The sequence below is a fragment of the Elephantulus edwardii genome, unplaced genomic scaffold (assembly GCF_000299155.1).
Source record: "Elephantulus edwardii isolate Elephantulus edwardi_28Jun2011 unplaced genomic scaffold, EleEdw1.0 scaffold00228, whole genome shotgun sequence".
Lineage (NCBI taxonomy): Eukaryota > Metazoa > Chordata > Mammalia > Macroscelidea > Macroscelididae > Elephantulus > Elephantulus edwardii.
The window spans coordinates 2273626-2414820 of NW_006399978.1; the positions used below are offsets into that span (position 1 = coordinate 2273626).

The following is a 141195-nucleotide window of genomic DNA, read 5'->3' on the forward strand; positions in this document are numbered from 1 at the left end:
AGCCAAAGTAGTTGCTGAAATATGTTTTGTTAATGAATGCATAGTGTTGAGGATGCATGACAATCATGGAGACCCAGCCGGCACAGGAGACTGTCACAGGTCAGCACCTTTCAAGAAGGTCCCTCTTCTTGAGCTGTTCCCTGCTGACCCTGCTGTGAGCTGGTCCTTGGGCTCCCTATGAGGAACTTCCCAAAGGCACATGTTGAGGTGCTTGTGGTTGGGAAGTTGGGGCTCTCACTTGCTACAACTTCTGTGACTGTGTAGTCCCTTTCCATCAAGAGTGTCAGTTTCCGCCTTAAGAGTTGCTTTTTAATGCTAGGGCATTTCATTGAAGCTGTGAGTGAAAGGTGAGCCACCTCCCCTTCCCCATCACCACTGGCCCTCACTTAGGGCATCCTCACTATGAGGATGGCCAGCTGGTCTCTAGCCTTCATGACACCCAGCCCTAGAGGTGAGCACCTCGCCCTGCTGAGCTGTCTGATCGCCCTCACTCTACTAACCCCAGGAGCACCTGCAGAACCTCAGGTTCAGCTTGAGTTCCCATGTACAAACCACCACAGAAGTGACTGTGTGAGTGTGCATGTGCACACTCGTGCAAGTCCCTGAGTGCCTGTGTCTGAGTATGTGTGTTCGAGTGAGCATATGTGTGTGAGTGTTTGCCTACGTGTATGGATGTGTGCCATTTGTGTGAGCCCACATTTATGAGAACGTGTTTGTGTGGGGGTCCATATGAAGACTTGTGAGCACGAGTCCCTATATGTGGGCATGCATAGGTGAACATATTTATGTGCACTCCTGTGTGTGAGAGAGCACATATGAGAATGTGCATGTCTTTAACCCTGTGTGAGTGTGTGCAGAGAAAAACTTTGCTGGAAACTTCTGGGAAATAAAAGGACTTTAAATTGCAGCAACCCAAAACTCTAGAAATTCACTGTTGTCTGTCCTTGTTCCCCAGAATTTCTGGTCCATTTTTGCCACTGCCTATTTCCCCTGCTGCCCCTCCTCCATCCTCTTCTCGGTCTTCCAACCTCCTCTGGGTCTCAGTTCTGGTCCCAAGCCTTGTTCAGAGACCAGCTCAAGGTTAGCTTGGGTCCCCTTGGCTTCTATCCCGGCTCTCCTTTCTACCTCAGCCCTGTAAGATAAAAGACGTCCCACTCTTTTGGCTTGCTGTTCTTCCGAGCTGGCTTCAAGACATCGCTCCTAAGCCTTGCCTTTGGAACTAAGCCCACAGAGGATAGTTTGTCCTGACTGAGTCTAGGAGGGCTTGGGCAACCCTGGTAATCTAGGAGCCTAGGACATGGAGTTCAGCAGTTGAGGCCTACTAGGAAGGGGTTTCTGCATCTCACACCTCATCCAGTCTGTTTTCTGGGAACTGAGGCCACCCGGTACCACTGTACCTGAACCAGGAAGTCTCATTCCAGACTCAGTTATCATTAAGACAGGGGCCTAGCCTGGGGTAAAGGGGTGAGGGTAGGAAAAGGGTGTGGGTGGGTTGTATCTTGGGTGTTAATGGCTCTATTTCTTGGAGAATTGTTTCCAAAGCTTTTGCTTGAGTTGTATTGTGCTGAGAACAGCCATTAATGCTAACAGAAGTATTCACTTAAGGGTGATCTGTGTCAACCTATTTCAACTAAGCCTCTCTCGTCTGGTAGAAGCTGTGTAGTGGGTGCAGTTATTCTTCTGGCTATCTGGGAGGATGTTCTGAGCAAGATCCTTTGTCTGATGACCATTATCAGATCCTATACTGTTAGCAGATGTGCTTGGAACCCACAGGAGTCATGCTCAGATTCACTGCCACACGCATGTCTTGACCCCTATAGATTTCAAGCCCCACCCTCAGGGACTTTCATGCCCTGAAAACTGAAAAACCCTGCGAGCAGCTTCTCTATCTGCACACAACCAGCATTTGGGCTCTTGACAGATAACTATGCTTGTGGAAACCACTGGAAACTGCCAATGTTGGAATGAGGAGTCATTCTCAGAAATGGCTCAGCCCAGATCATCTCTGTTACTAAGTCTCTGTTTTGGTAACTGATGTATTCGAATGTCAACCCACGTGTTTAAGGCGCAGTCTCGATGTGTGCAGTTTCAACAATGTACCTCCCACATAGGCTTCTGGAAACTCCCTCACCCCAGGGCCTCCCTGTTTTTCCCTCAGAGCTGCTACTCTCAAATTCCAGCAAGTAGATGGAGCTCCTTTACCTCCAGGCAGCTCCTAAAGGATCCTTGGCCCGAGAGGCCTGGGGAAACTTCCAGATGCCCTGTCCAGTGCAGCAGAGACAATTGACAGGGAGCGTCAACAACCTCCTCCAACTCAGGCCGGGGAGGTTTTAGTGCACAGACTGGTTTAACCTAACACAGGGCCTGAGAGTGAAACTGGAGAGGGCTTTGGGCTGGTTATCCTTGTGGAACTAATTCCCTCATTCTCTCTCCCCAGGCCGCAGTTCTGTGCAGCACCTTTCTTCTGAGGCTCACAGGTAGACACAGAGTACTAGTGATGGCAAAGTCCAGAACCAGGGGTATGGACGTGGGGAAGTGAGGTAGATAGGGAGATTATTCCTGGGCATTTCTTTGTCTTTAAAGCAGATTAAAGGGTTCATAAAGTGCCCACTATTGAGCTTCAGAAAGGTGCTGCAGAGAGATGCAGCCTGGGGAGACTGAGGAAATCAGTTTCACAAAGACAACCAGCCCAGAACTTTCTCCAATTTCTTTCTAGTCCTGTGTGAGGCTGAGCCAGACTGTGCACTAATATCCCCCCACAGGGTGGGATGGGGGTTTGAATGGTTCTGTCAACTGTCCCTGCTGTACTGGGCAGGGCATCTGGAAGTTCCCCAGGCCTCTCAGGCCAATGGTCCTTCAAGGGCTACCTTGAGGCAAAGAAGCTACACCTACCAGCTAGAATTTGAGAGCAGTAACTCTGATGGAGTAGCCCTGGGGAGAGGGAACTTCCAGAAGCCGCTGTGTGAGGCACTCTGTTGAAACTGTGCAGACATTAGGACTGGGCCTCAAGCAGATGGATTGGTATTAGAAAGCACTGCCTTTATACACTCACCAATCTGCTTTAGGGAGCTCTTGCGGGCTAGTGGTAAGGAGCTTCACTGTCATCCCAAAGATAGGTGGTTCAAACCCACAAGCTGCTCCACGAAAACAAAAACAACCAAAAAAAAGGGCAATCTCTTCCTGCTTGATTTACTACTTCTGAAAACCTGCTAAAGAGTCCCTTACAAGTCAGTTCTGACCGGACAGTGCGTAACATGAAAACAATCTGCTTAGGAGACCTGATGGCACAGCAAGCTACCTGTTAGGCTGCTAACAAAAAGGTTGGTATTTTGAACCTATCAGCTACTGTGTAGGAAAAAGATGAAGTCTGATTTAATTAGGAATGATAGCTGGATCAACTTGACAGCTTTGAATTTGGATTTTTTTGTGAGGGAGCCATCTGCAACTGGACCTGTGAGCAGCAGCATTATAAATGGAGATTGAAGTTGTGAATGAACTCATTTGTTTGGAATCAACAATCATTGTCAGAGGAAGCAGCAGGCAAAGCAAAGCAAACATTGTCTTGGGCAATTAAGCTGCAAAAGGCCTCTTAGAGTGTTAAAAAGCAAAGAAAAGGATTTACTTTAATGATTAAGGTGCACCTTATTCAAGCTGTGGTATTTGTACATACGGAAGATGGTTAATGACAAAAAGGAAGAAGTAAGCATGACATTGGTGAAATATTAAGTGTACTATGGACTGTGAGAGAATAAACAAATTGTTAGGAAAAATACCACTAAAATGTTGCTGTCACTAGGCATCAGTACATGGTTGAGAGGAGAATTGTCTAACTACACACTCTGTTGCCTTCTCCCTAAAGCGATGAGTTGGTCAGAAGTGCAGAGTTCCGTGTGTGTGTTTAATAGATGGTTTAATCATTACAGCAATGAAGTGTGTGTGTGTGTGTGTGTAAGAGAGAGAAAGAGAAGAGGGTTTGTTGTTGTTGTTGTGTGTGTGTGTGCGCGCGCGCGTGTGGTGTAAAAGCCCTGTATGCCTGGCACAGGGATCAATGCCATACCACTTAAGGGATAGCCAGGTGAGGAACATTTAAAATGAGCACATACAAAATATATCCAACTCCAGGACACACGATACTGATGTCCAGGACTGCAGGTGAGAGGGCCGCCACTGGGGCTAGGCGTCAGAGCATCCTAGCGTTGAGCCTAGGTTACAGTGGGGCAGGAAGACCAGAACCAGGCCGTGACATCACCCAACGCACTGCCCAGGTTGGTGGACTGAAGGTGCTGAAGATGGAGTGATTTAAGTGTAGGTCTGCAAGCGACCAAGGCGATCTAGCTCCAGGCCACGAGGCGGCCGCGTGCTGTACCTCCCCAGGGCGGGCACTTGGGGACCCCGGAAAGGGTGTGACCTCACATGCAGCGGCTTCTACACCTCTTGCACGTTGATCACACACAGTGTGTGCTTGTAGCGGGCAGTGAAGCAAGTTCAGGACGCATGTTCACGGGTTGGGGACACTGAAGGTATGCGCATCTCCAAGACCCTATGGTACCCACGCCTTCCTTAACCCTCCGTAACGCAGGTAGGACAGTCCCGGTCCCCGCCTGGCAGCGCATGCGCCCGCCGCCGTACAGCATTGTGGGCCCTGTAGTCTTGGCTGGCGCGTGTTGTCAGTGATTCAGAGCCAGGAGGGTGGCCTCCGAGCGCGGGCCACGGTGCCCAGGTACTTGATCATTCGGGGCACCGCGGGCGCGCATGGAGAGGAGACGCGGACGGACAGCAGCAGAGTTGCGGGGAGGGAGTGCAGGTTGGTAACTACAGGGGCGCGGGGCGCCCGAGGGGCTCTGACTAGGGGTCCTGAGGTGAGTGCTGTGCACAATCTAGGACGCCCTGAGCGTGCGTTCGCTTGTACCTGGCCCGCAGCGGTGCACCTGAAGCCTTTCCCCCGCGGCACACGTAGCACTCAGCTTGGGACCCAGACCCCCGCCGTCAGCTCCGCCTTTCCTTTCACCCTCTGCGACAATCTTGTTGGCGCTTGTGGATCGCGCACGCTCAGAACCGTTGCTGTGTGGCGCCTTTCCCTTGGTACCTTCCTGTCTTGCCTTTGGGAACTGTGGGCGCCGCTACTTAACCCGTACTCCTGCGTACCCTAGGCGCGTGTTCCATACCCTGGGACAATGGAGCCAAGTTTGCACGTGTCCATGTGGTGATATTGTGATCCCGTCCCCAAGCCAGCCCACGGAAGAGGCCCTGGCAAGGGAGTTTGGCTCACCTCCAAGCTCAAGGCTGTCCCCTTGTTCTTCTCTGTCTGGGGCCTTGTAGGTGCCGAACTACTTCCCCTTGGAAACTTTCCCGGGTAATATAATCAAGCACCTGTCTGAGCAAATTGCAGAGTCGTCACCGAACCTCGACAACTTCTCTAGAACAGGGATAACCATGTTAAAGTGGTTATGAGAAATGGCCTTGCAAATTTTGGTTGTGCTGCCAACCCAAAGGCACTCGATTCGAATCCACCAGTAACTCCACTGGAGAAAGATGGGCAGCCTCCTCCCATGCCATTTATTGCTTCTGAAAACCCGCTGGAGGATCAGCTGAGAGTCCTTTCCAACTTGACAACACATAACAACAATAATTCCGGGAGAACCACTATACTGCTTAGGATACTGGTCAGAATTTACCTAGCCTGCAAATGCAGAATCAGTTTAGAAAATGTTATTTCCCAGACAGAATTGATGAAGCCTACTGGACTGCCTTGTAAAGAAATATCCAGGGATCTCTTACCCCCATCAGAAGACATCTCCACCAAGGACTCCCCCTATCCCTTTTCCCTTCTCAGAAGCATGAAAGAGTTCATCCAACTTGGATAAGTAGAACAAAGGGACCTCTAGCCCAGTGGGAAATACTTTGCAAGTCTTTTGGAAGCAGAGTAGCAGAGTGGAGGCATCCTCAACACCAGTTCACTGGACCTGGCTGCCTAGAACTCTCTAGGGGTATGGGGTAGAGTTCAATGACTGCGTAGTAGTGATCTTTTTCTGGACAAAGGTGGCCAACAGGGAACTGCTCCTTGGAGTCAAGGATTCTGGGGCTTCGTCTGACATACTTTGGACATGTTGTAAGGAGAGACAGGTCTTTGGAGAGGGACATCATGCTGGGTAGAGTGGAGGGACAGCACAGGAGGGGAAGACCCTCTATGAGGTGGATTGATTCAGTGACTGGGGTAATCGGGATGGGTTTGTCAGAGGCAATGAGATTGGCACAGGATAGAGCAGGGTTTAGGGCTGTTGTACATAGGGTCGCTATGAGTTGCAAACGACTCGACGGCACATAACAACAACAACAACATGTGATGACCAGAGGTTTAGTTTTACTTTTAGAGACATAAGAATTTGGTCTTCTGGTGTGTCTCGTAATTAGCATAACTAATGTTGTTATTTTGCCATTGTGACTCATAGCGACCCTATGTATAAGAGCCCTAAATGCTGTTCTATCCTGTGCCAGTCTCGCCGTCTCAAACACACTCATTCCCACCACTCCACACAGAATCGATCCATCTCATCGAGGGTCTTCCTCTCCTGCGCCATCCCTCCACTCTCTCAAACATGATGTCCCTCTCCAAGGACCAGTCCCTCCTTGCAACATGCCCAAAGTATGTCAGACGAAGCTTCAGAATCCTTGACTCCAAGGAGCATTCTGCCTTCACCCTCTCCAGGACAAACCTGTTTGTTCTCCTAGCACTCCATGGTATATTCAACACTCTTCTCCAGCACCACAGCTCAAAGGCATCAATTCTCTTTCTATCATCCTTATCCAAAAGTGGATGATTTTAACAAATTCATTCTCATAGTTCAGAAAGCTGGAATTCCAAAATCAGGGTTCCCACTCTATGTGAAGGTCTTCTCCATCAGCTCTTTTAACATCTGCATACCTGGAGGTCCTTGATGATATCTCTGTGGGTTCTGAGTGGAGGGACCCTAGATCCAAAAGACAAACTCCTCTTTCTGCTCTTCTTTGAATTTTCTTTTAATTTTGAGTTCTTAGTAGTAGTAGATCCCTCTGATTGCTTTTCAGGCTCTTTTGTATCTGAAAAAGATTGCCTGAAACTACAGCACTGTGCTATAGATTTAATCTTACTGCTTTAACAACATGAAAGTGGGGGTTTACAACATGTACAATAATTATGTAACTCTAAGAATCATTGCCCAGTCAAACTGAAACATGTTGAGGGTGGGTGGCGGAAGTAATCACAATTCCCTCCATAATGTGAGAGTATGGCGTAAGACTTATAAATGTAATTTTAAAAAAAAACAAAAACAACTGGCAGATGTTTTTTAAATGTAATGAACCAACAAGAGTAATTGATAATTTAATGCATAAAATGAGGGAATTGGTTTTACTTTTGTTTTTATCTTTAAACCTCCCAGCATTCCCAGCTTGTTCTTTCCTGTTCAGCAGATACCTTTCCATGTTCTGGGGGTTGAGTGGTCAAAAAGGATGGGGGGCAGAAGGGGTGGAATGGAAGATTTAAGGAGTAATGTTTGAACTCCACTCCCAGAGGTCTACCTTCATCCAACCAGGGATGATTTAAGTTGCACACAGGTGGCCTACATGTCTCATCTGATGGGGGGCCTCAGGCTTGGCTTAGCTCTGTGTCTTGGCAGCGTGAGCTCTGGTCCTCACTCAGCCCTCTGCTCTTCTTGTCCTTAGCTAAGGGGGCTGTGGATGGTGGACAGCATCCTTCTACTTGTCTCATCCTGGGGCATGATGCCCCAACTACTGCTGTGCTCTCAGAGGGCTTTGTCCCCTACAGGGATACTCAGATTCATTGCTGCTCAAGTCAGTTCTGCCTCAGAGTGACCCACCACTGGAGTTTCAAAATTGTAAATCTTAATGGGAGGAGACTACCCTTCATTCTTTCCTGGAATCACTGGTGGATTCGAACCACCCAGCTTTTGGATTAGTGCAACTCAATGATGACTAGGCCACGAGAGATCCTCTGTCAGGAAGTTTGGGACATGCTTTTAAGGTTTGCAGTGTAATAGCTGATCTCTTGTCCGTGTTTGTGATTGACTTCACTGGAGAGAGGAAAAGAGAATTAGGGTAGTGGGTTGCGTTGCTCACTTAAGTACCATATTCCTCCACCTGACTTTGGTGGATGCACTTTGGACCTCATTCCACAGCTCTAGGGGTTATAAGTAAGGGTTGTGTGTGGAGATCATAGGGGGGAGTAAGCAAAGGAGCCCTGAAGCCTCATTCTCCCTCCTGGTGTGAGTTTGTAGAATTTGGTCTTTTGTGGTATTTAAAAAAATTTTCTCATTCCTGGCCAGTATTGAAGACTTTCAGATGAAATATTGTGCTTTTGAACTACATTCCCATGTGAATTTATCCTGGGCCTTAAGACAGCCAGACTCTTCCCATGGCCCCTGGCTTGACTTTTCCCACGTAGATCGCCTGTCAGCCTTTGACTCGAGTCTCGACATTTTCCGTAGTCTGTTGTTACTGTTCTGTGGAAAGTGGTGTAACTGCATGGAAAATTCCTATTCCAGAGTGGAGATAAATCCCCATGCCCTCTAGGGGTTCTCCATTCCAGAGGCCCCCTGGTGCACCTCTAGGCTTTATCCTTAGGGCTAAGATAGGCTCTTGAAATGGCCCTGGATCTGATTAAGGACAGCGCAGGATACTTGTTAAAACATGCACAACATCAGGTGACCATGTCTGGAGCACCCTTTGTTACACAGGGCAAGGTGAGATCGCGTGAGGAGGGAGAGTGGACTCATCTCAGTGTACAAACCCGCTCGGTGTTCAGACATATCCCCTCTGATCATGTTCAAAGTAGAATCATGGGCTATCCTCTTACCTTCCCCACAGCCTAGGACAGGCCTAGACCCTAAGTCCCAGCAGCTTTCATGAAGTATGAGCACTGGATCAGAGATCTGTGGAGCCTTAGGAGTTTGTGAGGGCTTTGTGCATGTGTCTCAAGATTTAGTGCCCTAAACGTGGGGCAACAGAAGCAAGGAAGAGTCTTGTCATCACTGGAGATGAAGTCCTTAGGATAGGGGTGCTGAGAATCCTGGGTCTTGAGTGATCATGGGCAGAGGCCTGTGTGCTGAGTTCCTGATAGATGCTGAGAATGGAGGCTTAGGTCCTGAACACAGGAAGGATGTGGAGGTTGGAGGACCTGGGGTCCTGAATTGGAGCAAGCCAAATACTCTTAGCACCAGCAGTCAAAAGATGAATTGCTCAGGAACCTCTCCAGAGTGCTGAAGAACAAGGATGTTAATCTAGAGACTAAGGTGTGCCTGATCCAGGCCATGGTCTTCAAAATTACTTGCTATACACCAGAGGGCAGATGACAGAATTGATGCCATTCAGTTGTGGTGCTAGAGAAGAATATTGAACATACCATGGACTGCCAAGGGAATTAACAAGTCTGTCCTAGAGAGGGTGAGACCTAGCTGCTCTTTGGAAGCAAGGATTTTGAAACTCCATCTCACATACTTGGGTGTATAGCAAAGAGGGACCAGTCTTTGGAGAAGGATATCATGCTTTGAAGGGTTTAGGGACAGCGTAGGAGAGGAAAGCCCCAGATGACGTGGATTGACATCATAACTGGGGTAATGAGGGTAGGTGTGTCAGAGACAGTGAGATTGGCTCAGGATAGAACAGGATTCAGAGCTATTGTGCATGGGGTTTCTATGAGTCATAGTTGATTCAAGAGCACACAACAACAACACTAAGGGTAAAGAACTGGAACATCTGTTTAGGGCACAGGCTCCTGGGCTTTGTTGCTATCTTGACTGACACAATGCTTGGAATTCTTGGTGGGGCCAAGAGTGTGAGATTGCTTAGAGAGTGTGGATAGGGAACCTGCTTAGAAGTGGATGTGGAACCCAGGGAGAAGCACATTTATTTAGCCTTGCCCGGGAGTGGGAAGTTAGGAGAAATGTTGGGGCTGAAACGTGCTTTCCCAGAAGGAAAAGGATGAACACACTTAGAGGTGTGGGCCTAGGGAGACCCATGCATGGCCTGGACCCAGAGGTCCCTGCTCTGAAATAGGGCATGAAAAGAATGGTCCTTCCAGTTTTTGCTACCAACTGCGAGGAGGTTTAGGACACATGACCAAGAAAAGCAGGCAGCAGTCCCATTTGGCTGAGCAACATTTCCTGCTGTGTTCCCTCTGTAGCCTGGCTTTCTTGGGGGGTGAGGGGTGGAGTGACAGCTGGTTCTTCTGACTTCTTGTTTTTCTTCTTGCCCCTTTGATTTGGGGTGCAGGGGACCATCCTTGCATTGGTAACCTCTGGGGCTGCTGCCTTCTGACGTCTTTTCTGATATGTTCTTTACCATCTCCTCTTTGGAATTCTCACAGCCACTCCACTTGAATGTGAGCCCCACAAACATGCCCCAGAGCATGTTTAAGGGGTTCTCTATGGTTTTTCAATTTGTTCTTCCTTAGTCCCACAAACAGATATGAAGAAATGAATGCAGAAGCTGATGTTACCTTCCCACTGAGAGCCTGGTCTCCATTCCCAAATGGGGCTGAGGTACAATGTGGTCTGGCCTTCTGGAAAGTCTTTCTCTGGCACACAGGCAGACCCTGCCTGTCCCCTCACTCCTGGGCCTTGGTGGTGCCACAGTTAGGAGTGCTAGGAGTCCTTCCAGCTTTGGTGGTCATGGAGGCATAGCTGAGAGCTGGGGCAGTGCTGAGTGATGGGGATCTGGTTCAGCTCCTCCTCAAGGACGGTGCACCTCACAATTGATTCCATATTGTAGGGACTTTCTGGGCTTAGAAAAGACTTCTGTCCAAGTTGAGACCTTCTTGTACTCCTCCCAGGTGAGCCCTAACTGTCCACTGAGCTGTGCAGGGCATCCCAGCTCTTCCTATGGTCTGGTTCACGTGCCTCAGCCACGGACCTAAGTAGGGGACTCATGGGCTCTGCCAGCCCCCAGGGCTGCTGAGATATCTCAGACGGCTGCAGGGGCAGCTGGACCTTCCTGGCTTCATGCACATGGTTGGCTCATGAGCCCTGGCTGATGTGACACATCCACTAACTGCTCCTCCAGAGAAAGGGGGGTATTCTCCTTCCACGTGATTTGCAGCCTCTGAAAACCACCAGCGTGTCAGCTTTGTGTCGGTTCCAGGTTCCGACTCAAACAGCACTGAGTTGCTGACTTGATTGTACTCTGATGTAATCAGCCCAGCGGACCTTTATCCTAGTGCCTGGCTTCGGCTCACTTGGCCCAGAGACGCAGTGATAAAAATGACCCGGCACGAGGCAGGAACTTTGTGTTTGGGGAAGTAGGTGTGATGACCTGTGCCTCTTCGTACCTCGTGAGCAGGGGTGCTAATCAGGTGTCTCAGGAGTGGTCTGCGCCAAGGTAGAGGTCTCCTTGCTGGAGTAAAGTGGTTGGAGGGGCGTGGGAGAGGCTTACTGAGTTCTCACCTTGTGACCTAGGCTGACTCACGCTGCTTTCTGATCGGCACTACCTGACATCTCCCTCAAGTGCACGGGGAGTCCACCTGGGGACACCCCATGTCAGGGAATGCTGGTTGGCACCGCCCAGGCTGAGAGCAGGGTTCAGCGTTGCTTGTGGAGGAAGGCCAGCTCTAACTTCCCTGTGACATCTCCCCCCACTTTCTGTGTGGGAGCGTGCCTGCTTCTAGATGTCTGCTCTGCTCCTTGTGGGCCTGCAGCCTCCGTATGCACCCTGCTTTTTTTGACTCTTTGTCCAACCCTAAAGCCAACTTTCTCCTGTTCTTCCTGTCATCTGCTCCTATCATCAATGCCAGAAGCCCTAGGCCTGGTGATCAGAATTCAGCGCCAGGGACCTCAGATGGGCTCTAAGACTGTGGTTCTTCCTCTACCCACCCAGTGTTGACAGCTTGCGGTGTGGCCAGGTGTGTGAGGACCTGCAGTCAGAGCCGCTGCCGCTTCCCCTCCCGGACGTCTGGCCCCTCCCAGCTCCTGTCTTCCAGGTGACCACAGGTACGTCGGGTGTCAGCCACACACACATTCACCTGGGAGCTGGACTCGTTCAGCAATCACAGTGCTGCCTGAGACCCCTGGTTGGTAAAGGAAGCTGGTCTTGCCCAAAACACAAGTCCTGGGCGGCTGGGAGCATTTGAAGTGCTTGAGAGACTGCTAACTTTTGTTTAATTTCTATTTAAACCTCCTGGGTCCTTGTGCCTGGGGCTAATAATAGCCTAATGTGGGTGTGGCATGGCCTTATATTGTTTCTTGCTCCAGAGGGTGTACTCTTGATCAAGCCCCTCCCAGTGGACCCCCACTAGGCCAGGCCTGACCCCGCTCACCCGCCTCTCAGTCCTCGCTGAGTGACAAGAGGAGGCAGGAGGACTGGCGGTCAGCCTCGGGGAAGAAAGGCAGTCAGCCCCAGGCAAGGAAGGTGGTTTCCAGGCAGTTGTGTGCTCCTCTTCCAGGGTCAGTGTTCCCTTCTGTCCCCTAGCAGCAGCATGGCACCCTCCAGCTCAGTGGTGACAGCAGCAGAAAAGAAGCCACCCCTGGACCCCACTGGGGGCCGGGAGCTCAAGTCCTGGCGGGTCCTGGTGTTCTGCATCTGCTTCTACGGCTTCATGGCACAGATGCGGCCTGGGGAGAGCTTCATCACACCTTTCCTCCTGGGAGACAAAAATTTCACCAAGGAGCAGGCAAGTGGCTGGCTGAGATGAATCTCATGGAGGGCAGGGGGGAGTTGTGGTTTGAATATGGGGTTGTTTTTTCACCCCAGCATCACTGGAGCGAGTGGCTGATCTTTTTCTCTACCTTACGTGAATCTAAAGCAGTCGCAGTTGGAGAAGTCAGGTGGCGACAAGGTTATGGAGCTGGCTGGATCCTCATGCAGCCAAGCTAAGGATTCAGGGTCTACCTTGAGGGTCATTCTGAGGAAGAGAGCTAGATGTGAGAAGTGCTTCCGTGCTGTTCCCTCTGCCTCCTCACCTCGCACACCCCCCATCCTGTTCCCCAGTGCCCTCCGCATCTTTCCCCTCATTCTCCCCACTTACTCCCTTATCCACCCCCCCCACCCCCCGGCACGTGTACATCATCTCAGGCCTTAGACAGGAGGAGGCCAGGCAGGTCCTGACCCTTGGAGCCTGTCCACATTCCAGGCCCCATGTCAGGCTCCGCAGGGCTCTTGCTTCAAGCAGAGACTTAGGCAGCTGTTGGATAAGAAGATTATTGCAGGAATGTTCCTTCTACTTGGTAGTAGGACAAAGGTCCCACTGAGTCTTTTCAAGTGAGTGTGTGTGGGCCTCAAATCCCAGGGCAGGAGTCTCACCCAATAGATTGGGCTAACAACCAACTATCCAGACTACCCTTTTCAAACTTGTGTTTTTGCAGTGTTTGTCCGCAGTGGCAATCACCTTGACAACCCACCCCCGACTCCCACCCCCACCCCCGTTTCCTTGTCCTTGTCGTGTCTGAAAACATGCCCCTGCACTACCTGCCCCGAGCACTGATCCAGGGCTCCTCTGAAGCTGGGATGGGTCCAACACTCCTGCCATCTCCTTCAAGCTGCTCACTGGCCCCTGTCTCCCATATTCCTGTGCTACCCAGGCCCCTGCGCTTTCTTGGCCTGCCCCTGCTTTGCCAGGCTGGACTTGGCTGCCACCCCACTCAGGCTCTGGGGTTATTTAAATCAAACTATAGTTACCATGGAAATGGGGAATGTCCCATCAGAATGGCCCCCTGAAACGTAGAAATCCTGACGTCTGACATGTCATGCTTTTGAGGCCATCCCAGTGCGTCAGGGTACACTGGTGGTGTACTTGAGTTGTTTGATAACCCAAAGGCTGCATATCTCTGTGTATCATTCAAATCCAGAGGTTCCTTAAGAGAAAGATGGGCAGTCTCTCCTCTCTGTTTGATTCACAGCCTTGGAAACCCAATGGAGGCTTGCTATGAGTTGAAACTGTGTGGCCATGAGGGAGAGCTGGTGGCCTAGTGGTATGAAGCTATGTTGCTGTCCCAAAGGCATGCAGTTCAAATCCACCAGTTGCTCTGTGGGACGCGGATGGGAAGTCTCCCCCTTCGCAATTTACTGCCTCCAAAACCCTGTTGGAAGGCAGCTGTGGGTCGATTCTGACTCAGCACTCAGCAACAATGCCAGTGAGTTCTTAATTTAGCCATGATTTTATCCACTGAGTTCTGCTTTGAGACTCACGTTTAACCACCCCACCCCCATTCACCCTGCACCTAGAAGTACCCTGTGGAGGCCTGCAGGCTGTGCTTTTCAGGTTCTGGTCTTGGACTAGTGAGCAGTTTGATATGAGGAATGATGTGCAGCCCCTTTACCCCCTGTCAAGACCCTTACAGAACCTTTCTGCCTTCTTCCCAGCCTGGTGGGGTGCTCTCTCTGCTCAGTCCTTGGGGGTCATGTGTGTGTCTGACCGTTTGTCCCTACTCTAATTTCTCTGTTTCTGTTAAGCCCTGTTTCTGTGCATTCTCCCATCTGTTCCCATATGACCTATTGTATGATCGTCCATGTGGCTGTCCACAAGGTCTGTGCTTTGTAGCTCACAGAGGCATCATCATGACTTTACAGCCTCTTCAGGGGAGTCACTTCCAGGAGATGTCCTCCAGCACCTGCCCTGTGAGCTCATGGTGCAGCCCCAGGCCTGCCCCCCCGCCCCAGGCACCAGGAAACCATCACAGGCTTAGTGAAGGCAACTGCATGCTGTCCTCGGCCCTTAACACCTTTACTTATGGGTTTTCAGGACACCTGTGACCTGGATTGAGTCCCCTGTGCTTCCCATACCCCTCTCTTTGTTTGAACCCACCCTCTTGCCTTCCCTAATCTGCATGGCTTCCTTCTGCTCCAAGCTCTGGTATATGGCATCAGTGCCATGGCCTCGCTGTTATTCCTTCCACCCAGACCCTTTTTGCCTCGCTCCCAGCATCCACCCACCCGGCCACAGCACAGGCTCCACTCTGCCTGTTTTGTTTGTTTTTGATGTAGAATGTCTTGCTGTGCTGCCCACAAGTCTTCCAGTATCCCCGAAGGCCACCTACAGTCTCACAGGGAATCCCCTCCTTCCTGCCTGGAGCCATTTTAATGTAGATTCAGCATTTTGAGCTTTCCTTAAACCTGTTAGGAATCAGCCAGTGAGAGGGCGTATGGAAAGTGCTTGGTAAGGCTGGGCTCTGGCCAGTGAGATTTCTCAATATTCCACCTGAGGTGATGGGTGCCAGACAGATTGCACATCCTCAGCAGGTCTTCTGAGCATAAATGTCTTGGTCAGGGTCTTCACAGAGCTCCCACCTTGTCTGTCTGCCAAGTCCAGTGGGGAGTAGAGCTTGGGGCTCTTCAGAGCAGTCCCAGTGTCACTTGGGGTGAGTACAGTGCTCTGTGTCTTCCGAGATCAGGTTTTATGACATGTCTCCCCAGGTCCTTCCCCCAGGGTGTACAGCCTCTGCCCCTCCTTATTCCATCCACACTGGGAGCCAGGCCATTTGAATGAAGAAGCTTGGAATCCAGTTCACACTCTTCCAAGTATTACAGTTGTGAGGACTTAGATGGGTGATTCGATCTTATGCCGTGTGCAGTGCCACATCCCCAGCAAAACCTGGCCAGCACCCCAAGATCAAATGTCAGCATCTCTCCATCCAAATCTATAAGCAACTCTTGGTAAACACATAGATAGCACTGAAGACCTGAGTAGCAGGGACAGTGCTCTCTTGGGTCTCCTCCAGGGGTCAGAGCACTGGACTTAATGTCATGTTCAGTGTACTGCTCTTAGGCGCTCCTGTGGCTGGGCCCTCCTGTGACTGTGCTGGTGTGGAGTAGGGGTGGCAGGGGCTCTGAGAGCATCCCGCCCACCTGCTCCTGCGTGGCTGCAGTGCCAGGCTTGCGGGGTTGAGGTTGAATCAGAGTCTGCAGAGCACCCGGCTGACTGGCTGCACACCAGGGAGCTGCTGGCATTCTCAGGCCAGGCATGTGCACGCCTGCTGATGTGGATGAGGTGCGGTACCACTCTTGACTTTGCTAAGAGGCAATTCCACAGGGGAATATTATACTAAGAGAGAGATCATGAGGTCACGTAATGATGAGCCCTTATTTCTACTTTAGGGAGCTCTGAGTGGAGCTGCTCACGCAAAGGCCATGCCCTTAGGGATTTGAGTCCCATCATCTGCTCTTAGGAGAAAGTCCCCTCCTGTAAAGCTCTACAGCTTTGGAAACTCAATGGAACATCTCTATGAGTTGGAACCGACTTGATGGCAAGGGAGTTTTTTGAGAAAGTCTGTTTTAAAGCGTAGAGGAAGCAACATTCTTAATTGATGTGTGAGGTGAAACTCCAGGAGCCTTCAGACTTGGTCTGTCCACCCTTTATCATTTTAATTCTCAGCTGCAAGGGTGTGAGGAGGGCATTCAAGATACTCACAGACTCTTGGGGGTGCCATGCACTCGTATACCTCCTGCGATTGTCCCCTGTGCCCAGCTGTTTCCTGCTGAGAAGAGCTGGAAGGGGCTTCAGTGGGCAGATGCCTCCAGGCTGCTTCTTTGTAAATTAAAGTTGGTCCTCAGGGGCTGACCTAAATGCTGCCTATGTTGCCTCCCCGTGGAGATCAGAACCGCAGCTGCTGACAGCATCCTGGTAAGGTCCCCCACACTGGCACTGATGGGAGCCTTCCTGGCAGAGCAAGGCTCGCCGCCTGCCAAGAACCTTCCTCCACACCGGCTGCGTGATACTCCGCCCAGGCCTGACCCAGAATTTTATTCCCAACAAAGGGCTCAGACTGGGGTTCCCAGGGATCTTGGGGACTGGCCTTGGCTCCTGGCCTCACAGGCGCTGGTGTGTACAGGGAATACCCTAATGCGCTCTGTGTTGTTTGGTTAGCGCTAATGGGCTCACCCTTGCTTTCCGCAGGGCTGAAGATTTAAGGAGACGTGCTTGGCAGGTCAGCTACGCAATATGGGGGCTAAGCCACCCCCCGCTTAGATGTTCAAGCTGGCTGAGCTTACTGGCTCCGTCAGACAGCATGCCTTGATGCCTGCACACTCCCAGAACACGTTAAATGAGTAGGGTGATCTGAGCAGCCTCCACTGGCCGCAGGGTGGTGGGAGATGGGGGTTGGCACAGCCTCTCTCGCTTGCTGACTGCACTGCTGCTGGTCCGAAGGCTCATCGTCAGGTCTTCGGGTCCCCGTCGTAGGAGGGAGTCAAGCTGAATGCCGCAAGGTCATGGACTTACCCATTCACAGGTCACCAACGAGATCACGCCGGTGCTGTCCTACTCCTACCTGGTGGTCCTGGTGCCGGTCTTCCTGATCACTGACTACCTGCGCTACAAGCCGGTGCTGGTGCTGCAGAGCGTGAGCTACGTGTCCTTGTGGCTGCTGCTGCTCTTCGGCCACACGGTGCTGCACATGCAGTTCATGGAATTCTTCTTCAGTGTCACCATGGCCGCCCGCATTGCCTACTCTTCCTACATCTTCTCTCTCGTGCATCCTTCCCGCTACCAGCGTGTGGCTGGCTATTCAAGGGCCGCCGTGCTCTTCGGCGTCTTCACCAGCTCTGTGCTGGGCCAGACACTCGTCTCTGTGGGCCATATCTCCTTCGTCACACTTAACTACATCTCTCTGGGCTTCCTGACCTTCAGCCTGCTGCTCACCCTCTTCCTGAAGCGTCCCAAGCGCAGCCTCTTTTTTAACCGCAGTGTTCCGGTGGACCGTGCCACTGTGCCCTCTGAGCTAGACCACATGGCCCCGGGCGGCCCTGGCAAGCCGGCAGGTGGCAAAGTCAAGCTCACCCTGCTGGCAGCCTGGCAGGACTCGGTACTTGCCCGTATGCTCCGTGAGCTAGTTGCCAGCCTGCATCTGCCACAACTTCGCCTCTGGTCCCTCTGGTGGGTCTTCAACTCTGCCGGCTACTACCTGATCGTCTTCTATGTGCACATCCTGTGGAACGTGTTGGACCCTTCTGCAGTCTACAATGGCGGGGCGGATGCTGCCTCAACTCTACTGGGTACTAACACCACCCCAAGGACCTGCTGCAGCCTGTAGCTCCCACAACTCTGGAGGCCCCGTAATGTGCTATCTCCCCCAGGGGACCCTGTCTGTAATGTACTATCTTCCCCAAGTGACCCTGGGGAACCCCATAATGCACTGTCTTTCCCAGGCATCCCGAGGGACCCATAATGTGTTGTCTCCCTCCTGTGATTCTGGAGGTCCCCTAACACACTATCTCCCCTAGGTGCCATCACCTCCTTTGCTGCAGGCTTCCTGAAGATCCGCTGGGCCCTGTGGTCCAAGCTGGTCATCGCGAGTGTCACAATCACCCAGGCTGGCCTTGTCTTCCTCATGTTTAGCACCAACAACATCTGGGTCTGCTACACCACCTTTGTGCTTTTCCGTGGCGCCTACCAGTTCCTGGTGCCCATTGCCACGTGAGTCAGACGTGGGCTTGGGTGAGGCCTGTGAGCTCCGGTGTTCCTGCCCCCAGTCTGCCGTAGCCACATTAGTGCCTAGATGACCATGCCCTGCAGGTATACAGCTGGTGGGCATCCTTGTGTAGAAGGGTGGCTTCAGGAATAGGTGGGAGATGGAGGGGTGGTGCTGCCTGAGGAGCTGCACCCTGATTCTGGAGGGAAGATGTGACACCAGAAGGAAAGGGAGCCCTGCATGCCTTCAGCCAGGCACAGTGCCCACTGTCCATCACTGGCTTTGCGCCTGTGCATTTGAGCCTCCTGCCATGCCCTCTTGTCTCTTGCCATAGTTGCTTGGCATCCAGGGCTTCTCTAGTACCAGCTGGCTAGACTGCTAGGGCGTGGGTCAGGGACACCAGGGACCAGGAGTAGCGTCAGGGACATTGCCAGACTGCCTTCACACTGAGGTTGTGCTGGGATGGTGTGGAGTCCTTTCTTCCCAGCCACCCTTCCTGTTCCCAAGTCCCCCAGCCTGTGCTATGGAGTCAATCCTGCTGACTTGCTCTCAGGCCAAGGCCTGTCCTGGCTTTGCCCTGCTTCCTCATGCATGGGAACAGTGCTCACACCACAAGGGACTGCTGTCTGACCTCATCAGGGCTCCCCGATAGGTGATTGCACTTGTGCCTCACATAACTCAGGACCTGCCTGCACCCTAGTGCCCAAGGACATCTTGCATAGCCTGCTGACTGGCATACCCGTGCTCTAGGACCTTCCTAAGCTGCATGCCTGCACCCCTAGTGCCCAGGGACATCTTGCATCACCTGCTGACTGGCACATCCGTGCTCTAAGGCCTTCCTAAGTGTGTGCCTGCATGCTCCAGGACTCCTGTCCTCTTTTCTGTACCTGATGTTTTGCTTCCAGCCAGGGCACCTTGGGTACCCACACTTGCTCTGTCCATTCACCCCAAACTATTTCCATTAGGCCCTCATCCAGACTAAGAAAGGTCAGAGTGTGCGTTCACATGCTTGGCATGTGCTTTAATGTGTGCACATGCACTCAGACATGTGGCATGATGCTCTCAGGTGCACAGTGTGTATATACACCGTGTACATACAATTTAGACTCAGATGCACATGCATGTGCCCACACATGTAGCATGTGATCACAGGGACCCAGCATCCCCTACATCTCCTCCATCACCTCCATCCTCCTCAGGGATCCCTGCAATTGAAAAGATCTAGCCACCCAGTCCATCCTACTCCAAGGAAATTTGCCTTGTTGACACCCTGCCTCCCTTCCCACATTGACTGTCTGCTCCTTGGAGCACCTTCTGGACCCCACACTCATCGCAGTGGCCCTCTCTCCGTGTGTCCTCCAAGTTCATTCTTTAGCTCTATGAGTGTCTGCAGGCTCCTGACCACGCAGATCTTGCCCTTTGGTGTTGACCCCTCCACAGCCCTCAGCCCCCACCCTTCCACAGGAGGGGTCAGGCATTACTTGAGATGTCCCCTTCCCACATGGGAGTGCTGGTGTAGGCATATGACTAAGGAAGGTGTCAGAGCACAGACGGGGTTCATAGGCTGTCTGTCAGCCCAAACGTTGGTATTGCTCAGTTTTGTTCCCCTGCCAAAGACCATCTTCTAACACCCCCCCACCCTTTGGCATGTCAGTGACCTGCCCTCCGAAGCCACTCTTCCCTGGACTCACCCAGCTCAATGCCTTACCCTGCCTCCCCCTCTGCCTTGCCCCTCTTTGGCCTGTCAGTGTTCAGTCCAGCCCTCTCGCACCCGGAGATGCACTCACCATTGTTGCTGTTCACTCTCTTGGTCTATTAGAGTAAAGCTGTAAATGTTTTTGTAGTTCGAAAGGTCACAGGTGCCCATTGTAAAAGCATCTGTGATGATCCAGTAAAGCATAAAGGAGCAAACAAGAGATTGAGCTCCTGTCCAGGATCCTGATGCTGGTTCTGGAGTTTGGGAATCTGTCCCAGCATTTCAGACATCAGATTCCACATGCATCCCTGCTGTTCCCACACTTTGAGCAGTTCTTCATCAAATGCAGATGCCTTAGGTTCCTCTTGAAAATGACTGAAATGCAAGTCGATCTTGTGTCCTGTAACAGGCAGCACTGTAGAGACTATTCTCACACCTATATTTTTCATCCCATATTCTGAGAGTTACCTTCAGATGGATCCTGGGACAATGGGCAATCATTGGGCATATGCTTTTGTGAGGGGCTCTCAGAGTGCTCTGTACTCCAGGCCCCTCTCCCAGAGAAGTACAGTTTCTTCCCCACTGCAGTGGTGGGAGGCCCTTCCTACCCCCTGGTCTACTTTTAAAAAATTACTTGGAGAAAGGCTCTCTTATTTATTAGATAGTGATTTCCCTCCACCTCCCTGTTATTTGAACATACCATGGAGCACCAGGAGAACAAATAGGTCTGTTCTGGAGAGGATGAATCAAGTTTCTCCTTGGAAGCTAGGATTTTGAAGCTCCATCTCACATACTTTGGGCATGTGGCCAGGAGAGACCAGTCCTTGGAGAAGGACATCATGCTTGGAAGGGTGGAGGGACAATGAAGGAGAGGAAGACCCTGGATGAGATGGAGTAACACAATAACTTGGGCAATGGGGGTAGGTGTGTTGGCATCAGTGAGACTGTCTCAGGGCAGGGTTCAGACCTGTTGTACATAGGGTTACTGTGAGTCGCAGGCAACTCGATGGCACATAGTAACAACAACATTATTTTTCTGTGTTTTTGGTGATAAGTTAGATGCAATTTAGGTTCCCATTTAACATTCTTTTACATATTGGTCAGTGACATTGGTTAATTTTTTTACAATGTGTCAATGTCTCAGTATTTCCATTCTACTTGTTTTCTTTATCTGCCTTCTCAGCCCCCCCTCCCACCCCTTACCTTCTCATCTTTGCACTAGGCCATGTGTTGGCTGTCCGACCTGTATAGATGATTATTTGAAGGAGCACACTACTGACTGGTAATATTGTTTATTTAATAAGCCAGTTTATTACTTGGTCAAAAAGTGATCTCTGACAGTGGCTTTTCATTTACATTTGTGACTGGCCTCTTCATATCTTGTGCTTTTTTCTATGAAATAGTCTCTTTTCCTTATTTCTCTACCTGTTGGGTATGTGAGGATAGGCATTGCTGTGGGGTTGTCTGTAGCTCATGCTGAACCAGCTAAAAGCAGAACCAGGCCTTTCTTCCAATGTGCCTCTGACGAATACAAACTTCCAACTTTGTGTTAAAAGTCCAGTGCCTCTCTGCGCTGGGCAGAGACTCCATTAGAAGGAGGATGGCAAGGGAGCTCTGGTGGCCTAGTGGCAAGAAGCTGTACTGCAATCCCAGAGGTGCGTGGTTTGAATCCACCAGATGCTCTGCCAGAGAAGGAGGGGCCATCTCCTCCTGTACCAGTCAGATCTGATTTACAGTACACACACAAAATATAATAAAATAATTAAAAAAAAAAAGAATGGCAACTGCCTATCACATAGGTGACAACTGTCTCCTCATTGCTTCTTGTACCTTTCACGTGGAGTGATTGCCAGCCATGTGACATGGTGTGGTCTCTTACGACTTGTCCCCAAGTCAGAGTTAAGGGACCTTGGACAACAGTCTGCCCTAAGGTCAGCTTCATTTGTTGTTTCAGCTTGGCATTTTTCTTCTGCTCTGCTTGCCTGTGTATTCTAGTATTTCATACACTTACTGCTAATTCCTCTGAGACTCTAAAATGAAGATCTGACAGTGAAAAATTACTTGGCCTCACAGCATTCTTTTTATCGGTGTTTTTGACTGTTTAATTGAAAGTTTAGAATAATTTTGATTCGGTTACTGCCCCCAGATTGTAGGAGGAGGAGTTTTTTAGCATATCCCTGCTGTTGTTTTTTGCACGCATTTAGTGTACAAAGCTTTGGCAGCCTGGAGTGCATCCCCAGCCCCCAGGGAGAGGTGTTGAATCCTGTTGTAGTCAGCCTTGGTCAGAGTGGCAGAATTGGGGGCAAGAGAGCACCAGAGGGACCCCCGGTGCTCATTCCAGGACTGTAGAGGCTCTGGCCACCACCGCCAGAGGACACTTTCCATGTTGTAATTCTCAGAGCTCCCTGTCTTTCCTTCCTTAAATCCTGACTTCTGCCTTTTGTTCTCCATTAAGATTTCAGATTGCATCTTCTCTATCAAAAGAACTCTGCGCCTTGGTCTTTGGAATCAACACATTCCTTGCTACTGTCCTCAAGACCATTATCACCGTCATTGTGTCAGATAAACGGGGCCTGGCGCTCCAGGTCCAAAAGCAGGTAGGTTGGGCTGGGCTGGGTACATTCCTCCAGGGAGCCAGTAGGGTTCCCTGCATCTGCAGAGCCAGCCAGGTCCACAGCTCCAGTTTGGAATGAGGGTGTGCACAACTCCAGGTGGGCTTGCTGAGATTGAATTGGCGCAGAACTGATAAGTAAGTAAGTTTGAGCACATGCTGGTGGATTATATCAGAGAAAGAAAACAGCAAGAGGAGGAATGTGTTTCTTCTTTCCCTCATTGGTGAGAGAGGGATTCCTGCCCGAGGGCTATGGGGATAGCCAAACACGTGCACCTGACGCAAGACAGCGGAGAGGGGAAGCTCTATTGGTCACATTTGCTCCTAGCCCAGAGGAGAGCACTGCACCATGCAGGGCCTCACAGAGGGCTGATCTGGGGGTAAACTGAACAGACAGGGTGATGGGAGGCAGGCTTTGCATTAACAAGAGGGCAGGGTAACCTGCCCACTGGAAACTGAACTTGGAGATGATTGGATGCACGGTCTGGTCTTGCAATAAGGATGGTTTACCTTCTCCACCATGGTAGCATGAGGAGAGACACTTGCGGTTAGGTCATTTGAGGCCCATCAGATGTCGGGTCTCAGATGTTAGGACAGCCCTTAATACTGCTCCTTGATTTCAGGTTTGAATGGAAGTTGGGATGGGAAGGGATGGTGACAGTGAGCACTGCCTCTTCCTGTCCCGCACCAAGGCTGCATGTGCTGCTGCCTCTTCTTGGGCCCAGGTTTGCCCACTGAGTCTCATCTGGTCAAGTACAGACGCCACCAGCTCCTGAGAGCCTGAATTGCCCCCTGCTCATGGACAGTGGCTTGTGTGAGGAGGATGGAAGGGTCTTTTCTCAGAGACACCCCAGGAAAGCCCACTGTAGGCCTAGCCCTAGCAGGGCTGTGGCCCTCTGACTTTGACCATGTGGTTACTGAGGGCCTCTCAGAGGTCTTGCATGCCCCTTGCCTCTCTTTGTGGCAACCTTTCATGGAAGAGGAGCTCTACCACCTGGCGGGCTCTTCAAAGGGCAAGACTGACCTGTGCTCACTCCTCCCTGTGGTGCTGTGTGTGGGGACCCCTTCACAGTGGGCTTCAGGGGTCCCCTTCGGGTTTGATGGGAAGGAGGCTGTCTTCTGAGACAGCCCCTGCCCCCTTTCCATGTGGTGGTATAGCCAGGCCGCACGAGAAGGCATGAAGCAGGGACAGATTAAGACTGTGGGTCCTGGCATAGCCCTAGGCCACCTGTGAGGATTAGCATCAGGTCAAATCGAAGTGACTGGGAGAAAAAAAAACCACCTCATTTTTGCTGGCTGGCTTCATTTCCAGGTTAAAAGTAACTCAAGGAGTGAGGTGGCTTGTTCATAATTAGAAATGCTGATGGTGCCAGAAGGGAAGTAACGGCAGCGCCTCCTGCCTCACCCCTTCCCTTGTGCTGCACTGTGTGCACGTGGTGAAAGGTGTGTCGAGTGACGGGTGAGCGAGCCTGAAGAATGTGGGAGCAGGACAAGTATGTGGGGACCGTGACCTGGGGGATCTCCTGATTTGCCCTTTTATGTTTTTAAAGGAAACTTTGTTGGTGCTGTTAGTGGGTGGTGTCAAGTCTAAGAACTCTGCTGTTGTTGTTGTTATGTGCCATCGAGTCGCTTGCGACTCATTTTTCCTGTCGTTTTTTAAAAAGTGCTGTAGTTTCACATTTTATATTTAAATCTGTGATCCATTTGGAGGTTTGTGTAAGATGAGAGCCTTAGGTCAAGGTGTCCTTTTTTTGGCTATCAGATTACTATATTACCATTTGTTGAATATTGTTAAAATATTTAATATTATATGTGTTTTTTCCATTGAATTACTTTTGAACCTTTGTTTAAAGAATAAGGTAAAGATGTCTGTTCTTATCACTTTCATGGTGATTTTCCCCCCCTCTGGTCACTTTCTGAGTTTTCTAATCTGTTCAATTCATCTTTTCATCTCTTCTGCTAATAGCACATTGTATTGGTCATGTAGCCATAAGTCTTAAAATTGGGTAAACGGATTTCTCTAGCTTCTCCTATCAAAATTGTTTCAACTCTCCTAGTTCCTTTACCTTTCCTCGTAAATTTTAGAATGAGCTTTACTACCAAAACAAACAAACAAACACACAACTTATTGGGATTTTGCCAAATATCTTGTTAATCCTGTATATCAATAGTGGAAGAATAGTTGTCTTACTCTACCAAGTCCTTCAAGCCGTGAGCATGGTCTAGCTCTCCTTTTATTGAGATCTGTTTTGATCTCAGAGTTTGGTAGTTTTCAGCATACAAGCTATAGGTATTTTGTCAGACTTATACCCAAGTATTTACTTGTATCGTATTTATGTTTCTAGTGTCTGTACTTTTTGCTGCTCTAGTGACATCGTCACAGCATGTTGTGCTGCTGACCAAAAGGTTGAGCATCTTTTTGAGCATCTCTGGTGGTTTGATTCCATGGGAGCGGCTCCATGGGAGAAAAGGGGCAGTTTCCTCTCATTAAGATTTATAGCCTCGGAAACCCATTGGAAGGTTGCTATGAGTTGGAATTGACTCAATGCCAGTGAAAATGAATGTGTTCCTTGCTAGTTTGATGGTTAATATTATGTGTCAGTTTAGCTGGGCTATGGATCTTGGTGTTATATAATTACTCTATTTTGTGATCTGATGTAAGGGCAGTTCCGTTGGGGATCGGGCCTGTATCCCAATATATGTGGATGTTCTGGAAAAGCCCTCATCTTAATCTTGCATCTGACATAAGCCAACCTGAACTGCAGATTTTGGGATTTGCCAGTTCAAGCAACACTTTTGGATATATTCGAGGTTGTATGTTCGTTCTCATGGACTTGTTTTAATTTTCTTCAGCTTCCATTTGAACTTCCACAGAAATAATTAATACTCTGTTCCCTAGTCAGTCTCTGGCCTTGTTTTGGCCTTTGCTGTTGAGCTTCTCCATTGACTCTCTCCAAAGGTGAAGTCAATCTGATTCCTGTGTAGTTCATCAGGTGAAGTCCATGTGTACAGTTCTTATTTATCTTTTTAAAATATGTTATTTGTAATGAATAAATTATTGACTGTATAAAATCCTATCATTCAATCTCCAACCTCATTTCTGTCACCAAAGCCATATTTTCCAACTTCCAGCCCTTTGTTTCCAACTTTTGCGTTCCATTCACCATTGTTGTTAATGCATTCTGACTGAATGTTTGATCAATTTCAGACTGCAAAAAAAATTGGTAGAAGTCTTCAATTTTTTCATCTTTGGTTTTAGTGATTGGTGCATATATTTGGTTATATTAACAGGTCTTGGATGCAGCAAGTATCCTGTCAGTCACAGCATTGTTCTTCAAGATAGATCTTGAAATGTTCTTATGACTATGAATGTGACACCATTTTTTGCCAAAAGAATAAACAAACCTGTCTTGGAAGAAGTGCATTGAGGCTGCTCCTTAGAAGCAAGGATGGTGAAATTTTATCTCAGATACTTTGGGCATGTTGTCAGGAAGTCCAGTTTTTGAAACAGACATCATGCTGGGAAAGGTGGAGAGTCTGTGAAAGAGACAAAGACTCTCAATGAGATGAATTGACACAGTAATTTTAACTGTGATTTTAAGTGGGCTCAGGCATGTTAGAGATTGCGAATATGGTGCCGGATAGGGCAGTGTTCCCATCTGTCGTTCGCAGGGTTGCTATGAGTCATACTCGAGGGCACTAAGCACAGCTATATGAGAAGTAGCTCTGTGAACCAGCAGACTGCTATCTCCTCTGCCATTTCTATGTCCTTCAGCCCCTGCAGCCACATGAGTCAGGAGAAGCCTCCAGCTTGGCACCTGACTCACAGATTTGGGACTTGCCAGACTTCACAACTATGTGAGCCAGTTCTTTGAAATACATATATAATAAATATGTGTAGGAATCTCTCATATCAAAGTAATTAAAGCACTCACTGCTAACCAGGTGGTCACAGTTTGAACCAGTAGTCACACTAGGGGAGGAGATATGAGACAGTCTGCTTCTGTAAAAAAATCCCGACCTTGGGAATCCAGTGAGTCAGTTCTCCTATCTTTCAGGGTCTCTTTGAGTTGGCGATCAACTTGATGACAATGGGTTGTATATACTTTCATATTATGTATGAATTTTTTTTTCTTTCCCCACTGATTTTACTCCTACAGAGAACACAGTCTGAGACAGAGATTGTGCATTTCTACGTGTGGAGGCCATTCTCTTACACACACATAAACAGGGCTCTCAGGGAAGAGCTCACCCAGAGAGGACACTTGAGCCAAAGACCTGGAGGAAGTAAACTAGACAACCAAGTGCAAACAGTGATCAAGCAGTACATTTCAACTACTCCCCCCTCCGACTAGTTTATTTAAAAAATTCAAATACAAATTTGAACAATTTCAATTTCCCTTAAACCACACCCCCCCATCAAATTGTACAACCCAATGATTAATTCACTCTTCTCCCTGCACATCCACATCCCTCTGCTTCCAGCCTCTCCCACCCTCTTGGAGCCTTATACACATTCTACAATAACTGTTTTATACAATATTTATCCTTATGTGATGGAGTTTGTTCACTCAGCATAATGCTCTCCAGTCCCTCCCAAGTTAGGTAATCATTTACAAAGTTATTGCTCCTGTGTGCTGCATAGTATTCCATCATGTGAATGTACCATAATTTCTCAATCCATTAATTTGTGGTTGGAGAGTTGGGCTATTTACACAGTCTTGTAATAGTGAATAATGCTGCTATGAACATTGCTGTACAAATCTCTATTTGTGCCTCAGTTCTCATTTTCTCAGGGTATATTCCAAGTAGTGGAATAGCTGGATCATATGGAATGTCTGTGTTCAGCTTTTTGAGGAAGCGCCAAACTGCCTTCCAGAATGGTTGCACCATTTTACAATCCCACCAACAATGTATAAGTTCCTTTCTCACCACATCCTCTCCAACACCTATTACTTGCTGCTCTGTTAAACTTTATCACTCTTACTGGAGTGAGATGGTACCTCATTGTGGTTTTGATTTGCATCTCTCTTATTGCCAGCGATTTGGAGCATTTCTTCATGTGTCTGTTTGCCATTTGAATATCTTTCTCTGAAAATTCTTTCCATGTCTTTTGCCCATTTTGTAATTGGGTTATCAGTCTTTTTCTTGTGGAGGCCCAGGAGTATTCTGTGAACTTTTGTGATAAGACTCTTGTCTGAGATGGTATTACCAAATGTTTGTTCCCAGTCTGTAGGTTTTCTTTTCACCCTGTTAGAAAAAGGTTTTGATGTGCACAGAGATTTAATCTTTAGAAGGTCCCATGCATCAATTTTATCCTCTTTAGATTGTGCATTTCTGGTTGTATTTGGCAGTTTCTTTATACCTTGGACTAGCGCTTCTAAGCTTGATCCCAGTTTGCCTCTTATGAACATTATGGTCTTGGGCTTTACTCCCCAGTCTAAGCAGTACATTTTTAACATCAAACATTTAGGTTCCGTTATCAAAATTATTTTAAATGTGCTTTTTCCTGTTTAGAAATTTAAAGTCTGTAACTGAGACTAAATTCTGAAATTTGAAATGACAGCTTATTTGAGAAATTGACACATTTCTTAAAGGACAAAGCCTCAAATCTTTAGTCTTAAAAGTAAAGAATATCTTGGTGAGCTCTGGTGGCCTAGTGGCAGGAAACTGCACTGCAATCCCAGAGGTGTGTGGTTCAAATCTACTAGATGTTCTGCTGAAGAGGGAGGAACAATCGCCTCCTGTACCAGTCAGATCCAATTTGACAGTACACACATAAACTGAATGAATGAATAAATAAAAATTTTTTAAAAAAGTAAAGAATGTCTTATATTTCCTTGCCATGATTTAACATGCAACATTTAGTATGTGACAGAGCACTTTTTAGAGCCTGCTTTATCTGTGGTAAAGAAATGAATATACATCTCAGCTTTGTAGCCACTTTTATTCCCCACGTCAATCTTTTTAGCACCCAGAGAACTCTGTAAACATTTCTCCACCAGAAAGGATACTCCTGCAGTGAGGGTGTTATCACCTTCCCTCAGCAAAGGAGGTCTGACACCAATTCACCATTTTCTAAGATAGAATATAAGATTTTAGAATAAAAACAATTACACTCAAAAGTTCAAGTATTTTATGTTTTCTTGAATTTGTCCAGCTTTTCTTATTGATAGTGAAGTCCCCCCTTTCTGCACACAGACTATATTGTTCTACTTCCTAATGGACTGTATGGTTCCTGATGATAAATCTGCTGTCATTCTAATGAGGTCAGCTCTGATGTCCTGATGGTATGAAGCTGTACTACCAACCCAAAGGCGCTCAGTTTGAGTCCACCACTTGCTCCAGAGGAGAAGGATGGGGCAGTCTCTTCCCATGTGATTTACAGCCTTTGAAAACCTACTGGAGGGTTAGCTCTGGGTCACTTTAAACTTGATGGCATATAACAACATTATTTGACTGTATGGTTTCTGATGATAAGTTGGCTATTGTTTTTCCACTAAGGTATCATTTTTTCCCCCTCTGCTTTCAGTGTTTTATCTTTGTTCTTAATTTTCAGAAATTTGTATATATGCTAAATGTTGGTGTGGTTTTCTTTGGGTTTATCCTGTTTGAGAGTCTTTATTATTTCTTAAAGTGTTTTTCAGTCTCACCTTCATGTTCTTCTCTTTCTGCATCTCAAGTGACATGAATGCTATATCACTTGTTACAGTACCACATGGCTTAAATTCTGTTCATTTATATTTCCCTAGTCGATTTCTTTTTCTGTTGTTCCACGAGTAACTTATATTTTCCTATCTTCCACTCACTGTTTCCCCTCTTCCATTCATTCTGCTGTTGAGACCATTCATTGAGTTTCTTTTTTCGATTATTATTTTAATTACTTTTACATGCAGTTCCTATGCAGTTCTTCTTTATCTCTTCTCCTTCCCTGAGACTTTGTGTTTTTAATTGATTAGGAGTGTTTCTGATTGCTTGTTGACTCTCTCATTGCCATAGAGATGAACTGACCAGCTGATACTCCAGTGGGTTTCTGAAGACATAAATGGCAAGGCAGGAGATCGCACATCTTTCTTTCTTGGAGCTGCTGGAAGAGAGGCATAGCCTTTGGGTTAGCTGTGTAACTCTCTACAGGCTACATACTTTAAATTGATCCTCAGAAAATTCTCTGTCATCTTAGTGTTGACATCTATTTTCTCTTAAGTTTGTTATCTTTCTGGTTTTTGGTGCAGTCTATGATTTTCACTTGAAACACAAACATTTTGAGTATTGAACATTGAGATTTTGCAGCTTATTTAAACCCTCTGTTTTATCTGGCTTTTCCTGAGATCCCTCTAGCAGGAGAGGGGGTGGTGTCACCTCTTTTCTTTTAGTTGGAGGTGGAAGTCCATAGTTCCCACTTAGCTTCTGTTGATGCCCAAGGGAAGAGACTTTTCTTACTGCTGGACAAAAATGGGGATTCAGAGAATGGGAGTTCAGTCTGCTCTGTGGATCTTCCCTTCTCTCCTCCATACTTCCTCCCGACTGGGAGGGACAGGGGTGCCTATCGCTGCTTTCCACCTGGCCTCCACTGACTCTGTGGGTGGCGTCCTCATTACCGCTGGCCTGTGGTGAAAGTTCTGCTTCTCCATTAGACCTCCTCTAACTTCACCCCTGCAGGGAGCAGGCCAGACACCATGCTAACCCTGTGTGAGGGCAAAAGTCCAGGTTCCCCACATGGTGTCCACTGATTCTTCATGGTTCACTTCATTTCTGCCCAGCAGGGATGAAAGTCCGGGCTCCTTGCTTGGCCCTCCCTACCACCAGCAGGGGTGTGGGTACCTCGTCAGAGCTGATGAGGTTGGAAGTCCAGGTTCCACACTTGTTCTTGGGGGTGTGGGTGGTAATGCAGTTACAAGTCTTCTGTCGTGTTTGGCTGGAGTAGAGCAGTTATTGTCTGAGTTCTCTTCTTGCGCTGCCTTTTTCCGGCCCTTTGGCCACAGTGAATAGGTATTTTTTTTTTGGATCTTTTTGTTGCCAGCTTCTTCTGCTCCGTGTCTGGGTAATGAGGCAAAAAGAACACCCAGGCACTCACTAGCATGCCATTGTTGCATCCTGCGATCCCTAACCAGTATGCTGTTTTTTCTCCACCTTTCACAGTCTTATACAGAATGTCAGGAATTTTAGTTTTACTCAGAGGAAGAAATCGTTTAAAGCAGGTGGAACCTGTTTCCCAGGAAGTGAAGTCTCATAGTTTGTTTCCTGAGTTTGCTTCTGAAAACAAACTTTTCTTGAAGCTGAGGGTGGCTGCAGAGATTTTGAACAGGATTCATTCCTACTTCTGGCCCACAGAAGCCTCAGGTCCTAAATTATACCTAACCTCCAGGACCTGCTATCGTGGGACCATGTCCTATATCTCTCTGGTGTACTCAGGGACATATCCCACCCCTCGCTAAAATCCCAGTAATATGCTCCAACCTTCCCTGGTATCCTGAGGACCTATCCTTCCTGCTCCACTGGTCGCCACTGGATCAGGAGGAATACGGGCATTCTGACTCACTGGGTCTGTGTTCTTTGTATCGCTATTGCAGTTTCCCCTTTGCTCCAAGGAGGAAGTAACAAAAAAATCCAAAGTCTTTGGCTCAGCAAGTGAGCTGAGTCTTGGGTGCTTGGAGAGTAGGGCTGAGGAAGGAGTAGACCCTGGCCTCCCAATGAGGCTCTCTTCTACTAGCTCAGCATATGGGGACTTCCTGACACTTATACAGCACCTGGGTCCTCAGCGCAACCACAGGAACACCACCCGCAGAGTGCACATTTGAGGACACACAAAATTAGCAAAAGGGGCTCAGGGAGAAAGTGAAGACACTGTAAATGTGGAGGAGGAATGGGGATTCCTCTTCTGTGGGGGTTTTGGGAGAGCAGGTGTGTCGGTGTCTCAAGGCTGCACAGGCTTCTATGTCCTCATGGTGGGTGCTGTGGGACCTGTTCCCGCTGAGGAACTGAGCTGTCATATGTAGGACTGACCTTCGTGCCTGCCCTGGGCCCTCCTACCCACCTACCCTCTCTCTTGCAGTTCCACGTCTATTTTGGATACTTTCTGATGCTGTCCGTGGTCTACTTCTCGGGAGCTATGCTAACAGGCTTGCAGCACTACCGCCAGAGCCGTCACCAGCCCCTGCCCTTGACCCAGGAGATGATGAGCCCAGCAGAAGACAAGGCCACACAGGTGCTGACTGTGCAGGACAAGGGCCTTTGCAGCCTGGAGGCCACTGCCGTGACGACAAAGGAGAGTGAATTGACACCAGGACCAGCCACCTACGAGCAGTGCCCACTGCCCGAAGAGAAGGCCTGAATTACCTGCTGGACCTCTAACATGAAAGGCTGCACGCCAGGACCCCAGACGTGGAAGGCCGTGTGTGGACCAAGCCAAGTCTCAGCATTTCAAATGGGCTGTGTCCCCAGCCAGCTGGCATCATTGGGCTGGACTCTATTGTTGTCTAAATCCATGGTTCAATTTGTAGAACCAACAGCTAGTGGGGACCTCAGTGGGTGGCCTTCCCATCAGACCTCGAGCCTTCCCTGTGATCATCGTGGCTGAGCTGCCACAGTTGAGGGCCCCTTGCCCCACACACCCCAGCATGCAGCTCTGTTCATGGTATAAAGCCTTCTAAGGTCCCTTAGGACAGTTGACCTTGCCACACTGATCCAGGCTGCCCCTTATCTGGAGTGGTGGCTAGGCCCCGTGGCCTCACCCCATAAAATCCCGTGAGTCTCTAAGGGTACACAAAGGGCCCTAAATGCACTAGCTCTTCATACGGTGTCCTGGGCGACCAGGTCAAGAGTGGGAACTGAAGCTGAGAAACAGGGCACTGGACCCCAAACCCCTGGCCTCAGCTAAGCTGTGACATTTCCAGGTGTCCAGGTGCTTATACTTAAAGTGATGCTGTTACTTTTTTAAAAACAACTTACATAAAATGGATGAACTATGCTCTGTGTGCCTGGTTCTGAGGAGGGATCTGTCGGCGTTGAAGTGGAAGCAGATGTGGCCCTGCCTAGGAGACGGCTCCTCCCGTCACAGGGTCTCTCAATCTGTCCCCTCAGGGAAGATGGATGGGGAGGCTGGTGTGTCCGAGCTTGGCCCTGCTGTGTGCTGTAGGCATGTTCACACACATGCACATGTATTTGTGAACCCCATATGCTCACATCTTTGCTAGCACACACGCACTATGTGCCCTCACTGGCACATTAAGGAGTTCATTTCTGCACCCCTGGCAGATGAGCAGTGGTAGCTTTGCTTGGTGTCCAGAAGACCCACAGCCCAGAATGTACACATCACTGTACCTGGTTTGGAACCATTTGTGCTGTCCCTTAAGATCAGATCATGTATTCACTCTTGTTCCTGTTGAATCAGAAGCAACTCATAGCTGAACCTCCAACAGGTTTCCAAGCCTGTCAATCACATGAGAGATTACCTGGCTCCTGTGGAGGTGCTGGGCTAGTGGACTTGAACCTCTAGAGGGGCGTGGCCTCTGAGTTGACAGCATAACACCCTATGGACCGCACCACCAGGGCATGTAAGAGAATATGGTAAATTATCCATCAGAGCAGTCTTGAGCTTCAATTCCAACCTGGGTTGAAGGAAGGACCAGGAATGACTTTGCCACATCTGTGCCAGGAAACTGCGCCTCCTGCCCCATCCCCCCCCACCCTACCCCCCGCCAGCCTCAGACAAGGACCCTATGGATCTGGGTTTGTCCCGGGTTCTGTCCCTTCTGTACTATCTCACTCTTCCAATCCTGAGAAAAGGAGTGATGGCAGGGACAGAATAGAGGCCAGCAGCTATGCGCCTGGAAGTTCCCAGGTCTGCCAGGTAAGTGGGCATCTTAGGGTTTGTGTTGGCTGCACATGGGGCAATGGTGGTTGAGTGGAGCCCTCTCTAATGTAGCCCCTCATGCGAAGTCTAGGCGTCCAGCATGGAGAGGTGGGCCTCTTCGAGTACCCCTCCTGACCCAAACTCCAGGCTGCAGACACTTCCTCCCTAGATGCTCTTCCCAGAAGGACTTTCCCTGGCAGATCTTTGTCAGGGCCAGCCCTCTGCCATCCATCTCAGTGCCCATGTGACTGTGTGCCCAGATTCCCCAGGGCTGGGGAGTCCACTCATCTTGGTCTGAACACCCCAGCTGACCCCAGGACAGAGTGAGCAGATCTAGACTGAGTGGGGGGCTGCAGTGTAGCCCAGGGAAGTAGACCTGCATCTGCACTGGCTGCCTGAACATGGGTGTTGTCCTGTGCAGATGCCTCACTGCCCGGTGGCCCTTGGAGGAGAGTCTCTATTCTCATGTGGGTGGATATTGCCCTCTTGTGGCAAAACTGATTCATGTGACCATCCCTTCCATGACAGTCTACAGACTAAATAACTGAAGGGGTCATTTCTTATTCAATACCTGGCTTCAATCACACACAACCCCCAAAGCTCAAGGGGCCGAATAGTCACTCATGAGGCAGACATCAAGTGTTTATTCATCAGTCTGCTGGCAGTGTCACAGCAAGCATGAAAGGTTGACCTGGCTCATGGCTGGATCCTGGGAGGTGGGCGGCCTTCCAATATGGCGCCAGGGGTAAGGAGCTATGCTGTCAACCTGAACCCATGTGGTTCAAATCCAACAGCTGCTCCACGGGATAAAAATGGCAATCTTCTCCCAGATGACTTACTGCCTCTGCATTTACTGACCAACTGGAGGGTCAGCTATGAGTTGAACTGACTCGATGATACAGAACAACCTGTAGACTCCCCTGGACCCTCCCTGCCCACCCATAACATCCCAGGATATGTGACAGGAAGGCAGCCTGGCTATGTGTATGGATGCCGTCAAGTATCAGCAGAGCAGGATCTGGGGTGTACCTGCCTCTCTGAACCTGGTCCTCTAAACTCGGCCATCCTTTTCTCAAGACTCAAGTGGGCAGCCCCTATCCACACCCTGGCTGAGAACACCCCTGCCCCCCGCCTGCCCCAGTTTTCTCAGCCTTGGAAAGGTAAGCCTGGGAATCCCAGAGCCCTGACTTAGCATGAGGCACCCCTGGGGCCAGGCCAGGGTGTGGTTCAAGCATGACCTTGGCTGGGTGAGCCTGGAGTCATTGCTGGGAACCCACTTCATGGAAGGGAATGTCATGTGCGGGTTGGTTTTTTGTTTGTTTATTTGAATTTATTATTAATTTCAGTAAAAATTTACAGAGACTTTGGATTTCCATTCATTCATTGTTGCACTTTTCTCCCCTCCCTATCCTCCTCCCTAGTACACTACCCTCTTCGAAAAGTAGAATTCTTTCATTGTTTTACAAACCCTCCACCAGGTCCACTCCACCATGTAGCCTTCGCTCTAGACTCCTGTTGTGACAAAAATACCTAATGACATATCCCTTTTTTTTTTCCAACTGCTGGATCCTCTCAATTTTTTAAAAAATACTTTTAATGAGCATTTTACAGAGATTTTGGATTTCCATTCATTCATTCATTGCTGCACTTCTCTCCCCACCCAGCCCTCCTCTTCCCCAGCTCGCCCCTCTCTATCAAAAGTAAAAGAAACACTCCTTCCCTGGTACACAACCCCCCCGCACCCCTCCCACTGCCCCAAGTACATTCCACTATGCAACCTAAATTGTGGACTCAATTTTCTCCCTCATCTGTTTCAATGCAGTATACATTACTGAACCCATCTTTCTCAGTTTCTCCCCAACCCCAAGGTCAGTCCTGTTTTACAACAGTGGCACCATGCAGTATTTGTCCTTTTGTGACTGAGATACTTCACTCAGCATAATGTCCTCCAGGGTCACCCATTTTGAATGTTTCATGAGTTCCTTGTTTTTCAATGCAGCATAGTATTCCATTGTGTGAATATACCACAGCTTCTCTATCCATTCGTTTGTTGATGGGCACTTAGGTTGTTTCCAACTCCTTGCTATTGTGAACAAAGCCGCAGTAAACATGGGTGTGCATATATCTGCTTGAATGTCAGTTATGGCTTCTTTGGGGTATATTCCCAGTAGTGGAATTGCTGGGTCAAATGGTATCTCTAGGCGAGCTCTGGTGGCCTAGTGGCAAGAAGCTGCACTGCAATCCCTGAGGTGTGCGGTTCAAATCCACCAGATGCTCTCCTGGAAAAGGAGGAACAATCTCCTCCTGTACCAGTCAGATCTGTTTTGACGGTACACACACACAAATAATAATAATTAAAAAAAATGGTATCTCTATTTGCAACTTTTTGAGAAAATGCCATACTGCCTTCCACAGTGGTTGCACCATTTTACACTCCCACCAACAGTGAATAGGGTTCCAGTTTCTCTGTAACCTTGCCAGCATTTGTTGCTTGCTGTTCTGTTAAATTTTGCTATTCTGACTGGGGTGAGATGATATCTCATAGTTGTCTTGATTGCATCTCTCTTAGAGCTAGGGATTTTGAACATTTCTTCATGTGCTTGTTAGTCATCTGAATGTCTTCTTTGGTGAAGTGTCTGTTCATATACTGTGCACATTTTTCTATTGGATTATTTACCTTTATCTTGTGGTGCATGTGTGGGTTTTGAAGTGCTGCTATGCCTTGATTCTTGAAGGTCTCTGCAGTACTTGATCTGTTTGCAGGTTGGTCACTGAAGTCAGCTCAGTAAAAGGACCAAGACAAGCTCCAACAAAAGACGTAGGAAGAATTTTCACAGAGGAATATATTCGAATGGCAAATAGACACATGAAGAAATGCTTCAAATCACTGGCAATAAGAGAGATTCAAATCAAAACCACAATGAGGTACCATCTCTCTCCAGTAAGAGTGATAAAGTTTAACAGAGCAGCAAGTAATAGATGTTGGAGAGGATGTGGTAAGAAAGGAACACTTATACATTGCTGATGGGATTGTAAAATGGTGCAACCATTCTGGAAGGCAGTTTGGTTCTTCCTCAAAAGGCTGAACATAGACATTCCATATGACCCAGCTATTCCACTACTTGGAATACACTCTGAGAATATGAGAATTGAGGCACAAACTGAGATTTGTACACCAGTGTTCACAGTAGCATTATTCACCATCGCAAGAACACAGAAAAAACCCAAATGTCCAACCACAAACGAATGGATTGAGAAATAATGGTACATTCACACCATGGAATACTATGCAGCACGCAGGAACAATAACTTTGTAAATGACTACCTAACTTGGGAGGGACTGGAGAGCATTATGCTGAGTGAACTAACTCAGTCCCACAAGGATAAATATTGTATAAGACCATTATTGTAGAATGTGTATAACGATCTGGGAGGGTGGGAGAGGGTGGAAGCAGAGGGATGGGATGTATAGGGGGAAGAGGGGATTAATCATTGGGTTGTACAATTTGATAAGTGGGGGGAAATTGAAAGAATTTGTTTGTATTTGTATTAGAATTTTGTAAATAAACTAGTGTGTGGGGGGTGGGGGGGGAGAGAGAAGTAGACAAGCCCTGAGGCAGAGCTGGCTCCAGAGGAACTAGGTGGCTGGAGGCCAAAGAGAGGCAGTTTCTCTTGGCACAGGGGAGATGAATGGCCCTCATCACTCACTCACAGGGAAGAACAGCTCTTTCTCCATTGCTAGAGCCCCTCGACAGGTGAGGAGGGATGAGGGCAGGGACAGTTCAAGGCCTTACCAGGATGTGCAAACAAGACAGAGCTCTGAACACAAGAAGGGTCCAGGTAGGTACTTAGTCGGTGCCGGGGATGGCTGAGAGCCCTTCCCAACACCCAGAGCACAGTGGGCCCTGCAGCCTGCTATGGACAATGAGTTCTGGAGGCAGACTTCCATGCATGCTGGGTTTGTGATCCAGCCCAGGGTCTGAGTATGGTGTGAGAACCTCTACAGGTCCAACGGAGTCATCACAATACCTCCTTTCCTGGAAACCTGGGCCACAGCCAGCTGTAGCTTGCAGGTGGGAAAAAGGGTCTGGACACCGGGTATTGTTTTACACTTTTGAAAAAATACACTCTTTGGCTCCTTTTATTTCTTGAGGGGGTTACATGAGGACGTGAACTATACAGAAAAGTGGACCTGTCAGGCCCAAGTGGGCACCAGCCCTGCCTGCAATGAAGGCTCTGGTTGGCCTCCTCTCTGGCCAGCTGTCCGTCCATCCATCTGCACAGCAGAAGCGCCTGCTAGGAGGAGGCAGTCATGAAGCTGTTCTCAATGCACAGGACGATGAAAGCATTGTGGCAGCTCTCAGCCTTCTGCCCCAGCAGCCTGCCCGCCAGCAGCGAGGAGGCCTGGCCCATGGCCGCCGTGCTCTCTGTCCTCCATGTCTCGCAGTAGCTCTCGATCAAACGACGCCCGCTGGGGTCTGAGCCATGCCATATGCTCTTCTGGGGCCTGAAAGAAGCACTTGATATCAGTGTGCCCCAGCCAACGACCAGGCAGGGGCCAACAGCTAGCAGGGAGCCGGGGATCAGAAGCCCAGGCCACAGTTTCTTTCATCAGCCAGCTACCCTGTCCCAAAGACGGGAGTTCACCCAACCACTCTCCTTTGGTGCAAAAGTTAAGCCTGGACCAGGCTGAAAACACCGAGTACAGTGAAGCTCCTCTGAGAACCCTGGCTCACTGCCTCTTTGGCCCAACCATGTGGGGTTCTGGCCTCAGTCCATGCTGGGGGACTGGCCTGCACTGCAGCTTCCACATGAGGCTCAGAGAATGGGCCTCAGTAAGTGGTTTCCGGGAGACCAGTAAGTCCAGACTCAGACCCACTGGGCCGTGCCTAAACCTGGGTGCCCTTTCACAGAGTGTGGGTGAGGAGGGACAGGCAACCACACATCTAGCAGCAGGAGGAGAGTTTGGTGAAACTGTGGAGGACAAACTGGCAACTTTTGCTAGTGTACACAAGAACCCCACATGTAGGCACATACACCATAAACCACTGCACTGAGCACGCACAGGTGCGCAGGGAAGGGTTTTCGTCACAACGCTGTTATGTGACAGTGGGGGTTGGGCACACAGCAGAGCTGGAATGGGGGGAAGTTCGCCCAGTGCACTCAGGAAAAGTGTGTTAGACAGAGTGTTTCTTTTTCTTTTTCCTTCCTTCCTTAAAAAATGTTATGGCTAATTATCGTGCTTAGAGAGTTGTGCTGTGAAGCCATGCCTCTCTGGCAGTTCATATCCACCAGCAGCTTTACTGGAGAAATATCACTGCACCCCAGAAATCCCGAAGAGGGTCAGTTATCAGTTGTTTCCTACTCAACAGCAATGAGGTTTTGGAGTTAACATTTTAACTACCTCCTTGGCTTTATAATGTTTCAAACAGCAACTCTGGATCACATGGAAGAGAAGACCAAATAATTCAGGTGAACACTTTCAAAGTTGGGGCCTTAGAAGCAGCAGCACCTCCCCAGTCACTCAGCTGCACTGCCCGCTCATGCCACAGTGGGGACCTACCAGGCAGGGTGACTCAGGACGTCTCTGCCATCGAAGGAGAAGATGCGGGCCCCAGGCCTCAACTGACCATGGGAGCCGGAGAACAAAGCCTCCCAGCTGGGGAACAGCACTTCATCCTGTGAAGGAAAACAAGGAAAGGAAAACTTGGCCTTGGTCACATCCTGCCCAAGGGAAGGCTTCTGGGCAAGATTCCATATTGTCTGGGCAGCCAGAGGCTCCCAGGAGGACACGTGGGCACCAGCCAAGGCAGAGGAACCCTGCACCCTGAATTCAAGTTTGCCTGTGGGGCAGGGTCTTTGGCCTTCTGCTCCTCAGGCACTGAGCAGCCTATATGGTTAACAGGCACTAGGCCCATCCGCGCCTGGAGCTGGGCTGTGGAAGCTTGAGGGGTCCGGGGATAGGAGAAAGCTGCAGCTGCGCAGGGTCTCAAGTAGCCCAGAGCTCGAAGTGAGGCCTGGAGCAAAGCCACATGAGGAACCGCACTGACTCAATTCTGGATGTCTCTCTCCCTCTTCCTAGGCCCAAGGGGTGTTGGAGGGGCTGGATTCAGGGTGGAGTATGCCTAAATAACGTTTTCTCCCCCTGGTCATCCTCAGGGGTGACTTAACTATGAGCAGGATGACCCTGGCTCACATGGCTGAGAATATGCCCCGGGAAAACACTACCATCAGACAGCTCTGTGAAAGGCACCGCCCTGGTGTACGAAGGGTCATTGTCAGGTGGGGGTGTGGCGTGGGGCAGTGTTCTGGAATTCACTGGCGGTAGTGGCCACTCTCCAGGGTAAAGGGACCTTGGTGGTACTTTTAGAATATAACCAGGTCCACACGCCTGCGGGGAAGTCTCTGGCAGTGGGTGTAGCCAGCACCTCCACGCTGCCCCTTAGGCTCCACCTCCGCCTCGGCCCCTCCTCTAGTGCCCTCCACCTCCCAGGGCCGCTGGCACACCTGGAGGTTGACGATGGGCACGTTCTCGCGGTCGGCACGGCGCACAATGCTGTGCAGGTCCTGCAGCCGCGAGGACAGGAAGGCGCGGAAGGTACCGGTCAGGCCCACGGCCCGCGCCTGCTGGAAGCACTGGAAGTCGGCGCCACGGATGCCGCGCAGGCCGCCCGTGAGGGGCCCATTGAGGGCGATCAGGTGGAGCTGGAGCGAGGAGAGGGGGTCATTGGTCAGTGGCAGGGAGTCTCTCAGAGGCTGGGAGTCTGATGCACCGTCCCTGCCCTCACCCCAATACCCAGATGGGGATGAGCAGAGCTGAGAGCCAAGGAATGTCACCAAAGGGTCAGGCAGAGGGGTCAGCTGCAGTGAATGGTCAGTTTAAGGTGGTGGGGAATTAACAAGCCTCTTCCCTGTGTTGACCAAGATGTTGCCAAGAGATTGGGACAGGATAGAGCTGCATTTACAGCTCTTATACATAGGATAGCTATGAGCTGCAAGGGACTGGATGGCATATAACAACAACAACTTGACCCCACCCATCATACTCTTCCCCCAACATTCAGCTCTGCCCTATGGGGTGCAGTGCTGCCCCAGGTGGTAGCCTCCCACCATACTCCCTCGTCCTGGAGCAGAGGCTCACTAAACTCCTCCTGTCCTATCACCTACCACTGTCCAGGCTTTAGTGACACTGACCTTGGAGGCATTGTAACTAACAGGTTGAGTCTAGTGCCCAGGGGCCTGCCTTGCTCCAGAAACTGCCTGGGGTGTGGGTCCTTTCCCTAAGCCCTGCAGCCCGGTGCTTGGGCACTCACCACTGGCTGGAAGTCATGGTGAGTGTGGTCCCGGGCATGGTCATGGGCTTGGGCGTGGACGTGGACAGGTGTGATGGTGGGGCGAGCTGGCTGGAGGTGTGTGTAGGAGCCATGGTGAGAGACTCCAGGGTAGGGCTGGGGGTCTGTCAGGCGAGGAGGGTTGGCCAGGACGCCATACAGCCGGCCAGACTGTGTTGTAGAGCGTGGGGGCTCCTGCCAGGAGTATAGGCCCTCACGTAGCACAGGGGGCTGCAGAGCGGCCACTTCATTGTCCTACAGAAGAGAGAGAGGCAGGGTTGGGGTGGAGGTGGGGTCTTCTCAAGCCCTGCTCACATTCCCAAAGTCCCTTCCGAATCCCTGCCCTTATCAGGGCCTGGTCTTCTGGATTAGTGGAGTTGCTCCCAGGCCTGGGCAGCTGCCCTTGAGTGTGTTAGAGGAACAAGGATGGAGAACCCTGCTTTCCTCCAGGCAAGAACCCCATGAGCCATGAGCCTGAACAGGCTGACCGCTTCTGCCCAACCAACACCAATTCTGTCTACTGCACACCACCTGTTTACTCCTTTGTCATCCAACACTCACCCACCATCCATCCATCTATCCACCCAGCCACCCATCTTTATATCTACTCACCTATCCACTCACTCACCTATCCTTCCATTTTTCTATCCACCCACTCATCCACCACTCTCTCCTTGACTTGCCATATTGGATGAGAGCAGACAGATAAAGACAATGAGGTATGGGTTTTAACTCCCAAGAGCTACACATCTATGAGTATTGACAATCCATAGGTACGAATGGTTATGTTCGTCACATGCTGCCCTTGTAGGTGCATACAGTCTGACAGGGGAGTTGTCACGTGACTGTGTTCCCCACCCCAACAGCTGCTGACCCAGAGGCAACACCCTCTACAGAGCTGCCTGTCATCCCAGTTACACAGAACCATGAGGGGGCTACCATCGCGTGCCCAGCCTGAGCACCAGATCTGGACTAACAATGAAGGGAAAGAAAAAACACTTCTTACCGTCCCACGTGGCAGGGGCGTCCGGGCGTCCAGCTACAAGAGAATACCAGCTTTACTCCAAGGACCTTCTGGCCAATGCCCAGCCCCAGACACCTGGGGTTTCCCCTTCTCATGCCTTATCCCTCTGGTTTCTTGTTTATTACTAGCATTATTTATCATCTGTAGTGCTAGAACAACGACGTCAGGCTGGAGACTAAGGTGAGCCTGGTCCGGGCTATAGTCTTCGCAATTGTGTGCTATACATCAGAGAGCTGGACAGTGACTAAGGATGATGGAAGGAGAATTGATGCCTTTGAGCTATGATGCTGGAGAAGAGTGTTGAATATACCATGGACTGCTAGGGGAACAAGCAGGTTTGTCCTAGAGAGGGCGAAGCCGGGATGCTCCTTGGAGTCAAGGATTCTGAAGCTTCATCTGACATACTTTGGGCATGTTGCAAGGAGGGACTGGTCCTCGGAGAGGGACATCATGTTTGGGAGAGTGGAGGGACGGTACAGGAGAGGAAGACCTTTGATGAGATGGATCGAGTCAGTGATGGGGGTAATGGGGGTAGGTGTGTCACAGACTGTGAGAATGGCACAGGATGGAGCAGGGTTGAGGGCTCTTGTACACAGGGTTGCTATGAATTGCAAGTGACTTGATGGTACATAACTACAACAGTGCTAGAATGTGAGCTCCTTGGAGTTGGGAATGGTTGGCATCCCCAGTGCCCATCTCAATACAGAGTGGGTACCTGGTCTATGTCTGAGGCCTGCTGTTCTCTGGACTAAAAAAGAAAGTTGGTGTCATTTTCTCAAAGGAGTGAGTTCTAGAGCAGATGCTGGTTGAGAGTGTGTGAGAGGAGCCTAAGTATGAAGGACTGTAGGCTTTGTACTGGGCAGCCATGGGAGCTCAGGCCATCCCCAGAGTGCTGCAGCTACCCTTCACAGTGCTGTTTACAGTACAAGGCATGGGGCAGTGAGCATGCCCTGAACCCCAAGTGCAAAGGTGGTCGGGCTGGGGGATGGTCATCAAACGATGATGTCACCAGGGAGGTGATAAGGCCTGTCAGAGGGCCTCCTCTTGTTCTCACCTGTGTGCAGACAGGACCAAGAGGTAGATTTATATAGCCACCTCTTCTCATTCTCAACAGCAATGTTCTATAGTTTTCACTAATACTGAACTAGTTCTGGTGGCCTGGTGGTAAGGGACTATGTTGCCAACCAAAAGGCACGTGATTCGAATCTACCAGCTGCTCCAATGGGGAGAAAAGATGGGCGATCTCCTTCCATGCAATTTACCACCCATGACACTCAGTGGCGGGTCAGCTATGAGTCGGTTCTAACTAGATGGGACACAGCAACAACAGTTACTGAACTAGCCTTGTTCGACTTCAGCTAGGAATGTGTTTGCTGGGTGACTGCCCTTCTGTGTATATTCTATGAATGACCATGAAATTGCCAGTGAGTACTAACCTCGGAGTTAACAAATAATTCTCTGCAAATTCACACATACGGAATCTGCAGATGATGAAGAGAAACTGTGTTGTTATTATATACCTTTAAAGAAACACATTAAGATGTGAACATAGGTTGACATGGCGCCTGAGGTCCTAGTGTGTGACACACTGAGCACATCTGGTATGTTTGTTATTTGCGGTATCTGGCGAGAAGTGCTGGTTGATGCTGCCCAGGTGATGCCCTCCAGCAGGGAAGGCTCCTGGGGGGAGCCTCAGCGTAAAGCTCCCTTTTTTCCAAGCCCTCTGCCTTTGTCCTCTTAGTGTGCACTCCTGGGAGTGAAGGAGACATGCACTGTGAGTCCCTTCTAAATGCAGGGTCACTGCCATCCAGCAACTCACCAGAACCTTCCTGAACCCATTCCGGACCCGGACGTACAGCTCTTCCCTCTCAGCCACGAAGATGAGCCAGCCCTCGGGCACCTCGTGCACCTTGTTCAGCATGGTCTGGTATGTGGCCCAGATCCTCACCTGCTGGAACCCAAAGCCAACGTGAATCCTGAGGACTCAAGACGGGGCCAGCCAGGTCCTAGTAGAAGGGCTTGGGTTCAGAGAGCTGGGCGTGGGTGATTCAGGTGCAGGGATGCAGTGGGAGGTGTGTAACGGCAGGGTTGCTTCACACTGCAGGTCACGAACATTACAACTTGAACATGTGTCAAGTCTGTTACCCAAAATTGCTCTATGACCAGAGCTGGTGTGTGCCTTTATAAAGCAGGGGGAAAGGGTTCAAGCTATATTTCTGCTCCAGAAAATGGGGCTGGCCTCGTCTTATCAAATCACACTGCCCAGATGCTGGTGAAACCTCCTAGCCTTCGAAGTCCCCAAGCCACCCCTGCCCTGCACAATGAACTGCCATATGGGAACCTCCTTCTTGACACACCTGATCCCACCAGCCCCCTCATGAACTCAACTTCCCTCTCATCTCTAGGACTTCTGATCATGTGCCCCAGAGGAAAAGCCAGCTCAGAGCTGGAGCCTTACATACCCACTGAAAGAGACCCCCAAAACAGCCTACTCTCAGCCCTCTAAAAAGCAACTGGGTGGTGATGGAGCGGCTGTAAGGGTCAGCCAGGGTGGGGGTGGAGCTATGCAGTGACAGCTAGCCAGGCCAGGCAGGTGGCACCGAGCCACCACCGGATACTTACACCCAATGATGCTCCTGTGGTTCCAGGGGGACCTGGAGGGCCAGGTGGGCCAGGAGGACCAGGAACACTGATGGCTGTGAGAGCGAGAACAGAGGTGGATGTCATGGTCACCTTGGCTAGACTGGGCTGTACTTCATCCCAAGGTTCACCCAGGTCCACTCCTCATCAGACTTACTCTGCCTGTGAGGGCCAGGAAACGAGGGGAGTCCTGGGGGCCCTGGGGGTCCAGGAGGCCCGGGAGGTCCCTGGCGCCCCTCATAGCCAATGCCAGGGGGTCCCTGAGGGCCTGGTGGGCCAGGCTGACCCCGAACACTCTCTCCCTTGGAACCCTAGGGATGGATGACAGAATATGAGACATTGTTACCTGCAGGGCCCAAGCCCAATCCAGCAGGCCTGAGGGGGCCAGAGCTGCATCTGTGAGAGCCCTGCCTGCTGCCTCAGAGCACCTGGTTACCTCTCAGGCAGAGGAAGGTGGTGAGAGCCAGCACTAAGGACTGAGAAAGCCTGCCTCCTCACCCCACCATCTTCTCTCTGGGGATTCAGTTCCAGGCAGTAGCCCCCCCAGGCAGGTCCCTGAGAATAGAGTGACCTCCAGAGGCTGAGGCAACTCTCTATATATGCTCTTTCAGGACAGCTGTCTCCAAATCAAAAGTAGAGAGGCAGCGGTGCAGGGACGACAGAGGATTAGTAAGAGCTGTACGCTTCTTCCTGGGGCTGGGACCACAGCTGTAAGCATCCTCCTGGGGCTGTAGCTCTGTGTGTGCCCTCACCTTCATCTTAGCCCTCAGGTGCAAAGACATGTGGGTAGAACAGGGATAGCTGCTTTGGGAGGGCCTGGTCAGACTGGGCCTCAGAGCCAGGTGAGTTCCTGCATTGAGGGGACCCGCCCTTGGCCCCCAACTCTGTTACACCCTGGAGATGATCTGCTCACACAAGCTGGAGAAGTCCCAGAACCCAGCTTACCGGAATCCCAGGGTAACCTGGTGGTCCAGGAGGACCAGGCGGGCCTGGCACACTGGAGCCGAAGAATCCACCACCTCCTGGTTCACCCCTCTCTCCTTTCTGCCCAGTGTCCCCTCGATCTCCCTTCTCACCCTATAGATAGAAACACTTGTCTGAAGCTCTGAGGAGCAGAAGCATAGTGGAACTTATTCCTATAAGGTGAGACCTCCCCTAGTCCCACCTCAACCCCCTCAACCAAGTTGAGGCCACTGGAAGCTTCCACAGCCCAGCCTGCCACAGTTGGAAGCTGCTTATCCCAGAGAAAGAGCTCTGCCCCGAGTTGGCTGTTCCCTCAAGGCTCAGTCAAAGCCAAGGTGAAAGGTCCTTGAGGTGGTGCCCACTTGGCCAGTCCCTCCGCCCTGGTGGGCCAGAAAGAAGAGCTGTGAAGCTCGAGCAGCCTGAGGCCAGTGATCTCATGAAAGGGAACTAACTTTCTGACCTGACTGGTCCAGAACAGACCTTCATGTGAAATAGGGGGATCCTGGGGAGATGTTGGTCCCCAGTCTGACTCTGACGGTCCAGAGCTGACACCCACCTTCATCTCAGTCTCCAAGGTGAGGAGGTCAAATGGGAACTGCCCTGTAGATAAGGAGTGAGGAGGGGAGAGAGCAAGGAAGGGGGTGTGAAGCCTGGTGCGGCCCCCTCCCTGAGCCACCCCCTCCCAGCAGTATTGCAGCCACCAGGGCAGCTGCAGTGAGAGGGGATCCTGCCCCTCCTGCTGGCCTCTAAAGGACATGCACAAACCAGAGGGGCTTCTTGTAGCAATGCATTTTAAAGACACTTTTTGTTGAGGTGCATTACACATGCACTGGGTACCCAGCATTGGGCAGACTACATGAAAGGTCTGGAGGGACTCCCTTCAGCTTGCTCAGCCCTTCACACCAGCCTCCAAGAGAGCTTGTCATGACAGTTCCTAAGACAGAGAGGCCTCCACAGCCCTGCAGTTGTCCCCCTCCACGAGGAATCATGGTACAGACAAAGACTTTAAAACTGCATATAAGTCAATCTAAAGTGAAAACTGACAAAAGAACAAATATATCTATGTTGGAAGAAGGGCAACCGGGGGCTCCTTCGAGGCAAAGATGATGAAACTTTCTACCATATACTTAGGACATGTTGCCAGGAGGGGACAGTCCTTGGAAAAGTAGATGGTCAGCAAAAGACAGGAAGACCTTAAAGAAGACAGACTGACAGTGCCTACAACAATGTGTTCAAGCGTCGTGTGGATGGTGCTCGATCGGCGTGCTGCGCGTGGGGTCACTGAGAGTCCGACGATTGCAGTTAGAACCTGAGTACTCAGTGTCTTGTGTTCAGCATTAAGGGACCAGAGATCTGTTGCAGGGTGGCTGTGCAATGCGGCCAAACTGTAAGACAGGTCTCTTTTCCACCAAAAGTGCCACAGGATTGTCTGCAGTTTGGCTCCAATTCCTGATGACTCCTCGGGCAGGGCAGAACTACGCTCCTTAAGGTTTTCAATGGCTGTGGCTGTGACCTTTTGGAAGCCGAACTGCCAGGCTCTGCCTCCCAGGAACCTCTGGGTGGGTTCGAATGACCAGCTTTCCAGTTAGTAGTTCAATATCTAACACGTGTACCATCTGGGGACTCCTTTTCATTCCTATAGCAACTCCAGATTAAGGAAGCTGACCATCTTTATTTTGTTTTTTGTTTGTACAGTCAGCAATTGGATTCAAGTGAGTTATGCTCTATGAAATTCCTACCGACAGTGAATTAGCAACTAGGGAGCCAGTCTTGCTAGACCTCAGCTGGTGAATTTCCCATGCATATGCCCAGGAATGACCACAAATGTGTGAGAGCATTTTTAACAAGCAAATAACATTTATAAATATGGTGGTATTTCTATTGGTTGTCTTTTTCTTATTGGCTTGTAGGAATTCTTTAGAATCCCTGGGTGGTGCATACAGTTCATGAGCTTGGCTACTAACTCAGGTGTGAGTTCACCTGGCGATCTATTTCCAAAATGCCAGTCATTGATGACCCTATGCACCAGAGTTCTAGTCTGCAGTCACCATGAATCAGTCTTCTCAGTGGTGATGGGGAGATTCATAGGAGTGGTTCCTACACAATAGGCAGAAGCTTTTGTTGATGCATGCGCTGCAAAGATTTCTTCCAATCGGTGGTTTGTATGTTTGCATCCTTAGCGGTGTCCTGGGATTATAGTTCTCAATTTGCTCTTTGAATTCTAAGTAATTGCTTGTCCCTAGATCATAAAGGTATCCTCCTCTTACCTTTTCTAGCAGCTTTTTCGTTTTGCCTGAAATTGATCCTTCAGGCAGCTGATAATTAAGGTACTTAATTGGAAGCAGCAGTGGCATCCACTTCCTAAACAACATGCCTCTGGAAACTCTATAAACTTTGACAAATGACAATAGTTATAGAAAGGCTTCAGGCCTTTTGTTCATAGGGTCGCTATGAGTCATGCTTAACTCAAAGGCAATCAACAATAACAACTTCTTTTAGTAATTTTTGTGTTTTCTTGGGTGAGATCCTGTGCAGACCTTTACGTTAGCAGCACAACTCGCTACAGACCATGCCACTATAGGTCCCTCATTTACTGTTAGTGCGTGGATATTTGATGATTTTGTTAGTGATTTTTAAATTTTCCACTTCCTAAGTCATCTGTTTCGAGATACCTTGATTTAGTAACAGTTAAGCACTTGAGTGAGAGGCTGACAGTTCAAGTCCACCCACAGATACCTCAGAAAGGCTTAGAGAGCCATTTCCCAAAAACCCTAATGACTGAAAATCCTGTAAGGTCATCTTTTGAGTTGGAACTGGCTCAATGACAACTTTATATGGAGGTACATATATGATAATTTCTGATCTGTAACATATGCTGTTCATGTATTTTCTTCAAGGTAAGTTTTCTGTTCATTTCTAACTTCTTGAGCTGGATTTGTAGCTCTGGATTCTTAGCACTGTTGAAGGCTGCAGTTTTGTAAACATGGGATTAAGAGCCTTTTCTCCTCCCCAGGCGGTCAACCTGCTGACCCTCCCTTCAACTGCTCCCTGAAAATCAATGGAGGGATGTCAGCTGCAAAACCAGCGACCAGGAATTTTGGTCAAACAGACTGCTGATGAATAGGCCGCTGATGTCAGACAGCCTGCTACTGGGTGGGAACCAGCTTTGGGTTCCAATGGGTGCAGCAGCATGTCCTCCTCAGGCCGCCCTAAGTGACCCACACCAGTAGTTCAACAGCTAGATCTCAGCTAGGTGGTTCCCCCAGTCTGCCGCCAGGACTTGCACTGCCAGGCCACGCACCCTTTGTGCCCTAGGTCTTTCTGTGCTTTTGTCCCAAAATTAAAGCTGTACCACTCATTCACTGATACTTCAGATTTTCATGATCATTCAGCTTCACTTATTTCTAACTTCTTTTGTTTGGAAGTACAGTGCTCAGTGGACATTTTATCACTGTTTCTTGGAGGTTGACTTCCTATTGATCCCACTGTGGTGAGTAAAATATTTTGTAGGATTTTGTCCCTTGACCTGTGGGGAGGCTTGTTTTTATTTCTGCGCTGGCCTACCTGGGGAATGCTCCATTTAATGCAATGCAATGAGCACCCCTAGGCATTGGGGGCACACGGGTCTGTGGGTGTGCTGCCCAGACTGCCCATCTCCTGTGACTTCTATCAGAAGAAGAAAGCTGGGTTAGTTTTCTCTAAAACTACTGATTTCTGTAATTTCTCTTTAGTTTTCTCAAACTTACTTTCATATCACCTTGAGGTGGGTAGGTCCTGTTTAGTAACTGACTCTCAGCTGACCCTCGGCCAGTTTTCAAAGGCTGTCGACCACACTGGAGGAGAATGCCCATCTTTTTTCTCTCTCGGAGCCGGTAGATCCAAACTGCCTGCTTTTGGGTTGGGAACTCAATCCCTTAACTCATTAGGCAACCAGAGCTTCCTCATCCTGAGGCTACATAATTTTAACAACAACAAAACCATTTCTTGGCATTGAAGTCAAGCCCAGCTCACGGTGACTTCATGTGCTGGCATGGGACTGTGCTGCACGGGGCTTTCAATAGCTGATTTTTCAGAAGTAAATTACTAGGCTTTTCTTCTGAGGCCCTGCTAGGTAGATTCAAACCTCTGGCCTTTCAAAGTTGAGAGCTTAACCTTAGTGGTCATCAGGAATTCCATTTAATCAAAACTCATCGCTCACTGCCATCAAGTCAGAACTGACACATAACTGATACTCCTGTGGGTTTCTGAGAGGTTGTTAATCTTACAGAACAAGACTGTCCAACTTTCTTTCTTGGCACCACTGGGGATTTGAACTACCAGAAAGGTACAGTCTATTGGTTAGCACTGCAAATCCCTATGGACTACGCCACCAGAGCTCAATTTCATGCTATTGTTGTTGCTATGTGCATTAGCTCTAACTCTGCCCTATCCTGAGCCAATCTCATCATCTCCAACAGACCTAATCTCATTTCTCTACTCACTGAATCAATCCATCTCATTCTGGGTCTTCCGCTCCTGTACTGTCCCTCCACCCTTCCAAGCATGATGCTCCTCTCCAAGGACAGGTTCCTCCTGGCCACATGCCCAAAGTATGTGAGATAGAGCTTCAAAATCCTTTCCTCCAAGGGAGCTGCATGATTTTGCCCTCCCCAGGACACACCTGATGTTCTCTTGGCAGTCCACGAAATGTTCAACACTCTTCTCCGGCACCACAACTCAAAGGCATCAATCCTTCTTCCATCATCCTTAGTTATTGTACAGCTCTAGGATGTATAGCAAGTTACTGCAAAGATCATGGCCTGGATTAGGTGTACCTTAAGTCTCCAGACTGACATCATTGCTCTTCAGTACTCTGGAGAAATCCCTGACAGCAGATTTTCCCAATGCAATTTGTCTTCTGATTTCCTGTCTGTGAAACCAAGCAAGCTGAAGTTATCAACAATCTCTTCTCTGTCTACCATGAAGCTGCCAATTGGCCCAATTCCATACTATTAGGCATACAGAAATTTAGAGTTGCTACATTTCCAGGAATCAGATAAACTACATCTGGGAAAAGAATTGCTGGAAAAGTTCCATATCAGCTGTGAAAACTAGGCCAGGTGCTCACTGTGGAACAAACCATCAATTACTCATATATAAGTTCAAATAAAAGCTAAAGAAAATGAAATCAAATCCACAAGAACCAAAATTTGACCTTGAGTCTATCTCACCTGAATTTAAAAATCAACTCAGGAACAGGTTTGAGGCCTTGAACATTAACTGAACAAAGTAGATGAGCATTGGGTGGATATCAAGAATATCATTCACGAAGAAAGCAAGAGGTCACTGAAAAGACAGAGGAGGAAGAAAAGACTGAGATGGATGTCAGTAGAGACTGAATATTGCACTGGAGAATCAAGAAGCAAAAGCAAATGGAAGGAATCGAGAAATTAAGAAGCTAAACAGAAGATTTCAAAGGGCACTACTAGAAGACAAAGTATTAAAATGTAATGTGCAGAACTTGAGTCAGAAAACCAAAAGGGCCTAACTTGCCCAGCATTTCTTAAACTGAAAGAACTGAAGAATAAACTGAACTGAACTGAAGAGTTGCAATACTTAAGGATGCTGAAGGCAGAATGTGGAATGACCCAGGAAGCATCACAAAAGAGTACACAGAGCCACTGTACCAAAAAAGAATTGGTTGACACAGAAGAATGTCATGAAACAAGATAATATCAAAAGACAATGTTGATGAAAGAGAAAGTTCAGACTGCTTGGAAAGAATTGGCAAAAAAATCAGGCCCCAGGAATTGATGGAATACTAATTGACATATTTCAACAGACAGATGCTACCCTGGACATGCTCACCAAGTTGTGCCAAGAAATCTGAAGGACAACTACTTGGTCAAATGACTGGAAGAGATCCATATTTGTTTCCATTCAAAAAATGGGTGACCTAGCAGAGTGGGGAAATCATCACACAAAATCACTGATATCCCATGCACACAAAATCTTGCTGAAGATTATCCAAAAATGACTGGAACAGTACATCAATAGACAACTACCAGAAATACAGGCCAGATTTGGAAGAGGCCTTTGCACCAGAGACATCTTGGCTGAAAATAAAGAGTACTAAAGGAATGTTTGTGCTTCATTGACTATGCAAAGGTATTTGACTGTGTGGATCACAACAAATTGTGGCTAAGCTTGAAGAGAACAGGAATCCCAGAACACCTGATTGTGCTCATGCCAAAATTATACTTGGACCAGGAAACAGTGGCCAGAACAGAGCAAGGAAACACTGCATGGTTCAAAATCAGGAAAGGAGTGCATCAAAGATGCATCCAGTCTCCATACCTTTTCAATCTGTATATAGAATAGATAACTTAGGAGGCTGGGCTCTATGAGGAGAAATGTGGCATCAGGATTGTAGCAACATCAATAACCTACGTTATGCAGATAACACAAACTTGCTCACTGAAACTAAAGAGGACCTGAAGCATTTCCTGCAGAGGATCAAGGACTGCAGTCTTCAATATGAATTGAAGCTCAACATCAAAAAGACAGAATCTCACCACTGGGCCAACTGGCAGCACCATGATAGATGGAGAAGAGACTGAAATTGTTAACAATTTCAGCTTGTTCAACTCCACAATCAACACTCTTGGCACCAGCAGTCAGGAAATCAAAAGATGAATTACAATAGGGAAATTTGCTGCTGTCAGGGACCTCTCAAAAGCACTAAAAAGCAAGTGTTAGTCTAGAGACAAATGTATGGCGGTTTTAGGCCATGGCCTTCACAATTACTTGCTATGCATCAGAGAGCTAGACAATGACCAAAGATAACAGAAGAATAATTGATGTTGTGGTGCTGGAGGAGTATTGAGCATATCATGGACTGCCAAGAGAACAAACAGGTTTATCCTAGAGTGTGAAACCAGGCTGCTCTTTGGAGGCAAGGATTTTGAAGCTCCATCTCATACACTTTGGACATGCTCCCAGGAGGGACTAGTCCTTGGAGGAGGACATCATGCTTGGAAGAGTGGAGGGTCAGTGCAGGAGAAGACAACCCCAGATGAGATGGACTGACACAGTAACCCTGCTAACTATATTTCCCTACGAAAATTCCTTCTTCATTTATGGCAATGTTTCTTGCCTTAAGATATACTTCAGTTTCTCTCTCTCTCACACACACACAAACACACCCACCCCTACGCACTCAGACATACATCTATTCGCACAGATTACACTGCATACTCTCACAGATACACACCATCATCACACTTGCAGTCACACTTAAACAATCTGTCAACTCTTCTTATTAGCACATTTTCTCCTTCCTTTCACCTTCAGCTTTTGAATTCTCATGTTTAAAATGTCTCTAAAAGTAGAATGTAGTTTTGTTTTCATTTTGCTGGACAGTTAGTCCCTTAACAAGAATATGTTCTCAATTCTAGTCTTCCATATCTTACAGTACATCTAATAACTTACTACTATTTATTTACATCACCAGGGTTTTGTGTTTTGGGTAATTTTTACCTCCTTTTTCTGTCCTTCTTTACCTTTTTTTAAGGCCAAAAGGTTTAATATTTTTTATTCCCTTCAGTACATTAGGTTACTGGTGGGACATTCTTTTCCTGTTCTTGGCTTATTTTATGATCATAACGTGCATCCTTGACTCTAAAGTGCGACCGTGTAAGTCAGCAAGCACTCTCACTGCCTCCCTGACAGTGAGGGCCCAGGGGGCTGCGACTTCTCTCACTACCCACAGGCCATGGGCAGGGGGTGGAGGTGGGCCCTGCTGGCTCAAGTTGTCCTTCTTCTGCTCCTCCTTCCTTCCAGCATCTCTGTACTTGCATTAGCATCCGTCCTATTGCCTGGAGTCCCTCGCTGGCCACGGAGGGCTGAGCTCTGGTGCCTTCATTTCACGCCACCATCCCACCCTCTTTTTGAATGACGTTTTCATTGGCTGTGTGATCCTAAATTAGAGACTTCTTTCAACTTTTAAAAATCACTTTATGGTCTTCTGGCTAACTCTCACTTTTGTTGAGGAGCCCTATGTCGGCTTTATTGTGGAAGCTTTGCATTTAAACGACGCTTTCTGGATCTTTTGTCAATTTTCACGTTGTTAGCTGTTATGTCTCTGCATGCTGCCTCTCTCCAGGGCACTCTCTCTTGTACAAGTCTTCTGGCCATCAGAGGTTCTGTTCCCATCACCAATTTAGCTCCCCTATTTTCTCTTCTGGTGTATCTCATCTGCTGGGAATCTCACCCAAGTCCGGAATGTGAGATGCAGTGCTGGGAGGGGTGGGGCACCTCAGGACCACCACTGACCCTCTGCATGCCTGCCCATCTCTGGGAGGTGTGAAGAGGAAGGGAGCCACCCTGCTCCATAGCGTTTGGGGGGGAGGGGTGTGACATCCTACCTACCTGCCCGCCTCTGGGAGGTACAAAGAAGGGAGCCACCCTGTTCTATAGTGAGGGGGTGCATCCTACCAGGAAGAGAGTCAAGGCCCTGAGCCCAGGGCACAGGCTCCCCCCTGAGATCTGGGCCTCATGCAGAGCAATGCAGCTCACCAGCCCTGTCACCATGCAGGGAAGGGTTCTGTAATCAAGGAAGTATGCAACAGTGACCCCCACTTTGAGGGCAGGTGCCGTCCATCTCCTTTAGCTGGAGCACCTGGAGCTCTCGTACCTGGGGGTCCAGGGGGGCCCACTTCTCCTTTGTCGCCTTTTGGTCCAGAAGGTCCCTGGAACCCTTAGGGAAAGGAGATGAAGCCCTTTACTAAAAGCGACTGTCAGGGCTGTGGGACAGTGTTCTGTTCTACCCTCTACTCCCAGTGGCTGGGCCTACACCAGGAAGGGGATGTTAGGTGGTGGGGACAGTCAGAACAAAGCTTGAGAATGGCAGAAGTACATGTCCCACAGGGATCCCCCAGGAAACCCTCACACCCCGGCAGAGGGGACCTGTACCAAGAACAGCAAGGATCAGGCCCTTCTGCCCATGCTCGGACAGGAGCAGAGTCTGAACTCAAGATAACAGGTGCTCAATCCAGCGAGCACTCCACCTATGGAATGGACTGTCTGAGAGCTGGACAGAGCAGAAGAGCCAGGCAGGAAGAGGGATGCGAGTCAGTGAGGACTGGGTATCCGGATTGCATGGGGGGGCCCAGGGATGGGAATGCCCAGGATCTCTAAAGTAATCCCTACGCCTGGTATCAATTTCACTCCATCTCTGCAAAAGATGGTGGTACCCTACTGCCTCTAGCTGCCAGCTGTGCTGCAGGGCAGAGGGACTCATTGCCACTCCAACTTCCTGCCTGTGGCCTAAAGGTACATGCTGCTCCCCAGGCATCCTTACCTGGCAATCCCGGAGGCCCTGGGCGGCCGGAGTTGGCAAATGCCTGCAGAGGAAGGGGCCATGTGAGCACAGAGGGAGCGGCACTATGAAGATTAAGGTTACTGCCCGCTAGGGGTTCCCTGAGCCCAGAAGGATCTCCCAAGACCCTCTGTAAGACTACACAGGCATCTGACCCTCTGCACAGACAAGGCCACAGGGGCATGGAGGGAAAATTCCTAGGAGTCAGTTTGCTTCATTTCTCCAAAAGCTCAGTTTTGGAATCTGTGAAATGAGGATCCTGCCTATTTCCCAGTGCCATGGGGATCAAGCATTCAGCAGTGCCTGAATGGAGGGGTGCCCCACAGCCTAGAAAGTCCCCTCACTGTGGGACTTAGCTAGTAAGTGCCCCTCAGGGCAGCCTCCAAAATTAGGTGGGGCCTGAAGGGTCTTCTTGGGGGGGTTGGGGACACATACCTGATCAAAGAATGAACTTCACACTCAGCTTGCCTATCTCAGACACACCCTAGAACCCAGGTTGATGGATGCCCACCTGCACCGACCTCCCCAGTAGGAAGGAAAGGAGATCTGAAGTTTCCCTGAGATTCTCTGTAAGGAGTCAAAGGGGCGGGGAGTATGAGAGTGGCAGGGACTCTGGGAGCCTGGACACTTACGTTGCTGTCGTAGACAGGCATTCCAGGAGGGCCTGGGAGCCCTGGAGGGCCTGGGGGTCCAGGTGGACACTGTGGGGAGGTAAAGGACTGATCAGCAGTGCACAACCCTGGGCACCGCAATGAGAAGAGACAGGTAAGAGCATCTCTGCACATCACTGTGAGGTTACAAACTCAATGAGCTGGTGATACTAACTGTACCCAGATTGCTCATGACCCTGAACCCCTATAAGGAAAAGCACTGTCCCTTTTGTATTTCCACAGAGGTGGGGACATGCAACACTGTCTGAATTATAAGGAATCTGGCTGACCTGGGACAGGGCTGGTCTTGGGCAGATAAGCTGCAGTGCGTGAATGGCCTCACATTTGAGATTTTAAAAAGCTCATGCATGAGCCCTAAGTTGTGTGGGTGTGTGTATGATGTTTGCCTTAATGAACATGTTTATAAGTGCTGTGTGTGTTTGTGACTATGTCAGAGGAGCTGTATGAAGTGAGTGTAGCTGCAGGGCCCCTCGGATTGGGCTCTAGTGAGGTGTGTCTGCATGGGTGGACCCTCCTAGTCTCCAGTGTTTGTGACACTCCTGGTCCCCAGGGTCCTTACCTGCATTAATCCAGCACCAGCACTGCCAGGCTCCCCTTTCTCTCCCTTTAGACCGTTCATCCCTGGGCGGCCCTGAGGCACAGACAGAACAGTTGAGTAGTGTGACACCCCCCTGCCCTCTTCAGTCTCAGCATCATCCCTGCAGCCTCCCAGGGGTCCCGACCCCAGAGCCCCTGCCCCAGTCCTTGGAATCCTCACCGGCCGCCCAGGAAAGCCAATCTCGCCCTTATGCCCAGGTCGTCCGTAGGGGCCCTACGAAGCAGAGGACACTTGTAGTCAGAAGGGGAGTCACACTGAGGGGAGCTGGGGTACAGGTCCCAGAGCCCCCTCTCCCTCTCAGCCAACTCAGCTGGACCCCTTCTAGCATTTCACAGGGCTTTCTGCACAGGAACACAGCAGCGCCCTCAGTCCTGCCTAGTGCGGTTCAGCCTGTGTGTAAACGTGCATTCATACCAGGGTGTGCAGAGAACCGACATGAGCTCAGTCCTCACCCCAGGAACACAGGGTCCTTGGTTCAGATGCAAGTTGGAGAGGGCTGGCTTGGGGCCACAGAAGGTTCTAGAGCATGCCCTCTATCCCTTAGCCCTAAAGTCTCTGCATGGCAGCACCTCCAGTGTGTTGACCTTGGTGTGCTATTATGCTGCTCTGTGGCCTGTCTACATCATCAAGCCACAGGTCATGACCATGACTGCCCAGTGTCCCTGAGATGCTTGAGGCATGTCAGCTCAAACTCACCGGAGGTCCTCGGAAGCCTGGCTCGCCCTGAAGAGAAATAAGCAAGAGGTTGAGTCAGTGTGGCTGTGGCTACACTGCTGCTGGGGAGGCAGGCACTGAAAGGGAAGAAGGTTGTGAGCTGGGTTTTGGGTTTGGTCAGCACATGAGCATGGTGGTCCTGAAGTCCTGCTGTCTAGACTCTGCTAGGTGCTGGAGGGGCCTGGCCTGTGTGCTCTCTGGAGCTGCATGGCAGTGCGGGGCCCTTCCTGATTCATGTGAGTCTAGATCTCTGAAGCAAAGCCAGGCAGCAACAGAGTTAACTTGTGGGGGTGGGTACAGGGCCCCATGACCACTTGCAGTTCAGGGTTCCACTTTGCTCTTAGGCCTGCTAGTCTGCCATCACAGCTATGAGCTTGGGTCCAGCTCCTCTCAGACCCTCTCTACGACCCTGGCTATATGGTCACCTACTAGGATGGGTTAGATCCAGGGCACAGAAGGGGCATGCAGGGAGGCTCTCTGCAGATCCTGATGCACACCAAAGATGGCTCTCCTCAGCAGTCATCAGCCTCTCTCAGGAGGACACCCCTCAGAGCTGTGTCCATGGCCCCAGACTCCATGCCTTTTGCCCTCACCTTGGCTCCTTTCTGGGCAGGGGTCAAGACGGTGCCGTCAGGGTTGAAGATGGTGCCAGGCTCACCCTTCTCACCCTGGAAAGGCAGATAGTCCCAGCTAGGGTCAACCACTCTTTCCAAGTAGCCTTCACCCCTAGCTAGGGAAAGCCCCAAATTAGGGCCCAACTGGGAAGATCTCGCCAAAAAGAGGCTCAGCAAGAGGTGGTCTTTGTAGAGAGAATGCAGGAATACAATCAGCCACCACAGCCAGTCAAAACTTGGTAGATATAACACCACTGGACACTGTGGGGGCTCCCCAAGACTCCCCACTAAAGTATGTCCAGGCCCTACCCCATGGGAGGACCCAAAGAAAGGAGTCCTGTGGAGGGATCTCAAAGAGAGTCTTCATGGGGGAACCCTGAAGAGAGGGGCCCTATGTCCTCACCTTCTGCCCTGGGAAGCCAGGCTCACCTCTGGAGCCCAAGTCACCCTTTGGGCCAGCCGGTCCCTACAAAGGAAGTCAGGCAGGAGTGGAGCACCCCATGGGCATCCCCCACCATCTATAGAGGACCACCTCCCTCCCACTGCAGTCCCAGCACAGGATCTGGCCCACAGTGAGAGCTCAAGACTACTTACGGGGAGGCCCGCATACCCCGGCCTGCCCTGCAGGGAAGATGACGGACTCATCAACTGTGGGGTCAACCTGGCACCACACACCCCACAAACACCAGCCCTGCCAAGTCAAGGGCATATTCCGTAGGAACAAGGACTGCTCATACCTCGAGTCCCGGCACACTTGTTATCGCCTTCTGTCAGCAAGTCACGAGAATATACAAATGAAAATGAGAAAGAAAATGAAAATCCAGCCCTCATTGTGTTTCCCCCAGGAGCACCAAGAGAACAATATCCCAAACTAAATTCACAAAGAAAACTTTGCTTTCACAAATCTTTCTGGCTTTTTGAGCTTGTCTAGGGATCCCTGGGCAGGACCTGCATTTATAGGGCACTGGAGGTGGGGTGACATACTCAAATGCAACATTGTACCAGCAGGCATCTTCAGGGCTTCTAGGCAATGGTAGGGTAGCTGAGAAACCCTAAAGAAAACCCTAAAGGGTCTCCAGGACAGAGGAATGTTCTGGAACCTGAGAGGTCTTCACCAAAGAACCAACTTTTGTTTGGTTTTACCTTTTCTGATGATTGGCTATCAACATTTTTTGGGTTACAAGTTATAGGATTAAGGGCATGATCTGTAAGGTGGTATCTCTTGTTTTGGTTGAGCACTGGGTGTGGAGTGGTTGTTTTATGGTTTTTTTTTTTGTTCATAATTGTGTGTGAGCTGATTTGATTTGCTGGATTTAGCTAACAATGAGCTGTAGGCTGGAAGGCTCTTGTTTAGAGTCAACCAGGACCTGGTGGGTGGGCCTTTGTATTTAAAAAGTTGGCTGGGCCCCAGCTAAGTCTCCAGTTTGGAGGCTCATATGTGAAACCTGGATTCTGGAAGGTGGGTTCTCTTGTTTTGTTTGAGGTTCAGGTGTGGACTGCTTGGGTTTGTTTTGTTGGGTTTTTTTGGTTCACAATCACGTGTGAGTTGATTGATCTTAACTGTGTTTGGGATGAACATTCTTCTAAGTGGTACAGCACTGGTCTGTCAATCTGCTGTACTACGGTAACTTGGGGTTGCTGTGACGCTTAATGCGGTGTCACATGCCATATTGGTTGCCCATAGTGGAGAGTGTTAGGCAGAGCTCATAGACCAAGACAAGCTTGGAAGCAGGAGTGGCATACACTTTCTAAACGACATGCTTCTGAAAACTCTATGAATGGAGCAAAACAATGATAGTTATAGAATGGGGCTCAGGTTTTTTGTCCATAGGGTCACTATGAGTCATGTGCAACTCAACAGCACTTAACAACAACGTCTTTGGATGAAGACCCTCAACTGCAGTGCCTATCTTGGCTCTCTGGGACCATCTTTGGATGTAATGTTTCCATTATTATTGCTATGTATGTGCACACACTAACCAGACAAGAAGTATTTACAAAGAGAGGGAAGGGTCCATCTTCACCACATGGGAACCACTGAGGGTCAGGCTGGCTCTGAGGACACACCTGATATGTGTGATGGGAGCACCAAGTGGTCTGTGCTGCCTGGTCCTTAAAATACAGGACCACATGTCCACACTGGATACTTGGGGCATGATGGTTTCTCAGACTCCCTAATATGGACTTTCCATTTTAACTTCTTCCCTGCTGGGGAATTCCTGCAAATGCCTGGTCTCCCAACCTTATCTTTTTTCCTTTTCTTAAAGTCTTGCCAGAAGAAGGCCAGTTATTCATTCTGAATAGAACCAACAGGATGGGAAACTAGGGCACCAAGCATCTTTGGGGGTCAGTCCATAGAGTAAGGCCAATACTGGTGGCCCTTAATCCCCAAGAGTTTGGGGATCTGCCTGATATAGGTGCAAATTAAGCTGTAGGGGTGAAAGTCTGAGCAGGAAGAATGCCTGCCCACACATTGTCCTTACGTCCTGCTCCACCGACATGTAGACCACAGGTCCTGGGGGTCCCGGGGGTCCTGGAAGGCCAGGCTTCCCCACGCCATCCTTGCCTGGGTCACCCTGAAAGAGAATGCCTCATCTTTAGCTCTTTGTTTTCTGTGAAGGGTGACCTGTCATGGATACTCCAGCTAGTACCCTAAAGACCACAGGGTATGAGGTGGCACCTGGGGGCTCAGATTAGTAGCCTTAGGGTCCCCTCTGCCAGAGAGGAAAGATTCTGAGCAGGGACACCTACCTCAAGTCCCTAGAGACCACTATACTCCATATCCCTGACCTCAGAGCTCTCCTGCTTAGAGAATAGTCTCCAAGAGGAAACCCACATACTCTATAGCCCCAGTCCTCAGGGGCCCTCCACTTGCAGGGTAGAGTCTGAAAGGGGACACATGTACCCCAGCACTGACAGACACCACTTCCAACTGGAGGAATCCTCATCCTTGAGTTACTGAGGCCACTTGTGGCAGGGTATGTGGACAGAGAACACCTTCTGCTCCCATCCCAAGAAGATACGCCCTCACTGTACTCTCTTACCTTTTCTCCTTGACTCCCTTTATCTCCTTTTGGTCCCTACAGAAGATGGGAAGAAGAGAATTTATCATGAACAGAAACAAGAGCCAAGTTGAATGAGTTGGCCGCTTGATGATTGCAGAAGTTCCAAGGATACATCAGATGGAGGACCAAGCTCCTGGGGGCCTGGGAGGGGCCTGGGTGTCAGCTGTCATCTTTGTGTCAATCTGTAGGAGCTGTATTCTCTCTGGGGGCTCCCAGGACAGGGTCAGTAGAGAGGACCCCATACGCATTCCAGGCGATCTACTAGAAGTCCCGCTCACCTGCGGCCCAGCTGCACCATCTTTTCCAGGGACACCAGGATATCCAGGAGCACCATTCTGTCCTACTTCACCCTGGAACCAATGTGAGAAGCAACCCAGCTCAGGCAAATGGCTGCAGTCACACAGGCTCTCAAGAAGAGCCACGGTGCCCGCTAAGGATGACCTCGTCCTAGCATCCACTTGTTCAGGCCATGGGGGCTGGGGCGGGTGAAGAGGCAGATGAGCAGCGAAGGCCAGCACCAGGCAGAGGGCTGGTCAGTTCAGGATGCAGCAGCAGAGCGGAGGAGGGGTGGAGCAGAGTCTAGGAGCGGACAAGGCTCTGCACAATGGGACCCTGAGAGACTGCCTGTGAAACAGACAAGTCTTGGTAGAAGATGCTGAGAAGGTTCACGACGATGAGTGGGAGTGACACTTCATCCTGACGGGAGCACTATTTGTGCAGTCCTTGCTCTGGCTTTGGGGTCTGACTGGACACTTGCGACATGCCTATGTCACCTCATGTACATAGAGCAGGCAATGGGGCTGAGCTACTGAAGGAGCTGCAGCCCATTCCCTCACTGTTGGACTGGGGCTTATCATGCTTTTGAGTCCGAGGAAAGGCTCTCACCTTGACTCCAGGTGGCCCAGCCATTCCAGGATCTCCCTAAAACAGATGAAGGGCTCTGAGTGCAGTACATGTACTGGGCCACTCCCAAGTAGCACCCCCATGTACTCCCCTGCTCCCCCACAGGTGACATCTCACAAGCCTTCCACTCCTTCGGGAGCCATGAGCAGAGGCCCCTTCTAGAACTCCAGAGCTCAAGCCTAGAGACATAGAACAGCTGATGCAAAGGGCACCTGAGGCCTCTTTTGCAAAACGTCAGTATGTCACATGCTAATGGGCACATGGTCTGGACTGTTCTGAAAGTCATGTGCCTTGCAACATCGTGACCATTCTGCTATTCCCACCCTACACTCAGCCCCAAGGTATCTCACTTTGGGCCCTCCTGCCTACATCCTGCTGGGCATGCATCACAAAGAAGAATGGGGTCTGCAGTGCAGACAAGGGGAGTGGGCTCTTGTCCTCCAGGTATGAGGCCTGAGAGTGATGGTCACCACTATTTGGGAAAAGCCAGCTTCACTGCTCCAAGCAGGGACCTCGCTGTCCCTGAGGCTGATGGGAGGTGTGGGAGTCTGACATGGGTTCCTTCTTAGATCATCTTTCTGCTCAAGTGCAAATGCACTGCAGAGCTGGAAACCAGGGAGGACTCTGTTCATGGTGCCTTAACAGGTGGGCTAAAGCCACCCACTTTAGCTGTGTAATGTTCAGGGAGGAGTCTCACACAGCTTTATTTCCCTTCTAGGCTTCTCCATCATTTGCAAAGTTCTTGGGGTCAGGAATCATGGTGGGCTGTCGGGTGGAGGTTAGGTGGGAGGTGGGCCCCAGTTAAGCCTCACTGACCTTGAGTCCTGGCAGGCCGATCGTTCCCTGTTGACAGAGAAGGAAGAGTGGCATTAGGGCCCTGCTGTGAGGGTTGAAGAACACTTAAGCCCCAGACTGAGGCCCATGAAGACCTCCAAGTGGTGGCTGTCCTCAGCTCTGCCTCAGGGTGCATGGGCTTCACAAGGCCAGTTGGCACACTGGGCTCAGTACCTCAGTGGGCTGACACCTCATCATGTCTCCAGATCACGTGGGTGATCCTGAGGACCTCCACAGGTGCATTTTAGTTAACTCAAAACATGAACAAACACATCCCTACAACCACGTGAGTGCTGTCCTTGAGCCATCCCAGCGCTGTGAGGTGGTCGTGTTGGGCTTTGGCCAGCTGTGGCTCTCAGAGCTGATCTTGAAACGGTCTTTCAATTTTCAAGTCATGTTCATGATCAGGAAACAGCCTCACTGTTTCCCCTCCAGAAACTGACGCCATTAGAGCTGTTCACCAAAATCAGAGGGCTGTACTCCACAACCTCCACCCCACACCACTGACCATGCGCTCATCCCCACCCCTGTCTGAACAACAGTCCTGCCATACGTGGTTCACATTTGCTCATCTTACGTGAATGCTGCTAAGTACTACTAACAAAAAAGTAGACATTTTCCCCCAATATATATTGCTATGTGCTATCGAGTTGCCTGCAACTCATAACGACCCTATGTACAAGAGCCCTAAACCTTGCTCTATCCTGTGCCAATCTCACTGTCTCTAACATACCTACCCCCATTACCCCGTCACTGAACCAATCCACCTCATCAAGGGTCTTCCACTCCTGTGCTGTCCCTCCCAACATATGAGGGGGGGAAATTTGAAAGTGTGAAATGATCACCCTGCTATGGGATCTGGTTCTACCTAATTAATTGTTCTCATTCATCTTGCTCACACTAAAGGGGATGTCCCAACCATGCACTGCCCTCAGACACAGTTCTTGGGGGATGAAGACTGGCTCTGCAGCTCCCAGTGCCCAGGTCTACGGTACACGACTCTGGTACCATGAGTACTGTATTTGGCAGGTGGTGCCTTGATCTGGGCCCCTGAGAAGCAGCCATCCCTCCCATCCTCTCCACACTCCCATCTCCCTACCTCAACTGCTCTGCTGCGGCTTTAGGGCATTACCACCTGGTGAGGCATGGGGGAACATCAGGCCCCCAACTTGGTTTAGGAATCTCAACCACGGTCATCCCTACAGAGCCTGGCCCTGCCTGTGCTGTGCAGACCCTAGAGGGGGCTCACAGCAATGCCCCGATTTCTGTCCAGTTTGAACCTCACTTGAGTCAAACAATACTATTTCTAAAATTAGAGCCACAAGAGAAATCTAATGACTTGACTTCATCTACAAGCCTCTGGATACCAACGGACTTGTCCATAGGTTATACCTGCGGCCCAACGGAGCCTCCAGATGTTGACCAGAAGGGCATTCCAGAACCTTCCATGTCGTCCTAGAGGGAAAACATAGGAGAGACAGACACTCAGGGCTGCTTTTCTCCTTAAAGGATGCTCTAAGGATAAAGAGCAGCCTTGGAGTTGGTGAGGATAGTATCTTGAGGTGCTGTTGATAGAAGGACCTGCTAGGACCCCCCTGGTTCTCCCAGATGTAGTATATTCACTCCTGCTTTAGGTGAGTGTATAGGGTGTGCTCAGGACGGGCTGTAGGTCCCTTCTGGAGAAAATGCAGAGTCTCCAACAAACGGGCAGGAGCAGGACCAGCACCCAGGTTCTTCCCTTATGGGAGGCAAAGAGGGAGGCAGGGAGAGGGCTGCCCCCTCCTGGTCTGTCCTGGGTACTGTCCATGCATATGATCCATGGTCATGGGATGGCCAGTGGAGGAGGGCTGTGGTCCATACACAAACAGTGGGAATGGGAGGAGGCCCTGCCGGCAATCAGTGCCTGGAAAGTGCACTTGGCTTATTAGATGCCCGAGATAGGAGGGGGCCACCGGGGCAAGCGCAGAGCCAGGTGACCACATCAAGAATGGCCGGTACTCACAAATCCTGCTGCAAATCCTGGTCCAGGGGGCCCAGGCGGCCCAGGGGGCCCTGGGGGTCCTTGAGGTCCAGCTGGTCCAGGGGCTCCTGCCACACCATTCTTCCCAGGAGCACCAATGGGGCCAGGCTCTCCCTGATCTCCCTGCAGATAGGGAGGAGGGAGCAGGTGACTCTCTGTTCTTAAGGTTTCAACTGAACTCAATGCCAGTCATGGTACCCTAGCCTTCACTTATGGTTAAAATACATCTGAAAATGCACAGATGGGTATTGAACATTCCACAAAGCAAGGCACACCTGGACTATCTTGTCCTGCTGATTTATGAGGTAACTGCATTCACTCAGATACAAAACACAGATACATGCCTCAGCGTTTAGCCCAAAGGCACGCCATTCACAGGGCAAGCATGCTGCCCGAGGCCGCATTACCTCCGCCTATGCCCCTGGCAGGTGGTGGTGAGAGAACAAAGAGGAGCTGAGGTGAGTGAGGAAGGGTGCAGCTCTGGAAGGAGGAGGAGGAGAGAAGAGAGGGAAGCTTAGAGAGTCAGGGCTGAGGATCAGCCTCAGTGCCCTGGACCACTGGTACTGCCCAGTGGTCACAATGCACCCTCTGATCTCAGTCCACAGGATCCTGAGGAGAAAGTGGAGTCAAGACCAGTACAGGAGCATGTCTGTCGCACACTGGCCCTGCCCATCGCAGAGTGGGAGTGACCAGTGCTCAGCAGGAACTGGTTTGAGGTGTTTTGAAGGGCTGAGAGGGCTATGCAAATATCTCAAGTGCAGAGTTAGTCACACACAAGCCTTGCTCTGTCCCAGCAAGGGCACTGAACCACTTCAAGCCTCTGTGTCCCTTTCTACAAAATGGGAATGATCCCAGTGTTCTCCTGGCTTCAGGGGAACAAGAAATGGAATCTTGAGATGAGCAGGTACACAACTAGGGCACAAAGAGGCCCTGCCAGTCACTGCCATGAATTCAGTCCATGGGAGAAAGGCCACATGATTGCACAGGGCTGCAGGTGCCACCTCCCCACAGCCCGCACTCAGACACAGGGTCTGCCCTACATTCTATTGTCCCCTCCCCCAGTGGAAAGGGGTCGCCTCACCCTGCATGCACATTTGCTACCTACTGATATGGCCTCCACCTCTGGAAATATTGTTCATCCTTTTACCACAATCATTGTGGGTGGATGGGGGATGTTTCCTATTACTTTATTCCTCGTTCCTGTCCACTTTACCAGATTGCTATCACCTTAAACATGTTGTCACCAGATTTGCTCAAGTGCTCATTTTATTAAGGTTGTTGATGTTGCTGTTGAGTACCACTGAGTCAGAAGCGACCCATAGCTGACCCTCCGGTGGGTTTTAAGAAGCAGTTAATTGACAGGAGGAGACTGCCTGTCCTTCTCCTGTGGAGCAGCTGGTGGATTCAAACCATGTGCCTTGGGAATTGCAGCACCGCTTCTTGCCACTCGGCCACCAGAGCTCCTTATGCATGTGTGTGTATCTGTATAAACACATGTATGTACACATGTATTTTTATACATATATATAAACTTAACTTAAAAAAAGCAAAAATGAATAAAATCATTGCTGTTGAATTGGAAACAACTCATAGCTGATCCTCCAGCGGGTTTCAGAGGCTGTAAACAGTACAGCAGGGCAATGCCCGTTGTTCTCCTGCAGAGCAGCTGGTGGGCTCAAACCCCTCACCATGAAGCCACCAGACCTCTCTAGGCAGCTGAAATGCTTTTCACTAGCCTGCTAACCTTAAGGTTGGTGGTTTGAACCTCGTCAGAGGTTCTGAGGAAGACAGACCTAGTGATCTCCTTCTACTAGACTACAGCGGAGAAAGCCCAATGGAGCAGTTTACTCTGTAGCACAACACGAGTCGGACGGAACAGATCTGAGGGCAACTAACAGCAACACACGTACACACTTCCTTTAAGCATAATCCACTTTCTGGTCTCTCTTTTGGGCTTTCTGTAACACACAAGCCCCTTTTTTAGTTCCTATTCCTTCCTTCACTCAATGACATCTGTCTCAACGAAGATTCACCCTGTGGCCCCAGCCCGGAGTCTGCATCACTGCGGGGCAGATTCCCCGGCAGACGGCGCCTCTGCCTTGCTGTGGACGTCTCTGGCTTGCATCCACCCTCCAGTTCCCAGCCCGAGGGAAATCAGTGGCATCCACAGTTTTGACTTGAGTGGGGCTGGAGTCTTGAGGGGACTTCTCTCAGCCTGTTTGTAGTGGGGATCACAGCTCCCCACTGTGCTGGAAGTCCCCAGTCTCCAGGTGGCCCCTCCACCCTCTGCCTGACTCAGCACTGATAAGTCATCTGCTCTGGTCAGGAAGTGGCCCTGAACCCCAGGCGTGTGTCTAGGGAAGGTCCAGGTCCTTTAGGCCAGTCTTTGATTTTGGACAGCCTAGAGTCAGAGGCAAGGCAAACATGCAGCCTCTGGTCTGGCGGAGTCTGATCTGGCCCACCTCTAGCCCTCAGGCAAGACAGAGCCTCTAAGAAAATATTCCCAAAGCCATTAACCAAGGTAGTTTGAAATATTTCTCTCCCAGGCACCGGCTGTTGAATGACCTCAGTATAAAACCCACAATGTGGCTCCAGCCTCTGTTAGCTGGGCCAAGCCAGCACCAGCACTCCTGGATCACCCTCTTGTGTGAAAGAGAGGAAACTGCTGGGACCGCAGCCCCTGGGGTGGCACCACCGAGAGCAGGCTCACAGCCCCCCTCAGGAAGCTCCCTGGGGAATGCGTTTCCACCAAGCTGCTGATGCTCCTTTCTTGTACCAGAACACCTCTAGCCTTATTTGATGAGCAGTCCCAAGCCCAGGAGTCACCTCTCCGTCCATCTTCTAGCTGTGCTGTGGGGCCTTCCGTGCTGCTGTGATACCAGAGCTATGCCACTGCTGTGCCACTGTGGTGGACTGGTTTCAGAGAAGCTTCCAGACCAATACAAGCTACACATAAAGGCAATGTTACCTACATCTGAAAATGAGCCAGTGAAAATCTTATGAATCACAAAAGAATACTGTCCAGAATGGCGCCAGAAGATGAGCCCCTAACACTAGAAAACACTTGGAATTGCAGGACAGGGGTTTGGGGATCACCATTAGCTGCAGCCAACTCAATAGCAAATAGAACCCAGAGCGGAAACAGGCATGCAGAGGAAGTGTCGTGCTCCCTCACAATGGTGGATAGTGCTCCACTCACCCAGCTGACCAGACAGACGTAAGGGTGGTTTATGTACCTTAGGTCCTGGGGCACCCACTTCACCCTGTGGAACAAGACAGAGGAGTGAATATAACAAACCATACACTGAACAAGGCAGCAGCAAAGTTAATGATTCACTATCTGCTCTGACCCAGTGGCCCTGGTTTGTGAGTCATTCTGTTGCAGTGTGGGATTTCTCTCTAGAAAGGAGAGAGAAGGAGATGGAGGCCCCTGAAGACACCAATGTAATGTGTGTGCCTCATTTCAACCCCTCCTGCATTAGGACAGGGCCCCTGGAGAGGCAGGGACACATCCCAGTCTCTGGGCTATAATCCTGGCTGCTGGGGATATGACTAGTAGACATGGGGCTCATGTGGAGCTGGTCACAGTGGCCCTTTGTGCCAGATCCCAAGCTGTTTGGCCTGGCAAACACCCTCTGGCACAGGGTGAAACAGGCCACACTTGGCCCAAATCAGTTCATTCTCTTAATTTGATTGTCTCCAGATGATCTTACAAGTGAATCACTGGAGGGATGGCTGGGTTCTCTCTGCTCAGCCATAAATAAATTGGTTTCCATTCAAGTTCAGAGGAAAATTCAGAATCATCTCCATTGGTCACATGTGTCTGCCTTTGGCGCAGCCACAGAAAACCCACAGGAACTGTAGCTGATGATAAAATGGCCAAAGCAGCCTCTTGAAAAGTTCCTCCTTAGTGGTGTAGTTTGAAACATGATACAAATTTTCAAATCAAGTGAAATGTCAATACCATTCAAAATCCAGGTTAGTCTTATTTTGTCATGGAAAAAAAAACCCACTAGTAATTTTGTGGTCCTAAATTTTTAAACAGCTCTCTGGGTAGTGCAAATGGTGACTCTGCTCGGCTGCCATCCCAAAGGCTGGAGGTGGGCGTCCACCCAGAGGCACATTGGAAGAAAGGACTGGCAACCAACTTCTGAAGAATCAGCCACTGCAAACCCTACAGTGTGCTATTCGACTCTAACACACATAGGTTGTATGAGTGAAGGGTCAATAAAAGGCAACTGATGGGGAGTTCTGCTTGAGCTCCAGCTGCCCCTAGTTTCATAGAAGTCTCAGGTGTTCGAAGCCCTTGGGCCGATGGGTGATGGTCCTGTCAACAGTAGCTGCTTTTGGAGGAAAATCACCCTAAGCCTCAGCCTTGAGTGTTGGCATCCTGGGGCGTTTCTCCTTCAAAACATCACCTTGTCAGGTCCCAAAACCTCTCAGGAAGAGCATCTGCCACATGGCACTGTGCAGGGACCCCTGGGCATCTGTGGGCTGACTTACGAGGCTTCCTTTCTGGCCATTCTCTCCTCGCTGTCCTTCTTTTCCTGGAGGGCCTGGGGGTCCCTGGGAGAAGATAAAAGCAGAGTTGTTAGAAAACAAATTATGGATTAGTAGACAATGTCCACAGATGTTCTCAGAGAAGCAAGGACATACAGGACATCCCGTGCACTCCCAGATCCCAGGCCGGAGCCCGAGTGCTGACAGGAGACCCCATCCAAAGTCAAGAGTGGCTCAGGCTGCCTGCTGTTTCTTATCTTGCTGTTTTACTGGGGGAGATGAGATGGGCCTGCCTTATGCTGGGAAGGCAAGTGGGTGCTGAGGCCCCACGTCCTCTAGAAGGCAGTCTGGTAGCAGGTGAAACACAAACCAGGCATGTTCTCTAACTTAAAAACTCCACTCAGAGAGGCTGATCCATTGAGGGTTTGTGCCAGGAGAGCCCAGCTGGGTGTGTGAAGCGCTTCTGTGCAAGTTGAACCCGACAAGGAGGTACGTCCACAGGGCTAGGGATGTGGGCAGTTGCTTGAATGGGTCTGTGTGCGTTCATGAACTATAGGTTTGAATGAGGACCCTGGCAACTGGAGGCATGGGACTTGATGACAGTAATTGCTGTTGAGGTACCTGCTGGGTCCTCTGTGTGCCCTGAGGGTCTGGGCAGTGAGGAAGGTCTCTAAAGTTCCCTAAAATGATGAATCAGTCCAATGCAACATCTTCTTGTGTATCTTTCTATACAGAGGCCCATGGTGAAGATCTGAGAGCACCATCATTTATGATCCTTCCTCCTTCACCACCATCTGTTACCTTATCAGCAAGGAGGCCCTGTGAGGTCCACTGACCCACCTGCAGTCCTCTGGTGGACAGAGACTCCTCCCTTCAAGGATGTAGGAGGGTTTGGGTGGTGAGGGAGTGGCAGGAGGGAGTCTAGAGAGAGGACAGGTGGGGGGGTTCATGCTGGATGGGCCCGGGGAGGAGAGCAGCACTTACTGGAAGACCAGGACGCCCGGGGGGGCCTTCTCTCCCAGGCACCCCAGGGAGGCCTGCAGGTCCTGGGACATCCGTGCTGTTCACCCCAAAGCGGCCAGGCTCGCCGGGCAGGCCTGGGACACCAGGAGGTCCAGGGGGTCCAGGGAAGCCACGTGGGCCCTGAATATGGACAAAGAGCACCCTCAAGTGAAACCCCCATCTCTCATCGACCTTGTTACTGCCCTTGAAGGGGAAGTGGACCTGTCTACACATACCGCCCCTGCCAAGGACACTTACCCTGAGGGTCTCCAGGTCACCGCCAAACCCTGACCCCTCCATGTCGATGAAGGTCTGAGGGGAAAGTGTCCCAAGAGTGGGGTAAGCAGAAATGCAGTGCGTGCAGACCTGCCCCATCCCAGCCCGAACACCCCACCAGGCTTCTAGAATCCAGAGGAGCAAAGAGAAGGTGAGCCGAGACCCTATGACTCGGATGAGGAAAGTCTCAAGAGTACCCAGCACTCAGTGGGCCAGAAACCCCTGCTGACTGCCACCAGGTCTGAACTCACCAGCTTGTCATGTCTGAAAGATGGCCCTGGAGGTCCTGGAGGCCCCTGGGGCCCTGGCGGTCCACGTGGTCCAACCCCAGGGTCCCCCTGGGGATACAGAGCAAGTACACTGTACCGAGGGCACATGAGCTCCGTAGACTCAGAGGGCAGACAGGGTGAAGGGGCCACTGCCCAGGCCAGACCAACACTTACCTTCTCACCCTTAGGACCTATCTCTCCTGGGGTTCCTGGGAAGCCCTGAGGCCCAGTGTCACCCTGAAAGACAGAGAAGGGTCATGCAGGCAGGGGAAGAATCTGTCATATCTATGTCCTCAATGCCTGTCCACCCTCCTGCTATTCCCACGAGGCCCAGACCCAATATAGGCATTGAGAATCCAGAAAAAAGCCATGCTCTTTCACCTTGAGGGTCAGATCCCTCAGATGGACATGCTGACTGAAGGGGTCCCAGACTTCAAAGCAGTGTCTGGTGTGTCCGTGCCACAATGCTGGATGTGGCATCTCCATAGACATTTCTGCTAAATACCAAGCCCTCTGTTTGTTATGTGTGTAAATATGTGCTTATGTGCACATGCATGTGTTTATATGTATGTGTATACCTGTGTGTGTAATATACCCACGTACATGCATTTGTGTACATGGGTACCTGTATGCTGTTGGAGACACTGGGACAAAAAATGTGCCTGTACGTTTTCTACTTTGGGTAAATAAGGCTGAGAAGTCCCTGTTGCTTAAATTTTCAATATGTTTGAATTGTTTGGAAAAGACTGTGTTCAGCTTGTGTGTTGGATACACCCCCCCCCACACACACACCCTAAACACCTGTATTATGTTACCAATTTCCTGTTATGCTGTTTCCCAAACTTTAATTCCTATTAACACACCCTGTATTTACTTGTGTTTCTTGGAAACAGTATTTACTGATCTCTAAAACCTCAAATTGAGTTCTGAAAGCAGAAATGTTTTATTTACCATAATTGCTGACACATTTGTGCTGACTCTACCTTAATTTTCTCTACTTCTGTATTGCAATGGCTTGCCTGACAAACACCTTCAAATTCTACATTATTTATCTTTTAGCTCTAAGAATTTTGAACCCGTACTTTTTCATTTTTCATTTAAATACTTCAATAAATGCGTACATACTTATTATTCTGTCAATGGTTAGATTTCTGTGTTCTTAACAAAAAAATTATTTTGTCAAAATGATTTTGTTTTGAAGTCATAGGTAAAAAGAAAAAAATGGCTAACAGTCTTGTGCAAATGTAATGGATAAGCCCCGAAACCTGCTGCTTGGAGCAGACTCTGATTCACAGTGACCCTCGACAGGAACTCTGGGACAGTGAATCTCTACGGGCAGATATTGTCCATCCTCCTCTCACACAGCAGCTGCTAGACTCGAGCCGCTGACCTCTGGGATCACAGTCTAACATGTACTGTCACCAGGGCCCCTTAAATGCTAACACCTGGCTCTGATAACATGAGGCAAGAAGCCGACCTACCTGCTTTCCATCTTCACCGGGGTCTCCCTGGAAGGACAAGGAGAGTGTGAGTGACGGGAAACCACACCTTCTGGGCCCGCTTGGAGTCGGACACGAATACATCTGTGTACAGCTTGCTTACAAAACTCAACTGTCCGTGGGAAAACAATTCTCTACAAGGCAGCAAAGATGTCCTTTACATCTAATGTTATCTGTTTTTTGTACTAAAAATCTCATTCACTAACACTATCAGTGTCTGAACACTATGGATCCCAGGCTGCCATCTCCTGGACATGAATGTGACCCGCCCTGGCCTGGCAGTGTCACAGTGCCTGCCAGCTTTCCTGAGGGAAGGACTGAGCACTGCCAGAGAACACTGGTCTGGATCTCCAGGGTTCCTGTGGTACTGTGCTCTGCTCTTGAGAGTCTCCTCCCCACCATACCAGCCGCATCCTCTCTAGCTCCTGTTTGGACCACCCTGGGTAGGGCCGAGTCTGACCAAGGGACAATGCACACTCACCGGCTCGCCGTCCTTTCCTGGGGTGCCATCCCTCCCTGGTGGCCCAGGGGGTCCCTGTGGCCCAGGGACAGGCTGTAAAGGAGGACCATCAGGTCTCAGGATAGCAGAGCCTGGGTGACCCTGGGGCCCAGGTGGGCCAGGCAGGCCCTGGGCTCCTGGTTCTCCCTTCTGTCCCTTCAGACCTGGAGATGTACGTCTTGGACCCTGCTAGGAACGAGAGAAGACACAACACAGCTGGGAGGAGTCGAGTGCAGCTCTCCCACGTGCACGTGCTGCAGAACGACAGAGGCGGGCGAACTCTCCAGGGCATGGATACCGATGGGTTTTACCTCGTTGGAACTAAATTCTCCCCAATACTGGCTAGAAGCCTTCCCCCACTATGACATGGGCATTGAAAATGGGGACAGGAAAGGCAGGAGGGACAAATGGGGCCTGGGGGCTTTCACTGGGGGCCATTGGTCTGAGTGGTCTTGGTCCGATGGGTCATGAGTACAGGAAGGAATCTTACCTCTTCTGTGGTGTCCCATGAGGCAGCCACATCTGAATCCACGGGACGGAGAGTAACTGCCATCTCCTGCTTCACACTAGGGAGGGTCTGAGCTGCAGGAGAGACAGCATGGCCGGGTCAGGCCCAGAACCAAGGCTGGGGCTCTGCTCATCCTCTGCCTCTCTCTGGGAGGACCTACAGCTACCCCACAGCAACCTTAGTGCTGGGCTAGAGCCTGGCTTGCTCCTACTATAACCCAGATCCAAAAGTGCGTGTGCTCCAGCTGCCCAGTTCAGGGATGGAGGGCTGGGATTTGGGCATTTGCTTGAGGCAGGCAACCAAGGGGAGAATTAAAAACCAGTGACAAAATCAATAAGGCAATTCTAAACAACATGATAGCAAGACACCTCCCTACTAGAGAATAGCCCCTCCCTGGGAGCCCCACTGACCCAACAGCACTATCTAGACCTTTCCAGAAGCTGCTTCCTGGTTTCCTTCTATCAAGAGATCCTGGCCCATAATTCTGCTTTCTTAACACTCGTACATTTTTTCCTCCCCTTTTTTCTCTCTCAACTTTTTATTGAAGATGGCAAGGGCAACAAGAAGTGCAAGCCCGTAAAAAGAACCGCTGCATCTCACGATATTCCTGTGTGGGGACTTGGTCACCGTGGTCCTGAGGAACCCTCTGATCGCCAGCAAGTCAGACCACTCCTGCCTCTACAGCCCTGCTCCACAGCCGCTTCCTGCCACCTGAAGACCTGCCCACCTGCCCCGTACTGGGAATAATAAAATCCCTGTGTGTTTTTTCTGCTTAAAAAAAAAAAATCTTAAACATCTACAGATAATTGAGTTAATTCCTATTTGTTGCAAAACCGCGTAGGTTCAAGGAGAACTGACCTCCAAAGAATTTTCTATTGGTGATGCTTTAGAAGAAGATTGCCAGGTCTTCTACTTTCAAGGTGTCCCTGACCCTTCACTTAGGAACATGTATTATTTATTCTGCACACTACCCAGGGACTTGGCAAAATCTTGCTACATTTGGAACTAGACCCCAGGTTTCCTAATTTCTGTTTTGTGTTTTCTTATATCTAAAAAATACCAAAAATTAAAACATTAAAAAAAAATCTACAGGTCTCTGATCCACCTTGAGGTGATTTTTTTATATAGTGTGTGATGTGGAGCCTGTTTCAGCTTTCTGCAGGTAGCAGTCCAGTTTTGCCAGCACCATTTGTTGAAGAGGCTGTATTTTCCCCATTTGATGAGTTTTATTTCCTTGTTGAGTATCAGCTGACCACAGATAGATGGGTCCATTTCTGGGTTCTCAATTCTGTTCCATTGGTCTATGTGCCTGTCATTGTACCAGTACCATGCTGTTTTGGTGACTACCGCTGTGTAGTAGGGTTTGAGGGAGTGCTATGCCTCTCACTTCATTTTTGTTTCTCAGAAGTGTTTTGGTTATTCAGGGAGACAAACCAGGATCAAGCTTAGAAGGCCTAGTCTATGATATTATCATGAGTGCCCATCCACTCTCGTCACACTTTGTGTCTGTCTCTCCTTCTGTTTCTCTTTTATTGAACTATTTGGAGATTCAACCCTCATCACAACCCCTCTCCCTTGAGTAGCCTGTATTTTCTAAATGTTAGAAAATTATCTTATAAAACAACAGTCACCTTCAGGAGGTTCCACAATAATATATATTATGATTGGACACACAGCCCACAGCCCATATTCAAGTCTCCTGCTGGCCCAGCGAGATAGTTTCCAGCTTCTTTCCTGAGGTTTAGCACTGGGGAACCCCACAACTGGGCCAAGGCTCATACTCAGTTGAGTCTTTGTAATCTAGATCTGAAGCCTGTGGCTCAAGCTGACTTCAAGCTGAGAACGGTTTTCCAGAGGTATAAAGACCACCCACCACCACAAGATCAAACAAGACACCTAAGAACATATCTCACAGGCTACGTGGCCTATGGAGTCTAAAATACTTGCCATCTGGCCCTAGGCAGAGACCTCTGCTCTCCTTCTCCCCTACTACCTTCACCAATCAGTCTGTCCACTGTTTTCCCGAATGGGCCTGAACCAAGCTGCTTCAAAGGAACCACATGAGAAGCTATGTGCCCTGCTCCTCCAGGTCCCAACACGCATTCTGTCCCAGGGGGCCCAAGTCCTGCCCTCGCTAACACATCACAGCAGACCCCTCCTGGCTGTGCCCATGAAAAGCTATTCCAGTGACAACTACAGTGGACATTCTCTTGTCGTTGTAAGGTTAAGAGCATAAACAGTGTGGCCTCTGGGGATAGATTCTTGTTCTTTCCTGTTTCCAAGCTGACTGCAGCAAAAATTTAACCAAAAAAATCACTAACCTTCTCTAAAATGAAATAATATCTATTTACATATAATTTCCTAGAACATAGACAAAAGTATGTTAGAATTATTAATATTTCTCCACAGCAACTGCACCCCCATACTATTCAACCAAACACTAACCAGGCTCTTCAGATGTAATCAAGGTTAGTAAACATGGTCGAAGGGGGCCCAATTATCACACGAGCCCTAAAGTGCAGGAAAGCTAGGTAGGGAAGCCAGAGGAGAAGGAGAGTCAAGGTGAGCAGATCTACAACTGCCGAATCTGGATCTGAAATGGGGAAGGAGTCCAGGTGTCAAGGAATGCATGTGGCTTCTGACCTGCTGCCAGCAAGGAAATGGGAACCTCGACTCGTCAACCTCATAGGACAAAGTTCTTCTACAGCCCAGACGGGGTGAGAGCACAGCCCAGCCCAGCCCACACTTTGATTTGGTGTTGTGAGATTCTCAATAGTCATGCTCAAACACCTCCAACTCAAAGGAATTGTGAGATAATAAGGGAGTGTTGTCTTTAAGACACTAAGTTTGTGATAACTGGTCTCTCAGCTACAGACAGTTAACATATAAGATATGCATTTCCTCTACTGAATGTCTCCAGGCCCATGCAGCCCCCAAAGCCACCTTAACCCAGAGAGGAGGCCCCACAGATGGCGGGGCTTTGTGAAGAGGCTCAGGGTGAAGCTGTCCCCAGTCCTGATGCCCACTTCTTTCTCAGAATATACCATGTCCTCCCAGCCCACCTCATACCAGCAAGAGTGGGTAGAGCCTCAGTCCCACACACACTTGGGGCTCCCCACAAATATTGCTGCTAGACACAGTAGGAACGGGGTGCAGACCTACCAGAGGAGATGATCCAAACAGCGGCTCTGCCCTGCATTCCCCTGGGCCTCAGTGTGTTTTGCTGATGCCCAGGCAGAGGCTGTTTTCCAGAGCTGGTCAGTACTGACCAGATCTGGATATACTCATGATAGACTGAGGCCTCGCCCAGCTATACACCACACACTACACATACACATTATACATGAGGTAACTACATTCACATACTTATACTCCACACACATACTAAAACTCACACGCCACAAACATATTCATCACACACACCCGAACACCACCCACCTATCATCCATCCAACCGTCATGCCTCCAAACTATATGCAACTCCACATACCTACACATATAGCATGCTGTATGATATATGCTGTAAATGCCCCAAGTAGCTACACTTAGGATAAACTGGCTGAGTCTTTTTAGAAGTGCTTCTCTTATAATACTTATTTCCATTAGACTTATTTTTCTGGGTTTTTTCCCCCAGAATAAGGGCAAAGTGATCAACCTCCCTCAATAAGCAGGTTTATTCCCCTTAAGCTAAGGTTATTTGTTGTTAACGCGCTGTCGAGTCTCCTGTGACTCATAGTGACGCTATGGACAACAGCTCTCAAACCTGTCCTGTCCTGAGGCAGTCTCACTGACTCCAACACACCAACCCCCATTGTCCTAGTTACTGTATCAATCCATCTCATCCAGGGTCTTCCTCTCCTCCAACTATTCTGAGCATGATGTCCTTCTCCAAAGACTGGTCTCTCCTGACCACATGCCCAAAGTATTTGAGATAGAGTTTCAAAATCCTAGCCTCCAAGGAGAAACTTGGTTTCACCCTCTCCAAGACAGATCTATTTGTCTTCTTGGCGGTCCATGGCATGTTCAAGACTCTTCTCCAGCAGCACAACTCGAAGGCCTCCATTCTTCTGTCATCCTTAGTCACTGTCCAGCTCTCTGTTGAATAGCAACTAATTGCGAAGACTGTGGCCTGGATTATGCATTACTAATATTTTCACAACAAGTCTATATAACTATGTATTGAGGGTTATGTGTGTTGTTGTTGTTGTTATGTGCCATTGAGTCTCTTGCAACTCACAGTGACCCTATGTACAACAGCCCTGAACTCTGCTCTATCCTGTGCCAACTTTATTGTCTCCGACACACCATCCTCATTACCCCAGTCACTGTATCAATCCATCTCATTTATGGTCTCCCTCTCTTCTCCGTCCCTCCACCCTTCCAAGCACGACATCCCTCTCCAAGGATTTGTCCCTCCTTGCAACATGCCCAAGGTATGTCAGACGAAGCTTCAGAATCCTTGCCTCCAAGGAGCGGCCCAGCATCACCCTTTCTAGGACAAACCTGTTTGTTCTCCTAGCAGTCCATGGTATGTTCAACACTCTTCTCCAGCACCACAGCTCAAAAGCATGTACAATTCACCATCTATCATTCTATCATCCCTAGTCATTATCTAGCTCTCTGACACATAGCAAGCAACTGTGAAGACTATGGCCTGGGCCAGGTGCCCCCATCTTCAGGGCTGACTTCTCTGACTCACCACCACCGGAGCTGTGTGGTTGCACCCTCCCGCTCACCAGTAAGTTTCCTGTCCCCAAAAAGATATGTTTTATAGTTTGTCTCTGGATCAGTTTTTTGGTCTTTCTGCAAACACAAACCCTGAGAGACTTCCCCTCTGGGGAGCAAGTCCTAACACATGCACACATCACAAACATGTATGCACACGGACACACTCACTACCACATACACACATACCACGTGCATACCACACACATCACACACAACATGCAACACACGCCAGACACACAAATCACACCTAGAGACGAGTTTTACCTCCTAGCATAGGCACTGTAGTTTCCTCCTCGATTTCTTCAGTTCTAGTATCTTCTACGTTGCTCCCTTCAGCCAAGGGTGGAGAAGTGACCGGTGGAGCCTCAGGCAGGCCAGGCTTCAGAGAAGATCCCTGGGTGAGGAGAAGGGAACACAGTTCATTATCCAGCAACATCGACATCCTGGAAGTCCAAATATGGGAGCTGGTGGCAAACTGTTTGGTTGTTAACAAAAGGGCTGATGATTGGTACCCAGGAAAAAGATGTGGTGGTCTGTGATTATAATATTGAAAACTCTACTCTCCCCCAAGGAAATGCTATGAGTCAGAATCTACTCGATGTTAGTTGGCATGAGTTCGGGGGGTTTGCTTTGCTTCTGTGTATAGGGTACTAGCACTGGGCTTTACCTCCCAGTGTTTCCCTCAGAGCAGTCTGCTTGTGGTTTTCTCGAGCTAGATTGTGAAGCCCTATAGCTCTGGGGGTGATGTGCCGCAGCCAACTCAGGCCAAGACGCCCCTTCCCTCCCTCCCACCACCAGGCCCCCCACACAAACCCAAATCATCAACTCCCTCTCAAGACGCAAGAGTTATGTTAGGATTTCATTTGCCATTTCTTATTAAAAAGCAATCTGTGTTTTATCATGTTTATATTTCATTTAAAACATGAAAGTCAAAGTTATGATGTTTATGTGGTTCCTAAATTGTTAAAGGGCCCAGTTTTAAAATTACTTAAATAGACGCTATGTAAGTTTGTTTTCTCTCCAGGAAATTTCACGCTTGCTTTACACTGTGGCTTAGCCCTTGCTCTTCCCTCTCAGACCACAGAGGGAGGTCAGGGACCCCTGGGCAGCTGCCCACACACTTAATGGATTTGAGTGGGAGTGAGTGTCCTCTAGAGCCTGTCTGGATACCCACGAGAGTCAGGCTGCCTCCTCACCAGGACCACAGCCAGACTGACCACCAGCAAGGCTGTCCTCATCAATAGAACTGGGTTTGGTGGAAACCAAGGGCAGATTTCTGGGTGGGTGGAGGGAGGGTATCTACGGTTTTGCGAGTGGACAGTGCAGAGTGGACCTGTTCCTGGCTGTCCTGTTGGGAGCTCCACTGAGCTCTGAGCCAGCCAATGGGCAATGGGGAGGGAAAGGACTCCAGGGTGGAGGCTCCCAACAGCTGTGGATCATTTAGACCTTCTGTCAATCTACCAGGAAGCTCCAGGCTCATCACCATTTCAGCATTTCTGAAACAGTGTTTCTCCCTTGGGACTCTTCTTTTCTTGTCTCCTTCCCTTTTTTCCTGCACCCAGCTGAATGCTATTCTCTCCAAAATTCATGTTCACCAGAACCAGAGTGTGACCTTGGAAATAAGGTCTTTGCTGATATATCCAAGTTAGCATGGGAGCATTCTGGAATAAAATAAAATAAAAACCCATTGCCACTGAGTCAATTCTGACCCCTAACTGCCTATGAGTCTGCAGAGGAGAACCCTCACAGGGTCTCCACAACTTTACTGGCATGAACTGATGCAGGCATTACAATGGGCCTCATCTAACATACCAGGTGTCCCTTGAAAGGAGACATTTGAACACAGAGACCCTGTCAGAGACTGGGCTAGAATGATGTGGCCACAAGCCACAACCACCAGAAGCTGGAAGAGACAGGAAGGACCATCTATCAGAACCCCTAGAGGGAGCTCTGCTCCCTATACTGACACCCTGATTTTGAACTTCTTGCCTCTAGAATGAGAAAGAAAGTTTTGTTGTTTCAAACCACCCAGTTCGTGATACTTTGTTACAGCAGCCCCAAGAGACTCATACACACCTCCTCTCCTCCCCTCCCCAGCCAGTCCATGTTGTTTCAGGTGGCCAGAGCTGGGGAAAGCACCAGTGATCTGACCTCCCAGGAGCCCTCTGCTGAACAAACATTCCCTCTTGCTGCAGACCTACAATTCATGAATCTACCAGGACCCCTACAAACTCACAGAGAAGAAGAAATGCCAAGGTCACATCAAGGACCAGGAATGTTTAGTTAGAAAGCTCATTCTAAAGAGCCACTGTTTCACAGAGGACACAAAATAAACACAGCCTGAGGCTTGGGACGGGTCAGTCCTGTTCTGAGCTCGTCTGGATGATGCAGGTCACTCGGAGGAAGCCACTCACTGGACACTGTAGCTGGACATGGCCATGATATCCTGGTTCCTGGCTGAACATGGGTCTCAGAGCAGATAGGGCCTTAGGATCGATCACACATGAGCACAATTGAGAAGATAAAGGGACCACCCCCAGAGGTGATGCTGCCAGAGCTACTCACCGATTCTTGCATGCGGTCATCCTGGTTGTCCTCGAGCCCACTTCCAAAATCTCCTGATGCCTGAATGATGAATGTGAGACAAACAATATGATGACCAATGCCTTGTCCAGACAGCTCTGAGCCTCACTCGGGGCCAGTCCTCCTCTTGTAGCTGTTTCCAGGAGGGAGAGGGCAGGGGTGGTGCCATGTGACCACTGGAATAATGTGTGACCTTGCCCGGGCACCGGCCAGTTCATGTTGCTATGCTGTTGTTACTGTGTCACTGAGTTGAAAATGACTCATAGCTGACTCTCAAGTGGGTTTTCAGAAGCCATAAATTGCACAGGAGACTGCCCATCCTCCTCCCACGAAGCTGATGGATTCGAACGGGGTGCCTTTGGGATTGTAGCACAACTTCTTACCACTAAGTCACCAGAATTCCCTGGCCACCCAACAGGCACATTTAATCTGATTTATTAGAGGGATTCTTTGAGAAACCGTTTGTGAGGACAGAGAGCCATAAAGAAATCTGTTTCTGTCTTTGGATTGACCTTCTACTCCTGGGGCATTATTTAGGAGGAGCAACAAAGAAGAAAAAAGCCTCAAGCACAAGGACACACAATGTGACTCGCTCCTGAGAACTTGAGTTACTAGGAACAAAACAGAGAGAGTTCTAGACAGCAGAGAGCGTGTCCAGGGAAGCTGGCCACCATGCCGTGTCCCAGCCACCGCTGTCCATGCTGGATGGTCATAAGTAGGGGAGGCCATGGGCCCCGACACTGCCTTCCCGTCAGAGCAGCTGGCATTAATAAAGCCTGGGGGAAGGGAGGTCCCTGTTGACCATCTGCCCTGGAGTCCACAGTGGGCATGGCCCCGAGTAAGGCTGCTTCTTGGGAAAGTGCCCCTGGAGAAGGCAGGGCAGGCCTGGGAGGCATGTGCAGCAGGCACTCAAGACAGTGGGGTGCACCTGGTAGCCCTGTCCGCCATGGGACAAGCACTAAGCATCCACCACATCCTGGGATTTCTCTAGGGATAAAAGCAATAGTCTGATCATAGAAAACTTGGGAACTGTAAATAACTATAGAGTGATTGCCTGAAAGAAAACCACAGCTGATAATTCTGCCTGCGTACTTGTAGCGATACAGATAGTATGGGAAGTACATGTCCATTTGAGATGAAGGCTGTCTATGTGATCTGGGGTCCACCCTGGGATGAGGCTTCCCCTGTCCCTCAACTCCAGGAGTCGCTGGTTGCTATCCTGTACATCCCATGTAACCGGTATCTATCTCTATACAGTAAAACATGAAAGCCAGAACTGGTATAAAGTGGGAAACTATTAAAGAAGGAAAATGCAGAGTAGGTATTTTCTACTAAAATGAGCAACATAAAAGTGATGACTATACCCTCTCAAAGGTGGGAAATTTTTGAGACCCAGAAAAAGAAGGCTGTCTCATTGAGTTCCGGCTTGATATCCTGGTGTGTGCACAGAGGGAGCTCTGGCGGCATCGTCACAGGGAGATGCACCTACTACCCCAAAGTGGCATCTCTGGTTGTTCGAGTCTATCAGCTGCTCTATAGGAGAAAGGTGGGCAATCTCCTCCCACGCAATTTACAGCCTCCAAAACCCACTGGAGAGACAACTATGATGAGGTGCTAACTTGATGTAGTTTTTATAGGGAGTTCTGGTGGCCAAGTGGCAAGAAGATGCACTGCAATTCCAAAGGCACACAGTCTGAGGCCACCAGCTGCTCTGCAGGAAAAGGATGGGCAAACTCCTCCCATGTGATTACCAGCCCCCGAAAACCCATGGGTGGGTCAGTTATGGGTTGGTTCTGACTCTGTGGTATACAGTAACAACAACTATCCATTATGCCATACAACTAAATATTCTAGGAGTGGTTTGTAAGATTAATTTTGTGTTCTGTATTTTCTCTTAAATGCAAACCTCAAGGCCAAAGAAGGATACTTCTGATGTTGTAGAAAAAACAAAAAAGTTATCTGAGGCTGTTAGAACTCCAAGTAGCATCTTTCTCTCCTGTCACTCTGGTATCCCCACAGAAAGGAAGCCATGACAGGCCTCCAGCATGCAGGGTTAGAAAAAGCAGAGCTGGCATCAGGCCGTGCCCCTCGCAGTTACTGCCAACACTTACCCCATCTGTATCATCATCATCCTCCTCCAGGCAATGCAGGGGGCTCATCCGGGGATCCCCACTCACTTTTAGCTCTGCAATCAGCCCCTAAAGACACAGAGAGAAGAAGGCAAAGGGGTCATCACCAGCTCTGAGACAGGCAGCACCAACACGGAGACCCTGACTCACACAATGTCACCAAGTGGGGGGCACATGAATGGAAAGGGTAGTGAGGTCATTTTATCTAGTAAACTCTGCTCTTGGATTGTGCCCCCTCTGTGGTGAAGATATTTTCTCTACGAACAGGCAGTCATAGACAGGTGTCCCCAGTGCTCAGATCACCCTGAGTGACAAGGTAGAATGTGGGGGGGGGGATCCCACTAGGATGACTGATGCTCGGTTCCTTTCAGAACTAGAGGACTCGGGATCAAGATGAGGTGTGGGGAAGGTGAGTCAGCCTCCCTGACGAGCATACTGCATGTGATGGGCATATGTGAGCATCATTCGTCTGAAATCCCAGCATCTGTTGGTCTGATGAAGGTCCTTGAATGAAGGTAGACCCAGCAGGTCACCCTGGGTGTGGCAATGCTTTCAGAGGCTCAACAGGGGGCTTGAATTCAGATTAGCCAAGGCAAATTTGAGGTTTTTACCTGCAACTTAACTTTTTATAATAAAAAATCAGAAAGGAAGCACACACACAAAAAGTTAAAGAGCCCCACAACACTTAAGAGGAGTTCTTTGATGCTCCAGGGCCCCAGAATTAACATCATTCATCCATCCATCCATCCATCCATCCATCCACTCACTTGCAGGCTCTGCTCCATGATCTCCCACATGCAGCCTCCCCCATGGTGTGAGGCAGGGAGATGCAGCAGGGGACACACTGAAGCCCCATCCACAAAGAGGCATCCAGGGTCGAGAGCAGCAAAAGGGGATGAAGAATTCCCAGCATCACAGCCCTGTCCTTCTGCAAACGTGGAAAGGTGACCCTATTTATCAGCACCTGTCTTGGGGCCACCAGATCTGTCTCAGGACCTGGTGCTCGCTCCAACCTCTGGACACCATTTCCTGGTTGCTTGACTTTCTCCGAAGGCAATGAGCAACAGCATTCAATGTCATGATTACACCACCTCCTATATCCCATTTTAGGCCACAGCCAGCTTTCAGCTATGGCCCCCCTCACAGAGCTGGGGCACTCTTTCCAGGATCTACCCTCTCCATCGTAGAATGTACACTAGCACTTTGCCCTGACCCCTTCCTCCATCGTGGACTGTCAGCTTTGAGATGGTCTGAGGCTTAGGACGTCCTGAAGTCCACTGGGGAAGACCACTGAAGCTGGTGGCATCTGAGCCTCTGAATCCCAATATCTAGGCCTGACAGAGAGTGGCTAGATGACAGGGTGCCCGGGGGAGGGAAGGCCAAGTCAGCACTACTGCTCTAGGTGCAGTCCTTGGCCAGCGGGTGGCTGTGTCTGCCCAATAACTTCAGGCCAAGTCCTGTGGCTCAACCTGAGTGCTTGGAGCCAAGGAGGCCCTGCCATGGTTAGAGGGATGCCCTGGTTGTTTTCACCAGCCAGTGCAGACACACACACCCAAAGCTGTGAGGCCTCTGCAGTCCTCTAACTACGCCAGGCCCACCTGAGCCGCTGCTACAACACCTCCACCACATACACTGGGCAGAGCCTAGAGGCCAGGGAGGGGCACCCAAAATACACTGAGCTCCCACTATGGCAACCCCAGGTGAATGAGGCCAGGCATTTCCTCACAGCTCGCTGTCCTCAGGGACCTGGGCTAGGAGAGGAGATCAGGGGTATCTTCACCTCCACCCTGCTAGTCACCTCAAGTACAAATCTGAAGACTTCAGTGGACAGTGGGAAGGGCTTTGAGGGTCAACTGGACCTATAGCAGGGCCCCTGCAGGTGTAGAAGGCCAGGCAACAGGAGGGGGCAGTGTGGAAGCCTGGCTATAGACAGGCAAACAGAGTTAAAGCTCTGAAGGGGGAAGTCCACATAGGCCACAATGAGGAGGCAGTTCTCTTGTGGGCAGTGATAGTCCAGCAGGGATCAGAGCTTCCTCCTCTGGTGCTACTGTGCACATGTGTGAATGTGTACGAGGGGCACCTGCAGGTGTGCGTGAGACTGTGTGTGTGTGTGTGTGTGTGTGTGTGCGCGCGCGCGTGTTGGGGAGTGATCTGTGCACGGGGGCAAGAGGATCCTCCATTACACACAGGCATTCATCCTCAAGCAGGCACTAGGAGGCGCCCTTGCCCAAGGAAAAACACACAGGCATCAGCTAGCGTGAGGATTCACTTAAGAGGTGCCAGAGAGCAGTTCTTCTCAGGCCAGTTAGCCCCAGGCTGAACTTGGGATCTAAGGCAGTATCTTCACAAAACACTTTGCAGATGCTAATTCTTGGTTCCTCCCTAACCTGCAGGTGACAGACATGGAGGAGAGGAGATCAGTCTGTTTGCATGGCTCCCAGCACCCTGGGATTTAGATCCATGCTTGGGTAACTGTCACTATGAACTATCAGACTCTCAGGGGATTTGGTTAGCTTTGTGATGATGAGGTCAGACATGGATGTTCCAGCAGTGGTGGGCAGCACTGTGTGGACCGCAGTATTTCCATGGGGTAAAGGACAGTCCCCATACTGACTCAAGAATTCCTGCATGGTTCCTGGTGCCTGTAACAGACTAAATTCACTACAAGTCTGTGCAGGGGCTCCAAACACTTCTAGCAGCTGCAAGACACCTGCATCAGGAGGTCAGTGCAGGAAGGAAGGCTTTACTGGGCAGAGGCCGCAGAAAGCACTGAGGCCTGTTTCCTTCTGGCCTGCAGCTTCCCCATGACAAGTTTAGTTGGAGACGATGCCAGTGGAGCTTAGGTCACAAGACCATTGCAAACACTAAGTAGATTTAGAGCCCAATGTTGTGAAATCCCAGAGATACTTAAAACTGAGGTGAAATTTACTGCTAAGAATTATCTGAAATTTCTTATTTCTTTTCTATACACTAAAAAATAAAACAAAATGCCCTAAAAACCAATACAACTTAGTTACCATGGAGTCAATCCTGACTCAAAATGATTCTTGTGTATTAGAGAGGGATATTTTGTAGGGCTTTCAATGAATGATTTTTCAGAAACTTCTCACCAAACTTTTCTTACATCTCCAGGTGGACTCAAATCTCAGAACTTTTAGGTTTTGTTATTAGTTAGGTGCCATCAAGTTGAATATGACTTACAGCAACCCTTCGAACAACAGATCTGAACCCTGTCCTATCTTGTGCCATCCTCATCATCTCTGACACACTTAAGCACACTGTTGCTGTCACTGTGTCATTCCATTTTGTTGGGGATTTTCTTCTCTTTTACTGACCCTCCACCTTTCCAACCATGATGTCCTTTTCCAGGGAACAGCCTTTCCTAGCAAAATGTCCAAAGTATGAGAAACAAAACTTTGCCATCTTGGAATGCATCCAGGAAGCATTTTTGCTGCACTTTTTCCCAAGACATATCTATTCATTCTTTTGACAGTCCATAGGATATTCAGCACTCTTCTCCAATACCACAATTCAAAGGCATCAACTCTTCTGTCATCTTTATTCACTGTCCCGCTCTCAGATGCATAGCAAGTGATTGAAAAGGTCATGGCCTCAATCAGGGACACCTTAGTCTTCAAACTGACATCACTGTTCTTCCATTTTGGAAAAGTTTTGGTCAGCAGACTTGCCTAATGCAACATGTCTCTTGATCTCCTGACTGTTGGTACTGGTTGGGTGGCTAAAGGTGTTGATTGTTGGTCCAAGCAAAATAAAATCAATTGACAACCTTAATCCTTTCTCCATCTATCATGATGTTGCCTACTGACCCAGTGATGAGGACCTTTGTTAATAGATGTTATGAATTAGATTGTGCCCGTAAAAATATGTCAATTTGACCAGCCATGAGTCTCGATATTGTGTAATTATCAAGGGACCAGTCCTTGGAGAAGGACATCATGCTTGGAAAGGTGGAGAGACAGTGCAGGAGAGGAAGACCCTTGATGAGATGGATTGATTCAGTGACTGGGGTAATGGGGGTAGGTGTGTCGGAGATGGTGAGATTGGCACAGGATAGGGGAGAGTTGAGGGCTGTTGTACATAGGGTCACTAGGAGTTGCAGGAGACTCAACGGTACATAACAACAACCACCACCTCCATTTTGTAATCTAAAGTAATTATCTTGTGTGTTGTAAATCCTAACTTCTCTGATGGTAAAATTAGACACAGTCATACAACAAATGAGGCAGGACATACATGAAAGGATTGTATTTTATTTTGAGTCTACCTCTTTAGATGTATAAAAAGATTCAATGACTAAACAGAGAGAATCCTTAGGACCTGGAGACCTTGCACTGAGAACCTAGACCCAAGGAAAGACTGATACCAAGACACACAGAGATCTCCAAGGAGCTCTCAGGAGATGACTACATATGCACATCCACCTATCAATCCTCTGCTCCTTCCTTAGTGTCTCAAACAAATAAGCCCTGTTCAGTATATCACTCAACAGAGCAGACGCTTGTTTCAGCCACGTCTTCCACTTCATTTCCTGTAATCCTTGCATGAATATCTGACCCTGACTCATTCATCATTATTCACATCTGGCTTCTTCACTGTTTCCTCTAGTGCAATTACACCCCAAGTCCTTCATTCAAATACACAAGTTATTTATTATAAACAACTTTTCCATCTATTTCACCATTCTATTGTTGTTGATGTTGTTGTTATGTGCCATCAAGTCGTTTGCGACTCATAGTGACCCCACGTACAACAGCCCTAAACCCTGCTCTATCCTGTGCCAATCACACTGCCTCTGACACACCCATCCCGATTACCCCAGTCACTGAATCAATCCATCTCATAGAGGGTCTTCCCCTCTTGCGCCGTCCCTCCACCCTCCCAAGCATGATGTCCTTCTCCAAGGACTGGTCCCTCCTTGCAACATGCCCAAAGTATGTCAGACGAAGCCCCAGAATCCTTGCCTCCAAGGAGTAGCTTGGTTTAACCCTCTCCAGGATGAATCTGTTTGTTTTCTTGGCAGTCCATGGTACATTCAATACTCTTCTCCAGGACCACAGCTCAAACGCATCAATTCTCCTTTTGTCCTCCCTAGTCACTGTCCAACTCTCTGATGCATAACAAGTGATTGCAAAGACCATGGCCTGTATCAGGTGCACCTTAGTCTCTAGAGAGACACCGTTGCTCTTGAGTACTTTAGAGAGGTCCCTAACAGCAGACTTTCCCATTCTATTAGGTTAGGAAATACATGGTTATGTGGCAGTGAATAAGAAAAGGGATCATCATATCAATAATAGAAAGTGGTGCTAGGTAGGAGTAGTTAAGACTGCTGAAGGACTCAGAAGCTAGGGTTGACATATAGAAACGAGGGTGCCATGAGCTCTCCCTTGGTCAAGAAGCTGCAGAGCTGGTGACAGCTGGGCTGAAGATACAAGGAAGACGGAAACAGGCTGGGAAGAGAGGGTTACTAGTCCTTTTCTGTCCATTTTGTCCCATTCAGTCATGAGGCACATCCATACCTCTCCTTATCATGGATGATAAGCTTCCTAAAATTCCAAGTTGCAGCACACTATGCTTACTTAGTTTTTATAAAAAAGTGCAGCCAAAACTACATGCTGAGGAAAATACGCAACCTTCACACTTTCATCACTGAACAACATAAATAAAAGAAACAAGTAATCAACTGAAGTTGGTCTACCACACAAAAGCAAGAACTATTGATTTGTCCCCAATCATATTCCAAACCTGAGCATAATGCCTGTTACAGATGAGAGATCAGGAAATATCTTTGAACTGTTTTCCTAACTAAATAACTAAAGTTGCAAGAGACACACACACAAAACCCCCCCACAGCAGCACCCAAGTTGGACTTCAGAAGGATAAGCAAATTGAGTGAATGAATGAATGAAGAAATAAAGGTACTTCCAACAAAGAATGACCAAATTTTTAAACACTTAGAAATTATTTTAAATGTCATATTATTGTTATTAGGTGTCTTCTTCCAAAACGAATGTGCTCATTTTTTCAGGCAGTCCGTGGTTTATTAAATATTTATCACAAATATCATCATTAAAATACATCAATTCCTCCTCCACTTTCCTTTTCTCTTATTTCATTTTCTTTTTTTTAATTCTTGTTGCGTACCATCGAATCAGATCTGACTGGCACAGGAGGAGATTGCCACTTGTTCTCCAGCAGAGCATCTGGTGGATTTGAACCATGCATCTTCGAGATTGCAGTGCAGCTTCCTGCCGCTAGACCACCAGAGCTACCTTCTTGTTTCATTTTCATAAATATATGAGGCAACTAAAAATACCCTGGCTTAGGTCAGGCGTCCCTTCACACTCAATTGGACATCTTCACTTATTAACACCTTGAAGAGGTCTTTTGCAAGAGACTGCTGCTTCTATGTGCTGAGCATAGATCCAAGTAAAATGAAGCACTGGACAATTTCAGTATTTTCTTGTGTTTATCATGATGTCATTTATTGGTCCAGTTGTATAGATTTGTTTTCTTCATGTTGAGGTGTCATCCAAGCTAAAGGTTATTGCGTTTAGTCTTTGTCAGTTAGAATTTTAAGTCCTCTTTGCTTTCAGCAAGCAAACGTGTGTTGTCTGCATATTACAGGTAATGATTCTTGTTCTAATCCTGATACTGTGTTTCTCTTATATATAGTACAGTTTCTCAGATTATTTGCTTAGAATGAACACTGAACAGTTCAGAGAGAGGCTTGCCGGTGAGCATGCCAGAGAATAAACTGTCCTAGCAGAAGAATTGTATGCTGAGTGTTTCCTATCTGGATTGTGAACTTTTATTTCCTTAATAAACACTATAATCATGAGTACTGTCTGAGTTCTGTGTGGCCATTGCAACAGATCAGTGGATTTAGTAATGAAGCAGTGAGAGTCATAGTTGGTGTTAGAATAGATAGAAGGTACAAGAATGCAGGGTCATATCTAACCTCACAGGAATCATTTTGATATTGTTGATGATGATTCTTCCTCATTATAGAGTTGCTGGAGATCAGATGCTGCTGCCTTCATACTAGCTGCACAGTTTTTACTTTAGCTCATAACTCTTTGGCCTTTAGTCATTAATGTTGAATAACCTGAACTCATGCATTGACTCTTGTGAAATTGTTTTAATTTTCTTCAACTTCAACTTGAGCCTGCATATGAGCAATTGTTGGTCTACTCCATAATCAGCCCTAGTGTTGTTATGACTAATGACTTGGACTTATTCATTGTCTCATTCTACAAATGTCGTAGATTGAATTCCTGGGTATATCACCTGGTGAGATCCATGTGTATCAAACATCATCAAGGCCAAACTTCCTAGCTACTGAATCTTTTTTTATTAAAAAAAAATTCTTTTTCTTGACTTCCAACTTTCTCACTGCAATCACCTATAATTATCATGTATCTTAATTACATGTTTGATTCATGTCAGACTATAGAAGTTGGTCAAAATTTGGAATTTCTTCATCTTTGCCATTAGTGGTTGGTTTTAAAGAGTTGAGTAACAGTCATATTCGCTACTTTTATTTACAAGCACATAGATACAGTGCTGCACTTTAGGGATGTTGCTGTGTTGCTATTGTGTACCGTAGAGTCAGAACTGACCCGTAGCTGACCCCTGGCAGGTTTTCAGAGGCAGGTAATTACACAGGAGGAGATTCTCCCGTGGAGCAGCTGGTGTCCTAGAATGGTATACCTTCAGTATTGCAGCACAGCTTCTTGCCACCAGGTCACCAGAGTGGCCTACTAATTAGGGATAGATCTTGAAACATTCTTTTTAAAAAAAAAAAATTAATATCTTTATCTAAGTGAAGGTTTCACAAATCAGAATGGTTTTTCATATAATCATCAGTAGACTAAATATTCTTGTTGACAATGTGTGATCATTCTTGACACAGTAACCATACATGATTGTTTCAAAAGGGTCAATACAATTCATTTCAGATCACTTAATGCCTAAGATATCAATCTTCAGCATTCCATTTCATTTTTTCCAACTGCCAATTGTTTTTAGAATCTTATTTCATAGGTTCTATGTTTGGATTATTGATAGCTGTTTGTAACTTTTTTCTTTTCTTTTTGAACTGTGTCACAGCAGTAAATGATGGTCCCTAAAGTTTTATTCCATCTGGCAAGAAGCTGTCCTGTAATCTCAAAGGTACGCAGTTTGAGCCCATCAGCTGCTACTTGGGAGAAGGATGGGCAATCTCCTCCCGTGCAACTTATTACCTCTGAAAACCTACCAGAGGGTCTGCTATGGGTCTGTTCTGACTCTTCAGTATACAACAATAACATCATTAAGATATACTCTACTTTGGGGAGCTCTTCCTCCACAGTATTTTGAATGCTTTTCTACCTTAATGACTCATATTCCAGCATTATATCAGACAAAATGCATTTATCTTATATTGTTCCACTTATACATTCCACTTATATTTAATAATGTATGTTATTAGTAATTAGATGTCATCAATTATGACTTATAGTAACCCTATAAACAACAGATCTGAACCCTATCCTATCTTATGCCAATCTCACAATCAAGCCCATTGCTGCAGTCACTGTGTCAATCCACCTGGTTGCGGATCTTCCTCTCCTTCACTGCTCCTCCATCTTTTGAAGCATGATACCCTTCTCCAAGGAACAGCCTCTCCCAGAAACATGCCCAAGATATGTGAGACAAAGCTTTGCCACCCCTGCTTCCAAAGAGCAATCTGGTTCCACCTTCTCCAAGCGATATCTGTTCTTATGCAATCCATGGGATATTCAGTACTCTCTTCCAACACCACAAGCCAAAGGCATAATTTTTTTTTTCTTTTCTGTCATCCTTATTCATTATCCCACTCTCAGCAGCATAGCAAGCGACTGAAAAGACCATGCTCTGAATCTGGTGCACTTAATTCTCAAACTAACATCATTACTTCTCAGTAATTTGAAGAGGTCCCTCACTGTAAATTATCACAGTGAAATGTCTCTTGATCTTCTGACTACTGGTGCCAAGTGTATTTATTGTGGATCCTAGGAAAATGAAGTCATTGACAGTTTGTTTCAAAGTTTTATCCATCTATCATGATGTCCTCTATTGGTTTGCTACTATTTATAAAATTTCATTGGTCAATTTTCTCAAAGTAGATCACTAAGACTGTCTTCCTAATCTCTCTTAGCCTTTACAGCCAGGTGGACCCTGTGTATCATGGTTGACCCTGCTACTATTTGAATTATCAATGGCAAGGCTTCCAGCGTCACAATAGCACACAAGCCACCATAGTACAGGAAACTGACAGAGGCACACAGTCACTGAAATGGAGGTAGGAATAATGTGTTAGGCAAAACACTGTAAAAATAAGATGAAATTAATGACTCCCAGGAGATATTTATGACCAAAATTTAATCACCAAGCCTAAAATGATGAAAAACCCAGCAATGAACAAGATTCTCTTCTTCCCATAAACACACACTATTTTTCAATAAAGGGAAAGAACAGAGAACATTCCAGAAGGATCTGTGTGGACCCTGCACTGTCTGAGGGTTCCAGTGGTCCCAGCACAGCCCGAGGCCCGGGCCTCCCGTGGAGCAGCTGTGGACTTCATGCTCATCGCAGGAACACCCAGTTTCCTCCCAGCTCCCAAAGCGCTGTGATAATTTCTGCCAAATATTAGAAACCAGATGAATTGAATGATTCTTTCCCAAGAGTATCTAATTCATACGGTCTGAAAATTCCTGTGCCAAACTGATTTTGTAAATTTTTTTTTTACCAGGAAAAGTATGTTTCTCCTCTTTCCCAGCTGGAATCTGACTTAACACCCACAGACCAAATTCCTGAGACTAATCTGCGGGGGCACAGGAAGCCTGACCCTCTATGTGATGAGCAAAATCAGCGAGAATAAAAGCGTGCCCGGGACCCAGGAAAACCCAGTCAGGGGACCAGGAACTTTAACTGTCTTGTTCTTCCATCTTCCTTTTTTGCTAGTAATGTTAAAAATCACAGATATATTTTCAAGGTCAGATTTAACATCGTGAACTTAATAAACATTCAAAGAATGTTTTTTAAAAGCAAATGCCAAACTCTGAAATACTTACTACCTGCAGTGTCAAAACAAAAGATCACTTCCCTTCATATATTAAACACTGCTAGAAGTATATGTGGTGCTACTGAAGAACATGGAATATACTACGAACTGTCAGAATGGTCAGTATGTCCTGGAAGAACAGTTAAAATGTTCTTTCTTCTTCTTCTTCTTCTTCTGCTTATTATTAATTTTAATGAACATTTACAGAGAATTTGGATTTCCATTCATTCATTGTTGCATTTTTCTCCCTGCCCACCCCTCCCCTCCAGTTCGTTCTTCTCTTTGAAAAGTAAAAGAAAAATTCTTTCATTGTTATACAACCCCTCCACCCAGAAAGGATGATGATGAGACGCGTTAAGTACCTTAAACATGTTATCAAGAGGTACCAGACCCTGGAGGACATCATCCTTGAGAGAGGGTCAGTTAAAACGTAGAAGATGCTCAATGAGATGCACTGACAAAGTAGTGGCAAAGATGAGCTCAAACACTGATAACTGTGAAGATGGCTCAGGACTAGACAGTGTCTCGTTCTGCTGTAAACATGAATCAGAACCAACTAAGTGCGTCTAACAACAGTTAACAGCATCGATCATTCAGAAATAGTTGAACCCATCAAAAGAAAAATGCTGACCTCATAAATAGGCTATTCACAAAAGAAATAAAAATAGCCAATAAATACATGAAAAAAACAAATTATTTTCATCACTAATAATCCAAAAAATGAAAACAGTAACATTTTCTGCATATCCAGCTGGCAAACATGTTTTAAACAGGTCACGTTAGCACTAAGCAGGCCCCGGCAGAAGGCCTCCTCAAGACATGAATATCCGCCGCCCCGCTCTCCTTAGAGCTCCTCAAATTTCACTCTAACTCAACCCATCTTCCCATTATCAAGAAGGCATGTTTTCCAACAAAGTTTTAAAGTTACACAGAGCTTATGAGAGCTATTACTCATTAGGAAATGCCCAGGGAATCACAAATGACCAGAAAACACCATCCACCCCTCATGAGATAAGACAACTTTCTTGGAATCCTTTCCAACTGTCATGTTTGAAGATAATAAAAACACAAAGAGGCCCACTCTGGTGTCAAAGTCCTGGCAGCTCCCAACCCTGAGGGTCAGAAGTCTCTTCCAAGTGTAAAAGGTCAGCTTTCAGCACACTGAGACACCAGAACTTGGGAAAACTGCAAACAAGGAGCACTTGTCTAGGATGATTAAGTCGCAGGCCCCCAGGGCCAAAGGTGCTGCGTTCACACACAGGACTCTGTGTCTACTCAGCTGTCACACCGGCTGAGAGTGGGTGGGCTGTGAGTCAGCTCTGGCTGGGGGTCCATGTGCTGGCTTTTGGGCGGGGATGACTGAGGCTCCAGAGAAAGTTTCTGAGGAGTGACCAGAGAGGCAGTGGCCTGTAAGAAAGCCCATCCCACCCTCAAGGGAGGCCTGTTCCCTGTGAAAATGAGTTAGGCCCAGCAGGGGCACTGCAGTCGAGTGAGAAAGGCACTGGCCCTAACGGTGAATCGTAATCGACATAGTTCTAAGCATCCCTGACTACATGTTCAATACCCTGTCCTATCCTGAGCCAATGTCACTGTCTCTGACACACCTTACCCCCATTACCCCAGTTACTGTGTCAATCCATTTCATTTATGGTCTTCCTCTCCTCTATCCTTCCAAGCATGATGTCTTTCTCCAAGAAATGGTCCCTCCTGGCAACATGTCTAAAGTTTGTCAGATGGAGCTTCAGAATCCTTGCCTCCAAGAAGCAGCCTGGGCTCACCATCTCCAGAACAGACCTGTTTGTTCTCTTGGCAATCCATAATATTTTTAATACTTTTCTCCAGCGCCACAATTCAAAGACATCAATTCTTCTATCATCTTTATTTACTGTCCAGCTCTCTGATGCATAGCAAGTAAGGCTTGGATCAGGTGTACCTCAGTTTCTTGACTGACATCACTGCTCCTCAACATTCTGGAGAGCTTCGTGACAGCAGACTTTCCCAATGCAATTTGTCTTTTGATCTCCTGGCTGCTGGTACCAAGAGTGTTGATTGTGGAGCCAAGCAACCTGAAGCATTTAACAGTCTCAATCTCTTCTCTATCATAATGACGCCAATTGGCCCAGTGGTGAGAACCTTTGTTTTCTTGATGTAGAGCTTCAATCCATATTGTAGACTGCAGTCCTAGACCTTCTGCAGAAAATGTCTCAGGTCCGCCTCAGTTTCAGCAAGCAAGGTTGTGTCATATCCATAATGGAGTTTGCTGATTAGTCTCCCTTCAATTCTGATGCCACAATTATCTGTTTTGCATATAGATTGGAAAGGTATGGAGACAGGATGCATTCCTGACATATACTTTTTCTGATTTTGAACCACACAATGTTTCCTTGCTCTGCTGTTGCTGTTAGGTGCTATCAAGTACAGGACAACTCATAGCGACTCTATGACCAAAAGATCTGAACCCTGTTCTATCCTGTGCCATCCTCACACTTTCTGACAGCAGTCACCTTGTCAATCCACCTGGTTGAGGGCCTCTCCTTCACCAATCCTCCACTCCAACATCATGTCCCTCTCCAAGGAATAGACTCTCCTAGCAATATGTCCAAAGTATGTGAGGCGAGACCGCATAGTTCTTGCCTTCAAAGAGCAGTCGGGCTGCACCCTCCCCAAGACGTATCTGTTCATTTTCTTGGCCATTCATGCAACGTTCAGTACTCTTCTCCAACACCATAGCTCAAAGGCATAAATTCCTTTTCTTGCTCTGTTAACCAACTGTTTATTTTGTGCTGAAGTAATTATTGTATTAAGGAGAGAGGATTAGGATGGGATACAAGCCCCACTCTACTAGAGGCTTACATAAGATCATGGAACCTCTGTGCCAGGTAAATTTTTCTTCTGGAGAAGCTACTCACCTGGGACACCACCAGTCTGCATTACCCACAGTCACCGTCCAGTCGTGTCATAACCAATGGTCTACATGATCCTGGCCCATCACTCAGCAGTTTTTCCAAAACCAGCCTGCTACATACTGTCACATGAGTCATTCCCCTAACAGGTCTGTCTCTGAGACCTTCAAATGAAATCTTCAAACCCAAGGGACAAAGAGGAGCTAGGAGACTGAGAAAAGGAGGAGCTATTGGTGTCAGAATTCATGGACTTAGAAGCCAGGTCAAACATTTGGGATAATGTTGACCTGAGACTTTTTATAAATAGCCTATTCATCTTACCAGAACAAATTATGAAAACACAACCTAATCTTGTATCCTGCTTCATTAACATGACTTGCCTATCTTTCTCCAGTAGAAGAAGTGTGAGTTAATCACCTTCTCAAACATTTACACACGATATTTAGCAAGATGCTCTGTGGGCTGAGGTTCAAGGAGATGGAAAATATGGTGGAAAAACTACTTGACTATTACACATAATAATTAGAAGGATGTCAAGTTACTTGTTTTTCTTGTTGGTATGTGCTTAACTTTCAATGCTATACAAAATCAGGACAAGTGGCTCAAAAGGAGGACACTTCCCACCTCTCATGCAAGCTCAGGGGCAACTGTAGAAGACAGAGAAAGAAGTTTATGACTGTAAAAACTAGGTAAAAAGGAGTACGCTAAGAAGACTATATAATACAAGAAGAACTGTGCCGACAAAGAATTGTAGAAAAGAAATGTTAACACCTGACTGAGCAGTTACCTTGGCAATGAAAAAGGGCACCTGACCTCATGGTCATGTCAATTCCACCTCAAATCTACTGCTGTTAAGTCTACTCACTTTTGGTGTCATTCTGTTGGGTTTCAGAGGTTATAAATCTTAATAGGAGTACACGGCGCCTTCTTTCTCCTATGGAGCATGTGATGGATATAAACTGCTGACCTTCTGGTCAGCAGAGCAACACATAACCCACTACGCCTTCAAGGCTCCGTAACGTCAATTGTTAGATGTCTTCAAGTTGAGTATAACTCACAGCAATTCTATGAACAACAGATCTGAGCCCTGTCCTGTCTGTGTCAATGTCAATCTCTGACACACTTGAACCTATTACTGCAGTCACTGTGTCAATCCATGTGATTGAGGGTCTTCATCTCCCTTGCTTCCCTCACCTTTCCAAGCATGATATCCTTCTCCACAGAATAGCCTTTTCTAGCAACATGCCCAAGCCTCCTCCAAGAAGCACTCTGACTGCACCTTCTCCAAAATATATCCGTTTGTTCTTTTGGCAGTCCATGGGATATTTAATATTTCTCTCCAATACCACAGCCCAAAGCCATTGACTTTTCTTCTGTTATTCACTATCCAACTCGCAGCAGCATAGCAAGTGATTGAAAAGACCATGGTCTGAATCAGGTTCACCTTAGTCCTCAAACTAGTAACATTGTTTCCCAGTAATTTGGAAAAGACAGGGGAGCTCTGGTGGCCTAGTGGCAAGAAGCTGCACTGCAATCCCAGAGGTGCACGGTTCGAATCCACCAGATGCTCTGCCGGGGAAGGAGGGACAATCTCCTCCTGTACCAGTCAGATCTGATTTGACGGTACACGCACAAACACAAATAATAAAATTAAAAAAAATAATAATTTGGAAAAGACTTCAATTAAAACCTATTCATTAGTATTAAAAAGCCCAATTCATGAGCAAAGAACCTTTAGCATCAAGTTTTCCTGATTACTTACACTGCTAAAAAAATCTACACCCTGAGCCTTAAATCCACACCTTAGAAACGAAAGAAGAATGGTATTTTTGTCAAAACTTAATATTAGAGACCAACTTATAAGTATTATGAATATTCTAATTATATTTCTAGAGATGATTCTGACTTTTCAGTTAAAAATACTTTTTTGTCCAGGCCTATTTCTTTTTAGAAGGCATTCTGGCGGTACATTCCATCAGGTGTTAACTGGTTAAATGCCAACCAAGAGCTGCATCCCCAGCAGCGGAATAAAATGACCAGTGGGTCTAAGGGAGAAAGATAGGCAGTCCCCTAATGTTAAAATGTATAACCTCATTAACAGTTATTTGCTGGTTACAGAAAACAATGTTCCCTATGAGCTGAAACACACTTGATGGTAGGGAGATGAATTTTGTTGAGCTATAAAAGATAAAGTATCTTTCAATTGTTGAATTAAAATAGTCCCTTAATTCTTTTACTTTCCAAAACTGGTGAAAATATTTTTTTTTCTAAGTGGATCTAGAGTACTTGCAGCAATCACTGATAACAAAAACCCACTGCCAATAAATCAATTCTGATTCACAGCAACCCTCTAGGAAAGAGTAGAGCCCCATATGGTTTCCAAAGCTGTAAGCAGACTAGGTGATGGCTGTATGCTTCATTTAGTATATTCTCCTCTTTAGTCTCGTCAGGATGTTGAAGAATCTTATTTCATGTAGCCTTAAACGCTATCAGTTTATACGTGATACATCTACAAAATGCTGCAACTCAATTATGTCAGAATTTACTATTTGACTTATGGGGTACTTCATATTTTCTTCTGAAGAAATCAGAAATGAGAGAAGACAATCCCTTTAAAGACTGATAAGAAATCATAAAATATCTGACTGAACAAAAAAGCTGCCTTACTCAAGGAGCTTCAATTCATATTCTAGGGTGGTCATACCCCTGAGATCTCTGCAATGGACTTAGCTTATATTGGATGATAAATTATTAGAATACAATCAGTCTTACACAACATTGCCTTAGAATTTGAATGTAGTTGTTGCTATGTGCTGTTGAGTCATCTGTGACCCATAGCAACCCTATGTACAGCAGCTCTGAACCCTGCCCTGTCCTGAGCTAATCTCATGAATTCTGACACACCAACCCTCATGCCCTGGTTTCTTTATCAATCCATTTCATTCAGGGCTCCCTCTCCTGCACTATCCCTCTACCCTTCTGAGCATCATGGCCTCAGTCTCTCCCGGCCACATGCCCAAAGTATGGGAGATGGAGCTTCAAAATCCTAGCCACCAAGGGAAACTTGGTTTCACCCTCTCAAAGACAAATCTATTTGTTTCCTTGGTGGTCCATGTTATGTTCAAGACTCCTCTCCAGCACCACAATTTGAAGGCATCAATTCTTCTATCCTCCTTAGTCATTGTCCAGCTCTCTGACGCGTAGCAAGCAATTGCAAAGACCACAGCCTGGATCAGGTGCACCTTAGTGTATAGACTGACATCATTGCTTCCCAATAATCTGGAGAGGTCCTTGACAGCAGATTTTCACAATGTAATTCGTCTTTTGATGTCCTGACTGCTGGTGCCAAGAGTGTTGATTGTGGAGCCTTTGAATGCTCTATTAATATTCTGAATAACACCATGTATTTCTCATCCAATAAAGCCTTGAATGTTAATGCCTTAACAAAGGTGTTCTCAAGTTGGTTCCAACTCACAGAGACCCCATACACAAGAAGAAAAACCGCCCTTTTTCTCAAATTCCTCCTATGCTTGAGCCTACTGTTGCAGCCACTGTGTCAATCCTCTGAGAAGCCTCATCATCTGTTGCTGATCTTCTACCAGACATGACGTCCCTCGTCAGAGTCTGGTCCCTCCTAACAACACTTCCAGAGCATGTAAGATGGTCTCACCATCCTCTCTTCCCAAGTGCATTCTGGCTACACTGCTTCCAACACATATTTGCTTATTCTCCTGACAATTTATGATACAGTCAACATTCTTTGCCAATATCAAAATTCAAAGACATTAATTCTCCTTTGGTATTCTTTGTTCATTATGTAGATTTCCACAGGCATATGAGGTGACTGAAAATATCACAGCTCAAGTCAGGTTGACCTTATTCCACAAAGTGATCTTTTTTGCTTTTTAACTCTTTAAAAAGAGATCTTTTGCCGCATTATTTGCAAATGCAATATGTTGTTCATTTCTTAATTGTTGTTTCCATATATGCTGATTACAGATTCAAGTAAAATTAAATCCTTGACAACTTCAATCTCTTCTTCATTTATCATGACACTGCTTCTCGATCCAGTTGTGAGAATCTGTTTTCTTTATATTAAGGTGTAATCCAAACTAAAGACAATAAACATTTTATCTTCATCAGTAAGTATTCCAAATCTTTGTTTCCAACATGCAAAGTGGTGCTATCTATATATCACAGGTTGTGAATGTGTCTTCTTCTAATCCTGATGCAGCATTCTTCTTCACACTGCCCAGCTCCTTGGGTTTATGTGCTCAGCATGCAGGCTGGATAAGCATGGCGAAAGTATACAACCCTGACACATAACCTTCTCTTATTTTAACCAACAAAGAATTCTCTTGATTATTTGCTTGTTTCTCATGGTATCAGGTGTCTTAGTAAAAAAAAAATTTTAAAAAATAAAAGTCTATATTAATGACACCATATTATAGTATTCCAAGATTTGGTAATTAGTAGAGTGTTTATTAGAAAAGCAGCTAATTGATCCAAAGTCTCCTTAGTATTTTCTGAGATTTGTTTCCTTGAAACTCTGGGTTAGACAGGGCTTACAAACTATGGATTTATGTGTCCTCTTGATAATAGATAATACATCTCTTTTTCAGATTGCTAAAATATTTGGTGACTGGAATCATAAAAACCTGAGAGCAGCCATTAAAGGTACAACATATAGATTATTTCCAACTAAAACAACAGCAAAAGGAAGAAGCCAAGGAACCAATGAAGCCAGTGTTTTGTTTTGTTGGTTTTTTATTAATTATTTTTTATTATTTCATTATTTTTTGTGTGTACCGTCAAATCAGATCTGACTGGTACAGGAGGAGACTGTTCCTCCTTCTCTAGCAGAGGATCTGGTGGATTTGAACTGTGCACCTCTGAGCTTGCAGTTGCAGCTTCTTGCCACTAGGCCACCAGAGCTCACCAAGACAGGGCTTTTGTGTCACAAGTGTCTAACACCTGAAATGATTAGCTGGTTTCTTGCCAAGACTTCCTCACTGCCAGTGAATCAGAATTGACTAATAACTAACCTTCATTGGGTCCCTGAGGTTGTAAATCTCACAAGATGAGATTGTCCATCTTACTCCTGAGGAGTCACTGGTGGATTCAAACCATAAGAGCCTTTGGGGTACCAGTTAGGCTCACTATGGATTCTATCAGAGCTCTAATTAAATCATGATCATAATAAAAAAGAGGAAGTTAGTTATAAAGCATTACTAGTTCTGAAATATAAAAGTATAAAGAATTCTTTCCCCCACAACACTAATGGTTATCTTTCTAAATGTTAAAAAAATCTATATATTTTAGCAAATAATCTTGTAGCTATGTTATAACCTAATCTTTAACCATAGCTTACTTGTCCCATGTTACTTGTTTCAAACTACTGTTTTCAAGGTCAATAAACATTTCATTTTCAAAATTATTGTTTTCGAAGTTAAGAAACATTTTGTTCTCAGAAATAGGGAATGAACTCTGTTTTCAAAGCTATAAGATCTCATAACTAAGACTCTTTTAACTCAGCAGTCACATAAATGTAACAAATTGGAAATTTTGTTTAAAAAAATCCTGATAACGTTCTCTATATAAGCATTTGAAGGATCCTAACAAGCTGTGCTGCCCTAGTGCTAAGGAACTGCACTGCCAGCCCAGACACATGGTTAGAATCCACCAGCTGCTCCACAGGAGAATGATACACAATCTCCTCCCTTGTGATTTACTGCTTCTGAAAACCTGCTGGAGGGTCAGCTATGAGTCAGTTCTGACTCCGCAGTATAAAACAAAACTAATGGTCAGGACTGTGCTCTAAGTTGTTCATTTTTTTCCGTAATAGTAAGGTGCACACTCTTAGCATGGAATAGGAACTCCAGGTAACTCAGGATGGTTGCAACTGAGGATGCTGGGGTGCACATAGCCTGCACAAAAGAAGCCTGGCTCAGTTAATGTTAGATGCTGTCACTGTTTTGCTCTTAGCATCTTTGAGTAAAAAATGTGTGTCTATTTTGTATTAGGTCCTGGACATCTGCTTCTGTTCCCCAACCAGAGCCAGCTAAGGACCAAACCTCTAGTTCTCTGGGGGTAAGGGGCAGGCTTTTGTGTATACTGGCCATTCCCTGAGGACCTTTTTGGCCTAATCCAGTCTTTGGACACTCTAACCTCAGCTTCAGTGCACCACATTTTAGTTTCCCAGGCCCTGGGCTGTATCTCCCAACCTGCCCCAGGGCAAGCCTGTTTCGTCTCTTAGGATGCCTCCACTCTTACCATGGTGTGCTTCCACTGGCCCCAGGATGGCTCCACCCAAATACCCCATATCTAGGGATGCATCCCCAACCACCTGCAGGCTGTGCCAAAGTTACCTGAAACTTGTCGGGGTCTGCCCCTCCAGCCTGACCCACAAAGACGCCAGCACCGGGCTCCAGCTCCAAGCCCCTCAGGGAACGTTGGAAGGGCAGCCTCTGGATCTCCTCGCAGTCCACGTAGAGCACTGCAGTGCCGCCCTCCACACTGAGCGAGAAGCGGGTCCACTGGTTGGTGAAGGAGGGCAGGCGGAAGCTGGCTGCCGTGCGCGTGCGCTCTGCGCCTGGCACCGTGTATAGGAGCTGTATGTGCTGCTGCCGGTTCTGCACGCTTGAGAGCTTCACGCCCACTCGGACCACCGCCTGAGTTTCGTCTGTGACGGCAAATAGCACTCCTGCGTCCTCTGTAGCTGGCTTCACGTGGAAGAGGAGAGAGAAGTCCCGGAAGAAGGGATTGGGCAGGTGATAGCGAGCCACCTGGCCACTATTGGCGTCTGGACCGAAGACATAGGCTGGGCCGACATCTGGGTCCTCAATCTGGGTGACTTGTGGGGGCGGGGGATCCCCAAGGAGCTGCAAGAGGCCCACCTCCTCTGCACCAGCACTATCTGGAAAAGGAGAAATATGGGTGAGGCTGAGGTACCCCAGAACCCTATGGAGACAGGCAGGGTAAGAGAAGGAAGCCAGGGCACCGTGAGGGGACAGGCAGGTGGCAGAAACCAAGCTGAGGAGGGCTTGACAACGTGCTGTTTGGTCCCATTGACAACCTTTTTTTGCAAAATACCATCGTGGGGTTTTCTCTGAGGCTGTACCAGGCATTCCACTGGGGCAGGGGATTCACAACCACAGATCACTCCACCCTTAAATACCCCCAAGGAGCTTAGATGCCAAAAGGAGACCCCCAACAAAGAGAGCATCACAGCTGGTGCCGTGGGGAGCCTGAGGAAGGGCCCCTCCCTCAACGCGGCTTCCCCTTCAAAGTAAAGGTGCCCTGGTAAGTGTGCTGTGGGCGTCAGGCCATCCTGTCCCACACCAGCCCTGCAGGATCACTCATGCAGCCCAGTCAGTGCACCCCTACCCTAGGCACCCCATCAGCCCAATATAAGAAAGCAGAAAAGACAACTCTGTACCTGGCTGTTCACCCTAGTTTAATCTACATTAGGAGCCAACCAGGAAGCAGATGAAATTCCTGAATAAAAAGCATGACCAATTAGAATAGTGTAGGCTTCCTACACTTCCATTCACCACAGTGATCTCCTCGCTCATGATAATGCCTTGTATAAAGTGGAAACACTGGCAGTCCCCCCAGGTTGGTTGGCAGGGCTTATCTTTCCACAGCCTGGTCTTGGGGAGGGGGTGGTTGCTGGCTCTGAGACTGCTCCAGGGACCCCAAGAGAGAAAGCTACCTGCAGGGGAGGGCTTATCTCGCAGCTGAGTACTAATGGGGTGCCCTAGCCTCCTAGATTTAAAGTTGCTGCACAGAGTGACTAGTATATTGCTATGGGTTGAGTTATGTCCCCCAGAAAGGACATGTTGAAGTTCTAATGCTAATCTGTGCCCTTAGTTGGAAAAATAAGTCTTTCTTTGCAAGTGATACCAGTTAATCAGAAAGGAGTATGGTGAATCCTAAACCTAATCCCTTCTGAGTGATGTCTTATAAAAGGAGAGTGTACACTCTCTGGAGGGACCTACACACTATGTGAAGACACATCTATGAGTCAACGTATATAGCTGGGAGCCACCCATGGTTGGGGAAGGCCTGGAACAGCCTCAGAAACAGCCAGCAGCTAGATCTCAGACCCCAGCCTCCAGCACTGTGAGACAATACATCTCTTGTCTTTAAAGCCCCACTTTGTGGAGTTTGCTGCAGCAGCAACAGGACATTCACATACCACTGAACTCTGGGCAATCCCCTCTTCTAAGCTCTTCCTCTCCTGGAGGCCTTTGCTGCTCCTGTCAGTGTCTAGAGTCAACAGCAGGTCACCTATTCTCCTCCTACCCCTGTGTGGGACCCTCTCCCATAAGGACAGCCATGCACCCTGCACCAAGTTATCTTCGTTTCCACCTCAGGTGCTGATAGAAAAGTGAAGACTGACATCAGCCCAAGGGAAGCCAGGGGCCCTTGCAACACCTCTGAACAATGGGAGTGCAGTGGCCACTTTGTGCTCATAGATGACACAGTCCACTGTGATTGTGGCTGTCACTACAGGTCCCTGTGTTATGAAGTGTCTAGTCTCCAGTTGTCCACCTGACAGGACAGTCTAGGGATTAGGAGACAGCTTTTTCACCAGCCTAAGTTCTAGTGACCTGCTCTCATGACTTAGTCTCCCCCATCTACAACAGAGATAAGCTTGCCACTACCTCTACCTAAGGGCATCTTGAACTTGTCCAAACCAAATCACAGTGCAAGGTGCAACTACCATTGACTTCCTGGGTGGCTGATAAACATCAAGTGCCACAGAGATGGCAGGAGATCCTAGACACAGAGTGAATGGCTCCCAACATTCTCATGGCCTTTCCAGATCCTGAATGCCTCGTGCCCTGGGTCAACAGTATCCTCTCCTACTGTGGGGGCTGGGAGTGGAGGATACACCCTTCTCAACACCTCAACTGTGACCAAGGTACCAGCCAAGAAAACCACCTTCCCTGTAAACCAGTCACCCTGCAGTGTTCCTACCACTCTGAGGATGTGTGGAGAGGGAATCTGTGCCATGCTGGGCTCCTCCTATCCACCCAAACCGCTCAGGTAAAAAGACATGCAGAGCTGAAGACTATTGCCTCTTCACCAAGCAAGTCAGCAGAGGCAAGGATAATTCTTGAAGTCTGGTATGTTTAACTATGCCAAGGATGAAATGCCCCAAGTCAGCACCATTGGAACAGGTAACATCTGAGGCCTGGGGTCCATTCACATCTACTGATGGCCAGGAGAGCCTATAGTAAGGACACCCTGGTTCCAGAAACCAAATCAGGAAGAATGGGTGTGTCCAAAAGTATATTCCTGTCATCTGAGTGAGTGGAAACTACGAGGCCCCTAGTTTCTGGGAGCTCAGCAGAGACCAGGCTCAGACTGTGGGACGCCATTCCTCATCCTCTCCCAACAGTGCTGCAGCAAGGCCCAGCCCTGCAGTCTCTGCTACATCATGTGAAATCAGACACAGTCGATGGGAACTGAGCCTAAAGCCAGCCCATGGCGGGTCCTCGCCAATGGCCTCTTGCTCCAGAAGCATGACCCTCATATTCAACTTCCTTCCACGATGAAGTAGATTAAGACAGAAGTGCTCATTACTGTTCAGAGTATAGGGAATGGCCAGAAAATGCCCACATTGTGAAAGCTAGCATGGTCTAGCTGAGCAGACATGGAACAGACAACACCAGAGTTTCCAACCAGTAGCACGGGCTGGTCTGTGTGAAAGTCACTCAACATAAGACCTGCTATCTGAATACTTCTCCAGGCTCGTGTCCAGCCATGACCTGCCCCTGTCCTGGGTCACAGCCTAGAACCCCATATCCCAGCAAGCCATCCTTGTGCATTCTGAACATGTGTGCCCAAACACCATTCACCCCACCGACACAGCATGCTCCCCACACTGCGTGCCCAGACACCTGCAGGCACCCAGTACTGCATCGATCTTTGAGATACCACACACCTTTGCATGACCTGAAGACACTTCAGTGCAGCACCCAGGTGGTCCAAGACTGCTCGCAAGAAGCAGCCTGCCAGATAGACCCCTATTTTGATGCAACCTGGGGTCTGGACCATCCTGAAGTCCTGAAGGTGTCTGCTTTACCTCTTGGAAGGATGAGACCTACTTGTCTTGCTGGAGGCCACTCTCCTTCCCACAGATCTTACATCTCTGCTTCTGAATGAGTCTAGAGGGCCAGGACTGCTGAGTGTACAGGGATGCACCCCATGGCATCCATTATGGCAACAAATGACTATATAGAATCCTGGTCTGGTAAGGTTATAATCTTTGCTTCATTGTCTTTGAGTCAGTTTTAACTCACAGCTGACCCTCCAGAGGGTTTCTGAGGTTCTAAATCGCACAGGAGGAGATCGTCCATCTTCCTCCTGAGGTAAGGTTGTTGTTGTGTACCATCAGGTCGGAACCAACCCACAGATGACTCTCCAGCAGGTTTTCAAAGGCAGTAAATTGCACAGGAGGAGATTGCCCATCTTTGTCCCGCAGAGCACTTGGTACATTTGAATTGCCTTCCTTTGAGCTGGAAGCACAATTCCTTCCACTAAACCTTTGTGATAGCAGTACAATTCCTTACCACTAAGCTGTCAGAGTTCACAGATCTTGATTTGAGAACAAGATACAGGGGATGTGCTTTGCTAAGGTATTTCCTGTCTTCCACCAGTTATCTGGGCTCCTTGACTACTGGGCTCTGGAGTGGCAGGGGTGGGGATTCCAGCATCCATTCTCGGTTGCTTGTCCCACCACACTCACCTCAGATGACACCAGAGTGGCTGGGGGGATGGCCTGTGAAGCTGGCACATCACAAAGTTAGAATGCCTTCTGATGCATGAGTCAGGGCTGTGAAAATGGGAGAAGGAGCAGGAAAGGTGGAGTCAGGGTGTTGAAGAGGTGGGAGGGGAGGCAGGAAGGTCAGGAAGAAGTAAAAGCCCACAGGGGCAAGGTGGAAAAGGTAGGCAGCAAGGAAGGGGGCTGGTGGTACAGGGGGGATGGAGGGCAGGCGTGGCTCTCAGAGACCAGGCAGCAACCACACAGGACAAGCCGTGATGGAGCCAGAGTTGTCAAACAGCCCGACCCCCCATCCCACCCCACCCCAGCAGCAGTGGTGGAGGCCCCCTGTGCCTCTCTCTAGTATAAAATATGGTGCTTACTATTTTACTAGCATCCTATTTCACTTAATATATATAGTGGATATTAAGCTGTACACACCTGCATTTTATGTTTATCAGACAAATTCCAATCCAGTGTGTGTGGATTTGATGCTTGACTACAATTCAAACTGACTGCAAACTGAAACAGCTCACAGAGACAGTCAATGGTACCAGGACCACTGCCCTTTAATATCCACATGGGCCTAGATAGAATACCCAGTAGCAGCAGCCACGATCATTCAGGCCAAGGGCTGGCTGCCACAGTCGAGGCTGGATCCCAGGGACTCAGGAAGCCGCCCTGGACCAGGAACAGGATCTCACTACATATCTCTCCACAGTGCCCTCACACAGTTAGGCTCTCAGGGCACTACCCTCAGGGCTGCACTGTGACTCCCCACCCAGTTCACTCCTGAAAGGACACGAGAGGCTGAGCAGCTGCCAGAAGCCACTCTGGCAGAATTTCCCAGCCTGCGGAGTTCTGCCCCGTGCTCGCTGTGGTATAATGTCTCCTGGGACAGTTTGGTAAAACTGGCCCCATTGTTAGGAAACCTCTTAAGGAAATCCCTCAGCACTCTCTATGTTTAGAAATACAGATTGTGATATGGCATGGAATTAAAAGTCACAGCCAATCCAGAAGAGAAGGCGGGGCGGGGGGGTGGGGGGGGAGGCAGGGAGCCACAAGGAGAGCCCTAAATCCCCATCAGTAGGAGCCATAAAGTGAGAGGGCTGAGAGGACTGAAATACAGGAGCAATCACTCATGGGAAATTCAGCTGTAAAAAAGCAGAGGCAAACAGACCACACACAATGCAAACCAGATTCAAGCCAACAAGGATAAGCAGATAAAATCTAGCTAGATGTGACAAGATAGGAACTCTTATACACTGTTGGTGAGATTGTAAAATGGTACAACCACTCTGGAAGGCAGTTTCATACTTCCTTAAAAGGCTGAACAGAGAAATTCCATATGACCCAGCAATTCCACTGCTCGGAATATACCCTGAGAAAAGGAGAACTGAAGCACAAACAGAGACTTGTATACCAATGTTCACAGCAGCGTTATTCACCATTGCAAGAACATGGAAACAGCCCAGATGTCCAACCACAATCGAATGGATTGAGAAATTATGGTGCATTCACACAATGGAATACTACGCAGCACACAGAAGCAATGATTTTGTAAATTACTTCCTAACTTGAGAGGGACTGGAGAGCATTATGCTGAGTGAATTAACTCAGTCCCATAAGGACAAATATTGTATAAAACCATTATTGTAGAATGAGTATAAGGATCCACGGGGTGGGGAGCTAAGGGGTGAAGATGGGCAGGTGGGGTGTTAATCATAGGGTGGCACAATTTGATAGGTGGGGGTTGAAGGAAATGGGAAAGATCTGGCATGAAAAACAATGTATTCAAACTTTGTAAATAAACCAGTATGAAATAATAATAAAATGATCTAGATATATATTGTCAAAAGTTAGCTAAAGTGACATGAAATGTTAAGAACAAAAGAAAAGAAAAATATCTGACACCCCTGAAGTATTTAATCCAAAAGACTAAATGCAAACAACTCACTGCCATCAAGTCAGAACTGACCCTTTACCTGTAACTATAAACCATTGGGGAGGAGATGGCCAATCTGAATCCGAAGGAGCCCGTGGTTTAGTTGAGTCATCAGAGTGACAAGGCCTTTGGATTAGGAGCACAACTCCCAGACCAGGCACCAGAGCTCCCTAAGGATGTTATTATTATGTGCTGTCACGTTGAACTGACTCCTAGCTGACACTCCAGCAGGTTTTCAGAGCAGTTAATTGCACAGGAGGGGAGGCTGTCACTGCCGGAATGGAGATTGCCCTTCTTTCCCCTGTGGAGCAGCTGGTGGACTCGAACCACATGCTTTTGGACTGGCAGTGCAACTGCTTACCAGTAGGCCACCAGTCGCTATGAGTCGGAAACGACTCGACGGCACATAACAACAACAACAAACACCAGAACGAAACAAAAAAAATAGCTTAAACTATCTTAAGTCGATGGGGTAACTCTTAAACCAAAAGATAGTTTAGTCCCTAAATTGAAAGACAGTTTAGCTTAACAAGTAAAGGATGTCTGCCTTAAGTGGTATGCTCTTTTAAAAAAACTACCTATACAGAATTAAATAAATGGACAGCAGGGAAGCTAGGAAGCTTAGGGGCAGTGGGTTTATAATAATGGAAGAGGAAAAATTAAAAAAGAGAAAGGTTAAAAAGGGGACACAACTTTAATATAAACAACTCAACTAATTGCTGTTGAGTCAGAACAGACTCAGAAATAATTCTCCTGCACATTTTCAGAGGCTGTAAATTATACAGGAAGAGACTGCTCATTCTTCTCCCATTGAGTGGCTGGCGGATTCGAACATCCTGCCTTTGGGTTGTCAGCACAACTCACTACTCACTAGACCACCAGTGTTATTGGACTGTACATACAGAAATTGTTGAGCCAGTGTCTATTCTTCTGCGTATATTTTCAATGAAATATAGTTTTAAAAAATAGGGCAAAATCAAGCAAATTTCACAATATTCTACAACCAGTTTGCCAGAGCATCTATAATGTAGTGACTTGTGTATTAAATCCAGCAAGGTCGGAAGCGCGAGCAAGGCCGCCAGATGTGCAGACAGCGGAGGAGGAAGAAGAGATGGATACCCCAGACTCGGCCTCGAGCATGGTGAATGCAGATGACGTCAACACCATCATCCTGGCCCAGAAGAACATGCTGGACCGCTTTGAGAAGACCAATGAGATGCTACCGAACTTCAACAACCTGTCAAGTTCCCGCCTTCAGCAGATGAATGAGCGCTTCCTGCATCACACGAGGACCCTGGTTGAGATGAAGAGGGATCTGGACAGCATCTTCCGCAGGATCAGGACCCTGAAAGGGAAGCTGGCCAGGCAGCACCCAGAAGCCTTCAGCCACATCCCAGAAGCGTCCCTGTTGGAGGATGAAGATGAGGACCCCATCCCACCCAGTACCACGACAACCATCGCTACCTCGGAGCAAAGCACGGGCTCCTGTGACACCAGCCCTGACCTCATCTCACTCCCACTCAGTCCTGGCTTTGAGGACCTTTCCCAGGCCCGGCCTGGCTCCCCTACTCTTAATGGCCGTGGCCCCATAGATGATGAGGAAGAGACGCCAGGCGAGTAGCTCCGCTCTGGATTCCCTAAAGTCCCACCGGTCATCTGGGCCTCCTGGAGGCCCAGGTTCCAGGCTTATGACATGCCGAGGAGCCTCACTCGCCCACCCCTTCCTCCTGAGAACATCTGTCTTCTGCAGATGTCTTCCCCAGCCTTTGGGTCCACCTGGCCCAACTCAGGTCCTCAGGTTGGGCCAGAGATTTCCTCGGACTAAGGGCTGTCCCAACTAAAAGGTCCTCAGGAACTGGAGGTAAGGCCACCCCTTCCCAGCACCCTGTTTTCAGGCCTTGAGGCAGAGAACCCCTGTCCGCCCCAGCCCCACTAACTCTGGACTCAGTTCGTTCCTCTGGCAACAATATCAAGTACTTTTCCATTTGGCATCTTGGGAGCTTGGAGGCAGGTAGAAGGCTTGAGATGGAGACTGGCCACCCCAGAGGACCCCTCATTGTCCCAGCAGGCTCTCCCAGAGACCTCCAAGGCTTTTGTGGGCAAGATGGATCCTCTTGGAAAATAGAGTTTCATGGAATATTTTTGTACCTGATGTTTACAGATGCTGTTGGGAAGTTATCAATAAAAAGACTCCATTGCTAGAAAAAAAAATCCAGCAAGGTCCTCCATGTTAACAGGCTTCAAAGGGACTTCCAAATTAAGAGAGAGATGGAAGAAATGTCTAGCTGTTTATTCCAGAAAGCTAGCCAGCGAAAAGCCTATGGATCAAAGCAGAAGAATGTCCAGCCCAGTACAAGCATGCTGTGAGTTTAGTTCCATACTATCATGATATCTCAAACCAGTTATATGAATGATTTTGGTTTCCTAGAGCATATAAAATTACGTTTACATTATTCTGTGATCTGTTAAACAAGCTCTTGCGCTGCTTGATCATGAGGAAGTGTGCCTCTCGCAGTTCAACTCCACCAGCTGCTCTGAAGAAAAAAAGATAGGCAGTCTCCTCCCATTTCGATTTGCAACCTGGGAAACCTGATGAGGGTTATAAAGAGTCGGAATCAACTCAACAGCAGTGAGTAGTCTATTAAGGATTATGAAATTCTTAGGATTATAAAAAAGTTTGAAATACTGCACAAATTATCAAAATGTGGCAAACACAAAGGGAGTATATGCTGTTGGAAAATGATGCAAATAGACTTGCTCAATGCAGGGTTGCCACAAACCTTCAATTTGTAAAAGCCACATTACTTGTGAAGCACAAAAAATGACCTTTACCTGGAAGTTAGTGGAAGGTAAGTCCCCAAGGTTAGAAGGCACTCAAAATACACAGTGGCTACAACATGGCAGACGAACAGTGGGATACCAGTGATGGCCAAGAGAGTGTGTAGGGCCAGGCAACGTTTTGTTCTGTTGGACATTGGATTGCCATGGATAAATCACCTGGACAGAAACTAAAAGCAGCTGCAGCAATAATGTCAGAAAAAAAACCGAATTCAAGTTGAAAGCCATTAAGTAGTACAGAGAAGATATCTGTATGTCCCTTATAGCAGGGTCTAGAATACACAAAGCAAAAAAAATGGGAGCCGGTCTTCACCCTTGCCTAATAACAGGCTCTAAGACACTTCTCCAACTCACCCTTCTCATCCCAGCTTCTGTTAAAATGAAAAATAATCACTTCAGTAAGACCCACATAAAAGAAGCTTCCTGAACTTAATAAGCATCTAAGAATGTTTCATACCTGTTGATTTATTATACAGTAGTAATTACAAAGTCCAAAATGCTGTGGGTTGGAGGAAAATGTCCTACCATTAACAAAGAGAAAAACAAACCAGGAACAAATGCTTTAAAAAGTACCCAAAACCCCAGCGCTGGCTGAAAATCGCCTGTGACTTCATCCATAGCCACTGGTGAGAGTCAGCGCCCAGAGCCATCAGGGGCTTTATTTAAGCTCGTTGCCCACTGCTGTGGTGTGGACAGCTGAAACCCAGGCCCCGACAGACACCTGGGGGGGGAAAAAACCCAGACTCTACTTCATGCTCTGTTGAAGAGGGAGGGGCAGTCTCCTGTACCAGTCAGATCCAATTTGATGGTACACACACACACACACACACACACACACACACACACACACTTTTTCTTCTTCTTTTTTTAAAAAGACTACTTCAGCCGTCGTGGCCCTCTGCCCGGGGCGGGCTGCCCTCAGCCCCCTGCCTGGGGCGAGCCGTCGTGGCCCTCTGCCCGGGGCTGGCTGCCCTCGGCCCTCTGCCCGGGGCGAGCCGTCATGGCCTTCTGCCTGGGGCGGGCTGCGCTTGGCCCCCGGCTCGGGGCGAACTGTCGCGGCCCTCAGGGTGAGCTCCTCAGTCCCCAGATTGTGCCATCTGACCCCGGGGTGGGGAAGGAGAAGAAAGAAAAAAGAATGCCTAGGGTATCCAGAGAATGTTACCTAGGCCACCTTCTGCCACCCTCCCCCCACCCCAGTAAACCTGAAAGCAACACCCTCAAAGCCCTTCTATTTGTAACTCACAAGTTTGTTCTCTCTAGGTTTGCTCCCTTTCCTATAGGTAACCTTAACTCTGAGTTTTACTCCATAATTGACCCTGAACCCAGTGCCAGTGACAAAAAGGAAATACAACTGACAGCTAAGGAAGCAAAGGAGGATGGAGCCTCTGGGTTCAACCAGCCATCCCCACTGGACCCACCTGGGAAAACACTTTGCAGTCCAGAGGGGAGCAAATGACAGGAAAATATCTTCTAACAGAGCAAGAAGGCAAGCAGCTGTAACCCAAGACCACCAGTAAGGTGATAAAGCGTCCTCCCTTCCCCCCTTTATATCTACACCCCTGTTCAGCATGAAGAAGCCAGAGAGTCGGCATCCAATTCCCAAATCAATAAGACAGTTGATTTAATTACTATTGGAAAATGCTTGTCATTCCTCTGTAGCATCTGGTCCCCACTGGACCCTCATCATTTCCTTCACCTGCTCCCCCCATCGACCAAACTGTGCAGCTCTGCAACTGCATCCTGGCCCATCCTCACCCTTCTGCCCCCAACCCTCACCTCCTTGTACCGCCAATATGTTTTTCCCAATAAAAAAATATTTAAAAAAAAAAAGTACCCAAAACCAAAATTTTACTGAAGGGCAGCAAAATAACCTAAATCAAAGGAGAGACTCAGCACATTCCTGGGTGAAGACTGGGTTCTGACATGGTGAATCATCCATAATATCATGTATCCAGTGAAACTCAATCAAAGTCTTATCAAGGGTGGCAGAGTACCTCACTGAGAATCTAAGCAAAAACCCTCAAGAGAGTCAACATACTATTGGGGAAGACATCATTCCATAAAAACTGATCACAACATTCCCAGAATCCACCCAGGACTGCAAGAGGTAGGGTGCCTGGCTAATATTGCTTAAGAAACAAGATATGGATGAGCTATGATTTAACAGATATGCAATGGTGCTGGAAATACCAAAAGTTCATCAATGGAGAAAAGTTAAAGAAAACAACACAACTACATACCTGTAAATTTGAGAGGTGTTTACCTGTAGTGATTTGGTAGGGTTGTGGGTGAATTTCCGAGACACATCATTAAGGAAAGAGTGCAACTTTCATACCACAAAGTACAAACTTTTATGTATAAAAGAAAGAAACACATGTGCCTATGGGGACCTGCATGTGCAAACACATAGTGCACGCACACACATCAGATCATCTACACACAGGTGAACACACAGAAACACAGTGGTCAGTAGCACAGTGATCTCCCAAGACATCCGTGTCCTCATCCTCAAAACCTATGATTACATTCCTTTACAAGACAAAGGGAACTTTGACGATATGATTACGATTATGGAATTTGAGAAGCTAAGCCTAGATTATCCAGGTGGGTCCAATATAATTACATGAGTCCTTATAAATGGAGAGCTCCTCACAGCTGAGATTAAGGAAGTTGTTGTGGTGAGTACAGAAGAGAACAAAGGAGGTAACAATGTGAGGGCTTGGCCTGAACAAACTGCATATCTCAGGTAATCATCTGATTCTCACACTAAAGGGTCTGGTAGAAGATGGATGGTGGGTGGATGACTGGAAAATGGATGGATGAGTGAAAAGATAGGGAGATGGATGGGTGGACAGATGGGTAATGGATGGATCATTGATGTTCAATGCTTCAAATCTATTCTTAAGATGATTTAGAAATTCAGATGAAATGGATTCAAGATCATATTTTCATTCTCAATGACTTGTTTTAATTTTCTTCAGCCTTAATTTGAACTTGCACATGAGTAATTGATCGTCTGACCCACAGCCTGCCCTTGGCCTAGTTTTGACTGCTGATATTGAGCTTCCCCAATGATTCCTTCCATAGAAATAGTCAATCTACAGGCTGATGACAGCCTGCGAGATGTCTCATCATTGCTCTCCCACCCCAGAATCAGAACGTTGTTATGTGCTGTCAAGTCGAAATCAACACATAGCTGATCCTCCACAAGGTTTTCAGAGGCAGTAAATCACACAGGCGGAGACTGCCCATCCTTCTTCCAGAGCAGCTGGTGAATCCAAACCAGGAGCCTTTGGGATTGCAGTGTAGCTTTTTACCACTACGGCCACCAGGGCTCCAGAATTGGAATGAGTAGCCCTAAACAACATGGAAACCTCACTGGCCATGGGAGAAAAAACAGAAGAGCAGCCAAGGAAGGGACTTCCCAGAATGCCAGGCGTGTTCTTTACTCCTTCTATGGGTAATACAGATTCTCCACATTGTGACCTTACCACACAGCCACCTTCACCTGCTGCCCACACACTGATGGCAAAAGTTAAATACAAATGTCCTCGCTAAAAAAGAAAAAAAAAATGAAAAAAGAAAAAAAAAGAAAAACAAATGTCCTCGCTGGCAAATGTGGGAGAGATGGGAGGCTTGTGAGTTATCTATCGGTTGCCAAGAGGAAAGAGATAAGAGTAGGTATTTAAAAAAAAAAAAAGAGTAGGTATTTTTCCATTGAGGTGGTCTTGTCTCCTCTCAAATCAAAGTTAAATAGAAACTCGAGTTAACTGAAGCATTGTAAAGAACAGTAACATTTTTCTGAAGTTCTGCATTTGATTGAGGAACAAGATTTGAACCCAGCAGTGAGGGAGCCTCAGCACACAAGGATGACCCTCAGAACACCTTGACAAGGAACTTCCACCCATGCACGCGCCCCATACTACAAAACTGACCTCCCAGTGACGTCCAGGTACCTGGAGCCCCAGGCTCCTTGCTGCCCAGCTGAGGCGGCACAGAAGCCAGCCCAGCTGCCATTGTGCCGACTCTGATTTGTCAACTCCATGCATGTCAGAATAGAACTGTGCTCCCCCAGGCTTCCCGTGGCGGATCTTTCAGAAGCTGTCCACCAGGCCTTTTCTCTGAGGTGCCCCAAAGTGGTCGTTACCCTCTAATGTTTCAGTCACCTTTTACTGTTGTACACTAACTGTGTCCACTTCCCAGACAGGCTCAGCAGTTCTCTGAATGACCTGCAGTAAGACAAGGTTTCAGGGCCCAAAGTGCCACATGTAGAGACCCCTGATTATGATTTCGAGAGGAGAGACATGCCCACAAGCAGGAAGCCACCTCCCTGAGAACCCAAGCAGGACTCTGCCACAGTCATGCTCCCACCATGCTGCCCCTTGGTGATTCCTGGCATAGACCATATTGGCACTGCCAACAGACCTGGTGACTGTCATGGTCTGTGTTCCAGCAGGGTTAGTACAATTAGTCAGCTGGGGTCTCCTGCGCCAGAGACTGAACCTATCTGGTGGCAACAGGAGGTCGAGCATCGAGGCTGGTGGGGCAAACCTCCAGTCCCACGCCAGCCTGTAGTCATCACACAGCCAGCCTGTTCACTCTTGTAAACAGGATTAATACATCAGTTCCCTGGCTCCTTCATGAAGGCCAACTGTATTCACTGTTGCTCCTGGGGCACAGGAAATATGAGAGAATGAGGCACATATGGGGTGCAGAGGGTAAAGCCACTGTGTCCTGACACTGCCTCTATGTAGATGGACACCTGGGGCCCTCTGACCCTCGCTCCTTGCACTGCCACAGAGCACATGCTAGGTGGGGGCCCTCTTCCTTTCCACACCTCCAGGAAGGCAGGACAGGCCAGATGCTAAGCCAGCATGTTCACCACAGAAATGGCCAAAGGTGCTACAAAGGATAGACAACACACACCGTGTGGGCATCCTGTGGCTGCTGAGGCAGACCCGCCAACCACAAGTAGGGATTGCTAAGAATAATGGAAACTTATTTTCTTACGGGTTTGGAGGCCAGGAGTCTTGAAATCAGGGCCACATTTTCTGTGAGGCTCTTGAGGATGACACTTTCTTGTCCTTCCATGAGCTTGTGGCCAACAAAGGCCTATCCCTGACTCCATGATTACAGGGCCTGTTCCTCTTCTCTCTGTGGAGTATCCCCTGCTTCTGTCTTATAAAAGAACTTTGTGATGCCCCTAGGACCCACCCAGATGACACAGCACAACCTCCCACCTCTAGAGCCTTCACTGCAGATTGTCACACAGGCACATTCATAATATCCAGGAATTGAGACTTAATAATCTGGGGATGCACCACTCATCCTACCATCTCCTTCCCTGCCTCAGTGAGGGGAGCAGCTTTCTTGGTTAGTCCTGCACCTCATCGGAACAGAACTATATATCATCCAGGGCACTGCTGGTTGGCCAGGGCCACTTACTGCAAATGCAAGGCTGGTGCTTTGTTCACAGGAAAGCACCCCACATCCTTAACTCTGAAAAGGACCGGTGTGTGTGCTGAGCAGACCTGACAACGGCCTTGGGAAGACAGTGCGGCGGCAATAGCTTTAGGGGCAGGAGGGCCTGTGGATCACCATCCCTTGCCCGGAAGCCACCAATATCAGGGCTCCTTTTGCTCCCACAGCACATACAAGTCTCTGCCTTTGGCCAGAGCACCAGGAGGCAGAGGGTGCAGGCTGTACCGACTGAGTAAAGAGCATTAACAGAGAGGCTGTTTGAAACTCGGAACGCTCATGGACTTCTGCCATGCTGGGAAGAGGGGCAGGGGCATCAAGATGAACCATCATCACCTCCCTGTCCATCACCATGAAGACAGCCCCAAGGGGGTTCCAAGAGGCAGCAGACTCAAGAGCGGCCCAAGCTGCCTGGTCTACCTGGTTCACTCTGGTCTGTGAGAAGGTCAGTCTCCTACAGTCCTATCCCAGAACGCACTGCATCCCCAATTGCGTGCAGATGGGCTCCAACCTTGGGGTGCAGGAGGAGCTTCCACAGGCCAACCCGTTATCCTGACCACTTCCCATAGCCCGCTGGCTGGCTTTGTCCCTTCCCCAGATACTCTTCTGGATAGATACGGAGAAAGTTGTGACCTTAAGGCCAGTACTCAAGAATAAAGGTGATATGACAGTCCTTACAGGTGAAGGTGGAGCCTTTCAGGGCACTGGCAGGATGGGGGTGGGGGGGAAACAGATGAGCTATTTTGAGAGTGGGAGGCTGTCCAAAAGGAGGGCTGGTGCTAGCGGAGGGGTGGCCTCTCCCTCCTTGAAGCATATGTGCTCCTGGTACCCCTCCGTGTAACAATGCATGTGTCCCTGGCTAAGGTCCTTGGTGGTGCCAGGGTGGCCCTAAGACAGCATGCAGGAGAGCAGGGGGCTGTCACAGGAGCAGGCACAAAGCCCAGAACACTCACACCGGCCACGTGGGGTCCATGACCAATAAGAAGAAATGGCAGGGTTATCCTCCTGTTCCCACTTATGCCCATGAAGGGAAGGGGCGTGGGAAGGAAGGGGCGGGGAAGGACATCCCTGCCCCTGCCCAGGAGGTCACTTCCAAGTAAAGCCTCCAGCTACATATGAGAGGCCAACTTCAGCTCCCCTCCCTCCCAGCTAGGACACAGGACAGTTAGTTGCCTGAGTGTCCCAGGCCTCTGCTCAGATGGGTCCTCCTCAAGGAGTGTGGCCAGTGTTCCATCAAAAATCCCTCAAGTCTCCTGGTCAGCAGGGCAAACTACACTGAGACCCTGCCCCCCATGCAGTCCTGCCCAGGTCCCTGGGAATAGCTACCTGAACCAGCTCTGAGCCATGCTGCTGAGCCCCACACCCTGCTATATCCTCAGCCCCTTCTAAGGTTCCGCTGTGGGACCTGTGCTCAATTATGGGGTAACACAAGGTCCTGGGGATCCCCACTGCAGAGGCACCCACCTCATACAGTTATGGCATCTTTTTAGGTTGTGACCCTGGTCTCAGGAACTAGGGATGGGCCTCAGGACCCTCTCGCTGGGCCAATGAGTGCCCTGAAGGCTTGGGCGCTCGGGGTGTGTGTGTGTGTGTGTGTGTGTGTGTGTAGACATCTCTGTCTTTGGAAATTGAGCCTTAAGCTAGGCAAGCTCAGGGCTTGGCACTCAGCCCCTCCAGCATGCTGGCCACATCCACTTGGTAGGATGCCCACTGCAGGCTGCCCCTTGCCCCACATGTTGGGGAAGAGCAGGGCCAGTGTGGCAGGATGGAATGGACAAATGGCCCAGGCTGCCCATCTGGCCCTACTGACACAACACCCAGGACCTGAGGACTGGCTGTGTCAGGGACAGTGGACATGTCCTCTCTTCCCTCAGCTCTGAAAACTTCAGCCAAAAGCCTCAGTGTGGCCCCTTCTGCCCTTAGTCAGTTCCTGGCCCCCAACCCTCTCTGCACACACTGGATGATGACGCCCAGAGAGGCCTGTGGCCTTGCTGTGCTGTAAGCAGCCCTCCCACCCCACCCAAAGGCCCGATGCACCTGTCTCTTGGGTTTAACGCCACCCCATTATCAGTAGTGTATCGCTCCTTCACGACACCACACTGCACCCCTAGCTGGCATGAGTTAGCCAAGCGAGTCGACTGAGTGCCTGGCAGACAGATCATAAGCTCCCCCCGCCCGGGACTGTGTCCTCACACCCAACCATCTTGTAGAGCCCCAACTCAGCATTGGAGCTTCCCCTCTCCTACCAGCCTACCCAAGCCCTGAAGCTCAGTGACCACAGGGCCATCAAAAGGATCAAGGCCACTGTCCACATGTCATGGGGAGAGGATCGGGCCAAGAGGTCAGGTCCCTCCAGGGTCAAGGCTGCCAAATACAAACAGCTACTGGGGAGTCGGACAGGGAGTGAGTCCCTCGGGGACACAGGGCTGCTCTTCCGAGGCTGCCTGGGCACCAGCAGCAGAGTCCCTCCTGCACGCCCACACTCCCCTCCGTCCCCTTGCCCTCCCGTCATTCCTGCTCTCTTTCATTCCTTCCCCTCCATTGGGTTATGTAACTACATATACCTCGGTTTCCCTCTATGACCAGGGGCATATGTGGCCCCTCAGACTCTGGTGAGGGCCACAGGAGCTTACATGCTCAGTGAGTTGCTGGGGTTCAGGCAATGCACAAAGAATCTATGGTTACAGCCCCCCCCCCCATAAGGCACTCGCTACCCCTGCTTAGACGGGTCCCACCACTAGCCTCTCATCCTGGAGGATGCAATAAGCCCTGAACACACAGACTGCCTGGCTCCATCTCAGTGCCAGAGGTGGGAGGTAAGTTCGTCTCTGTGCCAAGTGCAGAAGCCAAAAGGCAAGGGTGGTCAGCGGGCCGTTACCTGCGGCCCCAATGAACACACAGTGCCCATCCTCCTGAGCAGGCAGAGAGGCACAGGCCACAGGCAGCCTGCCGCCCTCCAGGTGGCTCCAGCACGCGTCTTCCAGGGCCTCGCAGAACTGGCGGCAGGGTGGCGGGCCAGGAGGTGGGGCAGCGCCGCAGGGGGGTGCCAAGAGCAGGCAGAAGAACCACCCCAGGAAGTGGTGGCAGCCCGTCTGGAGGAGGTCCCCCCAGGCCTGCGCGGCCACCCTCACCTCCTCATCACTCTCATGGCCGAGGTGGTTGGGCAGCTGGGTGTGACCAATGCCCAAGTGTCGGCAGAGCAGCATTGAGGGTGGCAGAGGCCGGCAGCGGCCAGCAGACGGCCCAGCAGCAGCAAGTGGTTCAGAGGCATTAGCGAGACCAGGACTGGAGGAATTAGCCAGGTGAGAACCCCAATCACCAAGATCCCTGATTAAAGCTGTGACCAGAGACCATTCGGCTGGGTGGTCCTTCTGCATATGGCTGCCCCCACCACCAGGGTCACCAAGCAGGTCCCCCCTACCACGCTGGGCTGAGCGGGCATCAGAGAAGTCAGAGGAGACAGCATGAGTAGAGCCCATCACCAAGGGATGCAGATGAGGCACGCGGTGGGGGAGGCTGGTGTGCTGGTCCTGCTGGCCGGGCAGGAGTTCTCCACCGTCCAGACGTGGGAGCGGCTTCCAGAAGGAAAGAGGAGCTGTACCTGGAGATGGTGGGAGCATCGAGGGGCCCCTAAGAAGGGCCCGGGGCCCACTCGATGAGGGAAGCACCTGAGTGAGTGCTGGCAGGGTGCTAAGATGAGTCTCCAGGGTGTCCTGGGAGCTGGGGGCTGCAGGGGTGCTTGAGGATGAAGAAAGGGTGGAGGGTTCCACGGGGGCTGTGGAGACCGAGGTATCCATCCTGGCTGCACTCTCTGTGATGGTGCCATCATCCCACAACTGGACGAAACTCCGAATGCCCTGGGCCATGTTCAGGATCTTGGCTCCCATGCCAGCAATGTTCTCCTCCTTCTTGTTTGGGATGGAAGCCAGGGTGGCAGGGGCGTTCGTCTGCTCTGTAAGGCCATTCTGGAGTGCCACGTGTGTGGTGGGGTCCATGTGTGTGGTAGAGTCCACATGCGTGGTGGGGTCCACAGTGGGCTGCACAGGTGGTCGGCTCGGGGGCTTGGAGGCCAGTGTCTCTGGCTGTCCCACAATCCTAGGGGACCACAGCCATTCCAGGCCCATCATTTCAGCATGGGCAGCGGCAAGGCAGCAGCTGAGCAGCAGGAGGCTGCGGGGGCCGCTGGGGTCCGGAGCCATCGGGGCTGCGTGTGTGCACTGCCCCCGGACGTTGGGCGGCAACTCCATCCCAAGCTAGGGCCGCCCTCCGCCCTCCCGCCCTCCTGGCGCGCAGCCAGCTTCCCATTCCCAGTCCCCAGCACGCCCTCTCTCTGCAGCAGTTCTGCCTTCATCTCACTTACAAAGAAGAGAAGGCACAGGTCTTGGAATCAGAGTCAGAATCAAGGTGGCCTCTCAAGCATGTTCCCCAAGACTCCGGCTCTCAAACACTTAACTCTTTCCTTCCCAAGGTTCCATGAAGCAGCCGCAGGCATAGGGCAAATCGCACACTGAAGGACACCCATCCTAGTCCTAATTTCCTTTGTCTACTCCCCAGAACTATTTCAGGGGCGATCTCTCACCCGGGGCTCCTGATTCCCTGCGCGCCAACCCTCAGTCAGCCCCCACTAGGCCTGGCTCCCTGCCTGCTCTGAGGAGTGGGTGGCAGTGGGCCTGGCGTGGGGCCAGCGCCTGAGGCAAAACTGGAACCTAGAGATGCCCAAATTGTTACAATTCCAAGTCCTCTGTGGCTTCCACCTCCGGGGAGATGTGCCGAAGAACTGGGGACAGGAGCAGGACCTACCCAAACCGAGTTCCCACTCCCTACTGGCCCAGCCTGGCCTGTGGCCTCTCCACTCCTAATGGCTCAGGTGGCACCTAGACTCCTTTCTCTTCTGGTTAAAAATGTCCTCACAGAAAAGATGGTCAATCTCCCATGCAATTTACTGCCTCTGAAAACCCACAGGAGAGTCAGCTATGGGTTTGTTCTCACTGACAGTACTTAACAACAGCAGCATTGGGAAGGTTAATGGAGCAGACGGTGCCATGGCCATGTTCCAGCAGGCCTCCCCCTGCTTTCCCTCTACCCCACACCCCACCTCCACTGTGGAATTGTGGAGTCTCAGGGTCCACTACCGCCCCATGGCCCCAGGGGCAGATGTTCTGAGTAGCGACATCTGTAGGCAATGTGGCCACTGGTCAGATGAGCTCCAAGGTCAGCTGTGCTGACATACCTGGACCCTTCAGTAACTCAGCACTCCCTGCAGCCCTCTGGCCTCAGGAGAGGGCTTCACTGTTGAGCATGGACACTGAGGACTTACTGTATGGGTGAATCACTTTGAGAGCCAGGACTGTTACCATCCTCCCCATGCTCTAGGGAGGGGTGTCACAGCTCTGGCTCAAGTCATCTTACCTTAGAGAAGAGCCCCCACCCTGTGCCGGGTATCACCTGACCAGGTTTCTGACTTTCAGATGGGGGTGCCCCTGCAAGCCTGAGACACTGAGAGCCTGGAGGCCCCCGAGGAGGGCAGGCATGCCGCATACACACACCTGCCCCTACAGCAGCAGCTACTCTGACTGTGCCCGCCTAGTTGTCTTGACATTTATCTTTTTGCACTGCGAAGTAAGGGAGGGAAATGGAGCAGGAAGAGAACCGAAACCATCCTCTACCTTCTGCACCCCAGGCAGCTCTCCACCTCACAGCCTCAGTCTTGGTCACCTGGTGCCAGCAGCTCCCAGGAGCCTTGGCTCTGCCTTGACCATCTGACACAGTTGAAGACACGCGGCAAGGGCTTCTAAAGATAGGAAAACCTTCAGGCCTATGGCCTGACCCTGGGGTCCATAACCTTCATTCATAGATCAAACAGGAGTCAAGGGTTGAGGCACGGATCACGCCTCTGAAGCAGTGTTGGAAACTTACTTCAGTGTGGGAACTGGGACAGCAGGGGGCTTCCCTGAAGCTAGAAGGGGCCCTCTACCCTCCCTTCTGCCAAGTGCATTATCAATAATTAAACAATGCCACACAAGTAGTCAAGAAGCAAAGAAATCCTTCTGGGAAATGACTGTTCTGCAGGAATGGTAATGACTAAAGAAGTTTAGTCTCTATCTTCTTAAAAAACCTCACATGGTAATCTTCTCTCGGATTACGCTCTTCTGTGAAGCACAGAGCGGAAACAGAGAGACTCAGGGTGTCTGTCGGCTGTGGGGGTGATGAGCCCAGTTAAGGGCACCCACTCACAGCCCTGCTCACCAGTCCTTGAGGCTCCCTGACCACTGGCCTCCCTGTGACACCTCCTAGAGAATGCAGCCCATGAGTTGTAAAATAATAAATTTGAGAATACCAAGACCAACTCAAACCAACCCAGTACTTGCTGAGTTTTCTATTTCTTGGCATCATTGATCACTCTCTCACACAGGAACAGAGCTGAGAAACACCCATCAAATGTCCTGTGGGTGCTGGCTCCCCAGGCTAAGCCACCTCCTTGCCCACCACTGCCCTGGACATCAGTGTCTAATAGCGCTGACACTGTAACCCAAGGGGTGACTGCAATCCACTTAATGACCCGATTCTAGAAGGAAGAGAGGACTCCCTGGCATGGTTGATGCGAGAAGCCCAGTGTCAGGTCTTGCTGAGCCTGGCTCATGACCCACCTTGTCCTGGAGCCTCTCTGAGTAGATTCTGACACTTGGAATCATGAAGCTTTGGGGACCTTGCAGACTTGCATATTATTCACTTCACCACAGCACTGATTATGCAGAGGAGCAGTGCTAGCCAGGAGGGATGCCTTTGTTGTTTCCTGCTTGTATCAAGTCCAGGCAGCCAAAGTGTGTCATTTAGGGAGCCCTACTCCCATCTCTCGGAAGCAGACGTGACATCCACTTCTGTAATAGCTTGCCTCCAGAAACCCTATGAACCTGGAGAGAGGATGAAAGACACACAAGCGTTGAGGACTCTCTTCATAGAGTTGCTATGAGCTGCCTGCAACTCGATGGCACTTAACAACAACAATTCCCATCTCACGGGGTCAAGGTGACTGGGCTAGGGTCTCTCGGGGTCCTGTGTACTCAGGCAGTAAAAAGCCCTGCTTAAAATCATGGAGTATCTCAGAGTTGGAGCCAACTGAACCAAGGCAGCTCACACACATGTGTGTACACACACACACATTGGTGCTCACAGAGTGCTCACATGAGAACACACACATGCATGTATGTGTCACGCATACGCTCACGTGTACTCGTGTAATGGTACACTCATGCATCAACACAATCACACATGCACACAGGTAGCAGGTACTCACGCACACACATTCAAACTGTCACACCCTTTTTATGGCCACATTTCTGACTAGATCCCACTGATGGAGGCCTGATCCTGGTAAAACAGCCCCAGAGCCTTGCCGTCCTCATCTCAGAGCACTAAGTAAACAATCCAGCAGTTCCATCTAAAGGGCAGGATCTAGCTGTTTGGAATCAGAACAGGACTTCGGAACAGCTGGACACCGAGTTCCCTCTCTGAGCCTTGGGGAGGGGGTCTCCCTATGCTAACAGCTGCATCTCAGAGTTCCCAAACTAATCCCCACAATGCTCAGAGCACAGGCTAAGAAACGCCAGAGAACGGTCTCTGCCCAAAAAATCTCCTGCTACTAATGCGATTTTCTGCTGAGGAATGTCTCCGGCAGGCCTCGGGGCGGAAGTCCCCCTCACGTACAGCACATACAGGGAGGGGCCGTGTCCATGTGGCAATTCTGACTCACCCTCGGAATAGGGTGCCCCTTGCTGTCCTGCTGGCTCTGGGAGCTCGGCCAATCGTGGCATAAATGTTAACCCCTTGTGGGCCCTGTAGCTGCCTGCACAGCAGGAAGACCATCTTCACCTCAATTTGAGATTCCTAAAGTTGAGCAAGGTACAAGGTACGTGGCCAGAAGAAGGGGTGCCTACATCCAGCTCACCTCCAGTTCCTCCTCAGACCAGAAAAAGTGCCCCTCTCCACCCCCTGTGCCCCACAGTGGAAATGGCTTCTCTCTGGTGCGGCTGTCCCAGTGGTCTGCCCACAGCACCCCAGTGAGCCATGGAGAGGACTAAATTACGGGGAGACTGGGTTGCTTGAGGTCAGCCCTACACTGTCAGTTGTGAGTTGTACTGTTTTCCTCCTAAAATATAAAGTCGTAGCTCCCGCACCTGTGAGTGAGACCATATTTGGAAAGAGGGTCTTTGCAGATGTCACCAGTTGGCATGGGGTCATGTAGAAATACAGTCACTTCTCTCATTACCATCTACAGCCTCTGAAACCCGCGGTAGGGTCAACGGCAGCGAGTTGGAATTTTGAGTTAAATTCTGTATGGCTGGTGTCCTTACAAAAGAGAAGAGTCACAGACACAGAGGAGAAATGGCCACATGACGATGAAGGCAGAGACGGGCGTGATGCATCTACAGGCTCAGAATCACCAGCCATTACCAGAAGCTGGGAGAGAGGTGAGGAGCCGAGTCTCCTGAGAGTCCTAGGAGGAACCTGCATGGCGGTGCTCCAATTGGACTCTGCCCCTCAAGAACACATTGCTGTTCTGCAAGGCCCTGAGTCTGGTTCTGTATCACGACTACTTTCAGACACTGTGTCCCGACTCCCTGGTCCCCAGTTTAGCTCCGGGATGAGTCAAGGCACCTACAATGGCACATCTTGGATATGAGAGGTCTCTGGGCTCCCTGGCTGTGCCAGGAAGTCAGGATTCTATAGTTACTACACCGCATTCTCAGGACACCCAGCTGAAGTCTTATCTCACTCCTAAGACCCGATTTTACCACATGCAGACCAGCACGCCATCTTTGGGGTGAGAGAAGTTTGGGTCCACAGAAGTCTAACAGGCAGCACCTTAGGAGCTGAGGAATGTTGGTGGAGAGGCACGGATTTTTTTTTTCTTTCTGATTTTGCCTGACTACAAATACCATTGCCAAGAAGGGAAACAACTCCCTCCACGTCCTCCAGATAGGTCACTCCAACACCCTGGGGCTATGAAAACACAATCTATACCCTCCACCTCTAGCAAGCCAGCCCTGGACCAACCACCAGCTGTCATTTAAGGAGTGGCGTCTCTCCCTCCCCCATTGCCATAGAGTGAGACTAACTCATAAACTGACCCTCCTGTAGTTTACAGAGACTGTAAACGGTCCAGGAGGAGACTGCTCATCCTTCTCCCTCAAAATTGCTGGTGGATTTAGTCGCCAGGAGGTGCCACTTTGGGATCAGCAGCTATGTTTCAATATGGGTGTTGTTGTGTACCATTAAGCTGGAGCCTATTCACAGCTGACCCTCCAGTGCTCACGCACAGTTTCAGTCCAAAAGCTGTTCCTTGAATCAGGGCAAGCTCTCTCCTGGAGATGAGCTCCTTTCCCCCACTGCCTTCCTCGTGCCACTTACTGCACTGTTTCTGACAACTCACAGAAGCAACATGCTGGTTTCTCTGTCTGAAGGATTTTGAATATTATCAGATCCAGCAGGGGTGTTTCAAATTCTAAATGAGATTTCTAGTCTGAGTGGAGATACAAAAAATGGTGACTAGCAAGAGGAGCACCTGTTCCTCAAGGCTCTGGACACGCCTTTGGAATGAACCATCTGAGTAACTCACTGTGCTTGTAGGCACCACCCTGGTCTTTCGACAGGCACGTAACCTTGTCTCACACAGGAGGCAGACCCCCCCCCTTTTCTGGTCACACATTCTTTATCTTTCCATCCCGGACACACAGACACCTGTGCCTCCAGTCAGTGCCCGCCTCCACTCCACCCTCTGCTTCACCTCCAAACAAACTGAATTGTTGAATCAGTTCTGCCTCATGACAACTCCATGTGTTACAGAATAGAAGTGCCCAAGAAGAGTCTTCTAACCGTAATCTTTACAATACAGACTGCCAGGCTTGTCTTCCTCGGAACTTCCAAGTAGGATCAAACTGCCACCTTAATAGCCAAGCACAAAGTGCACTGCCCAGAGACCTGCAGCTCCTTCTCGGCCCCTGCAAATTGTTTCTCTCGTGTGCATGTGGCCCATGTGTTTGTCTCTTGTCTGTGTATCTATGTATACATTCCTGTGGGTGCATCTGTCTGTGAGTATTATACGCATAGGCAACTCTGGTGGTGTAGTCTGTATCGAGTTGTGCTATTAACCTAAAAGTCAAGAATCTCTTGCGGCTCAAATCCGCCAAGAGCGCAAGATAAGCAGTCTCCTCTCTTGATTTACAGGCTCAGGAACTTGCAGAAGGTCACTTTGGGTTAGAACCATGTAAACAGCAATGAGTTTGAGTATTAAGTGTGTGCAGGCATGCATGTGCCTGGGTGCCAGAGTCTCTCTGAGTGTTTATGTGAACTGTATGCATGTGTGTATATGTGTATATAAACATGTATGTGTCATATATGTGTGAGTTTTGCACATGTTCATATATGCATATATGTTTGTATAAATGTGCTGCATGCAATGCATACCTCTATGTGTCTCTGTTTATGAGCACACATATGTATATGCTGTTATGTGAATATGTTATATGTGCATATGGCTCTGGTATGTGTGTGCATGTGTGTCTATGTGTATTTGTACATATGTGTCTAGTGGTCCTGGGGCAGTCTATCTGGGGCTTCCTGAGGGTTATGGAGACCCCATGTGTGGAGGAACATTCACCTCCAGGCCCCCGCCTGGCTGTCCCGTCCCCCCATCCCTATGATGTCTTGGCATGTGGTCAGTGTGGGACACCCAGTCAGGCTCTGTCCAGCTCTTGGGTTTTTCAATGATGCCACATAACCTTCTCAGGGCTGAGGAGCCCTCCTCACACACTGTCGGCAGGTACAGAGCATGGAGAAAGGCCGAGGTGTGTGGAGCCCGCCCTCCACAGCAGTACCTGGGCCAGACTGAGAGAGCTGGCCGTCACCCCAAGGAGGAGCCTGCCCCGCCGGGCTGCCTGCTTCGCATCCCGCAGGCCCTGCCACCCAGACAGACGCACCCACCTCTGCCCAGCCTACTGTTCCATCTTGCTGCCTGCCTAGTTTGGATTCCTGAATAATGTGCTCTTTTATTTTCATTTTTAAAAAATAAAGTACAAACACCCACATATGAACAGAGACAATGAGCTCTCTTGAAGAAACAAAGAAGAAACCGCCTGTGTTCAGGATCACAGCTCTCCAGGCAACTTCCAAGGAGCTTCGTTCAGTTTGTTTAACTGTCAGAAAGAGGAGACGTCCCCCCTCCAGGCCCACCTGAGCCCACAGGGCAGCAGCGACCCTCCTCAGTCTGTGCATGGCCTCCAAGGAACCCCCAGTGGCCTCTGCTTGATTCCCACTCAGATCCCTGCTTCTCCAAGTGAGAAGTATCCCGCAGAGATCCTTTGTGAACATTCAGGTCTTCTCCTGTCCCTCCCTTCCTTGGAACAGCCAAGATGTGTGGGCCTGGAAGGAGTCAGCTCTGCACAGTGTCCCTGCTACCTGTCTGTGGGTGGAGTCAGGCGGGTATCCCCAAGCCTACAAGGAATGGAATGTGGGAACCCACTCTTACGACACCGTTGTGCTTCCTCTCACTTTCTGTCTGTCTGTCTCTCTCTCTCTTTACATATATCTACACACACACACCCTCAGTGTGACTTCACGTCTAGTAGAGCCTCATACGCTACTGTGGGGTCACACTACCAGCTCTTATGGACCAAAACCCAGCTTTCTCCTTCTGGGTGTTGCTGGTGTGCACATGTGTGCAAACACAGCCCAGCACTGTGGCTCACGGAGACTTTGTGTCCAGCACCACGGCTCACAAGAGAGGACCAGGTGTGTCAGCAGCCCCACTGCTTACTTCCTGCCCACAGGGGTCGACTCATCCAGCCTCCAGGTGGCAGAGAAGATAAAGTGGCATCAGATACAGGATACGGAGACTGCCAACGAGGCCCAGATGAGGTCTCAGGAGCCCTCTCACCCCAGCAACCCTGTCACCCTGAGGCCCGTGGCCAGCCCCATGCCAAACAAGAGCCTGATACACAGGTCCAGGGACGCAGGGCAGCAGCAGTGACATTACAACACCCTGACTAATGTTTAACCCCAGGGTCAGGACAGAAGACTTCCTCTGTCCTTGAGGTGTTGTTAAAGCCCATTCTCTTGTGTGGGGAAACAGCTGAACAAGGAGTTCTCTTGTCTCTAAGACCACAGAGAATTCTGAACTCTCAGAGTACTTCCCAGATACGCCCCTCAGTGGGCTCTCCCAGAAGGAAATACTTTGAGGTTTGCAGATTGGGCTCCAGGCCCCAATCTATATCCTTCCCCTTTGATAACCTCCCCTTGAAGTCAATCCAGCTGTCCACCCCCATGGACCCCACCTGAGGGAAAGTGGCCGTAGGGAACAACCCAAGACCACTGTACCAACACCAGGGCCCAATCTGCCCACTTAGGTTCATCGGAGGCATCTGTTGGGCAGTCCACTTCTGCAGTGCCCACTCCAACTCTGCTCAGCTGGTTCAAAGGTCACCTAACACAGTCTCTAAATGAGGCCTGGCATGTACCAGCGCCTGGGCTCTGTAGCCAACATTTAGACATTGCTCATTGCATCATACAACAATTGTCTTTCTTGAATGTATCTCCAGAGTTTTTACATCGACTGCCATCAACCCAGGCCCTGGATGCTCCTGTCAGGCACAGCCCTTCCTCCCCAAGGAGCAATGTAGAATGCAAGGCAATACACATTAATGAAAAAGGAGTCTGGGACAGTTGGCCTGGTGTGGAGGACTTGTGCAATTTATATGCCTTTTCTTAAATATCCACATTCAATATCTACCTAGCCAGAAGTTATAATTCTTAGCCTATAAGGATTTCTTGTATTCTATGTAGGTTTTTAAAAGAATTTTACAAAGTAAACTGTACATACTGTTCACCAAGTCTCTGATGGCTCAAACAGTCCTTGGGCAGTACAAATGGTTAAGTGCTGAGCTACTTATGAGATGGTCTGAGTGTATCCCAGACATGCCATGGAAGAAAGGTCTGGCAATCTACTTCCAAAAGATTGTCGTCATTGAGAAAGCACCAAGCACATTTCTACAGTACCACAAATGGGGTTGCCACGATGAGTGCACAGTAACTGTTCTCAGCTTTCCTGGTTTACTGCTCACATAAACGTACAGACATTGCAGATTGCATCACACGACCTCCCACACATCTTAACACTTCACTGAAAGCCATTAAATATTCCACTTCTTGTTCACAACATGTAGACAGTAAACTCACTATGGATCATTCACCCTGAGGAAATGAATGCAATTAATTAAATGGTTATGTCTATGAAAATGTTCACTGAAACACTTAGGGCAGCAAACAGCTACAATAGCTTAAGTCCAACGGAGAGGAAAGGTGGAGCAAATTGCGGTGCATCACGTCTGTGAGACATGAAGCACGTTGGTTAATTGGCTAATGGGTCAAGGTAATTGGGTGGAAGGCAAGTAAGTCTGATTTATCCAAGCGTGAGTCCCATGGGCTCCACGCTAGGCTCTGAGGAGACAGCTGTGCACATCCCACAGGGTTTGCATTCTAGGACAGCTAAGCACAGTGACGTGTGGTCCTCAGTCAGATCCAGTTTTACCCAAAACCAAACACCTAGCCTGTAAAGGGCCTCATGGAGACAACTGAGGGCCTTTCCCACAGCCTGCGTATTAGCTGTCATGACAGCAATACCGTGGATTTTCACAGGTGTGATGACATTCTGTAGGACACCTTTGTTTCAGATGACACATGTCGAAGTGAAGGGAGGCATCAACTAGAACGATGCAGCTTACCTCAGCAAGAAAAAAAGCATTTATGTGTGTGTGTGCGCGCATGTCCATGGATGTATGCAGACGGACATACAGTTACACAGGTATGCATTAGACAACCACATGCACACACTGACTGCATGTTTAGAGATGTAAGCCCATGGGTATCCTGTGAATAGTTATGCATGCACATACATGTGAGCACAATCATGGATGTGTACGGATAGAGCTGTGTGAATATGTGCATATATGGATGTGGGCATGGATAGGAGAGAAGGAAGTGCCTGGAGCAAATGTGGAAAAATATTAACAATTGTCTAATTGAGGAGAAAGATATCTACATGAATGCATTTTCTGTAGGTTTAAATTGTTCTCATCCATGAAGATGTGGAAGGAAAACTGAGGTGTTCTTGGAACACTTCACCTCCGGAAAGGCAGGTGATTCACAAAGGGTGGGAGGGACAACTTTCCAGACACTAATCCATATCCCCTGGGGCTGTATGTGGGTTTCATTCCTGCAGAGCCTTCAAAATCACCTGGCAGAGAGCCCAGGGGCAGGCCAGGAGAGGCGTGGCAGTAAGCAGACCCTCCCCTGTCTGCCTTTCCTGTTGCAACTCAGGCCAACTGGGCAGCACAAGGGCAAGACCAATGAGTAGACATGACTCTTAGGAGATGGTATAATTTAAAGTTCCCTTACACAACAAAGTGATCGAAACTGCCCTCTCAGAGTCACTCCATCAATCGACAGAGGACATTCAAGTTCCACCACAAAACAAAGCAGATCTTTTTAAAGCCTAAGAATTCCTTTAAGGACCAAGGTGACCTTCCTCCAGAATGGGGTATTAGCAATACCATTAAAGTATCAATTAGCGTAGCAATGGCATTTTGTTTTCCTCACAGTTGTTTATGTGTGCTATATTTTCTCCACATTAATGATTTATTGCAGCACTCTGGTGGCTTAGTCTGAAGCGAGCTGCGCTACTAACCCAAACATTCTGGCAGTTCAAATCCACCAGCCGCTCCGAGGGAGAAAGATGGGCAATCTCCTCTCGTGTGACTTACAGTACCTGAAAACCCTCTAGAGAGTCACTTATGCAGTGGTTACAACGTGACCATCATGAGTTTGTCTTTCTTTTTCACTATCTTCTTAACAAGGATAGGAATGCCTGGCATTTGCAGGACAGTCAGAGTTATTACAGGAGGACATTTAATGGCCTTTCTGGGAGACATTAAGACGCCTGGACAAACGTGAAAAGATACAGTCTGAAGCGTCCAACCAATGAACGGAGTGATAACCAGCACCAGATATTTCCCCCTATTTTCATTATGAGCCACCTGCAAGCTCCATAGCCCTTGTCCTCCTTTCTTGTGTATCGGACACTACCAAGCGGGTGAGGTTGGAAATCCCTAACAGCACTTGAGCTGCTGCTGGTTTCTCCCATTAAACAGCCTGCTAATGAAAGGACTCTCCCTTCTCCAAAAGTTGAAGTGCTCACTTTATGAATTTGCTGGCTCCAGAAAGAAACTGAGCTCAGGGTAAAATTTCAGGGTAATGCTATTTTGGTTGTTTTGAGATTGGTCTAAACTGGTTATTTGGGAAGCTCAAGGTGGCATAAATAGTTAACAAGCTAAGCCACTAACTGGGAAGGCAGAAGGTCACCTTAGACACAGACATCGTGACCCGTGTCTATACCAGCACCCACTGGAATCTGTGAAGCACAGTTCTGCTTGCATCACATGGGGTCACCAAGAGTTGAGTTGACTCCATGGCAACCAGGACTTTAGATTCTTCAAATTTCATACGAATATTATGATCAGCTTGACGATTTCAACAAGAAGTAATCTGGGATTCTGATACTGGTTCTGTAGATTCATCTGGAGAGTGTTGCCATTTTATATTTTCCTATCTGTGACAATTTATTTAGACCCTCCCTAACTTTTTTTCAAGAATGCTGTTTACATTTTCCAAGTCTAAGTTTTACACACTTTTTTTGCTAAATTTATCTCTCAGCATTTATTCTTTTTGATGTCATTGTAAATGAAATTATTTTCTTAATTTCAATTTTGGATTGTTCATTAAAAATGTACAGATGTACAATTGATTTTTGTATATTGGATTTAAATTCTACTGCCATTTCTAACCTCACGTTCTGACTCTACGGTACACAACAACAACAACATTCATTTTAGTAGTTTTTGGTGGATCCTTTAGGATTTTATACTATAAGATCATTTCAACTATGAATACAAGAGACTTTTACTTCTTCATGTCCATTGCTTTATTCCTTTTTGTCTAACGGCCCTGTCTAGAACCTCCAGTATAATGCTAACCAGAAGTGGAGAGAATGAGCATACTTGCCTTTTTTCCTTACTGTAAAGGGGAAGTGTTCAGTGCTTCACCATCAGGTATTAAGTTAGCTATGAGTGCTCCACAATGGCCTTTATCAAGTTGAGGAAGTTCCCTTTTATTCTTGGTGCTGGACGTAAAGATGTTGGAAACTCACCCCCAAGGCTCAACTGTCAGCCAAACAGTAAATAGTAGACGGGTCTATAGTTGCTGGGGAGCTGTGCTGCTAACCCAAAGATGACAACTCCCTGGTGGTTCGAATCCACTAGAGGTTCTGCAGGAGCAAGCTGGGCCATCTCCTCCCTTGTGCTTCACAGCCTCCAGAAACCCACTGGAGAGTCAGCTCTGAGTCACTTCTGACAGCAATGAGTGAGTTAATAAAGTGAGTACCACCACCAGGGAAGTGAACACTCCTTATATACTCAATGATAAAAGATCAAAAGTAGAGCATTTTCCCACAGACAAAACTCAGAAGACAAGAAGGGCTAGGGGAAACAGATGAATGGAAATGGGGAGCACAGGAAGGAAGTGGGAAGTGTGTTCTTACAACGTGAGGATTACAATATCACAACACAAAATGTGTAAGGATTGTTGAATGGAAAAATCAATTTGCTTCACAAACTTACTCAAATTGCAATTAAAACGCAAAAGAAAACCAAACAAAAAAGGTGATGAGTGTCTATATGTAAGTGTGTGTGTTATTGTCTGGTGCCTTGTCAACATATACTGAGATGATTGTGCAATTGTCGGTATTTAGTCTGTCAGTATAATGTATTACAATGACCCCTGGTGGTACAATTGTTAAACTCTCTACTGATAAAAATCAATCAGCAGTTCAAATCCACCATCAGCTCTGTGGGAGAAAAAAACTGGCTATCTGCTTCCACTGGTGGCTTACTGGTAAGGAAGTGTGCTACCAAAGCAAATGTACATGGTTCAAATCCACCAGCTGTTCTGTAGGACAAAGACAGCAATCTTCTCCTATATAATTTATTGGCTCTGAGAACCTACTCATGGGTCAGCTATGGGTCACTTCTGACTCAAAGAGTGCATAACAACAACATCTGCTTCTATCAAGACTGCAGTCTAGGAAACTACATGATGGTTCGAGTCTCTCCTATACGGTCACTATATGTCGAATGGACTCCATGGCACACAACAACAACAACAACAACAACATGATCTATTACATGAATAGGCTTCAGATGTTCAGCCAGTCCTACATTCCTGGAGTCCCACTAGGCCACAATGTATAATTTTTCTTCTGTGTTTCTGGGTTCATTTGCCAGTGTTTTGTTGAGGAGTTTTGAATCTATATTCACAAGCAATATTGATCTATAGGCTTTCCCCCCCTTGAGATTTCTCTGTTTGGTTTTAGGGTAATATTGGATTTATGAAACAAAATGGGGAGGGTTGACTCATATTAAATCTTTAAAAGAGATTGTAAGGAATTTATAATCATTCTCTAAATGGTAGAATTCATCATGGGCTTTTCTAGATGGGTAAATTTTGTTTGGTGGGTTGTTTGTTTGTTTGCTTTTATTCATTTAATCCCTTCACTTGAAATAGGTACATTCAATATCCATTTCTTCTTAAGATAGTTTCTATCTTTGTAAGAATTTGACTATTTCTTCTAAATGATCCCTTTTCCCCACCACTCAAATGTTTATAATGTTGAGTTAGAATGAACACAGAACAGGGTTAGAACTAAGGAGAATGCACACTTCTTGACTTGAAAACTTGCTCTCAAGCAATGATAGTCAAGATAATGTGGTACAGCATAAGGACGGACATCCATATCAATTGAGAGTCCACAGTCAAATGATTGTTTTACAAGGGTGGCAAGCAGACTCATCAAGGAAAGAATGGTCTTTTCAACAAGTGGGCTTGGGACAACTGGACAGCCTCACAACAAAGAATGAAGTAGGACCCTTACCTTGTACCATTTATTAACAAATAATAACTCAAATGGATCACAGAACTAAGCAGAAGAACTGGAACGATGAAATTACTAAGAAAAGGAGTTACACCTTCACGATCTTAAATTTAGTGAAAGATCATTAGAAAAATAACAAAGGAATGAACAATAAGAGAAAAATCGGGTGACTCAGACTTCATGCAAATGGAAAACTGTGCCTCAAAGGAAAGTGAAAAGACCATCAAAAAAGTGAAAAGGCAACTCAGAAAGGGGGAAATGCTGCCAGTGGCCTGATCAGGTGTGCTTAGTGAATCATTCACCAGGCTGCCGAGCGCGCTCCCGAACGCCTGCGACCAGGCACCACCTCTGCCAACAAGGCCGTGAGACGGTGCACACCAGGTCTGCGTTTTCTTTTGAATAGAGGGTCTTGACCCCAGAAATTAATATTTGACCAGCATTTCACCAAGTCTACTGAGTGACTCTAGCTGGTGGTGCACAGTATCAAAAGCTAACAGAAAACAAACACTAGCATCAAATACATTCAAACTCCTCCAGATACAGAGAGTACAGTCACCCACAAACTTCCCCCAACCTTTAGGATCCCATGTAAGGAGTTGTCATCCAGATGGTCTGAAAGGATGGTGGTGGGAGGGGAGGCCTTGGGGTTTGGCGCTCCAGGTCTAATTTCAGCTGTGGGCACAAATCCTAGCTGTGTGGGTGACCATCACTGCCCAGAGCTATGCTCTGTGCTGAGAGTCTGGGAACACACGTCTGAGACAGTGTGAAAAGGATCTGGAAACCTGTCAGCATGTGAACATTCGTTTAGTGTTTAAGGACTTCATGGGTTGTTCATTAACTGGATTTTTTTAAATGTCCGGCTTGGAGGCAGACACACATTCCCACGGCAGGGGACAGACAGGGTGGGGAGTGGGACAGGGAAGCTGCCTCATCTGCAGCTCCAGCACAGCCCAGGTCCTGCTCGCTGGTCCCATAGCTGGCCCCTCGGCCATCCAGCCTCTGAAAGTTGCACACATTTCTGGTTTGGGTGATGCAGACAATTGCCTTCTACGGGCCAGGGTGGCACCAAGCACAGTACCCACAAGACCCCACTAAGTTGTCCCATAAGACCAGCCTCTGCACCTGCTCAGATTTCAGGAGTAGACTGCACTGGGGAGCAGATTAAAAGCCCCTGACTCTGCTTCTGGTCAAAGATCGCCAGATGATAGCTCCCCTGAGGCAGTGTCCTACTCGTCTCCTCAACATGGTCTCTGGCCTCACCAGCATTAGGAACAGCTCATACACAGCTGATACGCCACGGAGCTACAGTTAAGAGAAGGAAGAAACACTGGCCAGGAAAGGAGGCATTGTCCTGGAGTATCAGGCAGTGTAGGTCAGAGTCTACCTGGCAGACAATGGCAGAATGGGACCCTCTTCATGCTGTGAGGATCCCAGGCCTGCACAACCCTGCAGGTGGCCACACTGGCCAGTCAGGGCAGGAGACCTGTGCTCCACTGGTCACAAGGCAACCAAGGTCACTGTGGCCCCCAGCATCATCCTATTGTGGGCAGGACCCCGCACGCCCCTGGGTCTCCTCTCCAGGAAGGAGGAGCTCCTCTAACATGGACCTCTGAAGGGCAGAACACAGACCATCTTTGAGACTCTCCTCTGAGAAGAGGAGCCCCCCACATACTGTCTGCTGGTGGCAGGATAGAGTTCACCCTGGGGGCTACCTCCTGGGAAGAGGAAAGAAGCTCTGCCAGGTGGGAGACTAGCACCCCATCCCCACCCCCGGTATTTGGGCGGGCCCAGCGTGCACATCAGTCTGAGGCCGGCCCACTTTGAGATCTTACATTCAGTCAGATGGACGGGGGCATCCAAGCCAGGGCACCATGTGATAATGAAGAGCTGGAAGCAGTCTAACAGCTAGAGGAGCAGAAACCCAGAAAACCTGCAGGTCTCTCTGTAGATGCAGCACGGGCTAGAATCTGTCCTCTTCAGACCGAGTTTAGAATTAGGCCCCTGTCCTGCCTTATTTGTCCCCGGTGGACAGGGCATAGGTTGTCCAGTGGTGGCTAGGTCTGGGCGGGTTCCTGGTGGCTTGGGTGGGAACTGCCACATACAGGCTACCGCTGAACAGCAGGCCCTGGGAACTGGGAAGAGGTGGGCCATGAGAACTGAGGAAGATGAGGGGATCTTCTGCTCTGAGGAGGATGAAGGGAGACCCTCTCTGGGGTCACACTAATCTCTCTTCATTCACTCTCCTTTCCTAAATTGTTCCTTCTTCATTATCATAAATGTATTGCTCCCTTAGGTTCCCATCTAATCTTTCAAGTTGCTGTTGCCAGTCTGATCCCATACAGGCAGTTCCTGCAAAAGCATCAAATCCAAGACAGATTTGTAAAAACCAAATAAAAACTGGTCACACTGAGGTACTATTTGGTTTCAGGAAGACTTCAGGGGGCAATTCTGTTTTCCTTTCAAGGACTATCTCTAGGCAACATTACAGGACTTCACCAGCCTCTGTGGCTCCAGAAGATGCAAAAGTCAACAAGAATGTGAAATTGTGTTCTGCATTTTACTCTTTCTGATAAAGATTCTTTCACAGAATCTTTGCTCAAAATGTTTAGACATCAACCAGTTCCAAGCTCCTGGAAAAGAAGCAGTTGTCCATGGGCATCGACACTCCAAGAGCAGCCTTAGACCAGCCTCCCACCCAGGGAGCCTCAGCTCTGCCCTCTCCCTGGCCCAGTCATACCCCAAGCCCTCCACGTCCTGGCCTCTTGCCAGGCCCTCTGGCGCCCCCTGGCGCTGGTCGGGCGACGTCTGCATGGGACTGGGGAGCAGGCTTGCCCATGAGCACTGGACACGCTGTTTGCTCTTTGACAGAGTATGTTTGCTGTTCTCTCTGCTTTAAGCAGTCACCATATTGTGTGACCTGCGTGCTGGCCAGGAGCACACATCCCAACCTGTCCACATAAGGCCTGCCTCAGTTTTGCAAAACCTCCCCCTTGCTAGCCCCATACCCGTCCTCAGGTCCAGGACACGCAGAGGCAAGTGTGAACGACACATCCCTGTGCCCTGGCATCTGGACGTGACTCCTGGGGACCATGCCCTGGCCACAGACACTGGACTGGATCTATGTGAGGCAGGAAAGCAAGGAATCATTTTGGGGCCTGAGGCTGTGATGTAGTGGATAATGCTGTGGAGGGCAGAAGGTGGCCCCCCAGAACACATCCACACCCCACATCTTCTAATGAGCTTGGCCACACATGGGGAAAGGGTCTGTGCTGGCTGATTAACATAAGGGTCTGAGATGAGGCATGTGGATTCTCTGGGTGGGTTGAACTCCAGTAATAAGAACCCTTATAAAAGGTGGAGGGAGATAGTGTCACAGAGGAGAAGCCCATGCGGCAATGGAGGCAGAGGGAGAGTGATGAGATCACGGGCCAAAAGACGCCTGGGGTCACCATAAACAGAGACCAGGCAGGATCCTCCCCCAGAACAGAGGGAGCAAGGCCGTGCTGACATCTCGGTTTCACCCACTGATACTCCTTTCAGACTCCCTCAGACTTGCGAGAGAAGGAGTTTCTGCTCTCCCCCACCCCCAGTCTGTGGTCTCTATTTCACCCTCCGGGTTGATGTGGCTACATGAGAGAGGTCTCATCCCAGGGAGAAAATGAGTGTGGGCTGTCGCAGAACAACGTGGTCTTGGGCAGAGCCAGCAACGGGGAGAAGGGGCTCCCTGGTAAAGTTCTGGGGCCCCACATGGCTCGATGGTGGCATGGTGGTGTGGTGTGGACTCTAGTCACTCCAACCCCAGTGGTCAGAAGATCATGGCCAGGATCCTTGACTCCTCCTTTTCTGGACAGCAGGGAGAGTAAGGGGCATGTGTGCTGCTGGCCCCACCAGACTGACCCGCAGAGACGGGCTCCAACAGGTTTGGTTTTCTCCACGTTTTGAAAACATTACCACAGGAATGCTGGCAGAAATCTGGGACAAACCACCCAGAGAGACTTCCTGGACCCTCACAGCGGGTTCTTTGGGTCTTTGTTCTATTTGGGGTGGGGGTGGGGGGTCAGGTGGGATGGGCCGTTTTTCCCCTGCCTAGTGAATAGGTGGCAACAAGCAAGCTGAGAGTTTTGCTTTAAAGCTGTAAAAAAAAGGAGAGAAAAAAAAATCTCCAAATGCACAGCAGATCCTGGCTGAAGTAAGGGATCAGGAAGGGGGAGGTCTCCAGTTATGGACTGACTTGTGTCCCTTCAAAATAAATGTTATATATCTTAACCCTTGTAATGTACAATGAGGAGGGCTATTAATGTGAGGCCAGTGATTCCAATCTACCAACCATTGCACGGGAGAAAGACTGGCAGTCTCTCCCCACCATGATCTGCCATCTGGGAAACGGATTGGAGAATCTATGAGTTGGAATGGACTTGAGAGCAGTTTTTATACCAGTGGGTGTTGTATCATTGGGGATGGTGTTGCTCTGCCATGGCTGTGATACCATGTCAGTGTAGGGTATGTTTTAAAGCAGCCTTTTTAAACGTTTGAGATATAAAAGATATCCAATTTTGTAACTGACTGTGATCAATTAGTTGTGGCCTCCACTGCACTCGGACCAGCCAAAGGATATCCAATTTTGATATATAAAAGAAACATATTAGGCTCCAAAGCATGGAGGGAAGATGATTGCCATGGTGACCAAGAGCTGCCAAGAAGAATGCTAGAGAAATTGAGAGACAGGGTTTTCCCTCAAACGACAGAGAAAACCTTCTTCGAGGGCTGGCAACCTGATTTTGGACTTCTAGCTTCCTAACCTGTGAGAAAATAATTTCTGTTTATCAAAGCCACCCACTTGTGATACTTCTATTCTAGCAGCACTAGGCAACACAAACATCAAGTGATTTTAGCATGCAACAGTGTGAGGCAAAGTCAGAGCAGACCCTGGCTGCTTCCACAGGAGTCAGACTGAGCTTCAGGTCCTGAGGAAGATCAGCCTGGCCTGATCCCAGCAGCCATGGTCGTCTCAGAGCATGGCCATGCTCCATGGAAAGCAAGGGACCCCCCCTCTGGTGGTCAGGACCATGGACCTCAAAAGGGATTTTTAGCCCAAAGAAGCTTGCTTCCAGAACCTTCAATAACCCCCTAGGCAGGTGAATGATACATGTTTAGAGAATGCAATAAATTCCATCTAGAACCCAAGGCGTATAATTAGAGAGGTAAGCTAGTTGCCAAAACAATCACAAAGCAGATGGTTTGGAGCCACACCCCCACTTTTAAAAAACATTTGTAAGTGGGTCTGAGAAGTCTGCCTGCCCCCAGCTCTTGAACCACTGGATCACCGAGGGCTTTTTCCACTGATTCTCACATCCAATTAAACTACACAACTGAAGTCTGTAATTTACTGAGCAGGTCTGCACGAGGGTCTGGTATATAGTTTAAGCCATTGCTGTGTAAGATGAGGCAAACCAGCAGATAAAATTGTCCTTTCACATACTGAGCTCCACTGTTCCAAGCATTCAAAACTGCCCAAAGGGATGGTAATACCAGGGAAAGCATGCTTCATTTATTAAAATGAGGTCTGCAAACCACACTGCATTTGTAAAGGAAGATGAATTCAGTGATCCTGATTGATGGATTTGTAGTTTGGCTGAGGAACAGATTCCCCTCAAACCAACTACTAGCCACCAGGGGGAGCCAGAGACCCTGGGAGTTCTTACCCACTCACACTGTCCTTGGATTTTCTTCATAAAGTATAAAAATACTGCACATATTGTAATGTTTAACGTCTGGGAAATAAAAGTGAATAACTTTTCTAACCGCATGAGTGAATTAAAAACGGACACTGCTAACACTTTCTCTACTCATAAGAACATCAGGACACACTCAAGAGAGAGAAGTCTTACAAATAGAAGGAAACAGCATCACTCCATTACTGAGACTCCAGACAGGAATCCATCAAGGCCAACTTGTGGTGACATGGCACATGCAATCCAGCAAGAATGCTACGTACACTCTCCCCCACTCCACCTGGCAGCATGCATGTGACTTCTGGGGACTGCTGGATGGTAAATGATGCTGAAACGCCCTCCTGGCAGTGTCTGTATGGTGCAGACTTCCAAATATGAGAGCCTCAGTCAGGGAGAGGAATATCAAGGGATTTAATGAATAGAGGGGACTCGAGGATGGTCCCATGATCATATCATAAATAGGAAACGGTGCATTTTGTTGTTCTCCACAATGTGGGGAAGTTAGACTAGAGTGCAGGTATTTTGCACGTGGGACAAAGGTCTTTGAGGCCTGAGAGCAGACTGGTGGACAGAATATGGGCTTCTAAAAATACCCCGTATGTCACAATACGAGCACCACCACCGTAATAAATGGAGCCTCTCGGGATGCTGTTGAGGCTTTTGCAGAGCTCCAGATTCAGAAGGACTATGAAAGGAGGCCTGTGGCCTATGCCTGAGCCTGGGCCTATGAAAACCTGTGAGATCCAACAGTCTGGCCTGCAGCCATCACCGGAATGTTGCAGAACAGGCAACACTTCTCTCTGTGTGCAGTAAGTCACAGTGAGTGGGTAGCAATACACAGCAACACCCTGATCTTGGAACCCATGAGAGCTCTGCGCTATATAACAGATATTGATGAAGGCAAGAGATAGAGCTAAAAAATCAGTGATCTTGAAATAGGAAAAAGATCTGTGATTATCCAAGTGAGCTCAATATAGTCAATTACAAGGGTCCTTAAAAGAGGAAGAAGGCTTAAACACAGGGTCGCACAATGTGGTAGGGGGAGGGAGGGATTGGTAAAGGAAAGAGGGAAGGTCCAGTGTGAAAAACAATGTATATGAACTTTATGAAC

The 141195-nt window shown here is 48.6% G+C and overlaps 2 protein-coding genes and 1 pseudogene across 2 annotated transcripts; 2 read left to right on the top strand and 1 right to left on the bottom strand.

The window, feature by feature from the left end:
- The first annotated feature begins 12463 nt into the window (after positions 1-12463).
- Positions 12464-32027, top strand: SLC19A1 (solute carrier family 19 (folate transporter), member 1). The gene is made up of 5 exons (XM_006898408.1): positions 12464-12658; positions 17211-17973; positions 18202-18394; positions 22541-22682; positions 31749-32027. Exons 1-5 carry the CDS (start codon positions 12464-12466, stop codon positions 32025-32027), a joined length of 1572 nt encoding a protein of 523 aa, XP_006898470.1.
- Positions 32028-37844: 5817 nt separating this feature from the next.
- On the bottom strand, positions 37845-120517 carry COL18A1 (collagen, type XVIII, alpha 1). The gene is made up of 41 exons (XM_006898409.1): positions 119197-120517; positions 101652-102199; positions 82258-82344; positions 80129-80188; positions 77828-77957; positions 74359-74410; positions 72311-72494; positions 71812-71838; positions 70505-70567; positions 70313-70399; positions 70044-70097; positions 69768-69926; positions 68787-68849; positions 67520-67546; positions 64266-64406; positions 63656-63718; positions 62246-62272; positions 61412-61447; positions 60805-60876; positions 60506-60541; positions 59945-60037; positions 58199-58228; positions 58056-58082; positions 57865-57927; positions 57441-57515; positions 56830-56856; positions 56293-56346; positions 56095-56166; positions 55497-55565; positions 54847-54889; positions 54181-54243; positions 46063-46106; positions 45489-45620; positions 44701-44854; positions 44526-44599; positions 43723-43851; positions 41886-41918; positions 40862-41134; positions 40056-40253; positions 39112-39227; positions 37845-38055 (listed from the first exon to the last, which is right to left on the bottom strand). The coding sequence occupies exons 1-41, from the start codon at positions 120515-120517 to the stop codon at positions 37845-37847; spliced, it is 5217 nt and encodes a 1738-aa protein (XP_006898471.1).
- On the top strand, positions 109114-109623 carry LOC102877466 (annotated as a pseudogene).
- Positions 120518-141195: the final 20678 nt, after the last annotated feature.

Bases quoted from the DNA above. Each gene is read 5' to 3' on its own strand.
- SLC19A1 (XM_006898408.1), top strand. From the start codon at position 12,464: ATGGCACCCTCCAGCTCAGTGGTGACAGCAGCAGAAAAGAAGCCACCC. The intron at 18,395-22,540 runs GTGAGTCAGACG...TTCTCCATTAAG, and splicing joins TTCCTGGTGCCCATTGCCAC to ATTTCAGATTGCATCTTCTC. The intron at 22,683-31,748 runs GTAGGTTGGGCT...TCTCTCTTGCAG, and splicing joins CGCTCCAGGTCCAAAAGCAG to TTCCACGTCTATTTTGGATA.
- COL18A1 (XM_006898409.1), bottom strand. From the start codon at position 120,517: ATGGCTCCGGACCCCAGCGGCCCCCGCAGCCTCCTGCTGCTCAGCTGC. The intron at 64,407-67,519 runs GTACATAAACCA...CCCTATCTGCAG, and splicing joins TGGGTGCCCCAGGACCTAAG to GGAGATCAGGGAGAGCCTGG. The intron at 62,273-63,655 runs GTATAACCTATG...CTCTGTCAACAG, and splicing joins GAGGCTCCGTTGGGCCGCAG to GGAACGATCGGCCTGCCAGG.